The sequence below is a fragment of the Anarrhichthys ocellatus genome, unplaced genomic scaffold, assembly GCF_004355925.1.
Source record: "Anarrhichthys ocellatus isolate YVR2014 unplaced genomic scaffold, GSC_Weel_1.0 scaffold66, whole genome shotgun sequence".
In the NCBI taxonomy this organism is placed as follows: Eukaryota; Metazoa; Chordata; class Actinopteri; order Perciformes; family Anarhichadidae; genus Anarrhichthys; species Anarrhichthys ocellatus.
In genome coordinates, this window is record NW_022280096.1 from 766016 (window position 1) to 910194 (window position 144179).

Sequence of the window (144179 nt, forward strand, 5' to 3'; positions counted from 1 at the left end):
GCTTAACAAGTGAGAACATTGGACTTGGTAAACTGTGTAGCCGGGATCTTATAGGGATGTGCAAAACACAGCAGCCATTATTTGGACATTAGAGGCACGATTGCCTTGGCTACGAGCCCCGTTCAGGGTTTTACACATCCCTTTGACTCTCATTCATAACAATATGTTTTATCGTCGGGTATCCATCTCCTTTCATGTCTCTCCTCAGGGACCCAACCAGCATCGTGAATAATATGCTAGGCATCAAGTGTGGTTCTGCCAATTTATTTCCCATAAGACTATGTCAGTCAGGCTCAGAAGCAATAAGCCAGCGCCGCCGGTAAAGACATCTGCAAAATAAATAAGGCCTCCTTTCTGACACCACAAACGTGCGCCTGTGACTGCTGTCGCCATGGTATCGCCCATAGGCTTTATTGTCGCCGGTGTCGTCATGGAAGTGTGGGCTGATGTGGGTGTGTCACTTTGTGGTTGGGCAGAGTGGGGACTCCATAAGTGGGTGTGGTAAATGTGTCAGTCAGCTACTGTTTAGGCAGAGCACCAGGACAGAGTCGGGATGAATATTTGGAAAAATAAAGTTGGTTTTTAGACTTGTAAAATTAAACTTTGATTCACAAACCTGTAATTCAAGTATTTATTTTCCTTTTCTAGCTGTGCTTCTTCAAGACTTCAAGTCAGTCCTCTCCCACTTATGTTAACCCGTTATGTAGCCTGTGTCGATCTCAACAAATACCCACGCCAGCAGCCTGTAATCCCCTATTGGTTCTCTTCCTCTAATCGGGTCGGCTTATGTTGTCACTGCAATCGGACCGCACTAGGGTTCGCTTGGAAACCAAAACTAAAACAACCGGTCGGACTAAATGTCGGCTTGTGAAAGCGCCTTTAGTCCTGTAGGAGCCTTGAACTAATGCTATTCATCCAGGGAGGTAACATGGTATCATTAGACAAGACTCCCTTGTAAAGCATTGATAGTGTTCATGGTGTTGTGTAAGAGCAGTGTCAGAATATGAAAGATGTCTTTCTTTTCTCCACCTTTCTGTTTGTTCAGTTGGGTCTGTTTCTCTCTCCTGGGGGAGCCATACCTGAGCATGGGACACATCTGGGACTGGACAGCCAGGTCTGGACTGGTCTAAACGTGTGTGTGTGTGTGTGTGTGTTGGATGAGGTGCACCTACCGTAGTGTGGACTGGGTGCTGGAGAGAATCATGACTGTTTTCTTTTTCAGTAGCGTGCCCCGAGCAGGTTTACGTTGTAGCCGTGCCATATGCTCTGTAGGAAATGGGCTTTATTAATATGTTTAAGAGCACGTCAGGTTCCGGTGACTTATAGGCTAAGTAAGCCAATGTGAAGGTGCATTGTCGGCAACTTTTCACAAATAAAGCCGGGGTAAAAGGGGGGGAAAAAAAGGACAGAAAGAAAAACATTCTCTAGGGGCCTCTGTGGACCAGGGGGGCGACTGGTTCCAGGTCTGCCACGGTGTGGGAGAGGGCCCGTTTCAGCTGAGCCTCTGCGTTCCAGGTGTTGCTTTTTAATTGGCAATTCTGCGAGCAATAAAGCATTTTGCGTACTTTCGCTTGTAAAGTGCTTTCATTCCGTCTCCAAATGATGTAATTACCCCGGCGTCCCAGGCGAGAGGGCAGCAGGAGAGGGGAGGCGTCTGCTCGCTCAGCGAGAAGCCTGGTGAAGGGGTTCCTGAAGTGTGTTTTCATTCAGGAGTCCAAACACCATAAAGTCAGGTAGTTGTTTGCACAATAAATGTGCACTTTCATTTCATTTCAAGCTCCCCGTGCGCTCCGTGTGTTTCTAGTATTTATGAAAACAAATATAAATATATAAGTTTTCTTTGATGTATGAAGGCAGCGGGGGACGTTTCTTCTTTGTTCCTGGACACAGATGGCGATTGTCCAACATTAATTAACTTTTCTTGGTTTTCATAAAGCTGTAGGAGCATATTTTTGCTTTCCTCACAGTTTGAGATTGACTTCTTTAAAATGCTTTTAATAATTTTTGCCTTCATTTGTGCTGCCACACATTGCTTGTTCACAACATCACTAGCCGATCCAGCGCCGGTACAAATCTGTTTTACAACTTCACTGCTCTGCACCCTAAAAGGACGGGAGGTTTACAATTACAAGTATGCTAATGAAGTCAGCTAACCCACAGAGTGATGTTATCATTTGAATTTATCTGGAAAGAGGAGATTTAAAAAAAACGTATTTTCCTGTTTAGTCAGCGTGGAATTCCCTCTGAGACGAGAAAAGGGTCGAAAGCAGAGCCAAGTGTGTGTCGGCCGAGCGTGCGGAGACGTGTAACACTAACCTGAAGTCATTTGACTAAAACGGATCTCGTGATCCACCTGAGGATTGTGAACCCTCGAGAACAAGTTCAGCCTGTCGGCTTGTAGCATGGAAACCTAAACTCCACTTGATCAACATCTCCCACGGATAGGTGCATTCCTCTGGAGCTGTAGGACCAAATATCTCAGCGTGGATGAAACAACATGGAGGGGAAAGTCAAGGAAACATTCTTCTCACATAAAGTCTACCTGGCAACGTTTTTGCATATCAGACCTCCCCAGTGGCTGTCAGTGTTCCAGCAGTGGCAACACTGCCAAAAAGCACAAAAACAAGCTGTTCGCTATCGCTGCTGTTCCCATGGGAACAGGCCCGCAGAGGGTGTGCCCGCTCCGACACTCATCTGCACAAACAGTATGCGAGCCGACTCCCCAGCATGCTGCACAAACCAGGAGGATAAACGGCGAAGGTGTGGGGGGGGGCTCTTTCTCAGAGAACTGGGGCCTCGTGCAGAGCCCTGCTATCAGTGTAAGCGATTAGCTGGCCCCGCTGGTGAAAAGTGCCACGAGGGGAAAAAGGATCAAGATTCCTGAGATGTCGGGCCTGCAGTGCTCATTCGCACACTTCCTCTTCTTAATAAAGACCACACATCACCAGCTCAGAGCCAGCCGGAGCTGCAGAGAAGAAGTAAGCAGCAGGACGTCGACTGGCTGGACGAAAAACAAATAAATGCCAGGCCACTTTGATCAACCACGGTTACTTTAGTTACGCTGTGGGTTGAGAGAGGCAAAGTCAGTTTGACATTGGTATCTTCAAAGGCATTACTTTGTTCTTTGCCTCTTTTTTGGGGGGGAATTGGCTTGATTGTCAAGTTAGCCATCAGTGGGATTAGCACCGCTCCTCACACCTCTGCTGCACCGCCACAGGTGGCACACACACCATATAATTAGTCTGGAGTGTACGTGCAATAGTTATGCAGCGCTTTATGGAAGACAAAAATAATAACACTAATGTGTAAGTGAAAGGGTAAGCATTTACATAACAAGCTACAGCTTGAAATTAAACTGTAAGAAGTTCACAGCCACTCCTAAAAAATGAATGCAATGTAATTTGTAGATATGCTACAAGATACATTTGTGTGTAATCCACGTAATCATGAACCAGAAGGTTAAAAGACCGCAGAAACCCACACAGCTGTGAAGACCGAAGTTTCTTTTGAAAATATATATATAAATAAAACCTGTAAAACTCTTGTAGGAAGACACACGAAAAATGAGGAGTATCTTTTTGGTACGATATCATCTGAACCGCTGTATGAGGATACGTTGCCTGGATACTCGTCCGGCACAGTGCTGCATGTCATCCCCTGCCTCTCCTGTCTGTCCCTCACAATATCAAATGAAGCAGATATGCCAAACAAATTATCTTGAAAATAAGTAACACATAGAAACTGCCTGTTTAAAGTAGTTGGCATTAACAAGATTGATTACAAAAAGTGTGGATGTCAGCCTGGGAATATGAAACAATGACTGTAGAAAACACTTATTGTGTGGAGCAGTGTTTCACAACCTTCTCTTCTGGGGACCCACTTAAAATAAACAAGACAAAAGCGACCCAATTCACCATGAATGGCTGCGGTAGACTGTTAGCATATACAGTAGGCTTACAACAGTAAGGTGTCCCTGCTAGTCCGAACAAAACAACACATGGACTCCAAGAGCTGAATAAAAGGGCCACTTCAAAAGGACACTGGTTGTCCAGGTCTCTGAGACGTATGCCTGCGCCCCAGTACCAGCAACACTTCTTTCCTTCAGTGCCACTGTCAGCCTGTACCAACAACAGAGCACACTGTCTACCATGTCCATTACAAGTAGATTCTACCAAAGAATGTGTCCCTATGAAAACTGTTAACAGTGTGTTTAGCACGCAGTCACAACATACGCTATCTTGCCAGTTTATTAGGTCTACCTAGCTAAGATTACTACAAAGAACTTCTGCAAGGCCGCTAACTAGCTCGCTTGGCTTGTTATTCAGAAAGTGTTTCAGAGCTACCTTGTCTTTAGTGCGCTTGCTCTGTGGGCAACATGGATGTGCAAGCTGTGGGTGATTTTATACCCAGCAGGCAAAACTTTTTCTGCTTCTTGCACCACTGAGCAGCTTTCGTAGGAAAGAACGGGGCCCCGCCTGCACCGCTGTGTCCAGTTATTTTTATACATGCATGGTTCAGAACCACGTAGAAAATCTCTGTGTTCCTAGGAGGTACTTTTACTGTTGTCCTTAACACATTCTTGCTTTTACGAAGAACCTATTTGTCTGTCTTTTATAATTGCATTTTATCTAATTATCCATTTCACTGAAGTTTTATCATTATTCTAAAGCCCCTTGTAACTCTGTGCTAAATGTGCTCCATGCTAATACAAGTATTAGTATGCCTGTGATTGTGTTCACCCTCTGTAGTTACGTACCCTCTGACTGCACAAATGTGAAAACTCTACCAAAGAAAAAAAAGCTTTTCTCCCAGAGGAAAACACCCTGCTCTCTAAGTGAGCAATAAATCTGGCACTTAGGAGAGGTTATGTGTGTGTGTGTGTCTTTGAGAGTGTAAATGTACTCCGTGTCTTCAAGTCCATAGCCTCCAGAGCTGTCAGATGTTGCCTGGCCCCGAAACATCCGTAACCCGTGACCCCTGTGACTCCTGTTTTGTTCTCGGCACTCCAGGCCCCTCAGATATCCCTCCACTGGAACTCCCCCAGATGACAGACACTCCTCTCCTCTCTGTTCCTCCACACTACCCCGGTAGCCTTTGACCTCCCCAGCACCTCTGCATCACCGCGTCGCTGCCCTCGCATTCCAGTGAAGGCGCTGAAACCTGAGCCCCGCGGTGAGCTCATCGCCCGGCCCGCCGAATCAAGAGTTAAATGATACCAAAAAACTGAGAGAACGGAGAGAGAAGGGGGGAGAGGCAGCCGTCGGTGGGGGACAGGTCTGGAACTGGTTCTGTGTGTCTGCTTGCTCGGAGGGGTTAAGTTACACCAGAAAGAGCGAGGAGGAAGAGGAAGAAGAAACTGCTGGCGTCTTTGAAACCTCTCTGCCTTTGTCTGTCTCGTTTTCCTTCTCGCGCTGCCTCTTGGCGGCCTGACTGTTTGGTGCCTGCAGTTTCCTCTTGACACACTCCGGCGAGCGCTCCGCCGCCCTCCACCCTGCGCTTTCAAGTTAACGAGCCCCGTCGGTCTCGTCCTCGTGTCCGGGAGCCGAGCCGGGATGGGAGTGTAATGCCGTGAGGTCGGGCTCTCCGCTCTCTGTCTCTGTTCTTCTCTGACCCTGCCATGACCACCGAGCATCCAAAGACGGTGAGTGTCCCTCTTTTTAAATTGTCTGGTAGTCTGTGTGTGTGTGTGTGTCTGTGTGTGTGTCTGTGTGTCTGTGTGTTAAAATGTGTCAGTAAAGAAAAAAAAAAGAACTGCTCTGAATAAAAACAAAAAGAAATGTTTTCCAAAGCTGTAGCTCAAATGTCACATCACAGAATCATTATAATTCACATCTCATATTGTGATGAGCACCATTAAGATGCTTAATCACTGCAAACATAATTAAACCAATCAGTGTTGCTCTCTCAAGCTGAGTTTGGAGGACGACAGCAGTCAGTTAGGAAAGAAAGGCTTTTAAGCCAAGAGCATCTCTTTGGAAGCAAAGATCAACTTTTAAAAGTTTAAAGAGTGCCATTAGATAAACCTTTTAACCATGCATTATTCATGGGCGCCAAGTTTCTTTCTAGTTCGCTGCCTGTTGTTCGCTGTGTCTCTCTCTGACCTCGTACACTTGTCTTGTCAACCTCTGGGGTGACAAATCCCTCTGAAGCACAGTTTTAAACAGGGTGATGATTCTAATGGGTGGCCTACAGCAGACAAAACAAAAGGTTGAGTACACATTATCATTTATATATATATATAATAATAATATAAGAGTGCAGTGTTTCTGAACAATTTACATTCTGAAATCTGCCACAATCTCTCTTTTATAGCAGGAAGCTATTTAAAACAATTGTGAGCGTTTCCACCAATAACTTTGAAAATGTCGGGGGTGAAACTGAAACAATTATCTGTAACACCATTTGCAACAGTCTCATTATTTAAACGGCTGTGAAGTGCTCTATTGCTGGTCCCAGGTAAACACACCGTGCTTGCTGGGAGATATTGGCGTCTCTATGATCAAAAGCTTTCAGGAAAAAAAAGGGGAACACTGTCCTGAACGCACCCTCCATTTACAAAGCTGCTTTATTCACACGTGTTACTTCACACACTGCCAGCACGCCAAAAGCCCCACCAGCACTGGCAATGGACGAGACTAATGAGTACACATTACTACTTAAGGAGAACAGATGAATTCATAAATATTCCGTATTTTCTGGGACTTTTAGCTGATGTTTTCTTTCCCATCTACAAAGAACAGGATTACAGAATGGATTTTAATCCCAAAAGTACAAAGTGACTCGCAGGACAATGTAACAATACTTCACCGCCAGTACAAGTCCTGCATTCAAGTGTTACTTAAGAAAAAAGCATTATCGGCCTTAACTGTTTTATGTCATTGTAAACTGAATATCTTTTTCATTTTGGACCTTGAGTCGGGCAGAACAAGACATTTGAACACATCACCGTTGGCTCAGGGTTGTGCTGAACATTTCTCACTATTCTAAGTTGTTTAATAGAACAAACAATGAATTAGTTAAATAAGACAACGATTAATCAACAAGGGAAAGACTTGGATGTAACCGTGATTTATCACATCATCTCACATTTTGCATATAGAATCATAATCTGTAAAGTAACTAGTAGTCACAGCGTTCTAATAACTGAACTTCACTGCAGTATTTCTTTCTAACGTGTAGCGGAGTAGAAGTGTAAATTATGAGCCAAACTGAAGCGACCTTTCCAAATCTGTCAGAATCACTGCAAATTTCCTGCATCATCATTTGTGCAGCAATTCTGACAATATGCCACTAATGTGTCAGTGAGGGTGACAGCTCAACATGCAGCTCTTGGAGTGTACGGATTCATGTGCTGCAAGTGAGCTGGATCACGTACGATGGCTTTAGGGGACAGGCAGGTAGTCAGAAACGCTTCATATAGAAAGACATGAATGAACGTATCTGACAGCTGGAATGTGTGTGTGTGTGTGTGGGTGTGTGTGTGGGTGGGTGGGGATTCAAGCCTCTGTTTCAAACTGTCCATTTTCAAACATTTAATAACAAGAAAGAAAATCCTTATTTTGACTCACTATGTCTGAATGTATTAGAAATAAATTATTAAAACAATACAGTAGGATATGATAGTTTTTTTTTAAATTTGTGTTAATAAACTATCCTTATTTAAGCAGACTTAAAGTCCCCTGGAACTGATCAGCATCCTGGCAGGATATTGAATCAATACTCCGACAGGCCAAATCTTATAGTACTATACGGTCAGCAGCCAACTGGAGACATGAGTCAGACGTTGTCTGACGCTGGACACGGCCCCCGGGCAGACCTCAGATGTGCTGCAAGGGAGCAGAGAGAGAGGGCTAAAAAGAGAGCGTGAGGAGGGCATTGAGAGAGATCTGAGGGGGAGGAGGGGGAGACGGGAAAGAGAGAGAGAGAGAGAGAGAGAGAGAGAGAGAGAGAGAGAGAGAGAGAGAGAGAGGACCATAGACTGGTTCTCTGGCCAACTGGGAGATCCAGCACAAGGAGAAGCTTGTTCTTGCACTGTCTCGCCGTTCTCTGGGCATGTAGCAGGAGGATACGGCCTCTCTTGGATGAAAGAAAAATAGAGTTAAATGCCAGAGGATAATGTGATTACAGGCGAATAGGAGAATGAAGGTTAATTGGAGTTAAGTGTCGATAAAAAAACGACCCTATATATATATATATATATATATATACATCTGCATGGCAACCTTCATTCTGCCAATAGGGCTTCGATTCTTACTGCCTGCTGTAAAATAAACACGGTGAATAGTTCAGGAGGAATGCTGCCAGTGTATATGTTCTCTGGATAATACCTGGACATTTGGAGTCCAATCATTATCAGATTATATTCAATGACTCAGACATGTGAATTAAAATACATGAAGACTGATGTGAGAAAGATGGAGCTGCCGCAGAGACCTCCCTACAAGTATCTCATGTCTGGAGGTTGAATGAAGCCACTCCGAGATCCCACCGGTTGTCTGGGCTCCTTACCCTATCTCGAAGGCTGAGCCCAGCCACCCTACAAAGGAAGCTCACTTCGGCTGCTTGTATGACCGATCTCATTCTCTCTGTCACTATCGAAAGCTCATGACCATAGATGTCCATGTCACGCTCCATTTTACCCTCACCGGTGAACAAGACCCTGAGATACTTGAACTCCCTGGCTTGAGGCAGTGACTCACTTGCAACCCAGACGGTGCAATCCACCGTTTTCCGGCAGAGAACCATGGCCCCAGACTTGAAGGCATTGACGTTCATCCCAACCGCTTCACACTCGGGCTTCAAACCGCCCCAATGCGTGCTGAAGGTCACATGTAGAGAGAGAGAGAGAGAGAGAGCAAATATTCTGATAGATAAAAACATTTTGTCTTTCTGCACTTTAACACAGAAAGTCTTTTCCACAAGTGGTAGAAGGTATAGAGACCAACTTCAAACTTAAGTGATGTTGTCAGGAACATTACAGAATGTTCTTTTCCTCTCATCTCTGACATATGTGTGGTGGCAGGTCTTTTCTGTTCAAAATTATCATGAAAACTGTCAAACTGCTCTGCTGATTGTTGTTGGCACACATGGTGCCTCTGAAGTGCACAGAGCATATGTCCACAGCCTTGGTTGGAAGATGACCAAACAGCGCATCTGTCAGGTTAAAGATGTCATCATGTGACGTCAGGAGGAAACAGGTGAATGCTTTTTAGAGCCAAAGATCAGATCCTGATGCAATCGCGAGGCTCTCCCCATCACATCCCAGAGTTTTCCATCTTCTTCTGCCGGAGATCTGGTGTTAGAGGTTAGTTTGTACCAACCTAGAGGCTGATGAGCAAATTAAATAACAGTATATCGTTGTTAATAAATGTTCGTGAAACCATGGGAAAACAGAACATTTGTGTTAAAATACATTAAAAACGAGTATGTTTGAGGTTTGATGTTTTGGGCTTTTATTTGTTACATTATGAAACAACCCAGTCAAAGTATTTACCATAAAAATAATGTTTTTTTAGGTACAATGACTAAGAAATGATGTGTAAAGAAGCAATAATTACAAAAGAATTAAAGACTGCACATTAACAGTATTAATAAGTCAATTTAATGAATTACTATATTTAGAAATATTACAAGTATAGTACATCAAAAAAAGATTTAAAAAAGGCCGATACCTTTAACAATCAGTGTCATGAGGCTGCCCATCTCTGTAGTCATCCTGTAAGATGGTGGTTTCTCCAGTAAGAACAACTACGACACAATGCATAAACACAGGATATGTGCTTGTTATTTATATGTAATATTAGTCCTTTTAGAGAATTGTAATGTTACAAAAATGAACTGGACATTTTAAAAGAGCCATTGCCAACAACAGTTGAAGCTCTAAACTTTGATGCTTGCACACAGATGTTCCTGGTGTCTGTCATGTTCCACCAGCGGGTCACTGGACTCACTGAGGTTAGGGTACGTGGTCGTCCTCTGTAGAGCTCTATGTCCTCCTGAATCTTCTCTGTAGTGCCGACTATGTCCTCTGATTTGATTTCACATGCATGTCCTCCTTTGAAAATGTCTCCACAAAAGCCGAGAGCTTTGGCTGCTTCTGCGAACCAAAAGGTAATGTAAAAACAAAAGAGTAACACACGATCAGTATAGATGCCAACAAGTTAATTGTCTTCTGAATATGAAGGGGTTAAAAACAGGATGTATTTTTACCAGTGTTGCTATGAAGGTGTACGGTCTTCTCAGATGAGTCGTCATCACGGTCTTGTTCTAACTACTGGGCCTTACTTCCTGTGTGCTAGTTCTCTACACAATACAAACTCTTTACATTCAAAAAGTCACTTTACATAAAAAGCACAAGAACACCTTCCTCACTGAAATAAGGACTATGCCATCTTAGACAAAATATAACTTGTAACATTACAAACTTCTTAGTGAAGTCCACCTGGCATGGTGGGTCATTAGTATGCTAATAAAGGTCAATGTGGTGGTTCATTTTACCACGAGACAGTAACACATTACCATACAATGGACAATGTTACACATAACGTTACTGTATGAGTTACAAATGGAAGGTCTACTAAGGCGGGCCAATGAACCTCCACAATGACGAGGATGGATTGTAATTATCTGTAAACTTATATCTCATATTCATGAACTACTTTATTGCTTTTGTACAAGAACTGTAAAGAAGCAAGTCAAGTATTACATGCATTATAGAGAAGAAAGGTTGAATATCCTGTAAACTATTTGATTTGGCTGCAAAATATTTACTCAAATGTACATTTTTAAGACCTGTTTCTAAAGCATTTCAAAGTGAATTGGCCTTCTTTGTATAATCCCTATAGACATGTAAATAGTGTTTATATCAGAGAACTATTTGTGACAGTCAGGTGATTGCGTGCACCAAGTTACAAAAATTGTCGTGCCGGCTTCACTACAGCGAGTATAAACTAAGCGTTAGCATTAGCTACGAACACAGAAGGTTTTCTTTAGCCATGAAACTTATTAGATCAACTAAACTTCAATCAAATGCACGTTTCTGTTTTATCCAAATAAGATAATCACATGACTTTTATTTACAAAGTTCAACGTGTGTGTCTCTACCTCCGTCACTCTTTCGGTCAATAACATATTCACTCTTTGTCTCGAGCCACGCCCTCCTCCTGTCAACACAATTTGACAGACCTTCAGCTAAACAAGCCCCTCATACTGCATGAAAGATTTTACTAATCCATGTCAGTTAACGACTGTTTACAGCCTGTGAAGTCCGAGTTGGCCTGTGTCATAAATTGTTGAGCCCCTGGCGGCAGGGAGGAAGGGAGGGGGGCGGAAGGCAGATCTGCATACCTCTGCGGAAGTGTGAATGACCCTAACCTATCTGAATACAGTCACTATAATACAGGCTTGGGTAACCCTCTATACATAATAAATACATATATATATATAAATATATATATTTAATTAAATATTTAAAAAATGTTTTTGCAAGGATCAAACAACTGAACATGAAACGCAGCATAAAAGTGTTTCTTATAAGTTATAAAACATCTACTAAATAGCGGAAAATGTCCATCCTAACAATGCAGTTACAGAGTTAACAGTGATATAAAGCTGCTAATGCGAGCTGCCACATTTGGCATATCTTGCTTGGTAAATTCTACAATTTACTGTGTGTGTGTGTGTGTGTGTGTGTGTCTAAATCCATACATTTGTATGGATACATTTCTTATGAAAGAGCAGAACCATCCCTTTAGGCCTCAGGCTTGTTTCTCTTGCAGGCCTACCAGCACTAGCGTAGCGGTGAAGACTCCCATGACAGTACTTCAGAGAAAGAAATCCGTGAAATAATGTTTTTTAAATTGAATTTACTTAATAAATTTCGTGTCACTTAATAAAAACATATTGTCACACTTACCACACATTTAATGTAAAATTACATTTAGAATCCATACAAGAATAATAGGTTTCCAAATATTACGGTAATCTTAAATTATGGTTAATTACCTGTTATTTTAATGGCAAACTTTTAGATTTCTGCAAATATTTGCAAATCTACAGACATGCTTTGTTTTATGGAAAAATCTGTAAAAAAAAAAAAGAATGCAGAATATTTCCTGAAAAATGTTTTTTAAATGTCAGGATGCAGCATTTCACAACCTCATCCAGTAAATATGTTTTGTAGACTTGCTGAAAAATGCTGAGAGCCCTTCAAAAATGTAGTCTCTGGAATGAATTTTGCTGATTGTGAAAGCGCCACATTTTAATTTATGTGCATATCATTGGATAATTATGGCTCCAGCCTCTTTTAGCCTGTACCCAATAAGCTCTGATGCACTGCAGCTCCATCATCATATGTGCAATCAACTCTCTCAACACAATTCTACTTTTGTAAGACATCCAATATATAATCTGATATTTTATATGCACTTCTGTCATTACTCAGTTCATCAAAACCCAAAAAGCATTCTTATACCACACACTGATATTTGAGCCCAGTTGGTCCCTGGTCTCATCCACTTCCACTGCAACAAAGTATCCTGCTTGTACTCCTGGTAACCTCTGCAATGTCTGCAATTAAATCTCTCTGATTCCGATTCCATGTGCTGGTAAACGCAGGTTGGAGCTTAAATCTGTGACTAACATGCAACAACTCAATATCATTCCCCTGACTGATAGCGCTGCTGCTCTTGTTGTTTCCCTGTAAAAGCTAGCTCTTACTTTGCAAGTAACCGGTCACATCGATGGTGCTTTTTAATATTTCCTTGTTTTCTTTTGCCTCGGCATTGTGTGCTCGATGGAGCCTGTGCTGCTCACCCAGGGCCGTGTCAATGCCACTCATAATGAAATGTTCTCAAGGCGATCTGAGAGTGGGCAGTGGATTTTTCATGCTTTAGCAGAGCTCTTAGTGATTTTATCACATCCCAGTATCCCCCTTTTATCCACAAGCTGTCGCTGCTTGAGGAGAAGAGTAATGGAAAACAAAAGAGCCTGCTCGGCTGGCGGCAGTGAATTAGTGTTGGTATGTGAGTGGACAAAAGGTGGAGCGTGAGCAAACATTCTCAGTGTCACAACCATTTTGTTTCTCTATATTGTTATTTATTTATTTTGAACATATACGTAAGTCAAAAAACTAAACTAAATACCAAATATAATATTCAGTAAATATATAGCAAACTGTCACTGAACTAATTCTCATGAACATAAATAAATAATCAACATAAATAAATATGACATGTCCGAAAAATGGCAAAAGGAGTAAACTATACTATTCTGACTAGTTGTACTTGAAATAAAAAATCAAATGAATAAATATAATATAATATTGTGAGTTATGAATATGAAGAAATGATCTATAAATACAACTCATGCAATCTCAACATGGTTAGGCACTGCCTATCCTGACCGCACATTTTATTTTTTGGCAAGTACCTTCTTGGCGTTCCCGGCGCTGTGTGTGTGTCTCAGCATTAGAGGGAACCTCCTTTCAGATGAATCGCTCAACATTTACCTGCACTGGGTTCTTCTCTACAGAGAAGTATAAAAGCAAAATCACAGCTTTTGATTGGTGCAGTAACAATATTCTGAAAAATACCTGCAATTCAGACCACAAAGACGCCCCACAATCCTTCCAAACAACCATTCAATACTGGCTCGACATGGAATCAGACTGACAATGTAGGAGCAGTCAATTGATTGGTACATTATTCCTATTTCAATCATATTACTTCAACTCAAATGGACACACAGGCAGCCAATCAGCTGGGGGGTCAGTGTTGTTAGCCATTGAGTCGCTCCATCTGTAATTTGAGCCCCCTGTACAACAGTCGATGACAAATGTCGGCACTTCCTCTCTAGATTTGACATTTTTTAAGACCCCTTCACCCTCAGCTGCAACCCTCTCTCTTTGAGCACCTTGACTCCTCCCACCTGAGAAGAGTCAGCAGTATTTCTCACTGACTGTGTTCAATCAGCGGAGGAGAGCAGCAGCAAGTTCAGTCGACCAATCAGCAGCCAGACAGAAACGCGAATGAGCTGTGAATGTGTTTTCCCAACAACCAATCGCTGATCACCATTGTTTGTCCCTTTTCTTTTATTCTAAATGATTTAGTAATATTGTGCTGCAGGGATGACGTGTTGTCGTAGGCCAACAGGAAGTTAGCCCCCACACTGCTTCTCTCTACAAACAGCCATCAGGATGTTTACATTGGATTTAGGATTATTGCAGAAAATAAGCTCTGCAGTAAACAAACGTTTGTGATACTGAGACGTTTTGTTCAGCAACATAATCTTCACTAATGAACACCACTTTTATGTTTTTTGAAGCGTGAATGCAATCCGCAGAAGTAAAAAGATACCATTGGGCCAGGGGTAGTCAATTCAAATCCAGCAAGGTCCATTTAGAGAGAATCTCCTCAGCAAAGGTCCAGAACATCACAATAATGTCTCACGTGCGCTGTGATTTAGTCCCAGATATATTGAATCAGCCTACAGTTGTATTAACGTCTCTGTGTAGTCAACAACTCTCAAATCAAATATATAAAGTTCAATTGAATAATATCTCAACGATATTTATTGTCAGTTTTCAAATTGAACTGGATGAATTATAAATAATACAACTCTAATATAAATAAATGTTCTTCTCTCGTTTCAAGTAAAATAAGGGCTGGATTTAAGAATAACTTACATAACAGAAAGCTTTTGAAAAATGTGACTCTTAGAATAAAGTACCTAATTTTAGAAAAAATGATTTCCCCTAATTGTCCTGCAGCTTTAAATTCAGTTCATTCAGGTGTGAAGTGATGTCAATCAAAAAAGCCACAATATCATATTCTTCTCATCTTCTAACAAGATAAATGTTTTTGCATGGACTTTATCTGTGCTTATTAACACTTGTTTCGCTCCATTCTCTCTGTTGACATCATTGAACAATGAATTAAAGCGTTATGATTCTGATCATTTTGGGCTCTCAGGTTTATTTTCTGTGTCTTCATTTAGATGTGAGTGGGTACACTTGCTCAAAAGAGTTGTGCTTTGTCTCGTAGTGACGCTTCACATTACCACTTTTATTAATCGTCACGGTCTCTGAACATGTGAGACACACTTATTTTAAACTGCCCGTGCTTAGAATGAACATTTAGGAGTCTGTCCATTCTTGGTTAAAGGCTCTGGTCTCATTGTGCACATTTCTCTTTCTCTAGCACACCATGTGAAATAACTTCTCTGACTCACGTTCTCTCCGACTGTTGGGTCTCTCTCCGTCTCTGCCGTGTGTGTGAATAACGCACTCGAGTCGAGGGCGACGCTTATCGGAATACACATATTTGATTGGCTGAGTAGCATCACGTGAGAGGATTTACAACGGTCGGTGTGTTTCCTGGACCGCTAGACGAAGGCTGGAAAAGCTGCGCCGGTCACATTTCAGGCATCTAACCAAAAAATCAGTCCTCTCAGGCTATACAGGGCGCACCACATATCTTATGGAAATGGAAAATGATTCACTATAGCAGTTTTTAGTGTAGTTTAAAAAGAGAAATTCTAAAAACATTTAAAAAATCCTCACCATAATTAAAAATCACTTTTACATTTTGCATCAGTTTGATAAGAAAATGTGAAAAAGCGTGCTGCCATTTTGTGGAGCACAGCACTGTGCATGACTGTGGGGGCTGACGCAGGTTTTACGGCCTGTAAGCAGGACCCTTCTTGTTTGCTTTGGAACCCTCTGAAAGCAGCCAAAAAAGCACTGGCCAATGAAAGGCAGAGCGGCTGCCAGCAGGCGTACAGCACACAACACAGAGCCCCGCTCCACCATGTCCTGCTCCAACCACACTGGACTGGAGGCTCTGTGCTGCTGACGCATTCCGGACCCACACACCCCTCCCCCTACCCTCATCTTTCCCCTGTATCTTACATTTTATGTTCCCACCTCATAAAATCTCAATGTGTCCCTTAATTCTGATCTCTGGGAAGCAACTCTTTTATTTGTCATTTACAAGCGATGTTGCAGTTTGTGTTCAGCCATCGAGATTAGTTCTTGTGGCGACAACAATGCTGCACGTGCTGTGACTCATCGAGCCTTTTTCTGGAATGAAGAATCTAATATGTGCAGCCATGCTTCATGTGGCAGCAGAGGTGGAAAGTAAGTACTTTTACTCAAGAACTGTACTGTGTACTTGCACTTGAGTTTCTGGTCCTCCAGAATATTACACTTTGTATCTACCACATGTATGGGAAAGATGCGGGCTATGGCCAATATTTCAGGGATTCTGATGTAGCCAGCGGATTCCGGATAACAGATTACTGATAGTCAATAGTTATTGTTTAGTGGATTAGCAAATTCCACATCCAGAAGACATTTCGGCTAATCTCTATAAACAGATATCTGCTTATGAACGCAGACACATTTAAAAAAAGCTCATTTAAAGCTAAATCATCATCAGACAACAGCCGATAGATTCCCAGATTGTATTTCGGTCAAAGCGTTGCGTCTCTTCTGCTCTCCACACGGGCCGTTTACCTGCATGCAACCAAAGCCTGCTCAAACATGATTGGTCAGTGTACTACTCGGACTACAAACACAAGCAAGAACGCTTCCAATACCAAAATCTTCCTACAAAAAAACAAAAAGAAAAGATCTCACAACCCCTCAGATATATCTTGTGATCCTTGGGAAGGGGTGCAGTCCTTAGGTTGGGAACTGCTGCAATAAACTACCCAACTGCACATAAAGTAGTTACAAGCAGTTCCACCTCGTCCGGCTGCAACAGTAAAGTGTTAGTACTAACAATGTAATGTTAATAGTAATATATTATACACTTTCTGAAGACTGGGACATTTACATTCTTTACTTGATAAAACGTGTTCCTGACTGTAAGGAGCATTTGGAATGCTACACTTGTCACACTTCTACTGGAGATCTACAGTCAGTACTTTTTCCAGCGCTGCACGGCGGTCACAGCCAGGTGTGATGTCACCATCATGTGTTCTGCGTTATGTGAGTGACGTAAAGGACAGTCTGAGATCTGATCTGAGTGGCTCGGCTGAGTCCTTTCAAATTAGATTTGAGTCAGATTTCAAACTACAGTACGACTGCTAGGTGTTTCTTGCCAAGCACACTTGATAAAAGCAATCTGATTCCAATCTGGATATGCCCGAAATCAGATTTGGGCTGCCAGTCTGAGCATATTCTCTCTTCCTCTCTGTCTCCAGCTCCTTTCTTCACTCTCTTCCTCCCTGTCTTTCACCACACACTGTGACATCATCCTTCAGTTTCGTTGTTGCAATACCCAAACTTGTGACTGGATCAAATCTCTAGTCTAGTCAACACAAAACAACAGCTACCACTTCCAAACCAAACACCGCTCAGACGTGATGCAACTCCCTGGACTTCCTGTTATTGCTCACCGTAAAGTTTTCCTTGATAAGACTTTCTCACAGCCTCATATCATAGAATGAAATCATCTTTTCATCTGGGAACCAATGCAATCATTGTGTTTCTATGCGCTGCTTTAATACCAGCTGATGCACGACTCCTTCTCAGTAGAACGTGCTCATCCAGAGGCTTCCCTGTCTGCCTCAGTCAGACAGGCTCTGTTGACAGGAGAGTGTCTTTGGATGTGTCTATTTATTTGTGTACGTTCCCTTCACCTGTCTACATAGATTGTTTTTTTTCCACCTATGTGTTGCCTTCTTCTCTTGTTTATTGGATGTCCCTGTGTTGTATAGATGATCCTCTCTTCTGGCACTCTCCACCATTATTTTCTTATTTTGCATGTCGCTTGCTGAGTTAGCTCCTGCTGTCAGCTGCCTGCTGAGTGATCCATTCGCCTCGGTCTAAAATGCCTCTCAGTTATTATTGGGTAATTGTGAGTCCAGTAGTGCGGCGCGCAAAAGCCCGGTGTCTTATTTTGTCTGTTGCTTTTTGTCAAAACAATACTCCGTCAAAAAAGAAAAAGAGAGAGGTCTCTGCCTTGTGACGAGATACTGTCACATGTTTCCAAACCCAATTATTCAAATAAGCTGGAGTGTATTGAAACAGGGAGGAATAATCTCTCCCAGGTGGCATACAGTTTACACTATGTTTTAAGAAAAGTAAGCTTTCTTGACTCATAACAGCCTCTGGCAAGCATCCATCTCAGCCACATTCCACTTTCACATGACCTTCTCACAGACCTGGCCTGGAGCGAGAGCCGCTCGGTCCGTCCCCTAACACACCTCTGTTTGACTGGCCTAGATAATTCAAGGCATGCTTATCTTTTCCTCCTCCTCCTCCTCCTCCTCCTCAGTGTTTACAAGTTTGACTCGACTCCAGAGATGCAATTGGCTTGTAAATTTCATTTATGTGTATTTACAGTTTTGTTTTACAAGCGGACAGATGCATCCCGTTCAAACGCTGGAAGCCTTTGAGATCCATCACAGTGTCGGCGTTTTGTCAGGTCTGTCTGCAGCAGAGTAGAACATATATCCATGTTATGTTCAGACAGACTTAATGTTAGATATCAGTCAATAGTGCTGAAACAACCAGTGCATTTTTTGAACAGCTTGAATTACACTGATTGCATTCTGGCTGAGGGTTGGGTGAGAAGATTGATACCAGTCTCTAGTCTCGTCAGCCATGTTTCTTAAAAATGACTTTCCCAGACAACAAAACTGCATCGTCAGTTACGTTTTGAGAGAAATGTTTTTTCTACGTTTGTTTTCACAAATACGTTTCTAATCATAGTCTGATGATGGGTCAGTCCAACTAACGTTCCCCCAGGAAACAGCTGTTCGTGTCCCAAACGGTCCTTTTTTTTGAATTTACATCCATAGCTTAACAATGTCACCACTGTACTTGTTGTAAGCCGTGATGTTTTTACGAACCTAACCCAAATTTGTTACATTTTTCTTGATGTCTGTTTCAATTCATAACATTAACCACATGTTTAAAACTGCATCTGTAATCCTGGAGGAAAAATGTTTCCCTCTAAACATTATTGAGACGTAATTCAGTAGGAGACTGGGTTAGGTTCTGATATGTGAATCTAGCACCAGCAGCTGCTTAGCTTAGTTTAGCTTAGCTTAGCACAAAGACACAACCACTGACTTAAAAACTGGCTAATGAAAACGTCATATCTTCTTTCATCTAACTCTCTGGAAGATAGCAAATGAGCAACTTGCCCAAAGCATCAAACTATATTACATTTAAAGGCATCCATCAAGTGAAAAGCTTTCCTCTCTTTGTAAAATAAATACTGAAAATGATCTTTATTTTGAACCCCACAATCAACTGCACCAGCAAGCCTCCGTCTGTTCTCGAGTTCCCCGACTGACTTTTTATTTACTTGCTAAATAACAGAGAGCTGTGAAGCTAGCTTCTCAAACAGGAAATGGAATTGGCTCTTGCAAATGTTGGTGTGTGTGTGTGTGTGTGTGTGTGTGTGTGTGTTTGCATTAGGAGTCAGAGAGACAGAACTTTAATATCCCCAATAACGTCGGAGAGACGGGGCATCTGTTTGAGAATCCCACATCAAACGAGACGGCATGTCAGTGGAGGGTTATGCATATATTTCCCTTGTTCTTCCCATCCGTCAGGAACAGGCAGGCGTATGGGGAGAGCGGAGGACTGGAAGGAGATACTGTTTTGATCAAGACTAGAAAGAAAGGAGAGCAGAAACCAAACAGAGAGAATTCTTGAGTAAATACATACATGCAAGTCAAAACAACTAAAGGAGAAATTCACAAATCAATTATGTTATCGAGGGTTGGTGCTGTGTTCTTGATCTGTGGTGGTGCTGGCGTTGTTTTCCCAGTGAGGGGCATCTGGAGGAGATTAGGGTCCAACCTGACACTGGAGCCCCAGTGAAACATGACTCAGGGATGAATGGAGGCTTTTAGACCGGTGTCTGTCTTCGCACACGTTGTCCTGCTATCCTTTATTTGTCCGTCACCCAAAGAAACTTGGCCGGCGTTATCTGATACCCGCACGCTTGCCGAGCAAACAAGCTCCCGCCGATCCCCTTCTCTTTTTTAAAAAAAACAGGCCTTCAGTGGCGCTTTGCTCGTCAGATGTTTTTTTTTTTTTTTCGTGTAAGAAAGCAAAGCCTTGGAAAAACAAGACGTCACCAGAGATATTATTCATTTCAAATCAGCTGTCGGCGCAGACTGTACATCACTGTAAGAGAATGTCATTTGTCAGGTCAGCAGATGTCTGCCTTTTCTCAAGATGGAGCGGAGAACAGGAGGCAGCGTGAGGGAATGTAACAGAATAACACGACTTCAGGCCCGACTGAGGCCAAAGTACCTGCAAGAAGAAGTCCGTATTCAGAGCGTGTGTTTTGATACAGTCTGCGTTGCTGCTGCTTGGACTCTTATTGGGTTCAGCCAGCGTTTCCACTGCGACAGCCTCTATCCAGTTACGTCTGGGCCCGGGGAGCTCCCGTGTGCTCCTCTGTTATGGGCTAATGCATGTCACCGTTGCCTCCTGCAGTTAGAACAAACGGCGCTGACCACCACTCAGCTGGCCACAGACTCAGGAGAAACAGAGGGGAGGTTAGAGCACTAGGGCTGCTTTACTACACCGACTGACCCAGGTCACATAGCTGGAAGATATGTGCACTTGAAATGTATATATACAACATCGAAAGACTTCCTGTGGCTGTTTTGTGCTGCAGTTAGACTTCCATATCTCTGTGAAAGCTGTTTTGTTGCCTCCATAATTGCCAGACTAGATGCTGCTGCCGTTGTCGATTGTATTTTTACATTTTATTGTGGGAAAATGTGCGAGCCAAGGTAGCAACTTGACACGTTAACGTCGAGGCGTGTTTGTTGGTTTGCGTGCTCAGCCTTACAAACTTCCTCTGTCGCCCTGAGGATGTGTGTGTGTGTGTGTGTGTGTGTGTGACAGAGAGAAAGAGACTCAGGAATCCTACATTGTTTCCATTTCTTCAGCCAGTCAAAGGCAAGACTGTGTGGCGCTGTTGTCTTTGGGAGCGCGCCGCTGTCCCTGCATGGGTTTCAATTTCAACCCCCTCAGCACATCAGCGACGCAATTGCTTCCTACTGCAATTTATTACAGACAAATTAAGAGATTCCAAGGTGTGAGTCAGTTTGTGTTGGCTGTAAATGTGCAGGCCGGTTACTCACACTGCTCTGCTCCGTCTCTTTACACGGCCAGAGCGCCGGCTCGTCCCTATCTGGGTTTGTGAGCGCTGTAGTTATTGTAACTAAGAGAAAGAGAGAGAGAGAGAGAAAGAGGAAAACATTATTCTCCAAAGCAAAGAGGGAGAATGGCAATAGTCCCATTAGTTGACCCCCCAGGCGAGCTCTCTGGAGGCATATAGGCTTACCAGCGTCAAAGCATACGAATATGCAGTGGGCAGCATCAAAGCACAGTGCCGGGGCAGCCGACAGCTTGTGGTGACATTGTGCTGTGGGATAGAGCACTCTCCGCCATCATTACCGCGAATCCCTCACATCGTCTATTTATAATCAGTTTTCCATTCTCACAAATGGCATCGAGGAGAGAAAGAGGCGGGGGGACGAAGAGAAGGAGAGGGTCTGAACAGAGCTCCGAGGAATGATACAGCGGGGACCCGTTCACATAAATGGACCCAGACGCGTGAAAGTTAACGGCGGTTTAGCGGGGCCGTTTCCTTAAAAACCAGAGCTCCAGGCGAGGAATAAAAACATTCAATTCCTGCAGGGTCATACTTCAGAACGGTCCCCTTTTAAATGAGCCAATAAACTGTTTAAAGCCACATTGTTATTCCCAACAAAATGGACTCATTTACAGGGACAAATATCAGCAGCCAGTCAGTGAGAGAGTACTCTTCTGTTGCTTCTATTCAATATCAGGGGGCTTTTTACACTCGGAGTACTCAGCGCGCTGTAGTTTTACACTTTTTTGTGTGTGTGTATTGAAAATGCACTCATGAGGGGAATTTGTTTTGATTTGGTTAAATGTCAAAGGAGCCACACTGTCAAGGGAAGAACGCTGCTGAGACATGCACGTCTTTGTATGGCCAGACGAGAAATAGAAATGTAGCTGTGTGGGAGTGGGAGTGTGTGTGTGTGTGTGTGTGTGTGTGTGTGTTCCCTCCCCTCCTGAAAGCATTCTTGATGGAGGTGACGAACCCGCGTTGCAATGACATTCTGTCTCAGTGTGTGTTTCTGCGTGCCTGTGTGGTGTTGTGTTTTGTCTGGCAGCTGATGTGCTACAGGAAGTGGAATTCAGCTCATGACTGTAACGGGGAGATATGACCAAACACAGAGACAATAGGGGTCAAGTGCCCCCCCCCCCCCATCCTCATACCTAACGCTCATTCAGGGACACATGGATGGGGTCCGTGGCCTTGCGATGCCACTTTACACCCATCTCCCCTGCGGCTGAGAGTAATAAGGCTGGAGGTGTACCCAGTTTCACAGTTGATGCAGGTTAAAGGACACAGATAGTGGTGCTGACCTTTTTCTAAATCTCCCTCATTTCTTCTGCCGCTTCAGGTCCACCGACACCATCAGACACACAGTGACGTTTCTGTGCCCTCCGAGTCCGGCTGCGCTCAATTAATGATAAAGTAATAATCGGTGACATTTGCTGGTAATTTGCTGCTCTGTTCTGTTTTGCTGCATTCTCTGATGTAAACGCGGTCTGACAAGAAGGTCTGGTTCTGGTGCACAAGAAGTGATGCGTGTTAACTCTACTCTACATCTGCTACATTTACACTTACAACTGTCCCTCTGTCAGCAACAGCAGGGAGGAGCTAATGTCACGGACAAACAAATACTAATGGAGGACAACACAACTGGTAATAATGGGTTGGTCTATTTTCAATAGATTCATTCATCATTTGAGCCATATTTCAAGCAACAATGCAAAAACTTGTATTACTCACTTTATGATGTGAAATTACTATTTTTTGTAATAATAATAAGTAATAAGAAATCCAATTCCAGAAGTTGAAATGTCAGTTAAAGTGGAAGTGTGAAGAGAGGCAGCAGTTTGATTTTAACTATAAGCACTGAATGAAGTCGAAGTGTCATAACAGTGTATAAAGTGAAATATGTCAGTTTATGTATCAACACTGAGAGCAGTTGGACTGAATGTTCTATATTATATTATAACAGCTGAAGCGATAATAGCAAATTCTGCTAGTAATACAGGTGAACTGTCTACTTCTACTGAATAACTTATTTACCACATGCATATACAGTTCAATGACACAATATGAGTAGAGATGAACCCAAGCATACACGGAGTCTACACGTTGAACTGGCTAGTTAGGACTCATTATAACGTCTATGTGTGAACACATGCAACACATCATAGGAAACAGACTCAAGAGCCAGGAACAGGAAATGAGAAGACACAAAAGACATCAGCGTGTTGGACACATCTGATTGACTGACAGGTGATCTCAGGGGTATAGCAGGGTAGAAACAGCAGCTCTTCAAAGTTGTTACTAAAATAAAAACACAACAACAAATATAAGGATTATTATTATTTTTTTTTTTTCAACAATTCTGACAGTGTTGTTAATGATGTCCATTATTTAAACCTGGGCATGATAGCTGTTACTTCTGGAGAGCAAACCTAAATCAAAGAAGAGATTTAAAACAATGTGCAAAATGAATCACCGAGACGTCTGCTCTATTAACCTCACCGGCAATTTAAAGAGCAGATGAGAAAACACAAAAGCTTTCTGAAGGTGTTGAAATCATTTCATTTCAATGAGAAAATGTGGAGAAACATTTGGAGAAAATAATCACATATGTGTAAATCTGCTAAATGCTGAAGATTAGCAGAATAACGAAATCTTCTCTTGAAAGTTCATGACTGAACATGGCGGCTAGAGAGAATTAAGACATCCACATTGCTTTAACAGGGAAACAGAATTAGAACGCTCTGAGTGGACTTAGTACAGCTTCACCATGAATACTCAGCTATAGGGGAGCATTCATATCTTTTACACAACACTTATTATTCACGGATTGCATTTGCAATAGCAAGGACATCACAGGTTTTGGTTCAAAATGTTTAAATAATAATGATAATCAGTAATAATATATACTAACTCTACTTAGCGTTTATTCCACACAAACAAAATCAGCCGAGACTTTTTAGAGGGATGAATTGAGTGTAACAGGAGAAAAAGAAAGCATCAAATCAGCACGGACTCCATCTGCTAACACTTGTCGTGGCCGGGCTCCCCCCCCACGCTCTGCCTATACTCTGGAATTATGTGACTGTTTGATGAGTAGTTGTGTGGAGTCGGAAGGTCCTTGGCAAGAGGCCTTGGGCACCAATGGAAGACTATCAGAGTGCAGAGTCATTAGAAATCCCTCATTCCCGCTCCGCTGTGTAAACGGCCCGCCGGCCTCCATCTGAACGTGCCCCGAGGAAGGATCACCTCCGTCGGGCTGGAATTGGATCGTGCACAGAGGGGAGCTGGGACTTGAGCAGGGGGGGGAAAGTTCTGTGTTCCTATTTATTGACCCGGCTGCAGAGACTAAAGTGTTTCGAGGGAGAACGAGAGTTTGGGGAGTTTTTCCCATGAGCACTGCGGGCATTAGGGGAGTAAAAGGTTGCTTTGATAAGAGCCCTAAATGACCATGGAGAGGAGAACTCCACTGGATATATACTTAAACCAACATCAGCTTGACTATTTATTTATTTATTTGCATAGTAGTATTTAATCCCAGCACAGCATGTCCCTGAACTCAACTGCAATGGAACTGTACTGTTGGAATAATGTTTTCTTAAGTGTATTTAAAGAAAACAAACACGTGACCTTACAGAACCAAGACAGGGCACCACCTGCAGAATAAATTCAATTTAAAATCAGAGCTGAGAAAAAGTGTACTATACACTCTGTAATTTATAGTTACAAGAAGAGTTTTGGGAATGAAAACATTACATTTACGCCGGTATTAAAGCAAATTCAACATGATTATTTGAGCTCACTTGAGCCCCTGTATTTCCCTGAATCAATCCTCTCCTGTCTTTTAAGCATCCCCCCTATTATTAGAAATATTAATATCATTTGTTATATTCCTCAAGGCTATTCTACATTCCTTCAGAGGAAGGTGACTGAAACAAGAAATGCTTCATTCACAGTAAAGAGCACAAACAAACGCTCAGGAAATGTAAGGACAGATAAATATTCTCTACCTATAATAATTTAATTTAATATAATCTTTACTCATATCTGTAGCTCCACACTAAAATAAATGATTCCATTTGACCGGTGTTGAAATAATAGTACAATAAGTAACAGTGCTTTATTTACATACTCTGCTACTCATCGAGTAAAAGTAGATACTTTACCAATTAAACAGAAAATGTGTTGAATTATTCATTTCATGACATTTGTTAATCTCTCAAAGCTGCCTTTAAACAACTCCGAAGCCTCCACATGTAGAAATAGAAAAGCAGACATTACAGTTCAACAAGCAGCCAGCAGAAAGTCAGCGAGCATTGTTAGCTTAGCCCCGGTGACACCACTCCATTGGTCATGATGACACACACTCCAGGTCCAGAGAAACCTGAAGTGTGTCACCAAAACAGTTAACAGTAGCCAGTAGTTCATATCTGCAAGCCAGTGGCTAATGTCACAAATGATAATAATTATAACTTGCATAATGTCAGTTCTATACCTTCCCAGAAACCAGGCGCCTGCTCAAACACTGATATTGTTGCAATGTACGTCTAATTTTATCCATCACTTATGGTCACACGTGTATCACGTCTTTACGTGACTTTATGATACCACAATTACTGTTTCATCAAATCCACGTCCATGCTGCAACAAAACAAACTTGACCTGGAATGAGCAGACATTGCGTTTAGTTGCTTCCCACTTTATTTTTCGTTTTACCTCATTGGAAGTACTGAAACTACATGAGTCGTAAACGTGCTCAGTAATGACACAAGTCCTCATTAAACACGATAATGAGCTGCGTGATTAAGTCACATGAGGGGAAAAAAATACAATACATGTGTTGTTTAAACATGATGGAGTGTGTTAGTCAAGGCAGCTGTATGCGTTATATTCCGCAAGCTGTTGTTATTGGATTTCTGAAAACGGGATCTTGTGACTTCCAGGTTTGAAGGCAAAAAGCAGGAGCAGAACAGACAGTGGAAGCTTCTGACTGTGGCAGAGCTTTTAGACTTTTCCAGCAATAATAGCATGTCGGAGTAAAAAACTATTAACACCTTGCTGCAGACCTCTATCTTTGTTCAGTTACGAGACATGCAGAGGGGGAGTACTGCAGCACTTGGCCTTGGTACTACTTGAAAGCTTGAGCTGTATTTTACACATACTGTATATTTGGGCGGCTCTGAATGTGTGCAGCAGCCCGAGCTAGAGCCAAACCAAGGCTTTCTGTTGGCGTGAGGGAAGCAGGCTAATTGCAGTCGAGGAGAAGTGTGAGTTCTGCACTGGAGAAAGCAAGAGAAACAGACAGAGAGAGAGACAGGTACCTATCGCGGTTTGTTAAATTGCATTCTGTCAAAAAGCCTTTTTATTCAGGAAGGCCGTGTTGAGAGTTTAGCAAGGCAGTGTGTGCTCTGCTTCACCCCCATAGCAGGAGCAGCAGGCAAGGAGGTGACAGAGCTCTGCTCCTGTTACTCCATTATGCTCCCACTCGTATGTGTAGGCTATGTCAGCTTCATAATATGTTACAGAAATGCTACTGACCAACGATCTCTAGGGCATTTGTGCTGCAGTCTAGCACTGCTGGAATAATCAGAAATATTAGATCCTGATCATCTATGGCCCACCTGATCTGTTTTCTTTGCTCTCCATTGATTTGCAAATACTGGAAATAACTTTCAACGTGTTCAATTGAACACATCTTCTCTTTAGCGTCCAGGTTAAGCTCACGAACACACCGACGTTTGGAAGAACGACTTCCTATCTCTGGTAATGGGACCATCAGAGGAGCACGTGAATGCACCGTCAACCTGCCGTGTCTCGACTCAAGTCCAATTTAGTCCGTCCTGGCTCGTTCGTTCAGCGAGCAATACCGAGTGGGAAAAATCAGGTGATTCATGAGCACTCGGTCCGATTGACACGCTGACCATAAAAAGACCGGACACTAAAACGTTGTATAAAAACATTTGTTTGTTCACTTTTGTACATTCCCTAAGCTTTACAGAGCGTCTACTGCTTTGATTCACTCTTTCAGCTCCTAGCAAAGTTACAGCCAGATACCTCCTTCAATATTTGGTGGACACTAAAGATTTATAATTGTCAGGTGGTCAGAAACACAATTCCAAATAGGCCGCTATATCGTTGTTCACCATATCCAATGTATTAGGCTTGATGTATTGCCCCAAAGTTACATTATGATTGATTAAATTATTTTTAATCAAGGTTGAGTCAAGCGAAACAACTAGAGGTAAAATTTGGTTTACCGGTCCGGTCAGATGTTTGACTTAATATCAAACCGGTTTGAAAATGTTTACAGCGGACCAACCCTGAATAGACAGTCTTCTGCATCCTGTGAGCCTGGTGGAGTAGTATTGTTGAATGGATACAGTTAAAACACAAGCAGCTAGCTAGATGAAGCCAGCTCTCCTGAAGCAGACTATGAGATGACGGAATGTTAGTTGGTGGGGGCGGAGCTTCACTCAGATCACTGTTTATTTCAACAGGTGCTGAGATTCTAGCTCTCCTAACAAGCAAGTCCTTCCTCTGTGCTGTGGTTTGTGGAAACTAGGGGGGGGGTGGATCAATACGTAGACTCAAAGCACTTCGGTCCAAATGAAAAAAATGGATCTGTCTAATGTTAGATTGTGGTCTGTGCACATAAGCACGTGCGCTGTTTGCTTCTTTGAGCTGTTGTGTGCATGCGGGCATTGACCACCTCATTAGTTCAGAGAAGATACACCTTAAGCCACTGGGACACTCTCATACCTACACCAACACACACGCATCTCCCTCTCATGCCTGTGTGTGTTTATTGGTCTCTTAGACTGGTTTATGTGTGTTTGTCTGCTTGTCAGCGACGTGTAGACGTGTGTCTGTCTGTGATTTTATTAAAATCTTTGATGTTTGCATTTCGGTGTCTGTCTCTAGTCTGTTGATGTTTTGGTGTGTGTGTATGTGTGTGTGTGTGTGTGTGTGTACAGCAGGAATAAAGCACCCCATTGATAAGAACAAGTTCTTCTTGTTAACGTATCAGCAGAGCTGGCCCTGAGCCAGCGCTGAAGTCCCAGGGGCGTTTTTCTACACAACCCCCGCTATGACATGGCAGTTACTACTCTGCAGTCCCAGACTCACACATAAACACGCACACACACACACACACGCAGGGCCCGGCAACACAACATGTGTTAACACTCTCATTCCAAGAGATACATTGGAGAGGAAGTTGAGCAATGTTTCGTCTTACATCTCTCCAGCGGCCCGCCTGCTCTGCAGCCATCTAAAACGCTTCCATGTGCAGTCTCTGCATTCCAACTACCTTTCTGAGGCATTTCAAGACTCTCCCCAAAGATACCCGATACCCAGGGGAAAGCAGATAGTCATGAGAAATACCTGCTAGCTCCTAACAGTTTTGAATAACAGGAGAGGGATTTTTTCCATCTTCTTGGTCATCTGCTTTTGCACATGTGCCAGGTATTGTTTTCCTCCTCTTATACACCAAGGAGATGGAGCCAAGGCTGTTTTATGACAGTCATAATCACCACCCCTGGCGGCTGCATAGGGACATCAGCTCCGATCGACTATTGCACCTCCTTGTCAAATAAAAGTGTCTGGATGAAGGTTGGGCCGGAGAACAAAGAGGTTCAGTGTGCGGGATGAGCACCTACAAACCGCACCCTTCCGGCGTGTCCACTCGTTAAACCACTGCAGACCAATGCCGGTTAACAACAATTTCAATAACAACAATTAATCACAACGGTGGGTCCAACGAGTGGTTTCAGCTTGACAAATGCATGTGGGCAGTGCATGCTGGGAGCCCAAACACAGTATTTAGTGTGAGAATTACATGCATCAAGATTTGTATTTAATATATAGCAAAGAAACCGGTCAACACATTAAAGGCGCATACAGGGCCGTGTTGTTAGCATCTGTTTTTGTGAATAGATGAGGAAATGTGAGGGCGTTTGGGGATGAACACAACCACAATGACAGACAAGGGTTCAGTTTGCTGCATCTAAATTTAACGCCAGCGTTCTCAGACAGTTTGAAGTGCAATTGCATAGAAAATTTGCATGAAGTGATTCAGTAACTTGCCCCCTCAACACCGGATGTATTGTGGAAATTTAAAAAAGGGATTTAAGGAGCACGGAGGTGCTTTTTAAAGACAAGCTGGGATTTTTATTTTCCAGATGGCTTTGATATAAGATCACAGCCGTGTCACCACCAAAGCATGCTTTCCATTATTACGATTGTTGAAAGCTTTACCTCTTAAAGTAAATGCAAAGTGACAAATCCAGAAGGGTTTCAACAAAGAAGGGGGTGGGTCTTACAAATGGAATTGTCCCCATGGGCAAACCACACAATATTCATATCAAATCTGATACATCCACCACTTGAATTTCTAACCATGCAATCAGGGGCTCTGCCAAGTCCGTGAATACACCCTGATCAGTCTGACGATAAGAAGGGACCAACGGGGCACTGTGGCTTTGTGAAAAGGCCGTGTTCTTGTTAGCTATCAGACATCTTGAGTCACTTCGGATATTAGCTCATAGCCTGTGAACTATGTTGCAGAGCTCCAAAATCTCATTTAACAGGAACAAAATAGTCCCACGAGTGGTCCAAAGTCAAGCTTTTGATTTAATGGTCTCAACTGGTTGGAAGCGCACATTTGCAGTTGGGAGATCTTGTCGAAAGATCACCTTTCAGGTGACATAATCCAAGCATGTTAGTGGCAGAAAATCAGCTCTTAGCTTGTTTATGGTGGCGTTTCCTGAGACAGTTCTATTTTAATTACCCATGCTAGTGGCATGGCTCCATGGATGGCAATGTCAGTCTGTTGGTTGGTCCACCACTTTGGTGCATCCTGAAAAATCTCAACCACTACAATTTGTGCAAACATTCATGGTCCTCAGAGGATAAAACCCACTGACATTGGTGATCCCCCTGACTTTTCCTCTAACGCCAGGTTGACATTTGTGGCTTTGAGTGAAACTTTTGGATGAACTGACATGACATTTGAACACATTAATTCCCCCTCAGGATGAGTTGCCATACCTTTGATGACCCCTTAACATTCCCTCCAACACCGCCATCCAGTCAAAATGGCAATGTGTCCTTTACTGTGGTTTATGACCAAGTACAAGCTGAATGTTTAGCTCAACGCATTGCTGCTTTAACGTTAAAAAAAGCATCTGATAAGAATTATTATTTTTACTTTCATTGGTATAAAAATACCAAATTAAATATTATATCAGTATGAATTTTCCGATGGTTTATTAAAAATACAGTGACTAAACACGTCTAATACTATTAAGTAAAGAAAAAGGCACAAAGCTAAATTAAAGCACCGTAACCGTTGTACATTTACCATCCCATGCCCCCCCAAAAGTCTGTGTCTAAGTTAAAGTGTTAGAATACCATCAAGAAAAGATCAAGCTCTAACTGATGCATCATCTACAAAGACTACACTGCTTGTTAGAGGACTAGATATTATTTATACATAAAACTCATGTTGTATGTAAAATGGTCTATTAACACAAACACACACGTATATATATTCTGAAAGATGTATGCAGGTTGTTGTAATTTTACTCTGAAATGCTTGTAGGAGGCTCATTATTACACTACCACTGTGAGGTCAATTGACAGTAATTGATTTTCTCGGGAGTTGGCCCCTTGAGGAGCTAAGTGCAAAACTGAAATGCAAAAACATAATCTTCCATGGTAATTCTCTGCTACACCTCCTCCTCCTGTTCTGCTCACATTGCTTCCACAATGCATGATGTTAACATGACAGCCATGCTACGTTGACATGACAGACCGAGAAGCCGCCTGGCAGGACACTGTTGTCATGTCTTTTTGGTAAACATTTATCACGCTTTCTTTCCTCTTACTTCCTCGTGATCCAAAACCGCTGTTAGCGACTGTTCACTCTGTTCCCTTCTTTTAGTGCTGTTATTCTGGGCAGTGGGCCTTATAAATAACTAATATAGACCAAAGCTATGACGCATTCATCTTAATGCTAGGTGGCATCAGGGACAGGTGCGCTGGCTCATTCCCACCTTTTGTACGACAGCGCAATTAATCTGCTTTGTGCCGAGTTAAGAGCAGAGAGTGGACTGTGGAAAGAGACAAATGGAAAAACCAAAAGGGGAAGTCATAAATTTTACAGTGAACCCAAAGCGATGAGCTCCTGACCGTGGCTACCTTTACACTTTCTTCTTCTCCTCTATTTTTTTGTTTTGTGTGTTGAGCAGCACTCCCTTCAAAACAAGCGGGAAAGAGTGAAGTCGTCTGTTCCCGGAATATAATACAAACGAGGATAGGTGATGCTAGCGCGTGCTGGAGAAGGGGAAGGGGGGGGGGGTATATTAGCCATATGTGATCCATTTACAACAGCATGCTTCAATTAATTTGGGCAGGGTGGCAGGCGCCGGGTTGGGCCCCGTGCCACCTGAGCGAGAGAGGATGAGTGATCCGCTGCTCCGAGAGGGATGAACAGTGGAAACAGATCCCTCTGAATCGATCGGCTTTACATTATGGCTCACACCGAACTCATCCCCACCAGCTGCCCTCCTCTCTCCCTTCGAGCCTCTTTGTTCTCCTCCTTCGTGGGACTAAAAGACGAGGCCAATAAAGGCTGAACAAGGTGCGTCCCACGAACACCCTGACATTCTCATGTCCACGCAGAGACACCCCGGGATGTTCTGTGAGACTCCTCTCAGGCGGCATACTGCGGCAGTAAGTGAAAGCAAAGGGGGGTGGGAACGAACTGGCGAGGGGCAAAAACCACAATGACCAGATGGAACCGCAGATTTTTTAAAAGGGACTACTGCCTCAGCAAAACCATACGGGGCAAAAATGCTATTTAGCGGAATCTCATTTATGTTTTTCACGACATGGGGAGCAGCACCGGAGGATCTTGTAAACAAAAGATAAAGTACTAACGCTGTCAACATGTGGTGAGGGGGAGAACGAAAACCAAAAGCCCAGCATCTGTATCTGTGTATCTCCGGGGCATGTTAGTGAGACGAGTTTCATTTCAACTTGTGAGCAATATTCCAAAAATAAGAGCAAAGGAACACGTGCCAGGCTTTAATAACATCAAGCATTAGGTTGCAGCGGAGCTTGCCAAGGCTAATACTGTGATTGTAGCTGGAATAAATAAGCTGAAAAATAAATTGATGATGATGATGAATTAACCAGAGGAGAGAAATGTATATGAAGACACGGGATGAGAATATTAAATTATGCTGTTTGATAGAAAAAAAACAAGCAATGGCATCACATAGCAAAGGATTAAAGACTGCAGCTGAGCAGTGTCTGACAGTGGTGTTATATTTCCAGCTGTCTGGGATGTGAGCTGATTCACCTGTCTTCTGATGTAATCTGGATTTATCCAAATTCCTGCCTCATGCATCGGGAGGGATTTTTCCATAGAAAGAAATAGACAATACCGGCCTTTCAGACATCTGTTAGGGTGTACGCTACCGGCCAGACTGCAAGCTGAAATGTCTCTTTGCTTCCCAGGCAATTAAAACTTTCCATGAGGAATAAAGATTGGCGGAGTATTTAATCTGGAAGTGAAGACACAGGAGTATAGAAGTAGAGCGGAAAAATCGAACTCTCTACATTGTAGAACAGTGATAATAATGGTGATAACCATAATTATCTCCTCTTTATTTTTTTTGAGTTAAGCAAATAAGCAAGAATAATACTCCATATGCAACTACATTAAATGGACTATATTGTAATTACCTCTAATTAGAATTTAGCAATTAATGTGTCTCAGGTCATGTGAGTGTAAATTGTTGTGAGACATTCTGCACTCAGCACTAATTTGAAATCGCGCAATAATAAATCAGCTGTGGGGAGAGGCTGTCAGAAGGAAGGGGTTCAAGGGACCGTGGTATTGTGGTGTTTCAGGGCTTAGCTAATTAGTGGGAAGGAAAGAGAAAGATAAACACAGATTGTCATCCAAGCTCAGGCTGAGCCTTTAAACAGCTGTCCACAGCTGTAAGGGCATGGATCAAACCAAGGCGGCCGTCACACTCAACTGTGTATTGGGCCATACATTTTACTACACATATTTATATTTATATTCTTTGAAAATAAGTCATTGATTTTTTTATTACAATCGTTCAGCTTTTAAAATAAATAAATGTGCTTTTCAATTGTTTGTTCAAAGTCATCTGCTCTTCATCCATTTGTGTTTTTAACTGTGAAGCACAGAAAGAATATGAGAAATGAATGAATGACTCAGAACCTACACTGAAACTTTCATTTAACATTCTTAGAAAGCAAACCAACAGATAGAGGAGACGAGGAACACTTGATATTATATTATAAAAACCACGAGGCATGTAACCAGACAAACATTCCACAGTGTCATTAAACTGGCCAAAAATTATCACAAAGCCACCGTACAATAACAACAAAACATCTTGCATGCATGATAAAACTGTTTGTTTTTTTTAAATCTAAAACATGAGTAATTATATTTTGTCTGTTCTGATAAATAGTTTGTTGGTTTTAACTACAAAGTTTGTAATGACAGTCTCCAACCCAGAGAGAACTCTTCATTTCTACAAGCTGGACATAAATGTGTTCACATGCTGAGTAGTACTTTCCATGATGAGTAATGTTTCCTAAGCCCACTAGGCGAGTATCAATACAAACATCTTTTTTACATCAAATAGGCAAAATTATCATAAAACTACGGTGGCCCTGAGAGTAAGAAAACAAGCAAATACACAACAAGATACATCTTCACATGTGAGACTTTTTCTTATTATTATACTGTCATATCTGAATCATGTGACCACAAAGATGGATAGCAGACTTCCATAACTTCATAAGCCAAACCATGGCAACAACTCATAGGCTGTACCTAAGTGTACAGAGTGACTGTGACGTCCCTCATTGGTTTGTGGACTACAGTTTTAAAGTCTCAAGTTCGGCATTTTGCCGTCACCATCTTGTTTTATTAAAAGTACTGCAAGTACAACTAAACGCTGACTAAGATCGTTTTAGGCGTCTAGAATGTTACAATCAACTTTCATGAATTAATAACACGAAAGGCAAAAATTTGTACGGACGACTCCCAGACCGTGGTATCGATCTGTCAATCACCGTGTAGCCCCGCCCTAAAGCATCCCCTGCTTTATGGTCTGTTTGACTCTAAATGGACCATCATTTACTAAATGAACATCATGCTGTATTGAAGAAGACTTGAAACTAGAGATTGAGACCATAAACTCATGTTTACAATGTTTACTGAGGGAATAAATCAAGAGAGAAGTAGAGTCATTTTCTCATAGACTTCTATACAACCAGAGGAGTCGCCCCCTGATGGACACTAGAGAGAATGCAGCTTTAAGGCACTTCAGCTTTGGCTTCCCTGCCTGGCAACAAGTGTCTGGAAAAGGAACATTTTGGAAAATGAATAAACGTTTTCTTTCCTTCTCCTTTAATAATGTGCAGTGTGGGACTCTGAGGACTATCATAACCAGTCTTGTCTGAGGTGCTGTGATAACTCTTAGTGTTTGAAGTTAAGATTTTTAATAATTACTGTCCTATCCCTCTCACCAACGTTTGACTAAGAGCAAGTCTGTTTCATCCCAGTAGTCGTCACGGATCCACCAGGGTCTGGATGTATGATTGCTCAGCCCCTGGTTTCATGAATCATGGACATACAGTCTTTGTACAGTTTAGCCTGGGAGGCAGGAGCGGCTCTGAAGCCCCCTTCCACCCACCAAGAAGACTTCCTCTTTGCTCAAGTCAGAAGGGGAAATTCAGCCCAGATGTGACTTCAAACAGAAGAAAAGCTGCAGGGATTGGAGGTGGGATCAGGCCCATCTTTCGCGTGACCCTGAGACCTGCTCTTTCCTGGCATCTGTCTATTTTTCTCCTCTTCTGTTCTTTCACTGGCGATCTCTTGTAAGTTGCTGTCTCGCGGGTGCTTTTACTTTTACTCCTAAACAGCACAGCGTTTTTTTCACAAATCAGGGATTTCCTACGTCCTTTGGCTGTGTAGTTTCTGCACACCATGTATCAAATGATAAGGGAACCCTCAGAACACACACACTTAAGCTGTTTATTGCTAAAAACAACCATACATGAGGTGCTTGTGTAACTTTCTCATGAATGTAGACAACATGATGACACACCACTATTTCCAGGAATAAGACCAGTGGAGATTAAGCTGAACAATCTTTAGCAATGAAACAGCAGTGGTAATCAAACAGGTTTTGGAGATAACGCCGCACAAAGAAAGAGTCAAGGGCTTCGTGCTAGTCTCATTTCACAGGAAGAAAGATATTTGAATTTGTTTAATTTGAAATACAAATCTTATGGACGCAGGCATATCAGGACATTGTTCTCTTGCCACTCTTACTTTTTTTCTCAACTTCCTGAACCCATAGGTTCAAGGAACTGTCACACCAGGAAATGGAGGAAATTACTTAAAACAAATGTAAGTGCAGATGTTGATTGAAAGTCTAAATGACAGAGCCCGCTTGTCCATTTCCAACACAGTTGAAGGCTATTCGTTCTTACGGTTTAGCGCTCGTAGCTCCACTGTTTTACAGTAGGACAGCGACATCAGTGGGATCACAAACGTCATTAGGGTTCATCCTCTGGACACCATGTACGTACAGCATGCACCAGATTTATTGGTAAGCAATCCAAGTTCTCAAGACATGTCACTAAAAAACAGAAATATTGACCTGCTAGTGGTACCATAGCAAAAGTCACTTGATCACTAAAATGAGTAGGGTTCATCCTCTGGGGATGTTCATCTTACTTTAGCTGTGGCTAAAAAGAGGCGCGACTTGAGACACTTTTTAAACTCCTATAATCGTCATCGTGCAACAGATGAACTATTTCCTCATCCAAAAGAGTCTTTGATTGTGCAGCAGTATGTGTTGTTATACAATCTTCTGGGTTTTTAATTTTCAGAATATGAGATGCTTGGCTCGGTGAGTAGAATATAATGTTAATTTAAAAGACACAAACAATGAGATCCTGCTCAGCATGCAGTGAACATTACAAACTGGATACAAAAAGACCTCCAGGGGTGGATTGCTCCTTTCAGATATAAAATATGTTTCACAGCAGACAGCACATGGCAGAACAAAATGGCCTCCACTTATCTTAACAATTATACGTTGCTAAGTCTGAGGTATTAAATCAAGGGGGACATGTCAGAAACAGCAGTAATCCACAATCCTCTCTTCCTGTCCTCATTTCTTACTCTTTTTCTTTCTCCCCCTCTTCCCCCCTCTGCCTTCCCTTCTCTCCCTCTTTCTCCCCCTTCCTTTCCTCCTTACTCTGCTTCTTTCTCCTTCATCCCTCCCTCAGCAGAACTACAGGGGCTTGCTTGTTGTCACGTCAGTGTTTTTACAGCCTGGCATTAGCACAGGGCAGCATTCAGTCAGGACACTGCATTCACTTTGCCTCCCCTATAATTCACATGCTCATGTGAGAGTGTGCTGCCTTCGCTCCTGCTCATGAATTGACCCTGACTGAGCATCGCCGGCCTTTTGACAGCCCGACAGACCCTTTCAGAGGGCTACATTTCTTCATTTGGGAGATACCACGTCCTCTTATAAAATGTCTTATTTGCTGTGTGTGTACTGTATATTGTCAATCATCACTTCTTTGCACGGAGACGGCAATAACAGGAAAATCCTGAAGTGGGAGAGAAAAAGATAATTTTGGTGTAGAGGGGCTCAGGAGTTGGTGCGATTCCTCTGACTCCCTCGTCTCCTCCAGTAAAACGTAGAGCGTGCGGTGGGCTGACTGGTTTCCTCTGCTGTGAACGCACCACTCTCTTCTGGGGAGCCATGCTGAGACATCGGCTGATTGTAGATTGATAATCAAGGGGGGTAAACATAATTACATCGCCTTAGAAATTAATGAACGCATTGATCGCCCACTCGAAACATTATCAGCATATTTTTGTTTAAGCCACAGGAATCTCGAGTGGGGGGGGGGGGGGAACAGAATCACGGCTTCTAGGATTTGCAATATCACTGTGGTTTCCAACACAGTTAGTTTCTTCACAGATCTTGCCAATACTTGTGGGGGGGTTTTAAACGCCGATGTTGGCACCTTTGAAGTGCCTCTCAGTGTCCAGATGTAAATTCATGCAGGGAGAAATGTGATAAGCTAATGATGTCTCTGGAGACTAGAAGGAATATAACCAAGGGATAAACATCTCTGCATATCTGAGTGGACTTTCTTTCCCCTCTACGCTGCTGTAGAAGTGTTTGGGGCCCGAACAGGAGCAGATGGACCGAGCCGGCTTTGATGTGCTCGGGGGTCATGTGTATCTGCACTTTTATCAAGGTACACAAGCGTGCAGAGTAAATACGCCACGCCAAAACTCTGGGAAGGTCTCTGGGCAAGGCACAGAAGGGGAATTTCCACTTTGACATTCCAGAGAGGGTGTAGACTGAAATATTTACTCTATGATTGTGCAATACAGACCTTATATATATATATATATATATATATATATATATATATATATATATATTCAGTGTCTGTCGTTTTATCCCCATTTGCATGCCACAAAGAGACATTCCATAATGCTGCGCCGCCTAGGAACAGAGCGCACTCCTGCAAAACATGTCCATCAAGGAGAAAATAAAAATAGGCTGTTTCCTCTAAATTCACTCAATCAATAATTCATGACGCGCACAGAAGCTTGATTTATGGAGGAATTAAATGCTGCGGACTGGGCCTCACAACGGCCGTCCGTCTCGGGGACATGCCAGGCCAAATTAAACATGAAAGGCAAACGCTGAGAACAACCACATCATCTCACATGAGTTGAGCTATTCGAGGACTTCGGTGGCACGCGCTCCGGCTGGCCTGATTGGACAATATGACATTGGCTATTTGAGCGGGAGCCGCATAATTTGTTTGGAGATTTTTCATGAGTTATCTACGTCGAAGTGGGTCTCCAAGAGTCAAAGAGCTGCATTAATACTATTTGGCAACTGAAGGAGGAGATCAAAGGCAAACGTGTACCTGCTGACCCGTGGGGATCATGTGACTGCGTGTGCCTCTCTGACCCTTAACTTTGGCTTTAAAAATGGAAAACACAGAACATACCAGCTTTAGTTTTTTTTAAAATTAAATCTGAATCCTCTCTTTTGTGAGAAATTTGTAATATTTTTTAACGTTCAACATTTGAGCTGTTACGTTTGTATTTCACTTAAAAAGTGAAAAGTAGCAAGCTAATGGAAGCTAGTTGGTGCCTTGTGACATGAGCCTCATGACATTGTCAGTTGGTACCACAAAGTCACTTCCATGGAAAATAATAAAGTAGGAGGCACTATCACTACAATAACTAAATAAAATAAAAAGTAAAAAGTATTCGTTTTTTGGTGATTTCGTACCAAGTAAGTACCCGTTTTCATTCCCAACTCGTCTCATTGACGTTAGTGGGGATCACTATCTAACACTCTGAGTTGCACAGCGCCTCAAACTATAATGCTCCACTATGGTTGCAGTAAACGCATGGTTAACTTTGTGGATTCAAACAAAAGCACTTGCTTAGGTTTAAGAAAAAATCATGGTTTGGGTTAAAATAACATTTCAGTGAAACTTAACATTGTGAACACAAACACAACAATAATACATGGTTCCACAGCGGTCTCCTGGGTGTGCTTTTTTGTCCCAATTACGCTTCCTCTCACTAGGTAGACTTTATTACTCTTTATTATCACCACACTCTATAAGCACTAGCTCTGAGTATCTACCATTGACACAGAGAGGTTTACATTATAGCTACTGCGAAGCCTGGTGCGTCTCATAATGAAACTAAACGGTGCCTTGTGTGTCGGTATCAGACGGTGAGCGGTGTGGCAAAGCGTAAGTATTTGACTCCCTGGGAATGAACGGGCTGCTTGTGCGCACGTGTTATAATTCATGGCTTCAGTTTAATTAAATTGTTCCGACTGTTTGATTAATTTATGGGCAAGATTTAAATACTGATATAATGTTGGCAGTGTACAGGGCCAAGTCATTGATTCCATCCGCCACCTGCTTGTGGTTGTCCTTGGTTGTAGTTATTCTGGATATAGAATCTTTCATTAAGCTTTAGCTTGGGGATGAGTTATCAAGTCATGTTGACAACACTTGCTTTGCACAGGATTGTTGTTGATAAAAGGCAATTAACGAGGCTATGGAGAGTTTGTGGATTATATCTTCGGCAATATGCTGACTTGAAGCAGGTGCACTGCACTTCCTGCTTCTGGGAGAAAGGCTGGTCAGCTGGCTCACCTATGTACTGAGCACAAATTAACCAAAACGTCACAAATTACAAATGAATAAATCGTGGCTTAGTTTTATTTATTTTTTCTCTCTATGGCCACTCATGGACTCCATAGCTTTCTGAGAAAGAGAGAATTTTAAAGTAAGACTACTTTTACCGAACAGCAACTGTGGCCATTTTTTCAGGATAAAATGCTCAAACAGTAGAGTAGTAGAAGAGTCATACGATCAGCTCTACAACTATTATTCTACAGCTAAATTGGGCACGTGTGTTTTATTGCTTATGAGTTCAACCTGTCGTTTGTAAGGTTCTTTTTTCGAAAATTTGATATAAATATACTCACTTTAATTTATGTGTGTGTGTGTGTGTGTGTGTGTGTGTGTGTGTGTGTGTGTGTGTGTGTGTGTTTAAACATTTAAATGCTAATCTACAAGGGAGTTTTTAGATGTCTTACTTAAACAATGGGTTTAGAGATAAAGGCAAATGTGTATGTGCGCGTGCGTACGCGCGAGCGACTTGAAGAGGGCAGAGCCGCGGTGCACTGCTGATTCAGTAGTACATGATGAAATCACTTTGGCTGCCTCTAAATGCCTCAAATCACTGGAGGAAAGTCCGGGAAGTGAAGACGAGACTGTGCTGTTCACTCGGGGATAATTATCCAGCTAATTAAACAGAGCCGGGGTTAGTGGTCTTACAGCGGGGCAGGCCCAACACGTATCCCCGCAAAACTACAGCCAATAAGGCCCCGCCGTTACAGTCACAGTAAATAAGACGGGAAATGAAAAAGAGACTGTCCTGTAGTCACTTTTCATTGAGAGTGTGACTTTCAGCCGAATTCCTGGATTTTATGATTAAAATGCAAATGAAGGCTTGGACGTGGTCGCGGGGAAAGGTAGGCCGGGCAAACAGCATGGAGGGATAAAGTGTGTTGAGAGACAAACTATGTTCTGCAGTGTGAGGGCAGCAGGGAGGATCTGTGGCTTACAGCCATCACGGAGCTGCTGGAGGAGACATTCTTTACTCTGACGAGGGGAGGAGGGGAGAGAGAGAGAGAGAGAGAGAGAGAGAGAGAGAGAGAGAGAGGTGAGCAGAGCGCGCACGTCGCACTATCAACTGGATCCATCTAAGAAAACAAGTCGCGGGGAGTCCGGGCTCTGAGCTGCGTAGGTAGGCTACTAAAGGCAAGTTTGAGCTCCGCACTGCACAGCGCTCCGGACGGACGCAGCTGGCCGGCATGGCCCGTGGCGAACACTTCGAAGAGCGCGTCCTCACCGTTCGGGCGGAGCGTGGAAGGGGAGAGGTGGGCGCCGCGATCACCCTGCCGCTCCTCAGACGTTGTTGTTGAGTTAAAAGCGGAGGAGCTCCGTTGTGAAGCGCCCCGGAGCTGGAGAACCAAACATACGCGCGCGCGCACACTCACACACACACACACACACACGCACACAAACTAAAGTGCGGACAGCGGTGAGGACGGACGCGCAGCCACGGCCGAGGGGACCCATGCGGGCAGATATGCTGTTCCGTAGACCCACCGGGTTCACGCTGCTCATCGGAACCGACTCGCACCGGCGTTACCGAACGGCCCTTTACTCGTGGGCTTACAGCGGGACCGCATGAAGGACAGAGGCTCTGAGAAAGCGGAAAAGTTGAACGCGGTAGCGGGTTTTGTAATGGATAAAGGCTCGCCAAAGGTACAGTGGATGTTTCTCAATAACATAGTTGGAGAGAAATAGAGGAAATAAATGACGGGCCTTTTTCAATCGACTTGCTTTTTTTAATTCAATTTTGAATGACATTTTTAATATGTTCTTAAATCTTAAAACCGAGCTCCTATAAAAACACACCGTTTCCAGCAGAAGCTCCACGCGCCCTGCAGTCATAGTCATAAACTGACATTTGATCTTCAATTCCTAAAGACTTTTTTAAAGATGAATTAAAGCGGTTGGCCGATGTATTTGTAGGTTAATTAGACGTTTCGTGGAGTTAAAGATTACTGCACTACAAAGCTCCACATTTTTCACCCGAGAGAAAACCGGACTTTTTTTCTGAAGGGAGGCTTTCACTCTCAATGCACTGCACGGTTTTCAATTCTCCCTTTGAAATGATTCATTCAGATGAACACCGCTCACCGGGCAGGCTTTGAAGTGTACCTGATCCGCCTCTTTATCGCCTCTTAAATACCTGATCCATTTTAAACTTTTAATTGCGTTTCTGTCGCTAAATCCACTTCTAATCGGATTGTGCTGGCCACATATCTCAGCGTTCATCTGGCGGTGAGAAACTGTGCTCTGTTGGCTGGAAATTAAATCAAAATGAAAGAAAAGAAAAGAGAGAAGAAAAAAAGTCTGTCCCTCACTCCCTCATTGATCTGTCCATGTCCACCATCTATGAAGTCTGGCGTTGTCCAGTAAAGACCAACTGGATATCTGCAGCTTTTTTAGGTTATTATTCGGATGCTTGGTGACATTTTATTTATGCAGCTATAATAATCTTGATGCTGCTGCCTTCTGCTGTTGATTCTGCTGCTGTGGCAGCACATTTTATCGCCTCATGTGGTCGCTTATAAAGCTTATTTGATTAAATTGAGCTCTTTCAATTTAGAAAAGTAGATCACAGATGTGTGTCAAAGAATGATTTCTCCATCTCTGCCACAAAGAGCCCGCGCAGGCTCCATCTCATCAGCGCACAGCACGGGGCCAAGGCAAATAGACCCTTTACTACTTTCTCCTTTTTTACATTTTTTTTTACAAAATATAGTTCCCTGTTACAGCTGCCAGACATGACAAATCTGAAATGACTAATTATTTTCTGACTAAGTGGCTACTCCTGCTCCTTGACGAAACCTGCAGGACTCATGGCCGTTCCTGCGCTTAACATTCAGCCCATGGTTCCCGTTATTGTGTGTCGCTCACCATCGACTAAAGGTGGAGCTTCAGGGAAGCTGAAAGCCACCGATGACAAGCAGTATCTTTCAATTATGTGGGGCAGGGGGGGGGGGGTATTTGAGGGGTCATAAAACTAGGAATGATGGATCTGGGGGTGTACTGTAATCCAATGGCCTTGTGCTTTACTACAAGCCTCTCCATGCTGAAAAATAGCCTGTATCGATCATTTATTGCAGGTGGAGGGACTGAATTATTCTCCAATCCCATTCCATTTGACAGCTCATGTATGTCACTCCGGTAAGAGCCTGAGCCGATCTGCATGGCCCCCGTTCCTCGATTGCGTCTCCTTTGTTTTGTAATTCCACTCTTTACAGTCTTAAATCTGGATTTTGGTGGTGGTGTGTTCAGGACGACACGTTATAACGAGCTCCTCCTTAGGCCACCGGCAAAAGAATCGCCTCTGTTTACTGTAAGCACTTGTGTTTTAGTGGTGCACCTCTACCCACAGTGTCGTCACGTGTACTCTGTGCTGTATTTAGTTTTTCTCCAGGAAACATCTTGTGCATCCATGTTGGCACACACAGACGTGATGTCTGCATTAGCCTTATCTGTTTTTAGCATGTTTTCCATTAAGCAGCGTCGAGGCTGCTCAGAACCTCTGTGAATCTGTGAGTGTGTCCTTGCAGTGCTCTATTCCCTCCTTTGATACAGCGGACGGGATAAAAGCCTTCTTTATGTCTGTGAAACCGGATGTGCAAGAGCTGTTCTGAATATTTATCAGATGGTTAGACTCTTTTTTTTGAATAGCCGGTGCAGAATTTGTCATCTGCAGTGAACGATGTGTTTTGTGACTCTGTCTTTGTGCTTTGGGGAGAGGGGGAGAGAGCGAGGGATGGAAAGACAGTTGGTATGTGTGTGTGTGCATGTTTGTATGTCAAATACAGAGACAGAGGAAGAGAGGGGGAATACACACCCCCCTTTTTTCCCTAGAGAACAGGCCACCCCTAAATATACTAATCCAGCATTTCTTTGTTTTCCCACAGGTCTCTGGATCCAAATGTCACCCCCCTTGGACTCTGCCCTGGTCGGGGACCAGCAGTGTGTGACAGACAGGCGAGTGGAGCCTGCGGTGGCTCTCTACTGCGTGGCTTCAAATTGGCCCTGGCTGAGCTCTGCATGGAGCAAGGAGTGAAGAGTCCTGCTATGGTCTGATGTCTCAGCATGGATGGAGTCAGTCAGAGGACTGGCCACCACTAATGAGACCACCATTTTTCAGCTGAGGACTAGCATTTACAGGATTACTCCCACGGTTTCCCCTTATTTTCCAGCTAACTGCATCATTACATAACTCCCCTAGTTGGACTGTTCGTGGGGCGGGTTTTTGGTGGATATATACATCATTGCCTTTCTGATTTTCATATTTGTGAAAAAAAAATTTTGTTTCCCTTTTGCCGTTTTGTTTTTCCACTATGGAGTTTCTGGCTGGACCCTGGAATAAAGATTGGGCTTCATTCTTGCAATTTTGGTTGACTGTCATCCTAAGCCTCCAAATGCAATTCAGCCCAGGTGCCTCTTGCCCGCAAGAGTGTCGTTGTGACACGCCGTTTGTGTACTGCAACGAACGCAGCCTGACATCAGTGCCTCTTGGGATAAAGGAGGGCTTCAAGGTCCTCTACCTACATAACAACCAGATAAACAATGCTGGCTTCCCTATGGAACTTCACAATGTGGCCACTGTTGAGACTGTGTATCTCTACGGCAACCAGCTGGATGAGTTTCCCATCAATCTGCCCAAAAACACCAGAGTCCTGCATCTTCAGGAGAACAATATCCAAACCATCTCCAAGGCAGCCCTGGCCCAGCTGACTCGACTAGAGGAGCTGCACCTCGATGATAACTCCATCTCCACAGTGGGGGTGGAGGAAGGGGCCTTTAGGGAGGCGATAAGCCTCAAACTCCTCTTCCTCACCAAGAACCACTTAAGCAGCGTTCCCATTGGCCTCCCCGAGGACCTGAAAGAGCTGCGTTTGGACGAAAACCGCATAGCTCACATCGCAGAGGAGGCCTTTCAGAATGTGACACGCCTGCAGCGCCTCCTGCTGGACGGGAACCTGCTGACGGACGAGGGCATTGCACCAGGGACCTTCCAGGACCTGGAAACCCTCCGTGAGCTGGCCCTGGCCCGCAATTCACTCACCTTCCCCCCTCCCCTCCTACCCAGCCAGTCACTGGTCAAACTCAGCCTGCAGGAGAACCAGATCAACCAGATCCCCGTGGCAGCCTTCGCTGACCTAATCAGGCTGGAAAAACTGGATATCTCCAGCAACCAGCTTCGGACTCTGACACAGGGTGTGTTCGATGGCCTGTCGAGCCTTCGGCATCTCATGGTGCGCAATAACCCCTGGCGTTGTGACTGTGCTGTGAAGTGGGTGGTGGTCTGGCTCAAGTCCTTGCCCACCTCCATCAACGCCCGGGGGTTCGTTTGCCTGAGTCCGGACAAGGTGCGTGGCATGGCAATCAGAGAGCTCACGCTGGATATCATAGAGTGTCCGGTAGAAGCTGACCAGCCGCCCTGGCCCACCCTCCGCTCCACTCCCCCTCCGCCACCCACAACCACCCCCATTACCACCATGTCCTCCACCCTCATCACCACATCCATCCCTTACTACCTTGACTCACCCTCCCCTCCCTTACCCCCAGTCCACAACAACCCCCCCGGGCCCCTGCCTCCTTACGAGGACCCGCTTCAGATCTCCTTCCAAGTGGTCAACTCGACCAGCATCGAGGTGAGCTGGGCTTCCTACTTCACCGTCACAGCCTACAAGGTCACTTGGGTCAAAAGGGGCCAAAGCCAAATAAACGAAGGAATGCGGGAGAGGACGGTGAGCGGGGCCCGGCGGCACATTAGCCTCAGCAACCTGGAGCCCCGATCCATGTATCGGATCTGTGTGCACGTTCTGGACACCCTTAACTCCTACAGGCCCGGAGAGGATACTATATGCTCCGAGGCCAGGACCAAGGCTGTTGTGTCTACCAAGCCTCCCGGCAGAGAGCAAGCTCCCCAGGAGAGCATCAACTCCACGCTGCTAATGGCTGGGATCATAGGCGGGGCAGTGCTCATCATCCTGGTTACGCTGCTCAGCCTGTTCTGCTGGCACATGCACAAGAAGAGCCGGTCGTCTTCGGCCAAGTGGAAATACAACCGGGGCAGGAGAAAAGACGACTACGGCGAGGCCGGAACCAAGAAGGATAACTCCATTCTGGAAATGACTGAGACCAGTTTCCAGATAGTGGCGCTGAACAATGAGCAGCTGCTCAAGGGAGATTTCCGCATCCAGCCCATCTACACGCCCAACGGGGGCATCGGATTTAGAGACTGTCACCTCAGTAACAACAGCATAGCCTACTGCAAGAGCAGCAACGTGCCCAGTACAGAGTTCTGCCACACGTGATGCAGCAGCACATAGTACAGCGGCATTCACACACACACACACACATAATAGAAACACTTATTACATGCATAAATACACACACATACCCCGTTTGTGAAGACAATAAAAAACTTAAAAATTCTAGTGAAATATAACTGTACTATATATATTTCCAACTTCTGTCTACGATGTAATTTATACTGTGGATGCTATCTTTTTTATTCTTAGAAAAGAGATACAAATGTTTCTTTTTTATAACCAGCAGGGTTTTGAAAGTTGTTTTAATGGTCAATACTGTACATGAACATGGATTTGTACAATCAAGGCACCCTGGGTGTAGCTTCTGACTGTCAGCCTTGGAAATGTTGGGGCGCTTAGAGGACCGGGATCCTTTGCTAACCACAGAAGCAGAATATGGCCTTTTTTGCTCTTTGAAACACTGAGAACACTCCCCAGTCCAACAGAACAGTAGTAAAGACAACACAGCACAGGGGAAATCCAAACAGTGCTGATTAGAGCTCTCTGGAAATATAGCACTGGTTCATTGGTGGTATGTTGTAAAAAAGGACTGAAGTGCACTTTCTTATTAATGGAAGCCAGGCAGGAAATGAGCGGAGGTGGTGATCGCATGTGAGGGATTGTGGACGGCTGAGTTGGGAGAATGTCATCGGTGCTGTTGAAAGGCCTCGACTGAGATTTCCCAAAAGTGCCTTAACACTAAAAGCGTCTTTGTTCTCCTGGTTTACAGTTGGAACAAAGGTGGGCTTAGTATGAGAGACACTTTTTTTGGAAAACTCTGGAAAAGGATGTCATTTTAGTGAGGCGGTGCAGTTATTAACACAAGTTTAAAACGGAACAAAGGATTATTGTCCCTAATGAGGTGCATGGATGTGCTGAGTCTCGCAGATCCTTTTGAAGAAATTCCCAAATTAGTTCTACATCTTTCTTAGTTTTATCCCTGTTTTGGCAAGTGAGGCCACAAGGGGGCAGTTTGCCTCAGCGCCGTGTGTGGGACAGAGGAACAGAGGGCAGGGCAGACAGAGAGGAGGACAAAAACAAAAGCTGCATAGATCACTTTACCTCCACCATTCCCCTGGAGTCCATTACCCAGACGACATTACTCATCCGGCTACTTAATGATGTGGAATCATTTCAAACCAACAGTGTTTTCTGTGTTTGGTGGCTGAATGATATGGATTTTCACCACTGTGGTCTGTCATGAGGGGAAAGACTCTGTCTCTCCCTGTGTGTGTGTGTGTGTGTGGTTGGAGAGTGATGAATTCTGAGAAAGCACACACATAATGACAATCATACACCCACTTATTTGACCCATGTCCCGGCAGCGTTCATTAGGCTCTGTGATAAATGAGGAAATCCCAACATGATCCTCACAATGCTGCACAGTTGTGACCGAGCAGCTCGTCCAGCGTTTCATCACTCACCCCTTTGTTCTTCATTGATGGTGCGCTCACCTGAACAATGCAGCCGCTCACTTCACATCATCAGTCCCTGCAGTGATGATCCTCACCCCGTCTCCTCTCACTGTCTGTCTGTCCGCCTCACGGCCCCTCAGCTCCTACGCATGCTGTGGCCGCAGCTCTTTGCATGCGAGGTGGCAGTGAGAAGTCTTCATTATGCACTTCTTAAGCCGACTTTATTTGATTTGACAAGATTTTATTTTGAGGGGCCAAGCTTAAAGAGCCCTCCCTCCCTTTTCCCTCTCTCCTCATAATCCTCGACCAAAAAAGGGAGAAAATATGTAGACCTTATTTTCACTTGGCTGCATGGAGCTCACGCTGGGAGACGAGAGTGTCTGTTAACTCTTTGCGAGACGCACAGATTATTCAGCCGCGCAGAGAGCCGACGCAAAACTGGGCCGAACAATTTAGACAAAGTGATTTTTAAGGGCTTGTACTGGAGTTATTCCAGAGTATCTCTGAGAGGATTTATCTCAGCAGTCGGGATATCTCAAAGAGTAGCTGCATTTACTTTAATTCCAGCAATAGCTCCGATCACCATCACCTGGGCTTTAATTTAAGGTGCCAGACTCCCACAGCCTGAACACTCTGAACAGTAACACAGTGAATGAATGGAATCTGTACACATCATGTAGTGTCACATTATGTCTTAAAATCTTGTTTTCATCAAGACAACTGACACATTTTTGATTTATTTGCTGGATGTTCATGTTGAAAAGATAAAATCAAGAAAATACTGAAAGCAATAGTTCAGTTTTGGGAAATTCTCTTCTTCACTTTCTTGCTGTGAGTTATACGAGACGATTGATACCACCCTGATGTCTGTATGCTAGATATGAAGCTATTGATAGCAGCTCGTGAGCTTAGCTTAGCATTAAGACTGTAAACTGGGGGAAACAGCTAGCTGGCTCCGTCCAAAGCTAAGAAAATCTGCCGTAAAAGCACAAAGTGTCACTTTTACACCTTGTTTTTTGTATGCCTTAAACAAACGACATATATTGTGTTAGCGAGTTAAGTTTCCTTTAGACATAGCTAGGCTAGCTGTTTCCCTCCGTTTCTTTATGCTAAGCTAAGCTAACTGTCTGCTGGTGGTGCTTCATATTTACTGTACAGACGTGTGATGTATCTTAATGAAATATTTGGCTGTCAACCTATTCCTTTAAGTGAAAAATAAGTAGTAATGTAAAATAACTTGATTTGCGTTGAAAAAATGAGTGATTGTAATGGCAGATGACGTTCACTTTCTCTTTTCAGCAAAATCTGATTTAAAGAATCAGTACTTCAATATGTTCAGATTGGGTTTATTACTGCTAATATCTTCTGTGGTTATCAAAGCATCTCCACTTATAATTTGAACCTTTTTCTACTAATACCCACAGCTGACCATAACCCCAGCAAGAAACACTTTATTATTTAGTATTCTTTGTTGGAGATGAAAGCCCTATTTGAAGTCCCATGCTGATCAAAAGGGGGGGGGGGCTCAAACTGTTACAACATAGAGCTTCTCCCCCCCGTCTGTGAATGTGTAACAGAGAACCTACAGATATTTGCCTTAACTTTTATGCAGGCCTGAATGATTAGCTCAGAGAGCGCTTAAGTGGGAGGAAGAAAGAATGAGACAGCGACGAGAACGCTGAAGAGAAAGCACATTTCTCCAACATTTTGCAGCCGTGGTTGGCGGCGACTATAACAGTATTAACAGGAAGAACAACACTAAGCGTGTAGGCACAGTAGCTAATGAGAGACTGTTCATCCAGAGAGCCAGACCCTACGCCGTGCACAGCTAACGATTCAGTCAGACGGGAGCTTCGGTGGCAGTTTTGCAGCGTACATTACTCTTAATTTTCTATTTGCTTGATGAAAGAACGCGGAGGCGTGACCGATGGAATTACACGAAACGTGTCACAGACCGCTAGCGTCAGGTTATTACTGTTTCAGAGGGCCAAGTCATTTCCCTTAAAGCTTATTGAATCACGTTGAAATAATGTTTAATCTCCGAGAGGTCAACTCAAAGAAAACCCGAGTGGTTGAAGACGTTTAAAGTCGTCTTCTCTTCCTGCAGGCCAAACCTTCACTGCTAATATCCATCAGTAACATTCATCAAAGGGGTTTTGCATGTACTGTATTTAGCTTCATAGCCTTTCATTTTTCATTTCTTTTCATCAAGCAACCAGCCAGTGGTGGTTTTTGGTAGAGTATGAGCAGGCGGACAGAGAGGTTTAGAGGGAGAAGGCTGGAGACTTACAGTGCATGTGAAGCGGCCGTGTCATCGAGACGCTGCAGTGTCACGTTAGCAACCCACACCAAGTTTTCTTAGGAACCAAAGTTAAATTTCTGTTCTCATGATGAAGTATTGATGTTGTTCCATGTATGTGCCTTGAGGTTGAACTTACAATGTAAAGTCCTTGAAAAACCTTTAAATGTTTTTGCACAAACTGTAAATACTTAAGTGAAGCTTTTTGAAAATAAAAGAGCCATTGGATTTGAGCGATCACTCTTTCTTTGTTTTAGACACGGAAATGAAAGTTTGTATTCTGTTGTGCTTTAATGAGCGATCCTACATTCTCTGTCTTTTGCATATTGGTGTTGTGCGCTGGCAAGACATTCGGCTATCTGAGGAGAGAGTTTGTAGATGAACACGGCCTGGCTCAATCTATTTTGGGTCAGACTCTAGTTATTCGGATCAGAGATGTGTGCCGTACCACACCGTGCCAAGTTATCCTCTTATTTCTATACAGCAAGTTTAAGACATCTTAGCCGAGCAACTGCAGCTTAGCATTCAGCTGGGGAAAATCCAAGATACTCTCTGATTCTACTTGAAAGGCACAACTAAGTCCCAGACTCTTTCTCCAAATCCCTGTGTTCTACCAAAGTCCAACGTTTTTTCCTCCCCATGACCACATCCCAGTGTTGCCTCTGCAACCTCCAGCCCGCTAAAAAACCCACATTAGCCCAAACCTAATTCACTATGACAATTAACCACAGGTTTTTTGCTGAAACATGGGAGGGTGTGCCACTTTGGTATTTTGAACGGGAAATGAATGTTTTTCTCAAAATTCCCACATGTCAAAATGTGATTTGTTATTGCACAATTGTAGGCTTTTTGGGGAGGCTTTGGCACTAAAATCATCTACTTTGCTGCTCTCCCCTCCATTTGCGTTGTGTAACGAGCAACATGAAAGGTTTGATCTCACCCCTGTGCATTCATCAGTCAACCACCAAGTCGGTGTGTAAGGTCCTTCTAACTACCAGCTAGTTTCAAACCAGTGATTTGTCAAATTTTGTTGCACCATTAAAAGTTAAAGGGGACACATGCTCATTTCCCAGTTCATACATGTATTTTGGGATTCAACTTGAACATTTTTATATACTTTCGTGTTCAGAAAACACATCATTTTTCTCATACTGTGGTCTGAATTTACCTGTAGTCACTCTCTGTCTGAAACGCTCTGTTTTAGCACCTGTCTCTTCAAGGCCCTCTCCCAAAAAAGCCCAGTCTCGTCTTGCAAAGAAAATACGGTACACCTGTGCGAAGGTAGTTCTCAAGCCGTGGGCAGTATATTCTACTGTGACAGTGGAAGGCGAGCCAAACCCGATTGGATCAGACAACATGTGATTCAAGCAGCCAGACAGCCCATAAATAACTGACTGGGTTGTGTTATTTCATGGTTTGTGGGTTGGCAACACTCCAGATACCCAAATGTATGTGCACAAGTACTGGTAAAGTTCATTTCTCACAGTATGGCCCCTTTAAAAATGTCTGTAACAATGTCCAATTAAAATCAATCATTTTATAAACAGGAAGTGAGTATCACAATCTGTAGCATAGCTTCCTAAATGACAGTTTTAAGGAGCCAAAAGACACATTAACATGTCCTGATATTGTTGGCATGTTTTATTTCAAAACAATTCATGGACAGATATATGCTTCAAAGTTACTATTATTAATATGAAAATATTATATTATGCTAACCTATCTTACATTATTAGGCCACTGCTGCGTTGATTTTGTGACATGCAATTTAAAAGCTTCCCAGTTTACATCATAATTTAACAGCATTGTATCAGGTGTCAGGTCAGATGTGTTTTATATGTTTTATATGACCTATTTTATTATATTCAAATGTTTCATATTGTCAGGCTAACTAATGTTAGTTTGTCAGTTCATTCGGTTAGCATCTGGCAGCTGTATTTATTAATGAATATATAGTAACAACCAGTGGTGGGAAGTACATTTAGTATTACAGTATTAGTATTGTATCTAAGTACTTTACTAGTCTTTTCTTTTTATTCTACTTAATACTTCTACAGCACTACAATCCAGTGGGAAATATTGCAGCTACAGATATGTGTGACTTCAAAAATGTATTTTATGTTAAAATTGCAAGATTCATTCATAAAATATGATGCATTGGGACGGACTGAATAACACAGTAGTAAGAACTAGCTGCACCTGAATCAACCCAAACAGTAAAATGCTATTTTCCACAAGCTATAATAACACAATATTTTATAATAAAACATTTTTCTGCATTATGAGTACTTTTACTTTTGATACTTTAAGTACAGTTAGCTCCTGATATGAGGCAGTGATTTCCAGCACAATTTGTGTCCCGACATTTGTGAATGTTATATGCTTCATTAAAAGAAGAAAAAAGGTTGTGTTTGTCATATTCCATATGGCAGAAACGAATGAAATGAGAATTCTTGCCTTTGAATTATGCGCTGAACAGGTGTTAGCTGTGTTTTTAATCGCTCCCTGCCAAAAGAACATTCCATTTCCTGCTTAATGCCAGCTCTCTCCAACAGCTTCACTTTGTGATCCTCGTTTAAGCATCTTCTAATCAGCCTCAATATGGAGGAAGGGTCATTAAAGGATGTAATTTAAAGCAATCTTATTTCAGGTGTTACAAACATCGACATCTGGTAGACTTTAACAGTGAACGGGTTCAAAGCGGTGCTCTGTTATTCTCATCTTTCATTGGCCTCACTGGCCTTTAATTAAAGGCTGAGTGCAGGTGAGCCCTCTGCCTCTTTCACAGTACTTCAGGCTAATGCGTGTGAGGATGGGTCACTGGATTTCTGCCCATTTGCTGCCAACAGTGAATGCCATGAACATTAAGTAAAAACCAGACTAAATCAACCAAAGATCACCTTGCCCTGCTTTGAAATGATAATCAAAGAAATACTAAATTGGTCCAAACAAGCAGCACGGTTCACATTTATTCCTGTGTGATGGTGAAAGAGAGAACAGCTTTGCAAGTTCTCTTTTCTCTTTTCCTGAGAGTGCTTACTCTATTTGATGCTAGTCTTTTAAATTTGACTTTGAGAGTTGAAAGGGACCAAAAGCACAGCACAGACTCTATAGGAATTCCTCTGACAGCATTTAAGCATGTGAACACAGGGGGGTATTTTAAGCAATCATCAATCAGGAGACTGTTTGCAGATGCAAATTCAATTTGTCCTCCCAGTTTTAGATTACCGAGCTGAAGATTACCATGTGAGGGTAAACGGCAAACACAATCCCTGCCTGTTTTTCTGCTTCAGCGGCTTTGTGCTGTTGCGATAGCAAAGATATGTTCTGTACCAAAATGAATACTGCCTGACAAGTCTCCAGTGCAGCGAGAATTGATTTCAAAACAAGAAAACCACAGCACTTTCTTTAAAAAAAATGTACACAATAAACACTCTCCCCTTTCACAACTCATGAAAAGTAAATGGCCAGCTGCACAGAGCCGTAATTGGCGATAAAATGAGTTTTTACACGGTAACCTTTTGTCAAACTGCCTGAAATCCTCTCAGGCCTTGCAGGCATTTATAGGTGGACACAATGAAAGCACCTCCTGCTGTATACAGTATGATGCAACCTACTAACAGGATCCTGCAACAAATACTAGCATTGTGAAGCTTGCAGTTGTCCGTTTGTGTCGACGCCATATCCTAGAGGCATTGATTCAACATGCCTGGTTCTTTTCCAGGCTGTACTTTCACGATTAGATTCCATTCTATTCTGAAGTACCTAGAATAGCAGGTGTGTTTCTCACATAGCTGTTTGACTGCATTCAATTGTATATTTTTATTGTGTCAATTGCCTGCATTTGAATCAATTGACAAACTACATTGTGTCAATGTATTATTCTGCCAACATAGCACAGTATGCTCAGGATTAGTGTTTTAAGGAGTGAACGTGTTACCATCACTCTCCACTCCCCGCGGTGCACAGCAGACTGTGGGGGCATGGGATAGTTGCTGGTGTAGCAGTGGTGGAAGAAGTGTTCAGATCTGTTACTTCAGAATAAAGAGAAATACTATAAAAAATACTCGTCCAGCATTCAAAATCAGTATCAACTATCATCAGCTAAATGTGCTCGGTGGTTCTGCAGAAAAATGGCCCCTGTTCTTACATCGTCATCTATTGTTGATACTGGATCATTAATACCGATGCATTAAGTGTGTAAGAAATATATTACTGTTCTAGTTGGTGGAGCTGGAGCTAACTTAAATTGCTTTATACATGTTGGTTTTAAAATCCCCATGTTTTTTATGTAAAATCGTAAACATAAAATGGAATCACTCAAGTAGTGTCGGCTTACACGTGCTTCAAAAATGCACTTAAGTCTGCAAAAAGTGTGATATCAACTATAGCCCTATAGCGGCTTTAGTGCCTGATTAAGTAGCTAGAGGTGTTCATCCGGAGTGTAGCATGTTAGCTTCAACATTACAGAAGAAAAAAGATCCCGCTAATAAGAAACAGTGGTTCTCATAAAAGCTCCACATGATCAGCTTTAAATATGCTTTATGAATTCTCTCATCATTAACCTGGTATCTATGGTGCTATGAGCTGATTCAGGGATATATTTTGATAAGATAATGGAAAATCTTTCAAAAAAAAAGCTGCATACACATCTTAGCTATCTGCAGATTCAGTTCATTATGTATAAAATATCAAGAAGTCCAAAGCCTTTCTCTTGTTAAGATAACAATGCCTTGGTTTAAAATTCATCTTGAGTTGTTTGTACATGAAGCTACACAGATTGAAACTCTAATTGGCGATTCCTCCGTCTAGCATATGTTGCAGTGCCGGGTGTCTCAGAGAGGCTGCTGCCGTGAAAAAGGTGATTCCTCCAATCAGTATAGAGAAGTAATTGGTACGGCTCTAAAGAACACTTGTCTGTGTGCTTTCCTTGATTGGAAGTAATTGTGTTTTCACCAACAGCTACTTGAATTTTCCGAAATAAACAATATTAATGTTGTAGAAGGGCGAGCTGGAGCTGATGTTTATGCATGCGCAACACATAACGGCAGAAATATCACTTCACATTTGTAACACAATTATGGTTCTGGCTGCACGTCGTTGTTCCTGATGAGAAAGTCATTCATGGTTTAAACTAAATATGAACCGAACGTTTTCAACAATTAAAACACCACCTGTCAGCAAAACGTTCAGCAAGTTCCCCAGGATATGGGCAGATGAAAGTTTGACTTTCTCCCCTGGATCACGTGCAGCATGGCAGGGCCTCCATGTGTTGGACCAGTGGGTCACAGGAGTCACAATTCCAGGCGGAGCAGAGCAGCTGTGACCTGGAGCCAGACTCCCCGTCTGGTCAGGTCGTAATGAATGAAGACGCTGATGAATAGGGAAGGCAAAAGGCTCAAGGCTTTCTGGAGGTGACCAAGAGGAAACTTGAAAAAATGGTTTCTCTTATTTTATTTTAGGGCTAATCAGGCTCTTGCTCCTTTTCAGAGAAAAAAACAGAACATTTCCAGTGTTATATAAAGTGTTTTCGTGTTTTTTTTTCTAATGAGCATATCAAAAGCGGCAAAGGGAAAGTGAGAGGATGAATAATAGATGCCGACAAATGACTAAGATCGCAAAAGATGGGAATAATTCTATATTTGAGAATGGAACTCTGACCCTTAATGTCTCGATGGAGATGCAACATGAACATTTGGGATGTCACTCCAAACAAGTTACTCCCACAACAAGGCCTTAGGATGTATTTATGACACTGACAATGACTTGTCAGTCAGACCCAATGACTTGCTCATTGAGGGTCAAGTTCTCCAAACATGATATGGTGAACCTTGATAAAAGGCAATGTAGTCTGTACACTAAAAGTACCAACTCATATACCTTGGCATAAATAATACAACAAGTGTTTACGACTTAGAAATAAACATGTTCAACATCCAGACTTCTTTATTCTGCAAAATGTAGTTATTAATTGTGTTAAATCAACTCTTCTTTTGTCATTAACTTGGTGTAATTAGATCATTTTGTCAATTTCAAGCCAAATCAACTTAGAAATTCAAACTGTGTATAATGTAGAATATGAGTTCCTTAATATTAATATTAATTGTTAAATAATTGTTAAATTAACATGTGAAAAAAGTTGTGATAATGTAAGATTAAATTATACATTAAATAAATTGTACAAAAAAGAGATGAAGGGAAATATTTAATATGAGACTTTCTCAACTTTTCCATTTTTACAGTGCATGAAGGCGACGTCTGTTGGCTCAAGTTTCAACATTCTATTGTTCTATTGTTCCATTTTTTCAGAATCTCTTCTGCCTTGAGTTCACATAATGCAAAATCCTGCAACTGTGATATAAGAACAGAGGGAGGACTGAAGTCTCCTTGAGTCATGGAGTCCTTGTTCACAGCTGCATTCTTTGGGCTGAAGTCATGAATACCCTCCTTAGTGAAAGTAAAGTCCGTGGTACTGCGGGCTCAGAACGAAGCTTTATGAGCAATCATATTCTCCCATTTGTGATGGAAAGACTGCTAAGTGTTTGTTTGTTGCCTGGTAAACATCTGCAGCTGATGTAACACTGGAAAATAGCTTTTGGTGTGCACTCAAGTGAGGCGGAGATTAAAGTTCATCTTTGGTAAGAAATCCATGGTGATTGTTTTGATCTTGTGTTGTTATTTTAAATTGTTTTAAATTGTACCCAAAGAAGCAATTGAGGTTTATTTTCCACCTTTATAGCACCCTGTACATTCTGGAGGCTATCAATGATGCAATCATTTAATTAATTCAGAATAGTCGAGGCACACTAATCTGGTTTGTTACATTGTATCAGTTCAATTCCAAGGGCCACACAGGTAGTCAACCTGCTGGGGCCAGATGTTGTTGTCTGATTTGAGCTTTCCTATGCTACTATGCTATTCCCTACCCTGTCAACTAAAAAGGACATTCCCATGCAACAAAACTGCACTATGAATTACCTTTAGAAGGAAAGATATTTTATCGGGGATAACATTTGTGTTTGATGTATCACATGTCTAATGATAGCCTGCGGAAGTTCACGCACGGAGGAAGTCGGGTCGGTGGAACAAACACAGGACTTTAACCCAGGAGACCGCTGTTTGTGTCACATGTGAAACTAAAAGTCAGAATTCACTTATTTTAATTTACATCCATAGCTTGAATAACTTAACAAACTCGTTTCAAAGTGTTTAAAACTGCGACCGTAATCTGGGAGAAAATATGTTTCCCTCCAAACATATTTGAGAATGCAGTTGAGTTGTATGGGAACGTCATTTTGAGACGGTAGTTATTCTGTACGTTAGTAACCCCATGTTGTGATTTTAATCACTTTAATAGAGTAATCTAGAGCTGTGATTACAGGATCACAGTCATGTGAGCTTTGCCATCATTGAATCCATGAAATGTGATAGTTATAATAACACAAAGTAAACAGGATTCAGTTATAATTACGTGTATGAAAACGTTTTGGAAACATATTATCTTATTTGACCATGTTCATTACAATGTTAATACTGCATAATATTTTTACACAAATGGTACCGCAGAAGTAGTGTTATGTATGTTAAAGATTCGCTTTGTTAATTCACTGTTGCAGCCTAATTGTTGTTTTCTTGCTCCTGAAGTTTTCAATAGTTTCAAATGAGCTCTAAACTCTTCAGGATTTTAAATAATCCAGGAAAATAGGAATGTGTGTGTGTGTGTTGGAGCTACAGAAACTTTGTTGGAAATTCATCATCTTAATCTTCTAGTTCTGTCCTTGGCTGCAAGAAATAATCAGGAAATGTACTGCTGTTTCTATTGCTCCCCAACTACTTGCTGACATCTTAGAACTTGTTGTCGAGACTATTTTTTGACTTGCTGAAAAATTCAAGGGCCTGTCTCATTCTCTTGAACTCTCGTTTCCAGTTTCATGTCTTCTCGCTGAACCCGAGCCAATCTTTCCAGTCCCAAACAAACATCTCAGTCTAAATTGGGAGCTCATTAGAGTCTCACACATCCACCGAGAGCATGGAAAAGTGAGACTCTGGGCCAATCTTAGTATGCGTTCTTGTCTGTACTTGTGTTCTCCTGGACTTGTGAAACGTCATCAGTCGGAAAGTACCGTTCCAATTGAAAAGTCTGCATCGGGCCAAGCACGGTCCAAATGCCCGGATGTGACTTGCTCCGCCCATTTTACTGGGGATGCATCGGAGGTGACTTGTGTGTACTTGGGACAGCCAAATATCCCAGAATGCATTTCGCACCAGCAACAGGGAACAATGGCGGAGGAGAAAACACAACTCAAAGTTGAAACTTTAAAGTCATTTTAGGATTTTTGTTTAGGCAAGAAGTTAGTTGTTTACGCATCAAATCTGTGGCTGGTTTGTCAAGATTCAACTTACTTAAAAATCTGCTCCGACAATTCTGACAATGTGAGATGTTGCTAGCGGGAACGGCAGTAAACCAGCACCGGGGGGTCAGCGCTCACGTTACCCGCCCGGGAACAGCCTTATCTCGGCAATAAACCTCGCCAGCGCCGGGGGTTCAGCGGCAAGTCTTTTTGAAACTTGTCGCGTAGCATTGTCCTCGTCGGCAAAGCGTATAGCATTCCGGATCCATATATATAATGAGTTTACTCTGGTTCTTCACTGTAAAGTACTTTCACAACCAAATATGACAAATATATATATATATATATATATATATATATATATATATATATATATACTGTATATATATATATATCATTTATTTTAAATGAAAACGAAAACCTAACCCTAACAAAAGCAGGGTTGTCATATTTAGTTTGATTATAAAAATACTTCACAATAAAAAAACTGATTAAACTCATTAGCAAGACCAGCTGAGGCAGTGATGTCATCAAGTACGCTGCTGTTCCAATTGCAGAATGACTGTACTTGTGTCCTCCCGTCCTTGGGAGTCTGGACTCCCAAATTCAAACTCCCAAGTCCATACTCCAAAGTACACAAGTCCGTACTTGGCATACTTGGTATTGAGAAAGGCCCACTATGAATTGATTTCTCTATATCTGGACTGTAAAAAGCAGAGTGCATTAGCACTAGAGAGGATGAACGCTGCATTTGAGATCAGGAGAGAGGTGTTGAATTAAACAGACATGTTTAACAAGCTGTTAACAGCTCTCACTATCCCACTCCCCCTCCTGTAAGTAGCGGAGACAAAAACCAGCCGCGGCCTGAATGGGAACGAGTTCCCATGAGAAGGCACAGAGAACAGGGCCGCTGTGGAGAGGTGGTGACAGTTCACACAGCGAGACACGAGAGGAGTCCACCCGAGACAAAGAGCAGAAGCTCTTTTGTCTCGCAGCTGGGGAGAGCGTGGCTCAAATCTGTTTAAATGTTATGGCGGGTAGGAATGGTTCTTATGGGCCCCGGGTCCGGAGTGCACATTACATGTTAATGACTTGGAACACAGACAGCAGAGCAGAGGCTCAAACTGCCAATTAAGCATATGCTGCAGACGCCACTGGTGTTCAGACGCAACCATCTGATAGCGCTCAAGCTTGGCCTGCAGATCTGAATCTCTCCATGGGATGTGGAGGCACTCCAATGGTGAGTCATGAGCCACAGACATCTCTGAAAACCACAGAGGAATATAAGCAGCGGCTGATTGGACATCACTCATTCAGCTCCGTCCTCTGTCAATGCTTCATTCTTGGGTCAGGGCTCACCGCTGCCTCTCTGTTTCTCACTAATCTGTTTAGTCTGACGCTTGGTCATGATGTTGTCGATCTGTGAATAAGTAAACAAACTGTACTCCAAAGCTTTAGCACTTCAATTATTCCGTGAAAGTGCTGAACCGCTGAGGAGTGGCTTGTGATTAGAGTGACTTTAGGCTGGAAAATGTGTTATTACTGAAGAGGAAGGAATTCCACACCTATTAAAATGCCAAACTTTTTTGAGCACTGTACCGTACTGTATATGCAGCGCTTATTAAACGAGGGCAAATCAGCTTCTAGGGCAGGCCCGTGCTACCCTCTGCCACCCCTCTTCCCCTGCCCATGTTATAATATTGACCAGCAGTATAATGAGGCTTTTTATGATGAATGAAAAAAAGTCAAAGTGAAAAGAAATCTCTTCCTATTGATCTACACCCAGGGCCAGAGGTAAAATGCAAAACAATTGATTGCACAACTCGCCCACTTCTGGTCAATATTTAGTCGAGGCCCTTCTTGGCAGCAGCTGCAGATTCCAGTGTGTGTGGATAGGTCTGTCTCAGGTTGCACGTCTGTAAGTTTTCCCCATTTTCTTTGCCAAAAGCGTTCAAGCTCTGTGAAGTTGCATGATGCACATGAGTTTGTCTCATGTCCAGCCATCAATTCTGGATTTGATTGGACTTGGCCGATCTGTTCCTGTGTGGCTTCAGCTTTCTGTTTATCCTCTCAGAAGTTCTCTTGCACACTCGCAGACACGGTTTTTCTGTTTTTTGCTCAGTTCAATTGATCTTTTCTTCCACAAGCCTGTCAGGGCCTGCTGCAGAGAAGTGTCCCCTCAGCATGGTGCTGCCACCGCCACACTGGGGATGACATCATTACGCTCAGAAGGGAAATCATAACATAATCAAATATTTACTTTCACCTGCTTGCTTTTACTCAAAATGTTACTCATGAAATTATGATATTAGAACATCATTTAGCTAAAATTTATACATAAGGAGGAAATAAACATAAATTATATAAAGTAAAAGACAAATCAAAGAAAACATACAGAACGAGAGAAAGAGAGAGAGAGAAAGAAAGAGAGAGAGAGAGAGAAAAAGAGAGAGAGAAAGAGAGAGAAAAAGAGAGAGAGAGAGAGAGAGAGAGAGAAAAAGATAGAGAGAGAGAGAGAGAAAAAGATAGAGAGAGAAAGAGAGAGAGAGAGAGAGAGAGAGAGAGAGAGAAAGATAGAGAGAGAGAGAGAGAGAGAACAAAGAAACACAAGAAAGAGTAACATAATTGTTCAAGTTTCTAATAATCAGGTTTGAGGTATATACTGCCTGTATATAATTCATGTTTATTTCCACCACTACGACATTCTAAATACCATTTGCTCTGTTTGTGCATCCCCTTCAGAGGCGGATCATGTCTCCCTGTAAGACCGACAGTCGCACTTAACTTCATCAAACATAGCGGAATACACTATCATCCTCTGTAAACATCTTGTCTCCTATTCTTTCCCCATATATATATATATGGCTTCCTGTTAATCCTTTGTGTGTATGTAGGTCTTCTGAACCTCAAACCCCACTAACAACGACAACTACTATATGAAATGAAAATACAGTGAATAGTAGAAGAAATATAAATAGTATATTGGATTTCATTAAAATTGTATCCAATACAACTTGAATTAATCAATGAATTTTCCTTTCTTTTCTGTCAAAAACATCTAGTCAGAATCTGCTGAAGGAGTAAACATGATTCTTCCAAAAGAGCGTGTGTCATTTGGTGTTTGGGTGATGCTGTCTGGCACGTTGCCCTCACATAGATATGTCATTAAACCAGTCAGCCCTTCTATGGAGGCATCTGCATTCATTAAAGATAATAGATGATATGTTGGCTGAGATGGTAATCAAACGAGTTTCTGCTCACCGCAGGCAGCGATTCAGTTCACTCAGGCTGCCTGGGATCTTTGTCGTACACGGCACAGACCAGGACCTCATATTGTGCTATTGTTGAAGGTTCATTTTCTCCCCGATATGCAAGCCGCAAAATCAACAGTGACAATTCAATTTTCCACGCGTTCCACGACCGCACAGCCACTCCTGAGCCTCAACCCCACACATCTGCTGATAAGCGTCTCCGCACACCGAGGAAAGTTGGTGCCAAAAGCAGTTTGCACAGCATCTCTTTGACCTTGGCATGATTGCCTGTGAGGCACTTTAATTTAATCAGCTTCCCAAGCTTGATGCTGTGCTCATTGTTAAGGGGAGCAGGACTGGGGAGCGTTGTGTCCACACATGTACACACACACATGAAGGCGTACTCCTGCTCGTGCTGAGGCAAGGTTAGCAACGGTCCGAAGCTCCAGGGACCTGGGCCTCACATCCACACAAAAGCCAACACACAGGCATCTCCATCAAACGGGGCCGTCTCTAATTATGTCATCAATCAGGGACGAGATGACGGGCAGGTACTCAATTAATGGCCATTGGAATGCAGCGCAGAGTCTTCGGGCGCTGTGCCATCTCTGTCATCTTAGGCAGGCAACAGGACATGCACATCAATGCACTTGGAAAATGCATGGGGCTGGGGCTAGGACACAGACATGCAGCCGCTGTAGGAGAACCGAGGAATGTTAAGGCTGCATTCTTGCTGCAAGGCCGTAGAATTATTCGGCTACTTCTGAGAGAATTTGTAAATACATCGTTGTGAAGATTATTATGCCGTATTAGTGCTGCGATGCCCTTCTTCTTTAGCTGTCCTGGTTGCAATGAAAATCATTTCTATGATGTAGAAATGTAAATTAAATTGGCCTAGCAACTATTCCAATTAAAAATAATAATAATAATTGGGTTTCATTTTGACCAAAGGTGAACATTGGGACTATGTTTAATCATTCACACAATATACCAATTAGCCAGATGTGGTGCTACGACTAGTCTGTACCAATCTGTACCTTTAAAAGGTGTCCTGTGGATTTTTTGACCAATAGTGTTTTGATGATGAAAACACCATGGATGTATTGGGAGAACTCAACACCGTTTTCCAACATAGCACCCCATTTAGCTATAAAAACGAGATCTGTGTCTCTGTACGTGTGTGTATGTCCTTTGACTATCATGAGAACAAACACAGAACTTTCAACCGCGAGACTGGTGTTCGACACCGTTTTGTGGTTTTGTTCGTGACAGTGTTCCTAAACCTAACTACGTGTTTTTGTTGCCTAAACCCTAACTGTACGTCGTTATTTTAAGCCCAACCATGATGTTTTTTCAATGTAATAATTCCTTCAGAGTGACAAAAAATACAGACAATCTGTACCTGTACAGGAAACCAGTAGATATCATTTCATGACTATTTCACGAACTGCCGTGGGACTGTGTTGCATCTGCAGACGGCAGACAAGCAGCTCTTTGACAATTCACATTTGCTTCTGAACGCTGGATAACGTTTCAACCGAACTCTTCCCTGGACAAATCAATCAACTGAGCTACAAGTAGCCCTTCTTTACGGCCAAGTTATCGGCCCGCTCCCAGTGGGCGAATAGCCACGCTATGAACGGGCTACTGCACTAGTTCATTCAAATATTCATTTCTAAAGTCTTAACATTTGCTGAAAAAGTTTTTCTCTACCTCTGGTTTCCATGTTTTTTGGGCCCACAGAGCATGCGACTTCATGTTGGCTCCCGCATATATGAATAGAAAATGTATCACTGACACAATTGTCCAAAACGTTTTCAATTTGTCTGAAAGATTGCCTGAAATTCTGATAATACATTTAAGGTTGATTCCAAAACAAATAAAATGCGTTCCTCCTTTTACAGCGGCTCCTCTTTTTAATGGTTGCATAAGGGGAAAGGGTGTTTTGTGCTCAGTATGCGTCATGTGGCCTGCAATTCCAACCATCGCAATCATGTGGGGGACGCAATACACATTCCTGCCAATTGCAGAGGGCAGTGATGTAAATGCATAGTGCACGCAAGGTGTTATATTTCACTGATTGACAGAAAATAATGTCATAATGTGAGATAGAGAGGAAAAGACGGGGCAGAAGGAGATTGCTTGCAAACAAACATGCGAGGTCTAAAATATTCAAATAAATATTCTGAGGTATGAAATGCATTCAACTCCATGCATTTTGATGAATGTAAACATGTGTGTGTACAAGAATAACCCGTAAGGAACCCGAACTGTTTAGTAACTGCTCGTACATCATGAGGCACAATATGTGAGAAATGTGATTTCCAAAACATTTCCATGATTATCGATTTCTGCTTTCAATCAGACCTCTGAGAAAAGACTGATATTGGTATTGTTTTTAGCATGTTCAATAATGTAGGACGCCTGAGGAACAACAGGCTTCACAGTACTTTGGCATTCCAGTGTGTGCATGGAAGGACATGAGGCCATTATATTTAGTTACAGTCTCTTTAAGCTCATCATGAGAGTAATCATTTCATTCACAATTGGAATATGATATTGAACGGTACATATAATCATTGCATTTAATCAAGGATGCAGGCACATATGGAATCCGCATAATTTGTTTACTGAGATGCAGAGGCCCGTCATCAGGGCATCTGTTTTACCCATCAGAGCCATTAGAACCCGCTCAAATGGACTTTGAGCGGTGATTTGGTTACAAAATGAATCGCACTGAAATTAATGATGTTCGATTGCTGTGCTAGCCCACTTGTGAGATGCTAACTGCATTCATTAGCCCCTGAACTGGGCAGGCGTGAAATGGCGCCCACGGTGTGTCAATGCTAGCCTCTGCCTCAATGTGCAGCACACAGCATTATCAGCTGCCGTGTGGACAAAGCTAACTGATAAATAGGAGGGGCAGAAATGCACTTAATCTGATTCATTTGATTAGTATTGGATGTGGGTTTTTTTTCTCAACCTGGGCCTCTGAGAGGGAGTTTAGTCTGTGCGTCTGGTTGTGTGTTTATGTGTGAGTGTCGGCTGACGGATGTTCTTTCGGTCAAGCCATAAAAGTACCTCCCTAGCAAGTGAATTAAGGTGAAGCCAATACTTTTGCCACACCAACAGATTCTTTATACCAGCTGGATCGATAGCTGTCTGCAGTGGAGAGATATCCTGGGAACACCAGGGTGGACATTCCTTCTTGCCTGTGCAGTTTTATCCATAGGCCAGCGTTGGCATTAAAGGCAGGGTTGGTCATCTTCTTCAAAAACATATTTTATACTTTTGTTGAAAATCTCATTATATCCTGGCAACAGTTAATGCATAAAATGCTGTGACAAAAGAAAGAAGCTCCTTTATCTGCGTCTGTCAAAGGGCTTTTATAAACCCGACCCATCATTCTATCTATGAAAGTAATGATTGGACGATCTCCCCACCTGTCTACCTGTGCATGCTTTGCCCATGCAAAGCATGCACAGGTAGACAGGTAGATGTTCATCGATGCTCTTCTACAGCTTCTAGCTCAACAGCTGTGAGTATGATTTTTAATTACAGGAGTTGATACTGTCTGCCTTCCTTTGACATCTGGTTTCCAACTGGTATTCTCACCAAAACAGAAATGAAATCAATGATGACATCACGCTGTGGGAGGTGACTAGGGCTTTTGGTTGATTTAAAAATTTAAATGAACTAACTAAACAAAAACATGTTAATGCCGAGATAGCATATTATTGACCTGTGTGGTTGGTAGGCTATTCATTACAGGTGGCACACGAGGGTATTTGGCTCAAATCTTTTAAATCCATAGTTTCTCAATGTATCTATCATGTTTATGTTCTGCTGTGGATTGTGTGGAACAATACGTCCACTCACTTTGAACACTGACATTGAAGGAAACACCATCTTGTTTGGATGATCTGGCTGGATTAGTTTTGATTCGCCGTGAATTCATTACAGGCAGAGAGAGATCGACTGCTGGGCGAGCTAGATTGACTAACAGAGAGACTGTCAATTCATAAGCTTTTCTCAACACAAACAGTCTCCGTTTCCAAGGCAATACAGAACCAATCAAGTCAGGCAGGATTTTCAGCTCTACCTCCCATCTTGTCTACATTGTTTTCTAGGTTCTTAGAGTCTCAATGCAATTGAGATCAGACTGAATGCATCTGCATCCTAAACTGTTGATAAATGCCTTTTACACAGCTGGAAACCAAAGCCAACGCAAGACTTATATTTTGAGAAAGGGAAACATTTCATTTATTCTTTATTGTGTATTTAAATGCACATTTTGATAATCAAGAATAAAGGTTAAGAAATGATACGTTCTCCCAGTCATTTAGGATGGGTTAGTGCTTGTGCACTTGTTTCCTGTGTCTCAGGAGGATATGCCAACGTAGCTGCTATGCTGCATGCAACTGGTACACACTGCCACAAGATCTTAGATGTGAATCAAATCTGGCAATTTTTAAATCCAGGGTAAAAACACTTATCTTCTCATGACCTACTTTGTTTTTCTAATTTTTGTTTTCTATTTTATGAATTTTCCTTCATATTGCTATACTCTCTGTGTAATCAGTGTTTTATGTACTTTGTATTATCTCTTAATAGTATATAAAATATACGGATGTTGCTTTTTCTTTGACTCACACTTGGGGACGTTGGTCACACATTACCAGTCTTTTTTGCATTATTAGCAGTAAAAGTATAACAGAAGAAATTCTTCACTTTTGACAGAAATCCATTTCTAGACGGAGCTCTGCGACCAATGGTAGTAAACTGGTTAGCTGGACATGCTAATGTTGGCAGCTCATGTTAGCAGACAACACTCTTCAATCCATTCATGATACAAAAGACACCGGCCTCCAGCTCTACTAGAGCTCCATGCACAGCTGCTTCAACATGTGGACAAATCCAAAGCCTGACAGGCCTGCTGTGCCTAGTTGCTCTGCTGTGATTGGACAACTTGGAGAAGGGATAAATAAACGGCCAATTACAATTGAACAAAGGAATAAACCTTGCCTTTCAATCATATTTCAATGACAGAAAGCTCATGTTACCTTATCACCAGGTCACTGAGGCTACAGCAAGCATGGCCATGTCAGGATGCTAAAGAGAACTTTCCACATATCGTATGGTACAGCGAATTTTATTCAGGACTGCATATCACACTTGGAAGCAAAGAGCAAAACAACCCACATTTGTTCACAGAAATGAGTGTGAAACCCTTTTATCTTCAGTCCTCTTGAGACTCGGCTGACAGATAATAACACACTTCAGTTTCAAGGGTTGAACAAGTGGAAGCCTTGTTCTTTTCTGCTACTCCTTTCCTGTACTGATAACGCTGAAAAACAATGCAAACCACAACAGCATGGAAGGGAGAACTTCAAGTCATACAGAGAACAGTATGTTTTGTATCCAAGGCTGATCAGCGAATACTCCAGCTTCCCCTGCTCTCCTCTCAAGATGTCTTATACATGCGTGTTACCTCAAAGCTTCCTGTCAATGTGATCAAGTTCATTTTCCTGCTGTGTCACTCAGCATGTAATGACTTCAGACCACTTCCACTGCAGAGGAGGACATGTAGACGGTTGAGTTAACCTTTAATTACAGCCTCATAGTACAACGTGTTGAAAGGCAGACGTTGAAGGACTTTAATAACTTCTGCATTAAAGGATAGTGGGAGATACATGGCACAAGCTAACAGGGGCATCATCAGGGATTGAAAGGGACACGACCTGATTGTCTCTGTATACAGGCTGGCCTGCAGCGCCGATGACTGTTGGTAATTCAAAATGTCGTTATGACCGTGTGCTCCACAGCTGAGGTCCTCGTGATAACATCACAGCGTGCCGGGAGCTCACTTTCATTACCGAGCACAGGTTGAATCTAAGGTTCAGAGGACTTCTGCCATCAGTAGCACTGATCACCTGCCTCTGTCCTGAACCAGCACAAAGTGTGGATGCGTTGTATGGACAGGTATCTAAGCGTCTCATCTCAGGCATACATTGTCTATTGGAATAATTATAATGCTCGATGAGATTACGTTTTTGATGACAGATATTAGAGATAAGGACCTGGCTAAAAGATATTTTCAAGATATGAATCGCCTTAGGGCATGCTTTTAAAGAAAACAAATCAATAATTAGAAGTCATTTATGAAAAGGAAGTAGATGGGGCTGCTTCAGAAAAGAATGTGTATGTCCATGGCTTTTTATATTTTCTTGGAATGATTTAGTGAAGGAACAGATGTGCAATTGACCGTCTACATCATATTTTACACTCTTTTCTCCAGGGTGATACACCTCTCATGATCGTTCATTTTTCAAGACCTAAATACTTGCATCTGAGGATCTATTCTTTGGCAAAGCCTCAGATCATAATTCTTGGTGCTTGTAGGTACAGTAAAAAGGTCAAGCAGATGAGTCTATGTTTATGTCCAAACATGCATACAGTGCTAGTGCACTCTATTGCCAATGAAAAAGTGGTAGTATTAGACGATCATGCAAACCCCAGAACTATGCTCATTAACAATGTTTCATTTAGTAAAAGAGGCAAACATTAATTGCCGGTCTGTACTCGGATGCTATAGTGGTGAAAATGACTGAATGTCATCATCTCCTGATTAAATAACGTGCCACATATCGACAGACAATATGTCTGTTTCTCTCACGTGTGATCACTAAATATCACATACAGAATTTTATTGAATGCATTTTTGCTTGTTGTCTCCTGTAATATATTATTATCATGACGATAAATCTGCAAATTATGTGCATCTGCATAATAAACCGTGTCTGTTTTGTCAAAAAGTAAATGCTAAGGGTGTGAAAATGTTACAATGTCCTTAAACTTTGAGCATTCCAGTGTAGATTGTGTGACAATAGAGAAGTGGACAAATCTCCTATGTGTCTGAAAATGTCTCATCTCAGAGGATTAGGAAATAATGCTGTGACGTTTCTGTGATTGACACATTATATCAGTTATGTCCACATGAAATAAAAGCAGTTTGTCTTTTTCTTGGTGTGCATCATTTGGTCTTCACTTTTCTGTCTCTCTTCATCAGGCTACACAAAGCATGACTAGTTAAATCCACACTGTTTGAATGTTTACATTACAACAGAAAGCAGGATTAGTAGTACTTTAGAAGCATGATGTGAGTATATACCATTACAAATGTTTAGTGTCAAATGTTTAACGTTTAAAGTTAGGCTCCATTCACATGTTGCGTGGGAAACACCTGCTGTAACCCCTTTCATTCTCTCCTGCTGAGGCTTCAGCCCAGACAGCAACCTCCGGTTCTGAAAAGAGAAGCCAATGCGAAAGTGTCTTAAACCTGCATTCTCTCTACTGACCAGCAGGGGGCGACTCCTCTGGTTGTATGGAAGTCTATGAGAAAATGAGTCTACTTCTCTCTTGATTTATTACCTCAGTAAACATTGTAAACATGAGTTTATGGTCCCAATCTCTAGTTTCACGTCTTCTTCAATACAGCATGATGTTCAAAAAGCCAAGATGGCGACGGCCAAGTCGCCGAACTCTAGGCTTCAAAACGGCAGTCCACAACCAATGGGTGACGTCACGATGACCACGTCCACTTCTTACATACAGTCTGTGCTTCAGCTATTCTGTTTGAAACGGTGAGTCTTGTGGAGGCCCATCCACCACCCTGACCTCCACACCCTGACTTTCCGTCTATAAAGGGCCCACTACATAGGATGTCCTACGATGGATTGTTCAATATGAACATAACTCTCTGATACTTGGCGGACGAGTGTCAAAGAGTCAGAGAAAAGTCTCCTACATGGACCTGTGGGTAGTCAAGATCTTGAATTGACTTCTATTGTGGTTAGCATTAGCTACCATTACATGAAGACTCATATACAAAAATACACAGTGCATGCAATCATATTCATAAACCCATTCCCCACAGTCTAGTTTCTGATAACTCATCTGCAGTATGACATTTAGAAATGATATCCTCGGGGCGCGAGCACCACTCCAACACAATGTAGTTCATCAGTCGCTCTAAACAGCTGTCACTGTAAGTTACACTTTGATGCCATCACTTATATAAATGAGACACTGAACCTGAAACGTGACACATGTTTATTTCTGAGGTGGGATAACTCATTACACCGCTTCTAACATGTCGGTGGTATGTTTGAGTGGCAGTTAGGTAAGAAAATGTAATTTATCAGTCATTATTCCTCCATAAGATCTCATTTTGGTTTGAATAAAAGGCATACAATTGTTACAGTACATGCCAGATGTACGTGAGAAATACTGGCCAGCTTAATGAATTCATTCTGAATAAGGCGCTTAGTAGCAGATAATCAATAACCAATCATTACTTACTTATGTTTCATATACGTTACTCTTTTTGGGTCCTCTCAAGTAAAATAGAGCATTATCTTAATAAGCAGTTCACTACTTCATTTTTGTTAACTATTGGGTTTGTTGCAGTGGGACTACTTGAATCTGTCCATCAAGACTTGTGGATCTCCAGCAGAAGGATTACAGTGGAGGCTAATGAAGGCTGACTGGGTGAAAGAGCAGAATGGCGCCAGGGAGCTCGCCTGGCCTCAGCCCCTCCAGGGAATCACAAAAGACCTGCAAGTAGAGCAGATCATGGCCCTGCCAATCCCTGATACCCTTTGAAAAGGACAGACATTGTCTGGCCTGCGCTCTGATGCCTGAAAATAAGCATTCCTCTGGGCAATTTGAGCTGTTGTGGGTGCCAGGGAGGAAAAAAAGGATCTGGTGATGCAAGGTAACTTTGGCAGATCCAAGGAGACGCTTTCACAGCTGGCTTTGTTTGTGTATGTGAATTCAAGCATTTGGTCATGCTTTATTTATATGATATGGATATGGATATGCATTCAAAAAATTCGAATACATTTTTCATTCCTATATCTATAAACATATAAACAGGATGTGATTTTTTTTAACAATCAGAGGGGTGGATGTGTTTTTGAAACGTAATCATTAAAAACATTTTTATTCATTAAAATAAATCACAAACCACAGTTGCTGTTTGCAGTTATCTATTTGCAGCTGTTTCAGTAACATTTATAGACTAATTAGAAAAAGCATGTCAAACAAAAGAAAAGGTTAAATGTTTCTTCAACATGCCAGAATTAAACTAAAACTTTGGTTAACATGGATAGTACCTCTGAGCCAGGCGTGCCAAATCACTTATTTCTAAACTTAAATATTTAGAAAATAATCTCAAAATGCAATAGAGTGTGCTGTCAACATACAACTAAATAGGCTACACAGTATATGCCTACTTGTCAGCGGCTGATCACACTGAGACATGTCGCTTCAAAAACACCATATTAAAGGGCATTGGGCAAAACTGCATGGTGCAGCTGTGGAGCGCAGATGTGTGCACAACTGGCCTATTAAATGTAATAAAAGGAAACATTTGCTTACCATTGTCTGTCTCTCTCAAAGACAGTATCTACATGAAACTATCACAGCATGACATGAATTCCCTTTTCCCTTTCACGTTCTCAAAATCAATACTCACCAAAACAGGAAGGAAGTGGTAAAGTAGTAAAACCTGCCTCTTGCTTGATTTGATGGCTAATTGGGATCAAGTATGACATTGATATGCAGTTGAAAAGTTGAAAGTATTTAACCTCAAATAGTGTCTAAAAAACGCTTTAGAGAGCAGCACATGGCAGACATATCATAGGTATGGTACCGTATGGTACCGTACTCACAGTAGGACAGCAAGCCAACCCCCAGCTTGTTAAAGCAGCTTCACTCGGATCACTAACCGTAATGTTTCCAATTGTAACCACTTACACAACAATGAGCTACACAAAAGCCTTAGAAACTTTAAAGTAATGTTTAGTTATATATTAGGGATAATCTGCTATTTAGCGCCTGCTATTAACTCTGTAACTATCAAATAGCTGGATGGGTGTTTATTTAATGTGTTCTGCTTTCATCATTGGGCTTCGATCTTTGTGTCTTGTCATATTCAAAATTTGGGCTTTTGACAGTGAAAAAGGGACTTAAGGAGATGATTAAAAAAGAGATTATTGATTTATTCAATATACTGTTATTTAAAAGACAAAGGTAAAACAATCCTAGTAGTTAATGATTAGTGTTTAATGTCAGATCTGACAACAGAGATAACATGAAATCCCACAAATTCGTCGTTTGGAGGCAGAGCTTTTTTAGCACCGGCACGTTATTTAAATTCCACAGCAACATGGAACGTGACCAAACGGGCCAGCTGGAGGTAGCAAGAGTGGTTCCATGATTGCCATAATCACAGAGAACGTGTTTCAATCAGTGTGAGTCGCTTACTCTGAAGCTTGACCAGAGCGGTTAGCAGGTTAGAACAGCTGGCATGTCTCTCAATGCAGCAGCTGAACATATTTGCATAGAGGAGATAAAACCACTGCAGACGCCACCCATATATCAATCACTCACTGAGTGCTTTCACACGCAATCATGAGCCGAGATGTCAGAGGAAATTGTCCAGGCCAAAAGGAAATAGAAACACTCATCACACCTACAAATTGTAGAATGATTTTATCGAGCATGTCGGGAATATATTTAACACAATGTCTGCTGTTTTGAGTGTTATCTCTCTTGCCTATTTTGTAAAGGGACACTGAACACCATCAATCAGAATAAAGATATAGGTTTATGAGTTTACCGCTCCTTCCTTCTCCCGTTTTCCTCTCCCTGCCATATTGGGCCATAGATCTGCAGGGCCTGACACTTCGATGAGCCCATTCCGAGGGAGTGATATTGCCCCATAGATTTTAACAACGTGACAGAAACACCAATACAGTGCTGAACAAAGAGGCATTAAGGCAAAGATAAACCTCTGTGAAAAGCACATAAATCTGCAAGGGCCTGGTTTAAGATGGAGCCCAAAGGGGTGATGGCCACCCTCAATCAATAAGAACCTCATCAAGAAAGGTTTCCGTCACATCGATGAAACTCCTGAGACTGGAAGGGGATCTGCTTTCAGAGAACACTTAGCTTTGCTGGTCCAAATGAGTTATTAGTTATTCAATTATCATTTTGCAGTATTCTGAGATCGAAGACCAAAATGACCAGTTTGAGAGTTTTTGATACTGTTTAAATTAGGTGATTTTATATACATGCATCTTTTAATGGTTTGTGTTTGTCTGACAATGTGATGGAGGTACTGTCCAAAGAGAAACTCAAAAACAGGAAAGCGTGGTAAAAAGCAAGTACCTGCAACTGTTGTTGATGGCGATGGGATGTCAACAAGAGTTCACTCAATAGACGAGTATTCAGCTGACCACTTGAACACTTGAAAAGGTCATCTCAAGTGCTAATCCCCAGATTCCATCAGTTAAGTGGACAGTGGCTGGCCAATGAACTGAAAGTTCAAGATGAGTTCACCTGAGACCAGCTCCTGCTCTCCCTCCTGTGACTAAGTCTACAGTGTGATCGGCATTAGTTCAACCAATTTGTCACCTTGCGTATTAGGAGAGACGCTTTTTCCAATCTTCGAATAAAATCTTGGTCATTTTAAGATATAAATCAGAGAAGAAGAAGCTGAAGATCAGCAAAAAGAAAACACAAGTGATGACTCTGAACATTCCAAATCCCTCACCAATTCAGGTTCACATATTTGGGCAGCACTGTCAGACACGATGGGGGCGCAGATAAAGACATCAAGGATCGTCTTAATAAGGCAAGGAGCGCTTTCAAAGTACTGAATAACGTGGAGGTCACAGCAGTACACCATCAAGACCAAACTCAAATTGTATCAGAGCTGTGTTTTATCCACCCTATTGTTCTATTATAATAATATATGATATTAATATAAAATCCTATTTCATGGTTCTGAATGCTGGAGAATGACACAAGACGATTTCAACAGACTATCGACCTTCCACACCAAGAGTTTAAGACGAATACTGCACATTTTCTGGCCAAACACCATTTCAAATGAAGAACTGTATGACAGATGCTAACAAGAATGCATGGAGACCATGCTAATGGGAAGAAGATGGAGATGGATAGGACATGTGCTGACAAAAGACCCTGCTGGTATTACAAGAACAGCCTTACATTGGACACCAGAACGGAAAAGAAAAAGAGGCCGACCAAGAAACACATGGAGAAGAACTGTGGAGAAGAAGTGTGAAGAAGAACTGTGGAGAAGAAGTGTGAAGAAGAACTGTGGAGAAGGAGATGTAGAGCCTAAAGCACTCATGGGGCACCATCCAGCGACTCGCCCAGGACAGACGGGAGTGGAAGGCTTTTGTTGCTGCCCTACATGCCAGGAGGCATAAAGGGCAATGATGAGTGTCAGCCACAAACTCACTTTATTTAACTGGAATGTTATTCTACTGTACTTTCATCTACATGCCTGTGATTCTCTCCACAAAAGGAGTATGAAATAATTGTTTATTACTCAGTGACCACTTTATTAGATAAGTTTAGAATGTTTCTTTTTTCACATTCGTAAATATACACATAAATAATATATATTTAATTCATTCAAAATTAATTTATATGTTCACTTATATAGATCACCGTTAACATGCATGTGGGGGTCAGAATATTAGGAACGCCTGCAAGTAGTCCAGTATAATATCTTCAACACTAATGACCTCAGTGCTGAAACCAGTGTGCAAGTGGGAGCATCCATCTAAAAAGGGACATTTTAGTGACAATAGCAAGTGAAAAATAATTTTCTTATGATTTTGGAGACGTCCTGAAATTTTGCTAGTGAGGCTTTCAGGATATCTGAAGTGTCAATCAAGGGGTCTTGGACCCCCTGAGACCCCCCTTGTTCTGCTCACTTGTTTGTTTTACCGTAACATGAGCCACCTGTTTTCAAAAATTGCAGCTTTGACAGCTTTTAAGTCAGAAGAAGACTTTTAATGTTTACTTTTGTCATTTCAGGCCACGAGCCATCCTAGCATCAACATGACAAGATGTGTTGTCTTCTGTGTTTGAGGAATCTACAGATCAACTACTAAAAGAGTTTAGAGGTATATTTACCGACATATTTTATAGTGTAGAACAAAATGTTACAGTATCTTAAGCTCGTGGTAACTACAGTCCTTATTTCAAAACCATTCAAAAAAACCGATTTCCTTGGAAGTGCAAAAACGTATTTTTGTGTTTTAGGACTCATTCGTGCACAGCTCTATTCTTGTTAGCTGTACAATCTGAAATACCCAATGTCCCTGCTATTGCAGGATGGTGATGAAGACTGTGTGTCGCAGAACCTTTGCTGTACAAAGGATGGAAATCGACAACATCAAGACACGTCAGAGGGTCCTGACAGTATCGGGATCATGATAAAGGGCATGGAAGTTGTGATTGCTCCGGGTAACTTTCCAAGGACTTAATCCATGCTTGTTGGACGGGTTTATGCAGTGAATCTGGTACATGCTCGAAGTCTTTCACAAACACCTCCTCGAGCTGAACTTTTTAAAATGTGGACAGCCTCACGAATAAGCTATGCCAGTATTGCTAATAGACAATATACAATATCGTTATTGTACACAAACATTGTTTCTCTTTACTCTATTGTTGTATTTTGGCATTTTGCCTGTTTCAGTTTTACATGCTTGCTACAGTAATTACCAAAATAAATAAGTAAGAAAATGGGGATTATTCCTTAAAAACAGGATTGTTTGTGTATACATATTGTTATGGCTTCAAATCCCCATAAAATGAATTCAGCATTATGACTGATGACTCTAGGAGAGTCTGCATTCACATGGAGGACACAGAACACAGCACCGAACAAAAACAACTCAAGCCAGCATGTCTGAAGCAACTGCCAACATTTCCCATGATGCAGTGCTGGACTGACAATTCTGTTAAGTTTGCTGTTTAATGTTCCCAAATGCAAATATCATTTTTCATTTGTGTGTTTTTTTAAAGGGAACATAGTGGTTTGTGTTGGTACTTGTCATTTTTGTGATGGTTTATGTTTTAGTGAGGTAGCTGTTACACTTCTTGAGACCGGCTGCCTTTTATTACCTTATCATTCGATGTGTCGTTGAATTCTCATGTTATATTAAACATGTGAAAGAAGCATCATGTGAAAGAAGCATCTGAAGGAGGCCTTTGAACACTCCTTCAGATGAGCCTTTGAAGGCACATTGATCTGGAGAGGCGAGTACAGGGAAAGAGATCAGCAGCCAACTTCTGTAAGCTTTGAAATAAATATAGTCCATGTAATCATGACTGTAATCATGCAGCAAATAAAAACCCTTTTCACAGTCACACTTTATAGTAATGTTATACAGCTTGCTGCATTTATTCTAGGATACAGATTAAGATCTTTTTTTTCTTCTTACTTTATTTACCAAATGTCGGCTAATCAACCCGGTGACATTCATTCTTTGGCCAGAAAATGTTCTTGAATTGTTCCATCAGCATACATTCTGATACAGTACAGTACAATGCATCAGTGTTGGCGATTGCCAATACAATGTTTCGGGTTTTCTTTTTTACCTTCTAGTCTAGTTTGGACTGAATGTGACAAATGTCTATTTAAATGCAATACCTTGAGTTAAATGTCAGTCAGGTTCTTTGGTGTGGTTCAAACAAACTCTCCCTGTGTCTGCTGGATGTCAGCCGGCGTGAAAGCTGCCAATTGAACCGTGTGTGTGAACACGACATGGAGTAAAACTAAAAGGAAATTCTTTTTTGTTCTTGGTCCGGACCAAATGATCTGAACTGCAGGTCTGAAGGCACCCTGAGGCATTAATCAATCTACTCCTCACTAAACCAATGTTGATCCAAAAGCCGTTCATCACAAAGCTTTTTGGTAATCTATTATTATTAGATTTTATTTCGTGAAGATCAATTATGCAATATCTCTAGACTTTGATGAAGAAACCCTTTACATGGACTACTTCACCACTGGTAAGGCAGAGAGAGCTGAGGCACAGTGCTGACCAAATTACACTCCATATGTAATTATTACTGTTTTGACTTTTAATTAACTTCTAAAATGGACTTACTGAGAAATGGAGCACTTTCATTTAGAGGGTCTAAAAAATGTCTTTAATTAAGTTTCACATCACAGCCAGATTCTACTGAGAGTTTCCCCAGTTTAATTCAAGTGCGGTTTGTTTTTTACCAGTATTGCGTTTGACAGGAAGTACAGACATACTGTACGTGCAGAGGGTCTGGGTCAGAGAAATATCTCCGGCAGACACACGGAGGTTTCCTTAGTTTTTACAGCTGACAGCTGTGGGATCTCATATGTCCTCAATATTTCATGTAACCCCACAGGCTTAGCTTGTGCGTCCTGAGCCCACTACACACAGACTGCAAACACCTCGCTGCTGAAGTGACCTTCTCCCCTGGCTTCAAGCAAGGAGGGGGGTGGGCGTCATGAAAGGCCAAGAACCGCAGATAAATCAGAGATGCTAGATGCCTGTCGACAAGCCTTGTGGTGCTTTGACAGGAGTGATGTGAATAAAAATATGTTTGTGTAATCTCTCCAATCGGATTAACTTTCACCTCTCCTGCAGTGGAGTGATGGCGGTGTTGTGTATCACGACTGAAGGTTTTCATAATGAATGTTTCAGCATCTTCACCATAAAAAAACCCAGTGTCATCTCCGATTTTTGTCTTGGTTTCTCATCTTCAGTGGTTAAATCCCACCATGTCAGCGCGCGCATTGTTTCAGAGAGCTGCCTGGCACGGAGCTAATATCAAGCGAGAGACACAGTGAAGTGAACACAAAGGAGAGAGATCTCTGTGACGCATGATGAAAGATCTGTGACAGCAGGAGGTGGCTCCTCTGCAAACTCCCACAATTCTACTAATGGTTCTATAGAGTCCAATACCGCCCTAAAGTTACTGACGGAATGTCACCGAATAAAAACACGGACATTAGCTTTCACTTTCATATTTATTGTTGCGCCATTGTGATTAAAACTACTTTTCTAATTTCTAAAGCTCTGTGTAAAGAAGATGATGGAAACAGTCTTTGATGAACACTCAGTGGTATTGTGATACAAATGAGAGAAGAAGTGGTTGATATTTAACGGAGCACCAGATAGAGTCATTCAGCACAAATCTGATGGACTGCAATTATCAGCATGCAAATTTTACCCATCTGTGCTTTAATGTGGCCTTCGGGTTTTTTCTTCCCTCACCAAAGGGCAACATTTCTAAAAGACAGTAATTACTTTGTATTCAGCTGAGAACTTGGCTGCCATTCATTTTTACTTTGGCACAAATACGGCAAGTACATCCTATACCCTCTCAGCGCTGCAGCTGAGATTTATTAAAGTTCATTTGGTGCTGTTCCAAGATGATTACTGGATTATAATGCACAGTCAGACGCTTTGAGAAATAATAATGCGATATATTGGTTTGGAGCTTCAAAACATGTGGTTAGTCAATTTCGGCACATATGGCCTCGAGGCCGGAGACACTTGAGAATTATCCGTATGTAAATATTCTTTCAATGAGAAGTGAAAGTGGGGTTTTATTGTGAGTCATTACACCAGGGTGTTGTGCCACATGCCTGACATCGCTCTTGTGATTTTAATAGACCTTTTGTGCAGCAGACATTTTGCTTTGTCGTAGTAGGAAAAGCACAGGTGTAACTGATGACATTCAAAAAGGGCGCAGTGTATTTAGGTGAGCTAGTTCCAGGGTGCCCGTGTTGTGCAGGCAGGCTCTCTGGATTACTGGGACACTTCATGTAACTGAGCCAATGCTAAAGACATCATCTGTGTGTTTCATACTAAATATAAAATGTCTGCAGAGAAACAATTTGCTGAGCCCTGTCCTCCTTTGCTAAACAATACACAGATTCAAAATATATTACAAAATGATTCAAATCCACAGGTATTTTTGCAATTATTATAATTTATAAACATACAAAACGTGCAGTTACTATGTTCTCCTCAAAGCCACCAAACTCTAGTGAAACACAGCACATTTAGTTCGCTGACTTCATTCAGAAACAAAATGAAACTCACCCAAACCGTCTTGTGCTCCTTCCACTGTTTCAACAATCACCAACTCTGATTAGTTAATAAACCCTGAATTAACCACGTTAGATTTGAAAAGAAACTTCTGTTTTGCTTTCGGACACTAGGCAACAAAACCACTGAGTTGGGTTTAGGAAAAACGTCACAAACGTAACTTCACAAAAACTTAACAATGACTTCACAATAACTCAACACTTTGGGACACAAACAGTGGTCTTGAGTACCAGTCTCGTGGTTGAAGGTCCTATGTTTGTTTGGCCCACACTGTCTTTTTCATTGTTTAATGCTACGTCACTAGCTCTGACTGTTGCATAGTCACATGGATGTGTTTAATTCATGTGTCCACTATGAAAAAGCATCCGAATTCATTTTCCATTGGGATTTTTGGTGTGCGTTGCCAACACATAATCTTAACACATCTCGTGCCACCATGACATAATGACAGTTAAGAGGTCGTGCCCAATTCACATATTTCTGTGAGACCAGGTTAGCGTAGGGGTCGGTTAATATGGTCCCGTTGGTTAATGTTTAAGGTCATATTAACGTGCATTTCATGGTTGAAAATGGCCCACAATACTATACTGTTTTAAATCAGACAAACCGGATCAGAGTCGACGGTTTAGGGCTAATCTAAGACTTTTAACGCCCTCTAATCAGACCTCCAGAACAGAGCAGCAGGCTGCTGGCTGCTGGCTCTCTGCTCCCCACCGCTAGGAGGCCACAACACTGACGTCCTCTGCGGAGACGGACGCATGAGGGTTTGCAATGGCTGAAATCCAGTTGCTATAGTCGCGGCCCGACTCCGAAGCAATGCGTCATACGGAAGGAAGTGTCGGTGGTTTCATCTCTCATTCATTTGGCCACATTTTTGCACTTTTCTAAATGAGGCAGTGGGTGAAGTTAGGCTCAGACCGGGGGGTGAAGTCACTCTTTAGACGTTTAACTCTCATTTAAAGCAGCAGCTTCCACACTGTGGGGAAATACTACACGGTGGATGTGCCAATCTTGAACAAGGCTTCTGTTAATGTAAACCTGTAACGTGACAAACAAATATAACCTGGCTGTGTTCATTGCCTTTGAAACTAACTTTAGAAGCAAGCTAGTTAGCTGTGTTTGCGATTGATTGCAATTTACAGTAAACCAGATAAACACCTTCCTTACACTCTTGTTCTTGTGTTTCTGGTTTTGAAAAAGACAATAAAACCACTTTCCAAAGTCTCTAAAAGCCGAGTATTGCTCTGACTACAGCCCCATTACTGAACACTCAGTTCTGGCACCGCAATACACGAGAGCATGGGCTGATCCAGAGCGAAGTGAACCAGCAGTTGTTTGTAAGTGTGCCGGTCATGTGCGTTCTTTATCAAGGGAGGTACATATTCATGTCAGCTGGTTGCATGCTGTTGCCTCTCAAAATACACTTCGTGCTGTACACGATTGGCCACTCATTTCCGACTCTCCGTCAAGCAACATCCAGCTCAGGTGCAATAAATCACTCACTGACACACAATGTAATTGGCCATGTGATGCACCGAAGCATGCTCGAGTATCTGATGGCCAGAGGGCCAGTTCTTAAGACAGCTCTCACTTTCACATCATAATTACTCTGTTTCCCCGATGGTTTGCAATCCGTTTCCATAGCGATCCATCTCTCACATTCAGGCATTGCAAGATCACACAAGTAGATATGCACACACAACCACACACACACACACACACACACACACACACACACATATTTTTCCCTTTGCATTCCTCTAAGCCCCCAATTAATCTCTGTAGCAGACCTTTCACATTCATTTTTCACACGCGTTCACATTCATATGTTTAATACATCAGTAAATGAGTATCAACATCATGTTTTGCTCGGGTAGTGAAACACGGAGAGGGGGACTGGAAGTGGCAATAATTGAAGGTAATTCATTATGAAATGTTTTTGGACTATCAGGCTGGATCTGAGCTTCAACTCATGAATCCTCCTGGCAACCCAGGGACGAGTGGATGTTGTAGTGTGGTGTTTTAATCCATAATGCATAGTCTATGTCCTAATCCCAGTGATCACTTTGGATCCAATCAATTCAACTTGACACATTCTGAATATTCAAAGGATGGAAGCGGTGCAATCATAACCTCATGAATAAAATAGTGCACCGTTACAACCTTATGAAGACTGTAATTTACATTTCATGGTGAGATAAATGGAATGATAGCCCAGGGACCAGCTTGGTACTCATAGTCATTTATAAGACGATATGGACTTATGAGGGAAGCTTTTTGGGGTAATTTTGTTCATCACGTCTCTTTAAAAAATGATACCTTAAGGCTTTTCCCATTGCATGCTTTCATTGCCATGGTTTTAGGATAGGCCTCTTTAATGGTGGGTCATTTACTGGTGATATCCTGAGGTTGTGGGTGTCAGCAGTTATTTCAACGACAGTCAATGTGAGCTTTTTGTAATTCCTGCCAGTTAAATAGTACAAAAAGTATTAACAAAAGCAGCAAAATAAATGCAAAGGAAAGTCCAGATGGTAAACAATTTGTAATTTGTCTGTTTATATAAATGATGAAGCTTTTTATGTGACCTAGTTTTTTTAATGCAATATTTCCAAGTATAACCAGTGTTAACAAACCATTAATCACCAAATAACATTTATTCCCAGATCCTAACTCTTGTCTTTGTTGTAATAAAGAAAAGAGAATGGAAAAGCTGAAAAGTTACTTAGCGTGGAAGTCTGAGCTGGTATGTAAAACCAAAAAGATTGAAAGAAAGAAGAAAAAAGAAGAGATTAAAAAGAAAAGTAGAACTATTTGCAGAACAAAATGAAGTCAACAACTTAAATGTAGATTAGGGCATCTGGTTTAGAGAGGCATAACATTGAATTCACTGGCCATTTGATGGAGTCCCAGATCGAGAGAAGAGACTGTATGAAAAGGCTTGAAAGATGCAAAATGGCTGCAAAGTGTCCAATGTTGCTCTGCATTCTGTTAGCAACAAATCCAGTAATAGCGCTGCTCTGACTTTCCTCTTTTCACAGCTGCCGCGACTCAAGTCCTGAGATAAAGGTCATGACAGAAAACATCGCTGAGAGATAAATTGAAATAGAAACTGAAGAGGAGGACGATGTGTGTGTGTTTTGTTTGGCAAACATCAACACATTCCTTCTCCTCGTGAGGCCTCTGAGATGTGACAGCTTGACAAGTGGAAACCTCTGGGGAGATGGTTCCCATAAACCTGCATGAAATGAAATATGGATCATCGAGCTACCCATGAAGGACACCATTGGCCAGACGTGGACTGCACCATCAGTGTGTAGAAACTAGTTATATTGTCACAGTTCTGTATGCTTAACTACTCATTGTCTTACAGGCATGTAAGACATTTTGGATGTTCAACTATTAGCAAAGAGGTAGAGCAGCTCATTGTCATGGGATGTTGTACACACGTTCATGTTCCATGCAATATGAACTGTAATAACTTTAATAATCCCCTGATTTTCAATCTAGCGCCATCATCAGGTCAACATTTTCATTTGTCGAATATTTTGGTTTTTGAACAAATACCTGCAAAACTAATCAAACCAGCTTCCGCTGTACTAAAACTAACAGATGAGGCAAGAGATGTGCTCAAGAGAATGATTACCTGCTCAAACATCAGCATGTTAGCGTTGTCTTTGTGAGCATGTTAGCATGCCGATGTTAGCCTGAAGGTCAAAACAATGCTGTGTGTGTGAATTGAGCCACTAGCATGGCTGTAGACTGTGAAACGATGTGCGTAACACAAGTAGCTGTACAAGACATTTACAAATATGACCCCATATTCAAAGTAAAAATAAAGTAAAAGTCTCAAAAACTTAATCTTTCAAAAACACACTTATTTTTTAGGCCTCCACTCGAAAATTGCATACCCATACTAAAAAGAGTATATCTCTGCAACCACAATGTCTATTTGACTAATGTTGGTGTTATAATAAAGGGAACGCTTGTGAGATTTGTTCAGATGTGTAAATATCAGTATATATGTTACTGGTTAAGTAAATGAGGTAAATGAAGATGGCACACAGCACAAATTAAAAAGTTTCAGGTTCGCCTAAAACAAAAAAACACTTTCAGGATGATTATCTCTTAGAATGATGCAGCTGCACATCTAAACCTCTCCCAAATCACAGCACAATATGTGAACAGTCTCTCTGCAAAATTCTACTTTGATAAAGTGAAGCAGAACAAAATTAGAGAGGTTTTAGTACAGAGAGGTCAGGCGAGGTCTCCAAAATGGTAATTTTGGCACCATCTGTTCCATTTGAATTTTCTCATATACCAAACTGTATATTTCACTTGTATATCACTAATGCTGTTCAATACATCCAAATACAGCAGTTTTGCTTTGAAGGCCAGAATCCTCTGAGTCTCTGTGTGTACTGGAGTTTTTCTCGATGTCAGACCCCTGCGAGTACGCAGGGCTCTATCTCAGCAACCCATTGGTCGATTTCAGTGATTGACACCTCATTTGAATCGTTAGAGCCAATAGAATTGTGCGTATAGAATCCTATACCCACGAGGACGAGATTGACAGCATTGTTAGCCAATCAGAATCAACAAGGCGCAGTCTAGCGTAGGATCCGATACACTGAAAGTCAAATCCTCACCCCTGCTCAGAACGGCCCCCCTCCGGAATGATTCGAGTGAGACACAGAATATACGTTGAACATATATCAGTGTGGATTTGCCAAGTAAAATGCTTTTTCTTCATCTAAACATCAAAGGTAAGAAGAATTTGCTGACCGTAAAGCGATAAAGCGATTTGTGTTGCTGGTGTTCGTTGGCTCATATCTCGGCGATGCTTTGGTGGAGAGAGATATTATGGATATGCATGGAATCTGCTTGCTTTTTGTCATCTCGGTTTGTTTGCTAGCATGTAGCTTCAATCGCTAGGTCCTGAAATGTGCTGGGTGAGCTCACTCCTGGCAAAATATGAAGATATGTTGGTAATTCTTTTAGTTGGTGTTTGAGTTGTGTTTGGAGCATGTAAAGACAGCTTACATGTTCTTGTAGCCCAGGTTCTGCTGTTTATAATGATAATGAATGTGACATCATTATATTCGTTCCTGATAAGTGCATTGTTAGACACGCTGTACGCTAAACTTTCTCCCTCGCCCCCAATTGGGGGACGCTCAAAAAGTCGTAACATGAGGGAGAGAAGACGAGTTAAAAGTAATAAATAGACGTTTATTTAAAGTACAAACTAACAGACCTAAACAACCAAATAAACAGCCAGGTCCTCCGCACAGGAGACAGCGAGGAGATGCGCAGAGAGGCACCAGCCACAGAAGAGGGGCAGCCTTTATAGCTGGGACCAACCCAACTCAGGTGTCGCCCATCAGTGGCCGATTAACATCCTGGAAGACAACCTGAGAGGAAACAGACAGACCCCTGGTGGAAGGGAGGGGTCATCACACCCACCTCCATAAAAACAGTGTTCCCACCAGGAACACCAACAAACTACATACACATTTTAAATTTCACAGATTTCATATTCCAGATTAAAAGTGCATCCCCCCAGCCCTCCATCCCACTCTGCAACCCAGCAACTCCAACATGTGGAGAAGCATCTAAGAGTAAGAGTGGATAAGGAAGGAAGGCCAGAGAGATTACACAGTGATATGGTGAAGCACATGAGGGGAAGCAGGGTTTGTTGCGAGGGCCAGTTCATGCAATGAGCTGCATGAACGAGTGGTGAACAACCAGAACTGGAATTATCATAATTGCCAGCTAACAGAAAGCACCAAACTGAACTATCATAACCTAAGCTGTAGTAGCCTAAAGGTTCCCCTGACAGACGTGCAAAGAGGCAACCAAACTACAACTCAGCTCACCCAACCAAGGTATGAGCTGTAGCGCTCATGTTCCTGAAGATAACAGGCCAAGTTACCAACTTGCCTGTCACCGCACAAATACAAAAACCTGTTCACCACATCCCTCCTTTTATTACCCACTTGCTTACCCTATGAACCATGAATACCTACTGCACACTGTGCAGCAGCAGTCTTCAGGCTCCACCTGCAAGGTAACTGGGTCTAATACCCAGACACCCAACAGGCTGTGCAATGCTCTTGTTACAGAGTCCAGAACATGATCACCAGAATACAAAACATGCAGTTATCAGGAAACACCAGAAACTAGTTTCCCTCAATAAAACCAGGAACAGAATTTAACACCACAGCAAGAGCAGCCCATACACAGCTAACATCACTGCCTCCATGTCCCTCTGACTGCCTAACCAGAGACTAACTAAACTCCCCCCTAGTCTTCAGGTGCTACTTGTGGTGGGTACTTATGCACTAAAACCCGCAGGCCCGGTAAAGCAACCAGGAACTGGCCACCCACCTGCAGCCTCGGACGTGCCCCCGAGACAACTGCTCTAACCACTTTCACGCCACACTACAGAAACCCCCCCCATCAACCTCCAAAGGGAGTCCGCTCTTCAGCCTAACAGGGACAGAACAGCAGCAACTTACTCAGTGTATACAGGACCACCTAAACTCTGTTCCGCAAAAACCACCAGCATAGCACATGCTCAGTGACACAAACACTCCTCAGGAACACTGATCACTACAGCCGCTACAATAACCAAACACAGGAAAACAGCCTACTCACTAAACTCGTCCATGTCTCCCAACAAGCAGATTGCGCAACCACTCAACACATAGCACACATCCTACAATGCTACAGCTGCTACTAATTTGAATTACTGCAGACACCAGGTCAATCAGAAGTGGACGAGCCCCCATATGTCACGACCCGGCTCAAAAAGTCGTAACATGAGGGAGACAAGACGAGTTAAAAGTAATAAATAGACGTTTATTTAAAGTACAAACTAACAGACCTAAACTAAACAAATAAATAAACAGCCAGGTCCTCCGCACAGGAGACAGCGAGGAGATGCACAGAGAGGCACCAGCCACAGAAGAGGGGCAGCCTTTATAGCTGGGACAACCCAACTCAGGTGTCGCCCATCAGTGGCCGATTATCATCCTGGAAGACAACCTGAGAGGAAACAGACACAGACCCTTGGTGGAAGGGAGGGATCGTTACATTACATAGATGAGTTTGTTGCATTGTACTGCTGTGGATGTTTTTAAGTCCTTTATAGATATAAGATAATCATATGTTTGTCTTTAAAAAGAAAAACAGCTGTTTTCAGCCTCGTAAAGAAGCATTTTTCAGCTGATCCAAGAGGCTTATTAAATAGTTTATTTAGCTTATGTTTGAAGGGAAGCAGTAGAATAAAGTTTGGATTAATTACAGGACATTCGAGATCTGTTGCAGACAGCCTGTTTCTTGCCATTGCATGATTGTGATACAAAGAGAGGTTCATTTACACAAAACATTATTCTCTCTCGGACATCAACTCTCCGCTGAATGATCCAGGTTGTGCTTGCTGCTCTGATTTGACACACCAGAAAAGATACGGGGCTCAGTGTGTCACAACAAACTGGAACAGATCCAGAGGGAACTGGGAGTTCCCAGGAAACTTGAAGAGGTTTCTCATTAACACACAGCGTCGAACATTCTCCAACATAAGCACAACGTATTTTGTGCTTACAAAATAAACAATGCTTTTTTCACGTTCTGTCTCCACTCCCGTATGAAACTGCAGTGCTGTAGTGAGGTACAGTACAACAGGCTAGTACATAATATCAAGTCACCTAAAGCATCTATTTAAGGTTAAGAAAAAGATGAAATCAGTTCAAAATATTCTTCGAAATATGTCAACAGGGTGTAGCTCACATGTGCTATCTGCTGGTTGTTGGTTTACAATCCAGCTAGAGAACAACCAGCTGTCACAGCTCGGTTACTTCTATCTAGCCTTTTCCTCCTTTCACTCACCTAATCAGTTCATTCAGCGCACCTGCCAGTCACACTCGCCTCATCACTCTCACCTGCTCACTCTGCCTCTTCACTATTTAAACCCCTGCCTCACACACACTCACTGCCAGATCGTTCGTTGCTTTCATGCTCAACTTTCCCGCACTCAACCATGGACTGATTCCCTGTTGCCGACCCTGCCTGTCCCGGACTACCTCGCCTTGCCCCTGCCTTGGAAACTTACTCAGCCCTTCTGTCCTTGACCCCGAGAAACCTGTCGTGGATTCTGCCAGAGAATATTCTGCCTGTCGTGCGTTGCTAATAAAGAACTCAAATCAAACCAGTCCGGGTCTTGTCGTACTGCTCCTGAGTCCTAACTACACCTGTAACAGTACGATCTGGCCTCAACATGGATCCAGCAGACGACGCCACAGCATGGGCCCGGCTCGAGGCGATCGAGGAGGCGATGCGACGAACCCAGACCATGGTGGCCACCAACACTGCCGAGGTTCGCCAAGACCTGGCGAATCAGAACCAGGTTCTCACCATGTTGATAGACCAGGTACGACAACTCACGGCAGCCACAGCTCCGGCCAACGTGCCGGTTCAGTCGGGAATGGGTCCAGCAGCATCTATGGCGGTCTCGGAGCCCCGGGTGGGGGAGCCCGAACGCTACGCCGGTGATCCTGAGGGTTGCAACGCATTCCTGACGAACTGCTCCATCCTGTTTGCGTTGCAGCCCTGCACTTTCGTGTCTGAATACGCCAGGGTAGCGTTTACCATCAACCACCTGACGGGGAGAGCTCGGCTGTGGGGAACGGCGGAGTGGGATCGTCGTACTCCTGCCTGTGCTTCCTTCCAGTCCTTCTCCGCCGAGCTACGCAAGGTTTTCGGGGCAGTTTCAGGAGGACCGGACGTCACCGGAGGGCTAATGAGGCTCCAGCAGGGCCACCGATCGGTCACGGACTACACCATTGAATTCCGGACCCAGGCTCGATTAAGCTCATGGGGAATGGACGCCCAGTGTGAAGCATATCTGCTCGGGTTAGCGGATTACATCAAGGATGAACTCATCTCGATCGAGCTACCCACGTCCCTGGACGGACTTATCGAGACTACCTCCAGAGTGGATCGCCGCATCCAAGTCAGACGGCTGGCAAGGCGCCGGGGACAGCCAAGTCAAGGGCTACCGTCTTGCTTTCCTCGTGCTACGGCTCCGGATTACATGCCGATGCAGCCGCTTCCTCAGGCGAGTGAACCCATGCAAGTGGGACATACTGGGCTATCCACAGAGGAACGAGAGCGACGCAGACGGGGAAACCTATGCATGTACTGTGGTCAGGCGGGTCATTATGCTTACACTTGCCCGTTAAAAGACCGGGCTCGCCAGTAAGGAGGGAGGTACGGGTGAGCCGAGCTGATTCCCGATCCTCCGCCTGTCAACAACCACTTTTCCACGCCCAACTACTACTACCGGGGGCTCCCATACTATTTCCACCTTCCTGGATTCTGGAGCAGACGCGTCCATCATGGACGAGGACCTTGTTACCCAGTTGGGAATCGACCGGAGACCTCTTCCACAGGCTGTTCCAGCCAGCGCCCTGGACGGTCATCTTCTGGGAACGGTGACTCACCAAACCGTCCCGGTACACATGCTGTTATCCGGCAACCACCACGAGACCATCAGTTTCCACATCCTGCAAACCCCTCACATCCCCCTCATTCTGGGATACCCCTGGCTGCGTCGACATAATCCGCACGTCGACTGGACTACGGGAGCTTTTCGGGGTTGGAGCCAGGCCTGTCACCTAGTCTGCCTGAACCAAGCCGCCGTTCCACAAAGTGCCGCACTCTCTAGGTCCAAGCCTGAACTTACGGGGGTTCCTGCGGAATACTTGGACTTTAGGGAAGTATTCAACAAGTCCAAGGCCCTGTCTCTGCCTCCTCACCGTCCATATGATTGTGCCATCGACCTCCATCCTGGTACATTCCCACCTAAGGGGCGCCTGTATTCCCTGTCAGCTCCTGAAAGAGAAGCTATGGACAAATATATTAACGACTCCCTGGCTTCCGGTATCATACGCCCCCTCGTCCTCTCCCGCAGGGGCTGGATTTTTCTTTGTGGAGAAGGACAAGACTCTCAGACCCTGCATCGACTACCGGGGCTTAAATGAAATCACGGTTAAGAACCGCTACCCCTTGCCACTCATCGCAACGGCCTTCGAGCTACTTCAAGGGGCCACCATCTTCTCCAAGCTTGACCTCCGCAATGCCTATCACCTGGTCCGGATCAGGGAAGGAGATGAGTGGAAGACGGCATTCAATACACATAAAGGACATTACGAGTACCTTGTGATGCCCTTTGGCTTAACCAACGACCCCGCCATCTTCCAGGCCCTGGTCAACGACGTGCTCCGTGACATGTTGGACCGGCACGTATTCGTCTACCTCGACGACATCCTGATCTTCTCCCAGAACCAAGAGGAACATGTGCACCACGTCCAGTCCATGCTTCAACGCCTACTGGAGAACTCCCTGTTTGTGAAGGCGGAGAAGTGCGAGTTTCATGTTCCCACGGTTTCATTCCTAGGATACATTGTCTCCCAGGGCAGCATCCAGATGGACCCCGCTAAGGTTGCCGCGGTCACTACCTGGCCTGTTCCAAGCTCCTGCAAGCAACTTCAAAGTTTCCTGGGGTTCGCCAACTTCTATCGGAGGTTCATCAGGAATTACAGTGTGGTCGCTTCCCCACTCACCGCCCTCACCTCCTCCAAGACCCCTTTCCATTGGACTTCTGCAGCTGAAGAGACCTTCCGGAACCTGAAGTACAGGTTCACTTCTGCAACCATCCTCCGAGTCCCGGATCCTGACAGGCAATTTGTGGTGGAGGTGGATGCCTCCGACATAGGAGTTGGGGGTGTCCTGTCCCAGCGCTCGGCCACTGATCAAAAGCTCCATCCCTGTGCCTTTTTCTCGCGAAGGCTTTCCCCCCCCGAGAGAAACTATGACATTGGTAACTGAGAACTACTAGCAGTGAAGCTGGCCCTGGAGGAGTGGCGGCATTGGTTGGAGGGGACCCAACCGGTCAAGCCGGTCCCAGCACATGCCCTCCTAACCGCCTGTTTGTCCCTCAGGCCCTTCGGTCCGACATCCTCCAGTGGGCACAGTCCTCTCCACTTACCTGCCACCCGGGCATCCAGAGGACCCAGGACATCCTGCGGCAGCGCTTCTGGTGGGTCTCGCTCAACGAGGACACGAGGGAATTCGTTGCTTGCCCTGTGTGCAACCAACAGAAACCTTCCCATCAGGCTCCGGCCAGCCTCCTGCGGCCTCTCCCAGTGCCTCAGCGTCCGTGGTCTCACATCTCCCTGGATTTTGTCACCGGACTACCGTTATCTGAGGGCCACACTGTCATTCTGACAGTAGTCGACAGATTCAGCAAGCTGGCCCACTTTATTCCTCTCCCCAAACTCCCATCTGCTAAGGAGACGGCTGAACTCATCTGTCTGCATATCTTCCGCCTGCATGGAATTCCAGTCGACGTTGTCTCCGACCGAGGTCCTCAGTTCACCTCCATCTTTTGGAGGGAATTCTGCACTCTGCTGGGCCACAGTCAGTCTGTCTTCGGGGTTTCACCCTCAGTCCAACGGTCAGACAGAGAGGAAGAATCAGGAGATGGAAACAGCCCTTCGCTGCATGGTCTCCCGGAATCCTGCCTCCTGGTCCCGCCAGTTGATGTGGGTAGAGTACGCCCATAACACCCTGACCAGCTCCGCCACAGGCTTGTCACCCTTTCAGTGTGCTTATGGGTTCCAGCCACCCCTGTTCCCGGCATTGGAAAGGGAAGTTTCCTGCCCATCTGTCCAGACATTCATCCCCCGCTGCCGCCAGACCTGGGCTAGGGCCCGAGCAAACCCTGCTCCAGTCTGTGGACCGCACTGCTACTGCGGCGAATCGACACCGCACCCCAGCCCCTATCTACCAGGTGGGTCAAAGGGTGTGGTTGGCAACCAGGGACCTACCTTTGCGGGTGGAGTCTAAAAAGCTGGGCCCACGGTTCATCGGGCCATTCGAGATTGAGAGGATCATCAACCCGGCGGCATTAAGGCTCAAGCTCCCCAGATCCATGCGCATTCACCCCACGTTCCATGTATCCAAGGTCAAACTGGTCCGGGAGAGCCCTTTGGTGCCGGCTGCTCCGCCTCCTCGTCTCTTCGAAGGAGGTCTGGTTTACTCTGGCCATCGCCTGCTGCGCTCCCGCCGCTGGGGGCGAGGGCTTCAATACCTGGTCGACTGGGAGGGATACGGTCCGGAGGAGAGGCAATGGGTTCCGGCTCGGAACATCTGCGACCCTCGACTCATCGCCAGATTTCATCGGCAGCACCCAGAACAACCATCTAGGACCCAGACGACAGCCGGGAACACCCAGCAGGTCCCCGCTGCGGACCATGAGAGACCTCCCTCCGGGCCAAAGAAACCCTACCACCTGAACCCCTCCACCCACCCGGATGGGGATTCTGACTCTGCCAGATCGTTCGTTGCTTTCATGCTCAACTTTCCCGCACTCACCCATGGACTGATTCCCTGTTGCCGACCCTGCCTGTCCCGGACTACCTCGCCTTGCCCCTGCCCTGGAAACTTACTCAGCCCTTCTGTCCTTGACCCCGAGAAACCTGTCGTGGTTTCTGCCAGAGAATATTCTGCCTGTCGTGCGTTGCTAATAAAGAAGTCAAATCAAACCAGTCCAGGTCTTGTCGTACTGCTCCTGGTCCTAACTACACCCGTAACACCAGCTGGGAAAAAATTAAAGTCCCCCCATCCTCTTTGCCCCCACGGGGCAACTTTACCGCCGCAGTAATCACATCAAGTGAAACCAGCAACATCCGTAGGAATGAATGGGAGCCAGACAGATAACCCAGCGCTCTGTATACGTCCATGATCCCACCAAAGTGGATCACCACTCTAGAGCCAATCACAGCGCTCTGCAAGGTGAGGGTTAACAGTGGGCCACTCTCAGTCATAAGCCTGAGTGACTGTTAGCGAGCAGTAAGTCAGCTCCCACTCATCAGTGATGTGAGAGGACTGGGACACCGTGGTCCTAATCACGAGTCCCAAGATGAATCATAAGTTCAGTACTGAAACATCATGTTCTTTACTTTAATTCTGCAGGGAGCCAGATAGTCAGAGCAAGCATTGCTGTGTTGAAATGATGCGTCATTCCCACACAAAGTTCTGTTAACAAAGAAGTTTAGTAAAAGCTTGACTCCCTAAAAGTCAGCAAGAAATAAAGAAACAAGGTTTCAGATTTGATGCTGTTATATTTTGTACTTTACAATGTATTTTTCTTGGGTTAAAGAAACGTGAAATGTCTTGCAGATTTCAGTTCTGGCAACCCCTTTGGTCACTGGTGGTGACTGAAAGTGCAGTCTTAGAAATAATACATGTCATATAATTCTGGGTGTAGCAAACACAATATGTCTTTTCAACATCATCATAGGTTTATATTATTGAAACAAAGGCCATCATTTAAGTGATGCTTTTATCAGCAATTGATTATGGTGATGTTTTATATACACATTAGAGTTATGATTTGTCTCAGGTTTCCACACACATCATTGCAGTTCGAGAAAGTTGATTTGTCCTTCTTATACTCTTCTTATATTATAATTTTTGTTCATAAAAGCCTTATTACACGAAGCGCCTCCTTACTATGTTCTCCTGTCAATCAAAACACATAAAAAAGCTTTTCATTGGTGAAGATTATCTTGCTGAACAACACATCAAAGTATCATAAATGCCACAGATTTTTGTATTTTTGTCAAGAGAACCAGTGTGATGCTGACTTCCGGGTTGGCCTCCAAAAACATGTCATCCCTACAGCTCTCTAGAACTGCTGCTGCACAATGAAAGCCACCCCATGTTTCACCAGGCCTTTACTGTGAAACAGCAGCAGTAAGAAATGCTGGGTTAGCAATAGCAGGAACGTAACACAGCTCTGAAAAGTAGCATGAATAGTATCGAAAATATTTGGCTTCATGGAAATCTTAAGAAGTATAACTTTAACAGTCTTGTTTGTGTATCCTTATAGTATTTGTCTTTAAAAACGTTTCCAGCTTCACTCTCTCTTCTTTATATTTGAGCAAAAGGCCACGGCTCATTGCAACGCCCTCTGGCTGAGTATTACTGGTGGAGTGTAGTGAACGTCCCACTGCTCCTCTCTGCATCAGCGGACAACATCTGGCTCGGTGACCTTTGAGACAGACGGACCTTTTTCTGCTGTTTTTTGTGCGAGTATATGAAGGAGTGCATGCTCTCACCCATGTACGTGTGCATCTTGTCATCTGGTAAAACACGTATACACCTCACAACCCTACCTCCCTTCAGGCCTGAGTGTCCCAGCCTCCAGAGGCTGCAGATGAAACAGAATATTAACTCCATGTAAATTGGCATAACCCCCCCCCCCCTTCTCTCTGTATTCCTCACCGGTACATCCCTGCATTTCTCTTCAGTCGCAGATATTGAGTGTGTCGTAAAGGCGCAGCATGGGAGGATGGATTGGAGGAAGGAATGTGGAATGCTGCGTAGCAGTTAGTGAGATAAGTGGCATTTGTGTTTCTTCCCGTGGCTAATTATGCTATTTATACTCCGGCAATGGAGGAGACGCTCTGAGCTGGTACACCAAGATTAGTATTCTCACTAACATTGTTTATCCTCCTGAAAGTGATAACAGCACACACCTCTTGCTGTAGGGGTGATAGTTGTGTCTGTGTATGTGTGTATTTTGGAGTGCATGGTTATGTATCTCTGTCTGGATGTGCCTGCATTTATCTTCTGAATTTTCTATGTACAGTAAAATAATATCAGCTAGATAACAATCGAAGATCTTTTTCATGCAATATGTCAAAGAGCATCCTGACAGTACATATATTTTTATGTGCGTTATGACTGAGAACTGGGTCCTGGATCATATGTGGTTCAACCAAAGGTTGTTGTCAGAGTTGGTGGGAACAGAGCCCTCCAGAATCACCTATCTCAATTCCTCTTGGTGAACGGGTAATAAATGATTCATATTTAATTGACATGTTAGAGACAATTTCTTTGCAACAGATAGCTGATCCTTCTCAGAAAATGTACAGCACCAAAGAGTTTGATGCAACCTTATCATGCAGACGACTAGAAAGAGCCCACTTCTTAAGCAAGTCTGCCTGTGAAGTCCAGCCTCAGTGGAGCAGAAAAATATCACTTTTTTCTCTGCCAATTCAACATGCCTCGTCTACTGCCAGAGAAAGCATCGATAAATGGTTAATGCTGAATTAATAGACTTTTGACCACAAGGGGGCAGTGCAACAAGCTGTAAAAGCAACATTGATAAAATGTCAACTGTATATAGTTGTTATTGACTAACATGTTTGCAAGCAGTTGCCTCTCTACACATCCAGCAGACATGGAGCACCATTTGCATTTATTTGAAGTTGTGTTTCTGGCCAACTGATGAATGTAAATCTAATATTCATTCTGCTTTTATCCCTGTTTTGGTCTCCTCCATCTCCAAAGAGCAATGTCTGGTTCTTTAGTGGCTAATTGCGCCACTATGGCCACCAGCTAGCTGCAAATTCTGTCTGTCATTTGGTGTTGGGCAGGTAGCCTACAGCTGCCTTATTCTGTTAGTTTTTTATTTTGCAGATGAGAGCAGTGAGACTGAACCAAAGCAGTACAGTTGTGGGCCATAAAGAGCTGAAAGATACTAAAACATTTTGTGGATCTGAGGGGAACAGCAGAGCTGGGTGATCATTAACGGTGTTGAGCTACCCCTTTCACATTACACGCAGTCGTTTGATCCATTGTAATAAATATTCATTATCGCAGCTTTTATGTCATGGATCAAAAACCCACATTAGAACATAATTCACTTCAACCTATCTACCCTCATTGCACCCAATAGCGATGATCTTTTGTTAGGAACAGGTTTCGGCAGAATAGCTGCAAGAACCAGACAGAGTGTGATAAAACCGGCTTTAGGATGTTCAGAATAAATACCACGCCTCATCTACAGTATATACTACGGACACATGTACTCAATGCATACTTTGTTCGACTGCCGCTTCAGCGTCCCTCCATTCATCACAAGGACAAATTGGAAAAATCATATTTTTTACCTTCACTTTTCTAACAAGCAGGCGACGTGACCTAACAGCTTACCCACATAAATTCTCTCCCACACTGAAGAATTTAGTGTTCATATTTTCAATAGAGGAAAACAAGACACACACATGAGCGATATTCCTACAGCAGGGGTCACCAACCTTTTTTAAACTGAGAGCTACTTCAAGGGTACCGAGTAGTACGAAGGGCTACTTATTTGATGCAGACTTCCTGAATAACAAAATTGCACAGATCACCTTAATAATAATAATATATGTGAAGAGACTGTTTGATCACATGTCAGTTAATTATTCCTCACTAATTATTAATAATGATTTCCACAACAATGATGGTATAGCTACACATACATATTTAAACATGCAACTTTTATTTCTGTTAATCTGTTTCAACATTTGAAAGTCAGAGGTATCACATCTCTGATATTTTTGTATCATCACATGATCAAAGCCAGTTACTTTTGCACATGGTGCAAAAGTAACTGGTGAATGATCCAGCGGTAATGTAGACATTTTGCGAAGTCTGGGTCACCTTTGCATTGCGCAATGAAGCCTGCATGCCGGCCCGTCATGGCGGGAGCCCCATCTATTGTCACCGACACCAGCTTTTCTAATGGTACCTTTTTCTCCACGAAGAAACTAGTAAAAAGGTCTCGTCTATAGCGGAGCGGGGGATCCAACCCTCCGAGGCGTGCGAGCGTCTTTGGGCGCCCGCGTTCACACCTCTAGTCTGGGCCTTTTCGTTCGGATTGCGTTGCCTCGCCTCTACCCCCGCCACCCCTGAGTTGTTGCCCCGCGGCCTGTTCCGAGGATTTACGGACCTGGCGACGGGGTGCGCTCGCGGCGCGCGTCTGGCGCCAACGGGAAGCGCCCGCCATTCGGAACCTGAAAACCTAGTGCGGTGCGGCGGCCTCGTCCTGGCTGTCCGCCGTGTGCCTCCGGCTACCCAACTCTCTTATGACAAGAAATATTGTCATTTTAAAATCTACAATAATGCAAGCGTTTTTGATTAAAAAAGAACAGCAACTACAATTTTTTTTGACGGAGCTCCTCCATCGTGACTAGTGCTATTTTTAGAACATGCCTTGCGGGGGACTCACGTGGTCCCTGCGGGCGACAGGGTGCCCGCGGGCACAGTGTTGGCTACCTCTGTCCTAGAGCAACCTAGTATCTTGTTTACAATTCAGTCAATATGCAGGGTCAGTGGAAATGAAGCCATGGTAGCCCTCTTCCTGATGGGCCATCAGGGACACTTTCTCAGTTTTCACAGCAATGTATATGCTAAACACTACTACTGTGCAGGATAGCTAGGGCTAACTTTTTGCAAGGAGTGTCAAGAACTGGGATGAATTAACATATTGCTTCTCCTCTCCTGTATTTAATTACATCTTAACCAACACAAAAAGAGTTGTTGCTGCTTAGAAGATACATTGTAAGATGGAAAACCCGACCTACAGTAGGTGTCTCTGAGACCGTTTTGCCATGATTACGCACAGATTCTGCTTTCAAATGCAGTCTGTGTAGTATTGACAGATCAAGTTTAAGCAGGCTTTGAATGCTGGTAAACTTACCGAGTGGAGAGAAAAAGAGCTGGAACGCACTGGCCTTTATGCAACGTCTGATGATGATTTTGATTGGTTTAAAATTAGCTTGTAAACTGGCCACTGGTGAAACAATCCACTCGTACCCGTCGTTGGGTGGTGCTGTGGGAATGTCATTAGTTCTGGAGGTATTTGGTCATAAAAGTACTGGAGAAATTGAAATTTCGACCCGATGATGGCGTTATATAAAAATTGAAGATGGTCTTCAAAGTTATTACAATTCATCCTGAGGGAAACGTGAACATCCGTCTAATAGTTGTTGAGATATGTCACAAAAAAATGTGAGAAAAATAATCTTTATCGTGTCATGCAATACTCAACACAGTCTCATGTCAGGGTTCATGAAATACTCACAAAATGCAATCTATTATTTTCGTGACGCTCAGCACGACTTCTTTTTTGGAACAAATATATGACCGATTGATTGCATTTTGTGACTATTTCACGAACTGCCATAGTACTGGGCAGCCATACGCTACATTGCAGCTTAATAGTGTATATCAAGTAGTTTACCTGCAGTTGCATAAGAAACAAACATACACCTCATACTATCTCGCAGCTGGAGGACTCAGACATGCAGCAACATACAGGACAGTTTAGAAGACTTTGCATCAAAATCACAACCACTGTACTGCTAGTACTCTCAGTCTCGCCTTACCTCAGTTTGTCATCTGTCATAAGTGGGGGTCATAGAAGGGAGATAATGGATTTTGTAGCATCCCATTTTGATAAAAAGTGACACAGCTGAGTCATGTGTTATCAGCGCTGTGTGTTCAACGGGCAGGACAGATCATCCCACAGCAACAAGAGAACCCCATTGTCTCTCTGAAAATGAATACTCCTTTTCATTTCCACAGATATAGAATGGGTTACAGTGCACAGTTTTTAAAAGATTTGAACCCCTCCTCCCCCCAAATCCTGGTGCTAATGAATCATGCAGTTTAGTTTTCATCCCATTCCTCTGCCCTCTCACACCTTTCAGATTAGAATAATATGGAAGAGTTAAGCTTGATTGCCTTTTTAAAAAGGAAAACATCACAAGGTCTGGGTCAGGCAAATGAGAAATGATAGCAAATTGTTTGTAAAATCAAACTGTAACAAAATAGCAAACAGAATTTAGTTTTGTGTCAGGGCAATACATTGTGCCTACCCTACATGAGCTGGTTTGTTTTTGTGTTGTTTGTGCTTGTTTCAGGGTCTAAGCACAATTTAATCAACCATTGCCGGTGCAGAAAACAAAGGTGACTGTGGTTTGCGAGACAATAGCAAAGACACAAATTGGATTTTCCATTTGTTTCTGCAATTAAACAGTTGAGCTGCTGATTAACACTTTTCAATTTCCTCCTTCCCCAGCTGCAGCTACTCTCCCTCCCTCCACCCCTCTATCTGTCTGTCTATCTATTTATCTCTCTCTGTCTATCTGTCTGTCTATCCGTCTATCTGTCTGTCTGTCTATCTATCTATAGGATGACATTATCATCGACAAGTCAAAAAAAAACATTAAAATAATAAAATCTAATCAAAATAATTGCAGCCACCTGTGTTCACTTGTGAATAATCCTCTTTCAGATTTCCATAAACTACAGTGTTATTCCTCCCAGAGCCAAATCAAATCAGTACAGTATCACCACTGGCCCTGCATGGCTGATTTGTGTGACAATGGACAATTTAGTTGCATCTGTTGCCTGTGATTGATGCGAGTAACAAAAATCCATTTTGCAGTTTTCACAGACAATATGAAAACACAGGAGGTGTTGTATCGACTGCTGGCCAATAGATGAAGTTATTGGAAGTGCAATAATTCTTAGTTGGCATATGTATAACTGATTGAATTAGTTTTCTGTCACTTGTTTGGTTCTCATTTGGGTCTCACACTGCTCCAAAGCAATGCAGCTTGTTATTGTTTAATACAAACCAAATCAATTGGGTTAATCTCAGTGTTTTGGTTTTACTGTGTCTTCAAATCCACAAGCTTTCCTTCGGTAAAGCAGTGGAAACACTCACTCACTATTTCTCATAAAATTGCATGTTAGTGTATTCTTTCTTGCACAACTGCTTCTGAAACAAGGGCCCTCTTTGTCTGAACTCTATACACAAAAACAATATACTGTTGGGAATAACATAGCCTCAAAAAGGGGGCACCAATATGTTGGGAATAACATAGCCTGACATGGGTTATCAGCAATATGTTGGGAATGTAAAGGAGCGTGTTTGGGTTATCAGCATCTAAGAAACTAAATTCTTGACAATAGAATTATTAATGTCAGTAACAATTATTAATGATTATTAATAACAATGGGGCACCACCCTGCGAACAGGGACCAATAACCAAACGATAAACTAAGTCTCATAATTAGTGTTCACTCACAATGTCAACAGTCTGAGTACTATTACACATTCAGAGTGAAAGTGAAGGTTTAAGTTCGAGCACAGACCACATATACAGCTATTATCACAATACACATGCACAAAGTAATCACAGACAGCTGCTCTTTAAAGTATAACAGAGTTTATTACGTTCTAATACTAATGATCTAGTCAACTAATATCTAAACTAACAACAACTATACATTTATGAGCACGCTATCTAAAATCAACAGACGATCGAAAAGAGGGGGGGGGGAGTGAGTGTGTGTGTGTGTGTGTGTGTGTGTGTGTAGGGGGAGGAGCGAGGGAACAGCTCAGCGACGTATGACGTAGTTGGGACGTGGTGACGTCTCTCATGCGCGAGACTCAAAATGTCGGGTAGCCAACAGAAGACCCAGCGTCTATATGTGCCGGTAGCCGTTTAGCACGTAGCTACATTAGCTCAAAGCTATATGTGTGTGTGTGTGTGGATTAGTAAAAGAGAAGGGAAAGGAACAAAACAAATTAAATAAAACAAAAGATTAAGATCCTTCGCTCCACGCAGGAGTACGGAAGATTGCTCTCTCAGCCAGGGGAGCAAGAACCGCGACTCTTTGTCTCAGCCGGCGGTTTTGACCTCCTGAACTGATGAGAAGCAACTTCGACCTCACTGCGGCTGTCTCGACACGAATCACGGTAGCATAGAATACACGGTAACTTCTACACTAGCAATTTCAGGGATCGCCAGTGTCGGTGATCATAAAGCATACACCACGTTATAAAAATGAACAGTACTTTAAGCACACAAACAAGATAAAATAAACACAAATAAAACTCTCTCTAACTCTGCCCAGGATCTATATCGCCTTATGGTACGATGCAATCGTGGTGATTGAGGGGGGTTCTTCTGAGGGGTTCTTCTGAGCTTTGGTGGGCCCAGGCAGCACGGCTGCGTGCCGCGGGAGGGATTCTCCCGGTGGTAGAGAATCGCTTCGTCTGGATCAGGGACGTTCGTATCCTTATGACTGGAGCAAACGAGGCGCTTGGTGGAGACTGGAAGTTCTCTCTCTCTCTCTGAAGAAGTCTTGCTTCTTCACTTCTGCAGGACTAAAAAGGGGTTCGCTTCGTGGATACGAACAAAGATAAAATAAACAGTTTGGTGAATTCGGCCAGCGAATATTAACTGTTAGACCTAGGATTTGGTTAAAAAGGGGAACAACGTTGGTGTGCTCCCTAGCACGACGGAGGTCGAAGGGGAAAAAGCATTTGAGGTGGGGGTTGCTGGTTGTTTTGTAGAACGGTGGCTGAACCACAGGGGTCCTGGGGTGTCTTGGCTCTCAGCCAATTAGATTGCAGCGCTGCTTAAAGGTAACTCCAGGAACACAGTTTTTTGGGGGAAGGAAACTCGCACCCTAATGTGAATTTCTTCAGAGCTGGGGGTTTGGTGCTCAAACTACAATCAGGATGAAACCTTTGCTTGCAAAAGGGAAGGCCTGACTCTCTTTGTTCCACAGCACATGTCGAAGCCATATAGTCAGATCCCAACATCCCCCCTTTGGCCTGAAGATCGAGGCGTTGGCCACGGTCGTTAGGGCAAACCAAGGACTGACATGGGCTTCCATGTGGTGTCATACAGTCCATGTAGTTCTGAGAGCACAAAAGGTCATACAGTCCATGTAGTTGTGGGAAGAAAGGGATGGTTTAACAGTCAGTGTTCATAGTTCATAGAGGCTCAAGATGTCTGGGCAGACACTAAGGCGGCATCTGGGCAGATGACTAACTAAACTACATTAAACATATACACAAATCATAGGTAAGCAAGGCATTATTTCTAATACACTCAATTGCTACATCATGATCTTGTGATAACGTCTGCACTGTAGCATAGTATGTGAAAAACAAAAATGAAATGAACGCAGAGAAATGAAAACAAACAAAACAAAACGGAAAGGTGGTTAGGTAGGTTAGTGTGATGGTTGTGTCATGGTCTACCTAACTTTAGATTTGGATTTGCCTATCACCCCCCTGGGTCTGCTGGGCTGGCCTAACGGACCGGTTCCTGTCCCCTAGAGGTGTGTACCAAAAAACCCTTTGTCATTTTACAGTTTGGTTGTACATAATGGCGAGCTCGCAGCTCTTCTGATTCGAGCAGCGGTAGTTGTCGGGACCCTTTTCACTTGGGTTTCAACTTCGGCTGTCGAATGGTTGGAAGGGCTGGATCTTGCTGGGAGGTCAAATCTGCACTACTATTATACAACGCGCAAGGTTGTGAAATTGGGGGCAAATTGTTCTGGGGTACCCAGGGTGTCCCCTGTTCCGTTGCTGGCTGGTTTTTCAGCGAACAAAGGGAAGACTTCTGGTTTGGGAAATGGTTTTGGGTGGCAGATTTTGGCGGTTGTAAGCATGCAGGCGGACTGGGTGGACTAGAGTCAGGAGCAGGCTCTGGGAGGGGCACTGGCATCGGTTGTCTATGTTCCTGGGTGACGGCGACTTGTCCGTCTGGAACTGGCCCACGGCTGGCAAGGTTTAGTGGCTTCGGGTCGTCCACCGGTGTCCGGAGTGTGGTAAAGCGCTTTACCGCCTCCGTCACATGTTGGTGTATAAGACTCTTGATCTCTGGGTCTAAACTTGCTCTTCCGGAGTGGGTTTGGGACTTAAGATTTAGTTTGAACCTAATTCTCTTTTTAGGGTGAAATGTCTTCTGATGCCATGACTCATGATTTTCTGGATCAAAGCGTTCTATGTCGTTCGCAAGAGACTCAGGCTGACAGATACGCAGACCCTGCGCGTGGAGAGGGCCTGGATCATCAGAGTGGTCTGAATTGGCATAGTCCTTTAAGACGACATAGCGGTGAGGACGACTAACCTCTCGACGTGTGGGGGAGGGGCTCCGTTTCAGGTGCATGCATGGACTACACGGGACGTTTTGTTCACCTGTGGATGTGGGTTTGGAACCACTAATGCCACTCGGGGCCTGGGAGTAGCCCCCCTCCTCCTGTCAAAATGCAAAGTGGGGAGTGAGACACCTGGATCAAGCACGCGAGCAGACTGGCGTGCTTGGTCGCTGTCCCTGGTGGTGTGATGAAGAACTACACCACTAGACGCTTCTAAGCTCCTAGCAGTGGTCTTCAAGGTGACTGTAGTGGCTTGTCCACTCAGTCGAGCCTCATCAAGCCTTTGGGGCAGGGCTTGTCTGATTATGTCAGGGAGGAGGCCTATCATGGGGTCATGGATTGCGATAGCAATACTTACCTGACCCCCCTGAGGTTCTTCATGCCAGGTCTTAGTGCTTCTCTGAGCAGCCTGGAGTTGTGCACTCAGGGTGTTACTCTCTAAAACGCTAGAGGCTTTCGCTTTGGGGACCATGATGAGCTTAATAGCTCTTCTGCAGCTGGTCCAGCTCTGTTCGAGCGACCCGGGCTTCTTGTGGCAGGGCAGTTTTGTGCTGCTGCACAACATGGTAGCGAATGAGGGGACCAGCAACTGCATCTTGTAATGCAGGGTTGTCCAACTCATGTTGAGCTTCATGCTCCTAACCTGGGTTTCTGGTTGCACGTTTTACTTTTAGTAACTGGCGACCCCCAGTGGTGTCGCTTACTTAATGTGAGCAAGGGACTGTTACGGTTATTAACGGGTGCACAGTGAACTACCTAGTCTGTGACTTACAAGTTTGACTGCTATATGCTAATTGCTGTTTTGAGGTATACAGTGAAATGCTTAGTTCTGTGACTTACAATTTCTACTGCTCTACTGCTTTGCAATTGCAATGCTACTGAAGTGGGCTTAGCACTTCTGGCTGGTGACAGCTGTGTTGGATTTATGAGGACTCAAACAAAACAAAATGAGTTTGTGTTACAATTAAACGATCAAATTTACCACAACAGTTTGTTTAGGAAATTAAACGAGTAATTTAACTTACAAAATCAAAAGGAGGAACGGAAAAAAGGAAAAAATTAATTTTGGAAAAATAAAATTTTGGAAAATTTAAATTATTCAAAAATGATCAAAGTCTATTCTGGACTAATGTACATAAACACTGTGATAGAGCTGGTATAACGTAGCCTCACACGGGGCACCATTATGTTGGGAATAACATAGCCTGACATGGGTTATCAGCAATATGTTGGGAACGTAAAGGAGCGTGTTTGGGTTATCAGCATCTAAGAAACTAAATTCTTGACATCAATAGAATTATTAATGTGTCACAAACCGGGCCGAACGGCCATGACAAAAAAGGGAGACGCATTCAATGAAACAGTTGATTAATCATTTATTAGGTTTAAAGTAATATAAAAGACATAAACTAACAGTGACATGTGAAGTCAGTCATTTCAGCAGTGTAAGTGAGTGGGTGCGTGTAAAGTGTATATGCAGTGTTGTATAGTGTAGAAACAAACCATAACCGCAACAGAAACCAAAATGGGTGTCTCAGGAAGGAGCGAGAGACCAACTGCGAATCCAGAGGGTTTTTGTACTGAGTGCTCTGGCACACAGGGCCAGTGTTGCAAATGGCCTCAGGTGCTTCCACTCTGCCTGACGACCCTCTGCCACACCCACCTCCACACCTGCAAGGAAGGCAGCCAAACGAACAGGCAGGGAGGGTCGTCACAAATGTCAGTAACAATTATTAATTATTATTAATAATAATGGGGCACCACCCTGCGAACAGGGACCAATAACCAAACGATAAACTAAGTCTCATAATTAGTGTTCACTCACAATGTCAACAGTCAGTACTATACACATTCAGAGTGAAAGTGAAGGTTTAAGTTCGAGCACAGACCACATATACAGCTATTATCACAATACATGCACAAAGTAATCACAGACAGCTGCTCTTTAAAATATAACAGAGTTTATTACGTTCTAATACTAATGATCTAGTCAACTAATATCTAAACTAACAACAACTATACATTCATGAGCACGCTATCTAAAATCAACAGACTATTGAAAAGAGGAGGGGGGAGTGTGTGTGTGTGTGTGTGTGTGTATGTGTGCGTAAGGGGGGAGGAGCGAGGGAACAGCTCAGCGACATATGACGTAGTTGGGACGTGTTGACGTCTCTCATGCGCGACACTCAAAATGGCGGATAGCCAACAGGAGACCCGGCGTCTAGTGCCAGTAGCCGTTTAGCACGTAGCTAGATTAGCTCAAAGCTATATGTGTGTGTGTGTGTGTGGATTAGTAAAAGAGAAGGGAAAGGAACAAAACAAAATGAAATAAAACAAAAGATTAAGATCCTCTGCGTCGCGCGGGAGTACGGAAGATTGCTCTCTCAGCCAGGGGAGCAAGAACCGCGACTCTTTGTCTCAGCCGGCGGTTCTGACCTCCTGAATTGATGAGAAGCAACTTCGACCTCACTAGGCGGCTAGCTCAACACAGATCACGGTAGCATGAAATACATTAGCTTCTCCACAACCCCAAAGATCTCAGCGACCGTTAGTGTCGGCGATACACCACGTTATAAAAATGAACAGTACTTTAAGCACACGAACAAGATAAAATAAACAAAAATGAACTCTCTCTAACTCTGCTCAGACTCTATTTCGCCTTACGGTATGATGCAATCGTGGTGATTGAGGGGGGTTCTTCTGAGGGGTTCTTCTGAGCTTCGTTGGGCCCAGGCAGCGCGGGAGGTGTTCTCTCGGTAGGAGAGAATCGCTGTCGTCTGGATAAGGGATTTTCATGTTCTTATGGCCGGAGCAAACGAGGCGCTTTGTGGAGAGTGGAAGTTCTCTCTCTCTCTCTCTGAAGAAGTCTTGCTTCTTCACTTCTGCAGGACTAAAAAGGGGTTCGCTTCGTGGATACGAACAAAGATAAAATAGACAGTTTGGTGAATTCGGCCAGCGAATATAAACTGTTAGACCTAGGATTTGGTTGAAAAGGGAAACAACGTTGGTGTGCTCCCTAGCTCGACGGAGGTCAAAGGGAAAAAGCATTGAGGTGGGGGTTGCAGGTAGTTTTGTAGAACAGTGGCTGAACCACAGGGGTCCTGGGGTATCCCTGCTCTTGTCCAATGAGATTGCAGCGGTGCTTTCAGGTACCTTCAGGAACGCATAGTTTTTGGGGGAGCAAGATCGTCTTACCGGAGTCCCGCCTCGGCATCCCTGCTCTCGTCCAATGAGAGCATTGTGGCATTTCGGGGAGGAAACTTACACCCTAATGTGAATTTCTTCAAAGTTGGGGGGTTTGGTGCTCATCAAACTATAATCAGGATGAAACCTTTGCTTGCAAAAGGCAAGGCCTGACTCTCTCTCTTTGTTCCACAGCACATGTCGAAGCCATATAGTCAGATCCCAACAATACACAAAATATAACATATCTTACATCTCAACACTTAATTTGAAATGACAACTTTACACAGAACACCAAATAAACAGCTCTTTCCACATGCAACGGTATATTAATGTGCTGAGTATAAAACACTATTATCTACAGTTTTTGTAACATGCTGTAGACTATGAACACAAATCAGTACCAGACATAGTGACTGTATCTGTATTACTGTATTGTGCTGTAAACTAAATACAATATTGTTGGGGCCATGTGATTGGCTTCGCCATGTGCTTTGAAACAAAGGAATCTGAGCCTGCCGATCCTGCAGGCAAGGCCCATCCTGATTTGGGTAGGGGACATCCAAACCCCCACCAGAAAGGATTTCACACTCACCTGTGAAATCGTCATCCAAATGCAACACTGCAATCCCATTGGCCGAGGGCCACGGACACCCCAGGACCCCCTGCGGCTCAGCCCTGTTTCCACAAAACCACTGAGCACGCCTGAACGCGTGGCTTATACCCCGACCTCCATCTGCGAAAGGAGGCATGAACACATCGTTGCTGTTTTGAAAGAAAATCCTACGTTAAACAGTTTTAAATTCGCTGGACGAATCTACTGAACTGTTTGTTTGTTTTTGTTTCGCATCCTGGAAGAGGAAGCAGACAATTTTCCTGCAGAAGTGAAGAAACGGACTCTAAAGAGAAAGAGAAGCATTCCTCTTCTTCTTTCCAGCCAAGTCAACTTTGTTCCAGTTGTAAGTTGTGTATCGTGATAATAGCTGATATGTGGTCTGTTGCTCGAACTTAAACCTTCACTTTCACTCTGAATGTGTAATAGTACTTTGACTATTGACATTGTGAGTAAACACTAATTACAGTATGAGACTTATAGTCTGATTATTGGTCCCTGTTCTCACGGTGGTGCCCCGTTATTATTAATAATCATTAAATATTTTACTGACATTAATAATTCTATTGATGTCAATAATTTAGTTTTAAATATGCTGATAACTCAAAAACGCTCCTTTTCATTCCCAACAATATATTGTAATTACAGTCCTCTAACTCTCTAATTGGCCTCCTCTGTTGTTCACACCAAAGAGCAAACCTGAATCCTATTCGTAGAGTTCAATCTCTAATTTTTAAGTGATCTAATTGGTTACAGGTGTTTTCACAGGTGCATTATGGGTGCAGGTGATTGATAATTGAGTTTAGCTATTTCAATGGCAGTGTTTAGCAAACAACACATACAGGTTTTCAGTTTTGAGTAATGTGAGAAATGGAGATAGAAGTGTGTTTTTAGAATTTCAAACATGCTTTCAAATGACGTGCTTATGCTTAGCATACTTAGTCCACACCCATGGACCATCTGACCAATCCACGTGTTACCTGGACAAACACATAATTACGTGAATGTCGACTCATCGATTAGGATGTAAGCATTGAAAAAAGGCTGCAGGTGAGTGCCTGTTTACATCAGGAATGTAGGCCAACATAGCAGCAAGAGGAAGAGTGAGAGTGAGAGGAAGAGTGAGAAGCATACGGTTCACTGACTTGTTTCCACAGTATAGTTGTGTTTCTGCACATATCCCTGTGAAATATTTCTGTGAAATTCTCTACATACAGAACAATTATCAGGAAGTTTGGCTGCTTCTTTTTTGCTTGATGCTTTGAAATGTAGGACAGAACTGGTGTAGACTTAAATGTTAGGGTTAGGGTTACTTACGCTTCAATTACACAAGTGATGTGAAGGCTGATGTGATGTTTCCAGTTCATATGCTGATACATTTTTTTTTAAATTATATTTCTTTTCCCTTTGGATGGGCTTGCTGTTTCCCCCTGCTCCCAGCCTTAATGTTAATGACTAACTCCATGGACTTAGCTTAGCTAGTTTAGCATTAGTTTAGATATGATAGTGGTATTGATCTTGATCTGCTTAACTGTCCAAAAGAAATGTATTAACCGTTTAATAAGAAAAATCCAGCTCCTGCTGCTTCTTGTCTTAGCTAAGCTAAGTGTCTCTTGTCTATGACTTCAGCACAGACATGAGACTGGGACTTTCTTGACTAACGCTCAAGAAGGAAGTGAATTTGAACTATTTCTGTCAAAGCTCAGCATATAACACCAACACCATCTATCGAGACATTCAGTCAGAATGGGTTTTGTACATGTTGCCTCTGGGTCTGCAAACGTTCTCATGGCGATAGAAATGAGGCAATTAGAATGTAGAGGGCAAATACAGTAATCAAGCTCTTCATTCATACAAACTCCGAAGCCTTCACAGCCTTCCTCACAATCTCAGCAGTTCAACCACGACCCCAACTTATACATTCACTGACTCACACACAGCTGCCAATCCACACACTCCAACACACACTCGGTTTTGTCCTGGCGTGATAAGGATCTGGTGAAGGTCGTGAGAGGGATCTCATTCTCAGCAGAGATGAGACTGCTGATAGCGTCAGTCCTACGGGCAGATTAGCCCAGTCTGATTCCACCGCCGCCCCAGTCTTCCCAGTGGTGTCATAGCTGCAGCACTGATGCTATCATGTCCAGCCAGCCACCGATGACCGTTAAAGCACATTAGAGATTCCATTTAACTCAGTGTCAAGCACAGGAAGAGTGTGAGGAGGACGGTGCTGAGTGTGTGTGTGTGTGTGTGTGTGTGTCTGTGGTTGGATATATTTTTAAAAGGATGAATAAGATCTGAACCTGCTCCACATTTACTCAACTGGGAGCTGCCAAGTACAACCAAAGTTTTCTGAGTAGCTCAAGTGGAGTAATTCTGCGACTGTGTCTTGCTCAGGGCACATCAAAGCTGGCTGCTGAGGGAGGGGTGAGTTTTCTCTCTCAGTTCACCCCACCCCCCATAGCCAGCCCGGAACTCAAGAATAATAATCTGGAGGTCGGAAAAATAGTTACGCCGACAGCCTGAAGGTGAAAAGACAGACAGGAAAATGGAAGAATTATTGTCTTGTCTGTAGTTATCGAAGTTATTGCATTGTGAAACTTGGTGTTGAAACGGAGGCCGTTTTTCTTTGTTGTCATTTCGGAGATTCAAACTTGACAAGTCGATCTATTTTAATCACGAAGATCTTAGTGCATCTCACCACTTTGAATATCAATATTGTGGGTTTTTTTGCACACCAGAAAATGTGTTTTTGTGCGAGAGTGACAAAAAGCCAAGTTTAAAAGTAAAATAGTGGCTAGAAGGTGCTCATTAGAGCTGTTACCAAAGAAAAGACTTGTTCAAAAAATCAAGCCCCCTGCAACCTTTGTCGATAATTAAAATGCTTTTATTATGGTGTCATGCTGACATGAATATTTACAACCATCTTTGGATACAAATACTTGTTTTGGCTGAGGACGAATCATCAGTGCTGTTATTAAGAAAGGATAATATGAGGAATCTAGCTTATCGTCCTTTAAGTATGAAAGACCCTTAGTTATGGATTGCACAGATTTATAAAGTGAATTATTAAAAGGGGTTACTTTGGCGTTCATGAATTGGCACAGGATTAAACTGAAAGTATTCACATTTATATTTACATTTAGCAGGACTGTAGTGTTGAATTGTGATAATCCCTTTGGTTGTGATAATCCTTTTGGTTCTGGTCTAGTCTTTTTTGCAGAATTCCTGCGGTTGATTCATTTCAAAAAATGTTTCTAGTGATGTCAGATAAATGTATTATTTAAAGCAAAAATAAATAAATCAAAGACACCTTTTTACACGTGAAGAGAAACCTCAGATGAACTTAAAATGTCTGTAGTAAGTCAAATAGAATTATTTTTACTCACAGACAAACTGTATTGAGGTGTATGGACAACATACAGTATACATTTCAGAAATACAAAATGTGATATGTCAATATGTTTTTGCCAACTTTTTATGAAAAGCATGCATGGGGAGTTCCAGCCAAGTTAATATACAATATATAATATATAATAATATAATAATAATGTAATTAATATAATAATGTTAATATATAAGTTAATATATATAAGTTAATATATATTATATATATAATATATATAGTGTATACCTTTGACAGTTCTACACTATCAAGACTTAGTACTGCTTTACTCTACTGCCCACATACTGTAAAATGAAGCACTCTCTTGTTCAACCCTTTTCTCAAGGTCATTTTGGGCTATACAATGTAGCATCATTTGAGAATTTGTTCTGATAACATTTGGAAAGTCTAGGGGAGACAGTTATGTGCGTGAGTGGGGCGACTGTGGCTAAGTCCTTCAATCAGAGGATCGGCGGTTTGATCTCCGGCTCCGCTGGTCGCATGTCGGTGTCCTTGGCTCATGTGACAGGGGCGTGACGAATCAGGGAAGGACACGCCGTTACTGCTAAGAATCAGTCAAGTAGTGAATGCGGGTATGGCCGTCATTGTTTCCAAAGTTATCCGTTTTCGACCATCCACACGAAGAGGCAACCCCGGAGTTTTCAAATTTATCCGTTCTTGGGAGCGTTTTCAAAAGTGTCCGTTTTCTGTGCTCTGAAACTCCGGCGTAGTGTGGACGCTCAGTGTAAACGTAGCAAAACATATGCGTTTTCAAATGGAAACGTAGTAGTGTGGACATGGCCTTGGTCTGTTGGAGAAGAAGTCTAGTGGGCATGCTTTATGGGCCCAAAAATGCATGAGGAAGTCTGCAGAGGCTGCTTAAAATATCTGCAGAAGTGGCGTTACATAAGTACTAAAGTTCTGTGACAAATAAATCAACTTTGACTACTGATTTCACATTGGACACAAACAATGTTTGGTGCTTTTGGACCCACCCCAACCTCTTCTCTATGTCGAGTTTACAAATACAAATAGATTTTGTGGAAATTACAGTGCACTACTTTTCGTAGGTATAGCTAGGCACTGTGTATGAGAACATTCTGCAGTATTTGAAGCACTATGACACCAACAAGAGTGTGTATTATATGGGGAAAAATATGTAGGAATTTAAACCCGTTAAATACATATTTAATTAACACCCTTTCATCATCCTCATCAATTACAGTCAAAATGAAAAATAAATAATATTGTTGGCGCCTCACCATATGCTTAGAACAAAGACGGGCCTACTTGTCCTGCAGAACAGTCAGCACCCTGATTTGAGTTAAGATTCACACCAACCCCCCCGGGAGACATTATGTATCACCTATGTGTGAATTTCATCAAAAATTCAAAGCAGAGCTCACTGGACGAGGGCCATAAGCACCGCAGTGGACTTCCTGTTCTACGGCCTTACGTCAAAGGATCTATAAAAATCACCTCCAACGCTCCGCCGTCCCATCCGCATTGGTGAATGCAGGCACACTAACAACAATTGCTTTTTAAGAAACCCTAGGTTATAGTCTTAATTTCGCCTGGCTAATAGACTTCTATGCCCCATGCCATTCTCTCCCCGTTAACGTCGACATTTTGCCGGTCATAAGGAAGAAGAATTCCCTTAATTTCCAAGGAAAACTCTGCCACACAGAGAGTTTATCGCTGCGCAGCTTGAAGATCCGGAGCCGAGTTTTAACCAAGAAACTCAAAGGACCACTTTGACCGCTACGAAGTCATCTCACACTAAGAGGCTTGTGTCTGGGCAGAGATAGCTCATAGCGTGTTAATTACATTGTTTGTTTTGTTCTAACGTGTTCCTGTGTATGATCACGAACCACAGAGTTCCGTTAGTGCTGTGAAGAAACTACTGTTGTGTTCCGTACTGCTGCAATAGTGTTGCTTTAGATTGTCACCGCGAGTGAAGTTGGTAATTGTGACCGAATCTAAGTTCGCCAGTTGGGGTTTTGGGTGACAGAGAAGCAGTTTTTGTATTTTACTGCTGCGATGAGGATCTGCCTTGTTTTGAGTGTTTTCCTTTTTTCCTCTTCTTTTACTAACCCCCACACCCACACTCACAAACATAGCTAAACCAGTATGTGTGTATGGCTAACTATCTCAGACACGTGTGTAAATGCAGTCTCTATTGGTCTCGTGCCATTTTGTAGTCTTGCATGGCCACGTACGAGACTACCCCCTCCATTTTGATTCTGATTAAATGATAATTACAAGAGACCGCAAAGAAAGACCTTCTTTTCCTTTCTGCCATGAAGCACTCGTGTTTGATAGCAGAGTCTCAAAACCAAAGACTCTCTCCACCAAAAGGCCATTTTGTTGAAAATGAGATATATTCTCTGACCTCTAGGCTGTTTTTCCATTCATCAGAACTTGTTCATTTCAAAACAAAACATCCTTCTTCCCCCATGAAGTACTCGGTGCCTGAGTGTATCAAATACCACAAGGTATTCAGGCGTCTGGCCTTCACTGAGAAAGAAATCTCAAATAATGCATTCTGTCATTAAACACCCTCCTTTCATTCACACCCACCACAGTCTATATGACCCCTGTATATTTTCAACCTCTAGCGGTAACAAAGGATGGACAAAAACATCCAAACTGTCATTTCTGAAGGGGGAACAGAGAACATTTAATTGTCTGCTGTCCATTGCTGCCTCTAAATGGTGTCCATTACTGCTTTTCTTGTATATGTTGCACACATGTCCCGTCTTACCATTGATTTTTTTTTTTTTCGCATTTTCCTCATACTGGAGCTGTTGGAAGAAAAAACAAGCATTCTTGAATCATAACTAATTGGCTTGGAGCGATGCAAAACCCACTGCCAAACAATGCCCATTGAGCATGATTAACAGGTAATCACCTCATGTGCCAGCATTTTCAGTTATGTAAGCTGGTGAGGTGACTGAAGGAAATCTTTCCCCTGCCGTTTTATTGAGGTCATTTGCTGGTAAAAACAAAATCATCTCAGACCTGCAGAGCTACGTTGTTCAGATGTAAATACTCTGGTTTCATTTTGCCTGCACTGATGATGTAACCCTACCAAATGGTAATTAAATCATTGTGTCAGTGATCAGTTTCCCAGTGTTTCCAGTTGTTAGTGGGTGTTTCCAGAATACTGTACTAAGTCGGGGATTTAATGACTTTTATATGCCAACAACATTTTCAAAACACCAGTGCACTTGCAACATGGGCCATGTGGGATGTAAAAGATCTGGGTAATTTTATACCAAGTGTAAGAGCAATTTTGTTATTGTTTTGTTTTTGTACAACCTCCCACTACTTGGGGGCGTAGTGCCGGTGTGAATCAGGGCACAGGTATTATAATCAGTGGGGTCATTGGATACAGGTGGTTGCTAGTAAGCAGAAGCAAACAGTTTTTGACCGTGCACATTTAATGAATGTAAACGTTATGATTTATTTGTTATGTGTAGAGGAAATGGATCATGACAGAGAAAGTGGTTGGCCTCTGTTTATGTGAGAAATAAAATGCCTATATTGGAAACTGGACTTGTTATTTATGGCACGCGTCAGAACAAACATTTCAGCAACCGTGGTGACTTTTTTGGGAAGGAATGGTCACTACACCAAGGAAATCACAACTGTTTGGCTTCATTAGCAACCGAGCAACTGTCATGGGAATGATACAGAATGCACCAAATTCCACCATAAAACAAAACAATAAAATAAAATTATATATAGATATATATATTATCCTTTTCAACTCAACATGCAACCAGAATCAGTAAAAAAATAAATACAAATTCTTGCAAGACACAATTTTCCTTCTGTCACATGGGGTGGCATTTATCCTCTGGCAACTTTGGTAAACTCTATTCATCATAAAAATAAGGAACATTTCAAACACTTCTGTATTACACTGTACAAACACTGAGTAAACACTTTCTCAAAATGCAAAAAGTCACAATGGGCTGTAAAACTGAAAAGCATAATTTATGATAAGAATTTGAAAATTTGTGCATTAGGAGTGTCTGAATTAGTTTCACCTTGGCTTTATGCCAATGTAAATGTCAATTACTTCTGATGTTATTTAACTGTATGGTACATCTTGGGGATGCTATGTAATGTGCATGTTGGATGTGTTTCTAAACACATACAATGCTGACACACTGTTCTTCTCTTACACACAACTCTCTCCATTGCTGTTGAAGCTGACCGGGAACCTACAGTCGGGTCTTCGTCCTCTGCCGTTTCATTTTCGCTCGTCATAGTGTGTTAACCTCAGCACATGGAGTTTGAGGGCTAATCTCGCGCATATGAACTTTGGTTCCTCTTTAAAAAAATTGTAGTATTAGCTCTAGAAATAACTGGACTATGACGGAACACATAATTAACTTTTGACGGAGATCCATCTGCAGATGGAGCTCCGCCAACCCCAAAATCCGGAGGACATGGTCTCACAGCAGTGGCTGTAGCATGCTGAACACGCGAGCTGTTAGCAAGCAGAAGTAGCAGTTTTGTTAGCAGTTGGTAGCTGTTAGCTATGGGCTACGGGAATATGGCTTGTTAGCAAGCTAAACTGCAGAGTGCGTCTACATGCCTTGATAGTAATGCTCTGGTTAGGGAGCTAGCTCACTAGCAAGGGTCCATAGCGTCAAGTTAAATAAGGTAAAGCACAAATAGATTGAGGAAATATAACCGTGCTCGGTCTGTTGTAGCTCCAGGGGGAACATGAGGTGTGAGTCTTTACTGGCCTCACGATTCAATTCCATATGACTCATCTATCAACTAGCATGTGTGTAAGCTCCACTCTCGGTGAAACACAGAAATCACAGAAGAGAAAGGAGAGAAACAAGCGCAACAGTAGACAACTGACTCACACCGAGCTGAAATATAACTAACTCACAATTATGTTCTGTCACAGCATCGGTGCAGAATCCTTCACGGCCCTATCGCAATACATCTTAGAATCAAGACATTTCCACACCTCTATTTATGTGTTGCCAAGTGTACGTACCAAAGGGAAGCTGAGGAAGCGGATTCTTACTTTGACGCTGATGGTTGTTTTCCCCAGGTCAGATGTTGCAGGCAGCAGATTACATCTAATGTTAATTCTTTGAGTAACTTTGACTGTTGTCCTGTTCCTAATTCAAATTGTTTATTATCTTTTATTTAAGCATAGAAGTCCAACAAATCATCTTGTGCTACACTGTCCACTGAGCTACACTTTGCCCTTTAGCAGACAATTCATTTAGACTGTGGCTTCTTTCAAAGTATAAAATAATAATAATAACTAATTCAAGGAAAAACAATATATGGCTTCCAGCCAAGGAGCCTGCTCATCTGACTCCAATAATCATACACAGAACTGGAGGGAATGAACAGGAGATACTGATAACTGCAGTACAAGCACCACAAATGGCCTGGACAGCCCTGCAAATGCCAACTTTCACTATGAGCCAGGTTTGTATATAAAATTGCCAAAAAAAACATTGCAATAGAATGCAAAAGTTGATCCAAAAAGGCATCAAAAAAGTGTTTCAAAGAACATTTCCACAGGGGCCCTTAAGGGTATGTGATACTCACTGTTGGAAAATCTTAGATCCTGTATCTTGGGGTAAAAAATCCCAAGAATAAAAGGTAAAAGATTGTCTTTGATGAAATGAGAAACTTATGAGTAAGTTTAGGAAACTTCTTTGTGAATACAAACTTCTCAAATAAAATCACTGCAAGAGATAACTGGATGACAAACTGCAGATTTATATGAAAAAAAAAATGAGCCCGTGTGTTTGTAGAAACAAGGGAAGAAGTGACAAGAGGGTGAACTGTCATGTAATTATGTTGACCGTATTAGAAAAAAAATCTCAGTTTGAAATCTACCATGCATAAAGCATACTCATATTCTTACTCACATTAATCATCCTGTCAGAGTTTAGATCAAGTACATTTATCATTTATAAATGAGTCAGTGATGGAGATGGACTGGGGGAGGGTGGGGGGAGACTAAGGGTGTATGCATGTGTGGTTTTAGGATTAAATGATATTTAGATCCTGGAGAACAGGAAGGCTGGTATGTAGGTGTCACAGAGTAAATACGCAGTGGACAACCGTCCAAGAGGTTTGATGTGAAGAGGTGAGTCGGAGATTTCCTCTCATGTGCCCACGTCCAATGTCAACATTCAAATGGTGCTATTGGCTGGAAATCTGGATGTGCAGAAGGAATGCAGAGTTCATTGTTCATGCTTCCCCGGGGTCTCTTCCCAGTTGGACGAGCCTGGAAAACCTCCAGTGGGAGGCTTCCAGGAGGCATCCTAATTAGATGCCCGAACCACCTCAGCTGACTCCTTTCGACGTGAAGGAGTAGCGGCTCGACTCCAAGCTCCCTCCTGATGACCGAGCTCCTTACCCTATCTCTAAGGCTGAGCCCGGCCACCCTACGGAGGAAGCTCATTTCGGCCGCTTGTAACCGCGACCTTGTCCTTTCGGTCACGACCCAGAGTTCGTGACCATAGGTGAGGGTAGGAACGTAGACCGAGTGGTAAATTGAGAGCTTTGCCTTCCGGCTCAGCTCCCTCTTCACCAAGACGGTCCGGTGCAGCACCTGCTTTACTGCTGCAGCCGCACCGATCCGTCTGTCGATCTCCCGCTCCATCTTACCCTCACTCGTGAACAAGACCCTAAGATACTTGAACTCCTTCGCTTGAGGTAGGCACTCCGTCCCCACCTGGAGGGAGCAATCCACCGGTTTCCGGCAGAGCACCATGGCCTCAGATTTGGAGGTGCTAACTCTCATTCCTGCCGCTTCACACTGGGCTGCAAACCGCCCCAGTGAATGCTGGAGGTCACGATCCGAGGAGGCTAACAGGACCACATCATCTGCAAACAGCAGAGAGGCGATCCCGAGACCCCCGAACCTGACGTTCTCCACCCCCCGGCTGCGCCTAGATATCCTGTCCATGAAAGTCACGAACAGGACCGGAGACAAAGGGCAGCCCTGGGGGAGGCCAACACCCACCGGGAACGTGTCTGACTTATTGCCGAGAATGCGGACACAGCTCCTACTGCAGTCGTACAGAGACCGGATCGCACATTGTAATGGGTCCGGCACCCCATACTCCCGCAGCACCCCCCACAAGAACCCCCGAGGGACCCAGTCGAAAGCCTTCTCCAAGTCCACAAAGCACATGTAGACTGGTTGGGCAAACTCCCAGAACCCCTCCAGTAGTCTTGCGAGGGTAAAGAGCTGGTCGACTGTTCCACGGCCGGGACGGAATCCGCATTGCTCCTCTTGTATCTGAGGTTCGACAAACGGTCGGAGCCTCCTTTCCAGCACCCTGGCATAAGCCTTCACCGGGAGGCTGAGTAGTGTGATACCCCGGTAATTCGGGCACACTCTCCGGTCCCCCTTTTTGAAAATGGGATCCACCACCCCGGTCTGCCAGTCCATGGGCACTGATCCCGACCCCCATGCGACATTGAAGAGGCGTATCAGTCAGGACAGCCCAACTATGTCCAGCGCTTTCAGCATCTCAGGGCGGATCTCATCCACCCCCGGCGCCTTGCCACCAAGGAGCTTTTTGACTACCTCTTTCCAGGACCCCTCCCACCGACTCCAAGAAGGCCGGATACTCTGAACTGCTGTTTGGTGCGTAAGCACAAACCACAGTCAGAGCCTTGCTCCCCGCAACCCGTAGGCGCATGTAGGCGACCCTCTCATTCTCCGGGGAGAACTCCAACACAGCGCCGCTCAGCCGGGGGCTCGTGAGTATCCCCACTCCCGCCCGGCGCCTCTCACCCTGGGCAACTCCGGAAAAGGACAAAGTCCAACCTCTCTCCAGGAGCTTGGTTCCAGAGCCAGTGCTGTGTGTGGAGGTGAGTCCAACTATATCTAGCTGGTATCGCTCCACCTCCTGCACCAGCTCTGGCTCTTTCCCCGCTAGCGAGGTGACGTTCCACGTCCCTAGAGCTAGTCTATGCTGCCGGCGATTGGCTCGCCCAGGCCTCCCGCCTGACCCGCCGCCCGGTCTGCATTGCACCCGACCCCGATGCTTGTCCCTGCGGGTGGTGGGTCCACAGGGTGGCTGCTCCATGCTGTTTATTCGGGCTGAGCCCGACCGGGCCCCATGGGCGAAGGCCCGGCCACCAGACGCTCGCCGATGAGCTCCCCTCCTGGGTCTGGCTCCGGGAGGGTGCCCCGGTTTCCCTGGTCCGGGCGAGGTGGCTAAAGACCGTGGGCTGCTTATCATTAGGGTCGTTTGAACCGCTCTTAGTCTGGGCTCTCCCCCGAGACCTGTTTGCCTTGGGAGACCCTACCAGGGGCTAATGCCCCGGACAACATAGCTCCCAGGATCACTGAGCCACTCAAACTCCTCCACCGCGTTAAGGTGGCGATTCGCGGAGGATTCTGGGAAGAGACCCCGAGGAAGACCCAGAACACGCTGGAGGGATTACATCTCCCAGCTGGCCTGGGAACGCCTCAGGATCCCCCAGAATGAGCTGGAACATGTTGCCGGTGAGAGGGAAGTCTGGGTCAACCTGCTTGGCCTGTTGCTACCACGACCCGACCCCGGATAAGCGGAGGAAAATGGATGGATGGATGGATTGTTCATGCTTACTTTGTAAAGTTGAATGAAACTGTTTGGTTTCTTGGCTTTGGGCAAGATCACATGTGATGAGTCCAGTTCAATCCTCAGAAAAGATCCAGTCCTGTGTGAATCTAGATCGTGACCAAAGAACATTTTCGAGGCTGGTCAGTTTACATTCTTTTTATGTTGCTGAATGAGACAGGTAGGAGACACATTTTACTGTGTTAGATCTCTGAAGTTACTTCTTTGTCATTCAGACACAGTGATTCAGGATATGTTCTCATGTTCAGACATGTCAGTTAAAAACACTGTAACAAAGAGTCAAATGACTCCCAAACCTTGGCTCAGGTCAACTCCACAGCTTTGTCTAGGACCACCCACCCTGTATATGTCATGTTGTGTGAACTCATTTTATCAGGTTATTAGCATCAGCAGGGCATTGTCATTTTGGGCAAACTTAATTGAGAAAATTTGCACTTGGATTTAAATTTGTATAAATATATTTTACGCATGTAAAGGAATACATTAAATCACTTGTGCATTCCGATTTCTTTTCAGACATCCACCTTCTTACAACCCTCTCCACTCCTTGCTTGCCCACTCGCAATTATCTCCAGTCAAGCACCAGCAGCAAAGCCCTCAGTCTACAAGAAAAGCACATTGTAATTACAAAAGGTATGTAACCTGTTCTCTCACTTTATAGCTCTTTTTTGGACAGTGTGTAATGTGTTAAAGGGGAATTTATGAGGCCATACAATTAGAATTTCATTCTGGTTATTCTCTTATTCCAGACTCCTGGGATGCAGTTGAAAAGTCAAACAAAATACGCTCTAATGTCTTTTCCTAACCGGCGGCGGCTGTTATTACTGTGGGTCTGCCATGGTGAAACTACAATGTTCCGAAGAAAAAAGTGCATCTCCCAGTCCGCCCTGTGTGTTCTTAATGTATTGTTCCATGTAGGCGATGTAAACAGCTCCTTCAGCAAAACGCTGACACCACAGCTCTTCCTTCCTGCTTTACAATCAACACTGCTCCCAGTAGATCGCACATACCAAACCTGTCAATTCACTCATGTGCAATATAAATTAAAATAGCAAATTACTGATGCCTAGAAGTTTCCATTATTCAAAGTGCAAAGCATTTATTCACAAATCTGAATAGTGGGTGCGAGAGATGATTTTCTGCCGTAAATGACACAACCAGCCCCGAGCCTCAACAGGTCTCACTAAGCGGGCCTGTCTTCACATCGGTTTGTGGACCTAAATGGATGAAATTTGATCCTGTGCCTTTCCTGAGAACCTGGTCAGAGGACCCGGATTGCCACCGGGTGTTTTGTATACTGGATGTCACTGTCCATTTATATTTATCAACGTGAATCCCATTCAAGTTACAAGTGTAACCCAGAGATATGTCCATAGACTGTAGATGTAATCGGAAAAATGCCATAAACCAACCTCCACCATGCAGAGAAGGGATTGTAATTATTTGTAAACTCATATCTCATATTCATGAACTACTTTTTTGCCTTTGTACAAGAACTGTAAAGAAGCAAGTTAAGTATTAAATGCATTATAGAGAAGAAAGGTTGAATATCCTGTAAACTATTTGATTTGGCTGCAAAACATTTACTCAAATGAAGATTTTTAAGACCTCCCGTTTCTAAAGCATTTAAAAGTGAATTGGCCTTCTTTGTATAATCCCTATAGACATGTAAATAGTGTTTTTATCAGTGAACTATTTGTGATGTGCGCGGCAAGTTACAAAAATTCAGAGGTGCACGACCAAGAGCCCGACCACGCACATTTTCTGCTGTGCCTCGTGCCGGCTTCACTACAGCGAGTATAAACTCTTTACAGTACCCATCTCAAAAGGAGTGTGGGCTGATCTTTGCTGGCTGGGTTGTGCGTTGCCATCAAGACGTGGATGGCCTGCAGGGCATGTTCCCAGATAGTGAACAGCAAAACTCTGCGGTCCTTTGGCAGCATGGCACCCTCCATTAGCCGCAACTCTGGGCTTCACACTGGCAATATACATTCTATGTTAATCACTCTATCCGATCATCAAATATGACTACAGCTTCTCAGCTCCTTTTGATCAGATTTTATGAGATCAGATGATATCTTGACCTAGAAATTGCTTTTGAGTACTATCAACTTGCATACACTTCTTTCAACAGTCCAATGTACTTTGAATACAGACATTTGAAGCATCTGCTGATGAAAACCTATAAAAACGGACACATGACAGTTTGTGAGCAGAATGCATGAGCTGTTCTGTAGGAAAATCAAATCCAGCAGACAACACAAATTTGGTCAAAAGTGTGAATGAAAGTGAAATCTCCATCGACTCATGCTGGTGCAGTTCAGCAGCAGCCATGTGTTGTTCTACTGGTTACAGAATCAGATGATATAGAAGATCGGTATCCAAATAATTCTCCTTTGAAGTGGATTTCCTGCTTGAATCTTCCTATTTCTACTCCTCCTGCCACATCTACATTTCTACAAATCCCATGCCTTTGTTTCAGCAAATAAACATTTCTAGTTCCACAGCAATATCTTCAAAATAAATTAAGCCGTCACAGCAAAATCACAAAGTGGCTTTTAGGATGCTGCAGGACAAAACAAGACACTAAACTGTCCGATTCATAAAGCCTCTGCCAGAGTTACTTATGTCATCTTTAATACTTTGTACTGTTGAAGAAAATGTTATATCTTCAAGTTGTATTAACTGTATTGTTTTATATTGCCTGTGTATTCCGGCCAGTTCTGTCTTTCTCATCAACCTCTGTGTAGACGGAGACTATTTTACATTAATTAATAAGGCCACACCTCTGAGGTCACACCTCAATTTATCAAAGGCCTTTCCATTTCTTAAACAGACCTGTATTGAACCTGTGCAAATCCACTTCTACAGACTCGACTCGCTCCCTGGACTGAAAACGAATACACATCTTGGTTACAGATACATTCAATCTCCTTGTCCTTCCTGAGAAGCTTAGCCCAACACACACCTTTTGTTTAACTGTTATTTCCTGTAACCCTGTCTATAATCATGGCTCATCTGAACCAGCCACAGATTTGGACCTGAAAGAAACTTTTCCTCAACAGTACCTTATGACTAAATGAAGCAGTCTGTGTGCTGAAGGTTAGACATGGCTACCACTCATCTCCAAGCCAAGATAACTCTGGTAACATGGCAATTTTATCAGTACCGACGAAGCTCCTCCAGAGCCGAAGAATACATATTAAAAGTGTTTTCCCAGGCTAGTATGACGCCCACACATATGACATTATCTCACAATGGTAACCACAGTCATGACATGAACTTGTGATGATGTGAGTGTATGTAGAACTAACATTCACTCCAATAACACAGAAGCCCACACGGCTCTCATGACAACCTCAGAGGAGCTCAGAGGACATGAAGAGGGGAGATCCAGAGCAGCACTCTGATGGAGGACGCTCGCTCCATTCCACAAAGACTCATTATTTATCCCTTAGCGATGTGAAACTAATTGTATTCATCTCCACCTTACACGAGCCCACAGAGCTGCCATGTCCTTTGAATTAACGCACAGAGACATCTACATATACCTGCCAAGTGCACTGAACAAAGATGGACGAGCAGTGCTCGTTCATGCACGGCTGCTTTGATTGAAATTTTTAAAACCTGACCGTTGTTTCCTCAGTTATTTTCCTCTTGTGTTGAGCTTATTGGTGTCATACTTTCCATATTAGAGCACACCCTTTACAGCTTTCAGTGGTGGAGGATGACAGGAATATGTTTACAAGCGCTCACGTGTACAGAAGTTGTAATAGACGATCTTAACGTAGTGAACAAAGGAAACAAAGTGTTACTAACCCTGGAACACAAACTGCACACACCCACTTTCCCCCTTCTTTTATATTGGGGCTGCTCCTGGCCTGTGCCACATCGGAATATTAATGCAGTGGAACATTCCAAAGTGGAAGTCATGGCCCCTGTTGGCTCAAACTAAATTAAACCAGGAAAATAATACAGTGGCAACTTTGGCAAAAACCTGTATGACAAACTTGGCAGGCGTGTGTTCACAGTCGCTTCATATCTTCTCCAAACTACTGGCCCAGAGCTTCATCTAAGCAAAGGACTGTGACCGGCCAAGCCCCCTGAAAGGAGGGGAAAAGGAGACAATGGAATGAAATGTGCTGGCACCAGAGAGGAGAAGGTTTGGCTGTGTTTCCACCCCCTCCACACACACACACACACACACCCTGTCATCCCACTTGTGTCTTTGTCTCTTCTTCCCTCCCGATGCTTCGCCTCCATTCTGCCTCTTCCCTCCTGCAGCACAATCTAATCGGAGCAGCTTCGCTCCCCTTTGAACCACCTCACAATTAGGCAAAGATGAGCGCTGCCCTTGATGCATTGTAGTTACAACCACTCCGCTCTGCTGGAGTTTGACTTTGATCTCCTAAAGGCTGCAGCAAAAAAAAAGACGCCATCCGGCTACAGTAGTGTTTGCCCTCGCTCCATCAGGCTCTGCCACGCGATGGGCCTGACAGCCCCCGCCCCTGAGGCTTAGTGTCAAGCAGATATGGAGAGGAAATCACTGTATCACTCCTACTCCCACACTAAAAAAAAAAACATGGTAAAAAGTGTTAAGGACACAAAACAAATGGCGGCGTCAATATTTTAAGCGCTGTCGTTTTGGAAGTAGTACACTTGAAAGAGAGCTGTAATCTAGCACTTTACCTGACACTCTGGCAGGATGGGCCAGATAAACTCTGTGCTGGATAGAGAGCGATGGAAGCGGAGCAATAACAGCATCCTTTGAAGATTAGAGTGACTGGTGAGCGTAGTGAATTGCTCTCCCGGTGTTCCGCGGTGGCAGAGACATTATGGAACATTTGTCACCAATCTCTCTGACAGAGAAATGTCAGACTTTTGGTGGGGAAAAGACAGCCCTGACAAGCTTTCCTTTCCAAAAAAAAAGTGATTGCAAGGTACTTTTAGTCCCACAGGAAACATGTCTCCAGTTCAAAATACAGAATATTTCATTATTATGTTAAGTTGGATGCCAGACCCATTACCAAGGTCTATATACAAACAAGGTTTGATTAGTTTGATGACTGCAGGGTCTCCTAAAATCAAAGTGAAATACAATGAAACTACACCATCATAGTCCGTTCCAAAGTTAGTCTACATACAGAAGATGTGGATCAGACTAATGCAGGACTTACATCCAGGAGGCCGCTGGTCGTGTCCCATTGGAAACCATATCAAAGATTGCTTAGTAATTCAATTTTCCGACGTAACTTAAATAATAAGCCAAACCGTGATGTTTTTACTGAACCTATCCAAGTAGTTTTGTTTGTTTTGTTTCAATTCCCAGTGAAAAACATGTCTTTAAAACTGTGACCGTAATCTGGTTGAAAATATGTTTTCCATCATCACAAAATCTCTTATCCTCCTTGTAGAATACACAGAAGAGCAGTTTAGTAGAAGTGTATCCTGTTGCTCAGGCAGAATCAGCCAAATTCAGTCCATACATTTCTTTCCAGTTTAAGCATAGAAAAAATCTTGAAATGCAGAAAATTAAAAAAAAGAATATTGTGTGTATTCACGATTTTCGTTTTCCGTTTTTACCATTACACGCGTAAGACTTAGAGAAACCATGCAGTACATGAGGCAGGTGACTTTAATTTCCAGTAAAGGAACTACCTCTACCCGACATAGGATTTTATTTATTCATTCTTTTCCTGGAGAGAAGCTGAATTGAAATGAAACAGGCTGAGTCAAATAGCAGAATGAGGATAAAAAAAACAAGCTATTAGAACCCTGTAAGACTAGGGCACAAAGAGAAGAAGTGAAGTGAATATATGCAGTGGGGGGCTGATGAGCGAATGAGAAGCAGGTGAGTGGGGAAGAGCAGGTGAGCTGATTCTATTGGCTTAGAGGGAGTTGGAACAAGGATGACAAGACAGAGTGGATGAAGACCCAAATCATGACCCGTATCAATAAATGACTTGGGTTATTAATATTATCATTTTCATTCATCACTGATGATCACCAAACCAGCTGAACAAATATTTTGTCTGGAAATAGAGAAATGAATCAAACACAACCTTTAACAGCTGTGATATGATATATACTTTATTGACAATGTAATTGTGAATAATTAGACCATGTCATGGAAAACTGGACTGTTCAGCGTAATCGTGTGACTAACCAAAGGAGTCTCCTCGTGCACACCAACATATTCTGACCAGTCAGCCTGACTGAAGATGTGAACCCAGCACCTCACTCAGAGAACCCGTTCGATACAGCGCGACACACTCACAAGCTCTTTACAAGTAAAGAGATTCACGTGCTCTGACTGGTTTCACGAGTGTACTCTGGAAACCAATATGTTTTCAGAGACGTTTCTGTTCAGATTTGATGCAGTAATGAAAATAGCAAACAGATGATTCAGCAAAACTGTGAGTTTCATGGTGCCTCCTGTTCCAGTCGAGCTTCATTAGCTCAAAAGCACGTCACGTCTTTTAAACGTCAGGACAAGCTGTTATTCTACAGTACAACAGTAAAGAAGTTTCCCAAAAGGACTCTGATCTCATCCAACTCATTCAAATAAAAGCCAACAGGTTCACTTTTACACTGATGCAACATTCTTTTACTGGTTACATGTTAATTAAGCTGTCGGACCCGAGCTATTATGCTGCCCTGTATTATGAGGTTAAATAAGACGTGTCACATGGTTTTAAAAACATCTTCACCTCCATGTTTACTCTGCTATCTCAGAAAAAAGCAGAAAATAAAATAATCGTTTTTCAAAAATGATTTTGGAAGTGCTAATTTGTTGCGTCTTCAGTTTGCATGAGCACTCAATAATCCTGGCTTCAGCCATAAAGTATCTGCAAGCAGAGGCTAAAGTGATTGAAGCCTCCGTTGAATCAATAACTCTCCCAGGCTGAATCCAACATGGCCAGCTTTGCATGATTAAAAGACCTGGAGCACAGAAGCAGTTTGCTTAATTCATACATTTTCTTTGTTTACGCCTTCAAAAAAAACGGCCTAATTACAAATAATTAGCCTCACAAGGAATAGTGAGGCTCTGGAGATGATGCAACAACAGCTGTATTAACCATTCCTTTTGATTCTGGCATCATTTTGGGACAACTCGCTCCAAGATGTTGTGTGCTCCGTGACTTATGAATAATAGATGAGCAATAATTTGACCTCTGAAATATTAACAGGAAAAAACTCATCCTGCGACACTTTTATCATCTATAAAACATAACTTAGTCACAAAAATAAGGTATATTATGTGAATATATAATACAGGCATGGAATACAACAGGATGTTTAAATACAAACAGAAATCAAAAAGCTCCATAGGATTAAATGTTTTGTGCTCATAAACCCGATATGTGCATGAATGGAGGACAGAACGTAGCTATTCATCCTGGCTCAAAGCTTGTCGTTAACCTCTGTGGAAAATGCGGCTTACAGGAGTAAGCTGTAATAATACAGCAATGCCACAGCAGCAACATGTCTGCTATAAAGGGATTTCACAAATCCAGAATTCCATCACTGGAGTAGGAATCTACACTTTTGAGGGAAACAACTGCGACTTCTTGAATGCTTTTTCTGGATAACATCGCTCGTCCTCATGAAACCGTTATTAAAAGTCTGTGCACTGAAGGTTGGCTGGAGGTTACCAGTTCAACAGTACAACGTACGTCTATGTCTGGATGTTACATTTCATCCAGCACCGTTCAGTTGAGTGATCTGAGTAATAGCTTTACATATGGAGTAAATACATGCAGCATGAAATACTAAATAATATGTAGAAGGAAAGTAATAGATTTGAGCTTATTCAAACTCAACCTATTATTAAATCTTAATTTCATAATGAAATTCAAACTTTTCTTTTATTATGTTGTGGCAGTGGTTAGCATTGTAAGGACAGGGAGAGATACTTGTTGAGACAACTTGACCCTTCTTTAACATTCAAACTGACGAGGACTTATACGTGGAATTCTATCCATACAATACATCTGTAGGGATAGAATACATCTGTTTTTGGCTGTAAATGAAAAAGTAGTTCCCTCGATCAAAGTTGAATATAAAAGCCTCCCCTCGTTGATGATCTTGTTGGTCTTATGAGCTGTTAGAATAAATGGTGGAGGAGATGAAAACTGGTCATGAACAAAAACAATTCAAAGCTCAATACGTTTCATGTGCAGTGACAATGATGTTGAATCTGTGGGAATATGTCACACTTTTGACATTTGAAATATGGCATAAGAAAAATCGTTATCACTGTATTTTTTTAAGAGATTAGCCTATTTATTTTATAATCTCTATGTCTTTACTAAATATTGAACAGATATTCAGCTGGCACACTGAAGGAGTAGATCGACTGCAGGATTGTGTGATTCTCGTCAGAGGAATAAAATACTAAAGTGAGGGGGAAGCAGGCCGTCACACACCCGTGATCAGCTTTGCTTTTGTTCTTTAGAGATACTTCACTTTCTCATTGGGGCTCCTTAATTTCTTGCTTCCTCATACTTCTTTTATTCTAATTCCCACACTATAACACTTGCTCACAGTTCATTAAATCAATGTGAATGTGCTTAAGAGGCAGAGACATCGAGGATAGCCGATCATTTACATGTCCGAGGAACAGTCACATGTTTGGGAGTGAAAAGAGAGGAATGGCAGCGCCTCACAGTCAGAGAGAGAGAAGAGAAAAGGCAATAGAACCACTGATAATAGACTGTCTGTTCTAACTCCCCTCGCCAGTCCAGCAGTAGGAAGCTCTGCATGTCAGTCTGCGGCACACGGGGGAGCTCAGTGGGGACTAAAGGAGGTCTGGATCCTTATCTGACGAAGAGAGGGGAAGCGTAGAGTTTCAACACTGTCAGCAGCTTTTTGCAGCAGACGGAGAAGCGGGGCATTGTGCTGTCTTGGGCTTTCAGCCTGACAGCCTCGTGTCGTGTTGTAATGTGCGATAAATAGTTAACATGCTCCATCTTAACCCCGAGCCAGTTTGAGCCAGGCCAGAGTTCAGCCGCCGGTATGAATAAAACATGGTGGGTATTATTTGCCCAAGGAGATAACTAATGTGATATCCAAAGTCCAGATGTTTTCACACTGGGAGCGACTGATAAATGACAGCCAGTTGGTTGTAGTTTTACTCCCCAGCATCGACTTATGTGGAAATGTGTCTCAAAGGGTAATGTGCCCCACAATTTAAATGAAAAATTTCTGTGCCGCTTTGATTTATTCTGCAGAAGAGCTTCTGAATCAAAAAAAACCTCAGTGATCCCCAAACGCACCCTGGCAACGACACCTAGAATTTCAAACATTGGAGGAACAAAAAGAAGAGGAACAATCCGAGTGCGTGTGTGCATGTGATCCTCTGTGGTATGCAACCAGCAGGGAGGGTAATGGAATAGAAAGATGTAGCTTTATTGACATATCGATTTCAAAGGCTTGCGGTGATGAAAACGCTGTGCATTCTATAACTTGTAAGGACTAAAGAGTAATCCTCCAATTTAAACTGCTGGAGGCTGCTGTAAATAGATTTTGGCAGAGAAAGAAACTGATAATGACTTTAGGCTGACTATTACATTTTGGGTGTTATTGGGGCTGAGATATGCAGTGAGCACGCTCAGTGCCCACACGGATCATTTCCAAAGTGGAGAGCACAGAGTGCACATCATTCCAGTTAATTCCTCTTGTGCGAGTCTGAACTCTTTTGTTGCTGAGCTACAGAATCAAGCAACTGTTGCCAAAAAAAACCTGGCTTCTAGTACAACTTCTGCCCCAGGTAGAGGACGTACACTAAATCCTTTTTTTATGACTTTAAAATATTGCATTTGCATCACACTGAGCTGGGTCTGCTGTTACAGTGCATTGCATGTGTCAATATAACCACTCACCAAATAAAAACCTTTATAGGATTGTGCACTGAGGGCTGAATAATTATTATTCAATAAACTGATGTTTATGAGAGGGGACACAATTAGTTATAACAATTTGTTCATAAAAAACCTGAGTGTAAATGCCTGAAGCAGAAAAGTTGTGTTTTCTATTCTTGGCTGGGGAGGAAATGTTGACATATAGAGTGAAATAAAACCTAAAAAATAAATACTCACCCTTTAAGCTGCAAATGTTAAAATGTCCAGCTAGTTTACCATTTACAGTAGTGATTAACCAGGTGGCGATTGGACTCGGGAGGTAGAGCAGATCTTCCCGTAGACCTGAGTTTATGGTCTCATTCTCTAGTTTCAAGTCTTCTTTAATACAGCACGATGTTCATTGAGTCAAACAGACCATAAAGTCGGGTAGGCTTTAGGGCTACCTTGTAATGGACAGATTGCTACTAGAGCCGTATACGGTGTCTCTATCAAGGCGTCACTCCTCCAAAGTCCAAACATAGACGCTTCCATTCCCTGTTTGCAAAAAAACAAGATGGCCACGGGCAAAATCCAAGACAGTGACGGACAAAATGCCGAACTCGAGGCTTCAAAACCGCAGACCACAAACCAATGAAGGACGTCATGACGACTACGTCCACTACTTACTGTATGTCCAGTCTATGCCCCTAACCCAGTGTTATCTCTGAGGGTAAGGAGCATTAGCTAAATACGTTTCAGTTCAGGTTACATTCAACAAGTCCAGTTCATAACTTTCACATCCACCGTATCCCCCGACAGTGTGGTGGACGCAGTGTAGGCCAACATCAGTTGTGCTCCTGAACGGAGCATAAATGATAAAACATTTAACAAGAAATTCTAGGCTGAGGGATGCTGCTAGAAATAAGAGTTACAGCATAACCTTTTAAGGGCCTCCTTCAGCTAAAGGAGCGCCATGACAGAAATGATCCCTGGAGTCAAAATCAAAGAGAAAAGACGATAGGCAAGGGCGAGTGAATAGTTGAAATTTCAGCAATCAGCAAACTTAAGAGATAAGACATGCAGGAGGAAATGTGGTGAGCATATATGAGCTGTTATCAACCATCTGCACACCTCTCACCCACTGTGCCTCCACTCCCGCTGAGCGCAGAGGCTGGCGTGTGATGCTTCGCCAGCTCCATCTGATTGCTGAGATCAGATCCAGGTGCAGCTAGATGCGACTCCGATCCTGCATGCGCGGGTGTCATCACCGAAGATGATTTCCCCATGGAGGCCTCGTCTGCATGTCTCAGGGAGGAGAGGGCTGGACTGGACTGTCAGATCATCCTCGAACATTTTGGAAATTATTTTCGATTTATTGAGTGGGATTTTTTAGGGTGTCACTGTGACGCTGCATTTTAATCAGTGATAAAACAAAAACAAAAAAAAAGACATTCAAGTCACAGCAAATAATGGAGGGATCCCCTGGGTTTATCTGGAACAAGATGATTCATCCATCCAAGTTCCATCAAAACCAGGCTGTTGGCCTTTTAAGGTTTGAAATTCTGACCTTTAATAAGTGTCCCCATGAGGAACATCTGTCCCACGTTTCAATGCTGGTGCAAAGATCCATCAGCACTCGAGTGTCTTTCAGAATCAGCCAAGTGGTGTCTGGAGTATCACTTTAGATATCACTTGATAGACAGACCAATCAGTTTCTGGACTAAAAAATGAAAATATTGCAGCAACTAGCTTTTCCCATGACAGTGGCGTTAATGTTGCTCATTTACAAGTTCACAGACTCATGCATTTGCATCTCAACATCTGTCAGAATGTTTAATATGGAGTTCATCTGCACATTTGAATAAGGAGGTGAGAGTGTCTGTTTCACCGATGCCCATTCACTTGCTTTGTAACATGCAGCATTAATCAGCATCATCAGGAAGCGAATTAGTAGATTGTCCAGCAATTGTCCAATCGTAGCTTAGCAATCATTGCTACAGCTGACAGCTGATTGCGAGTGTGCAGCCAGTGCCATGGAGCTGGTGGGCCAGTCTTGGGAGTTGGACCTTGTGAGACATGCTTACTGTTCAGCTGTCCAGGGTTCCCAATGCAGACTTTGATCCAGTGCCAGTCATCAAGTTGTGGCATGTGTGAAGCCTCTGGTCTGGAAGCAGAGAAGGGATGATTGCGATGTTGAAAGCTGTGAGGACATGTGATCTCTCTCTCTCTCCTTCACTTCATTCACATGCAATCACATTTACATTGTAAAGTTAAATTGTGTTTTCTCTCATGAATTTGAATTGATTAGACTAAATTAATTTGTTCTATACTGCACAGATTACATCTACTATATATTATTTACTGCAAATAATAATATATGTTTAAACGGACACAAACAGACAAGTTTTGTTTTTTTCCGTTTTGTTTTTAAATGGTAAATGCACTGCACTTGTATTTCTCTTTTCTAGTCTTGTGACCACTCAAAGTGCTTTAATACTGCATGTCATCATTCACCCATTCACACACATTCACACACTGATGGCAGGGGCTACCATGCAAGGTGCCAAATGCATCATTCACTAACTAAGCACTCACATCGATTCATACACCAATGGCACAGCCCTCAGGAACAATTTGGGGTTAAGTGTCTTGCCCAAGGACACATCAACATGGACTAGCGGAGCACCAATCTTCTTGATTAGGTATATGTTTTCAAATACAATGACAGGACACATAACCTTATCAGAGCTGAATATTTGATGACTGTGGTGTTCGTCAGATCAGATTTTTTGTTTGGTAGTTCAAATTATTTTATAATTGTGGATTTTATCAGATACGGATGTCAGAATTGACCAAAAATGTGAAAATATGAAATACGAATTAAACCCCCCACATATGTTTAAACCAGAGGTCTTCAACAGGGGGTCAGAGGTACAATTAAAAAAATAAAAATCAATTACATTTTTTTTTTCTTCTCTAAACATGAATCTGTCCATTATTTTAATAGTTCAGTATTGTATGCAGGATAACAGGTATGTTTAAGCATAGCAGTGCCACTAATAGTCCATCACTCATTTTTGGTTTCACATTTATGTTTAAAATGAAAACATCAATTTGAATAGCTTGTATGCATGATTATCATGCAATTGACAGACAATGTTGATATTGGCATTGGTATCAGCTGACACGGTGTGTTTATAAATGGTAGTGGCACGGCCACTGTACTCACTGTACCTTGCACATGTTTAAAATAAAAACATGAATATATGAACCTGTGTATTATTTGAATAGATTAGTATTGAATGCACAATAAAGAGGTATTCATGGCACTAGGCCCATTTAATATAAAACACAATTGTATACAATATATATAGTCAGGGGTCCCTGCTCCATCTCTCTATCAGTTTGGGGGTCCTTGGCCTGAAAAACGTTGAAGACCCCTGGTTTAAACTATTTCTATATACATTATTGTACATTATGTCCATGACCGCATTGTTTTGAGCTGAACTTTTTCAGACGAAAGTAGGACGGTACAATCTAGTCCCACTAAAAGAGTCAGTACCGGTACGCAGTGGTGGGGAGAGCAGCTCGCTGCCACAACCCACGTACAGCAACCCGTCACGCTGATATTTCAACAAGTAAACCGTTACCACCGCACTGGAGGTTATGTTTTCAACTTGGTTTGTCTGTTTGTTTCTACACACCTTATATTTTACTTTCATTTACATTGCGAGATAGGGCTTCAACTCGGAACATTCACATGAACGCCCCCTGAAGTCGGTACGAGAACTCAAGAACAGACGTGTTGTTTAAGGAATCAAATACAGCACTGCTTCTTTGTAGCGTCCATGTTGTTTCCACATAATGACTGAAGCTCATGAACACACTGAAGTCGGAAACACGACTTCCCGATTCGGGAAAAGGGACCATCCAAGGAGCATGCCTTACTGCTGTCTAACGCTGACTGTCTTATATCCAGTGCTGGGGGGGTTTGGCAGCCAGTCATTTCTTGCAAATGTAAAATGACAGAAAAACAAAGTTGTGTTGTTTCATGATGTTACAGCAGGTAAAAGCAGCTGAGACCTGTGTAACTCTGCTGCGCATCACTTCCTTAACACACAAACAAACTACTGTCGACGAATTTAGTTGTAATTTACTTCTAATTTAAAACAAAACAAATTTTATGTTATGATTAAGTTATGATTTAAAAAGTTTTTAACAAATTATTCTGTGGCATTTTCAATACATGACGTCAAATGTTTTTAGTATCTTTCTACACTATAGAGGCATTAACACATTGAATGTGTGTGTTCAGAGATGCATGAAGCTGAAGGTTATGGTGGTAGTACCAGCAACAACTTCCATCTACTTTCACCGCTGGTAGTTTTTAATACGATACCTCCTCATTTCACTACAAAAACCTAATTTAGGGGCTACGTCTTCAGCCTGATCCATCTCTCCCCACTGCCTCAGTGAGCCACTGATATCGTATTCTTTGATCCATCCCTCTCATCACATCTGTCCCTTAACTGCTGACAACTCATCAACTGAGACAGTGTCCTCAATTCTAGGAGGAGATAATCAATGCAACTTTATTAACAATTCAACAATGACCTAATGCATTACTGCATTATTAAGTCGTCATTCTTACTTGGAAAAGTTGGCCCCGTAAAAATGAATTAAACTGCTGAAGTAGGCCATTAGCCTCTGATCTGAAAATGCTCAACGTATCACTCACGTATCGCTCACACACTAATGCTATGGTTTCCTCTGCTAGGGGGTGAGGAGGCTCCTGAGCACCACATGCTGAGTAGCATCACCTTAACCAGAGGCATGTGTCGAGCGGTGTGTGCGTACAAGTGCTCAGATGTGTTTGCTTGAGTGTGTGCATGCTGCTCGGTTCTTAGATGTTTTGCTGTGGATATGATACTCCACGGCTGAGATGGTGATTCAGAACAGGTGGTCTAATGACTCACCCATGACTCGCTTACTCTGCTTACTTCAGTGATGGAAGGAAGAGCTCTGACTATGTTCCCTTTTCCCCCCAGTCTCATAACATTCTCTGAGTGCTGTTGTGGATGCGAATGCTACCCGGCTTATGGTAAACTCTCCGCAAGCTCTTGGTTTTAATCTACATGCAGATTTCTTTGATGTGCTATACCGAGACCAGCGGAAGGAATTACTCAGCCAACCTCAGAGCTCATTGCTCATGGCCAAGCTGACTGCACCTGGGTGAAACGTTTTCCCAACGTCCTGTGAACTCGCTCGGTGAGAGGGCAGATTGTCACAGTCGATCAGCTCGCAATTCAATATGATTGACCCAGGCAGGAAATCTTTAACTTGCTCATGCATAGATGGAGAAGGAGACGGTTGCACATCAAAGCGTCAGGGATGCAGATTGCTTATGCATGCTAACGTGGCAGCCAAGGTCAGGAAGAGTTGCTAAGTGAGTGCTCCCAATCCAGCCGCTGGGAATGAAAGTGGACATTTATGTAATGCTACTGTTAAGTGATTCATGCAGTCTCTGATGTTACAGCTGTACACTTTTTAAATATATTTTACCTCTACTTGACAGTCAGAGTAGAGATAGAGAGGAAACATGGGGAAGAGGTTGGGAGTCAAGCCGTGGACATTGCTGTTACCAACCTCTAGGCTAACAGGGCGTTCCCAGTTACAAACCCGTTTTCACTGGAATTAGTACCCCAGCCAAAATCTGTAATGTTTAACTGAGTAATGGGTTTTTTAAACATAATTTTACAAGACCAGACATGTTTGAATCCAAAGTATTTGGTTTTGCCTCTGCAGACTGACTTAATTTCCCCATTTCCTCCCCACAGTGTTGTTTTCTTCAACCAGGAGATGAAAATCCTTCCATCTAGTATTAGTGGTTGAAGGTTATGACTGGTAATATTCTATATTTTATAGTAGTGGGTTATGTACACACTGTGTAGTATATTCGCATTGTTCTGATGATTATTCCTAAACCCCAGTAGTCCAAAAAATGTCTCATTGGAACAAAAGCCTTTCCTCGGTTTGCCCATTGTTCCGAAAATAAACATTCTCCTTGCTTCAAACAGAAGTATATTGGTAATTATCATGCGGTTATATCCGGTCAAGACATTTGTTTCCCTACATTAGTGAAGGCATGAGGTGCCCTACTCTGCCTCTGGTTGTTTTACCCTGTTATTCCTACCCTCAATTGAACTAATCTCACTCCTCATGCCTAAACCAACCCATGAAGGCAACGGGTCATGAGAGGCAGAGTGGTTGGTCAGGTTTTCCCAAAGGTACCAGAGGTCTGATTATGTCATTCTGCATAATAGTTAGTCATGTGCTTTGGATTTTTGTACAGAGTGTGTATTTTTAAAGCAATGGGCCTTCAGAACAATGGGACATTTGTCGGACTATTTGGAGTTCGTACTAATGGATGGGCCATCGGAACATTAAGGTACAGCTCGCTGTCCGTTGCTGGCTACAGTACATTCAGGAACAGATAAAGGACGAGAGAGTGGAGATCTACGGGATGGTCTTTTAGCATGATTAGCTTGTCCGTGATGGGGTGAGGTCGGTCAATCAAATATGATAATTAATTTGAGGCACTCAGAACTGACTGCCCCTTGAAATTATTGCTTATTTCTGCTTTTACAGTCGATGTCACTTGGACGATGAGATTTTGAACATCAATCAATCATGACAAAACATCCAGCGACTTTTGTATTGACTATCACATAACTGTTCATCATGAAGTGTTGTGATGAAAATGTAATAATGAAGTTTATTTAAAATACTGAATTTGTAGGAGTCCATTAATTGAGTTTCTCTTTAAAGTAATCTAAAAATACTGCTTATGTTTATTGTACTATATATTATTATTATATATATCACAAATTATTGATTGCTACAAATAAAAATAGAATATACCAACATATACTGTGTGATTGAGTGGCGTATAGCTTATATTACCTGTTGTGACAGGTAGTTAATAAATAATGGATTGATAAGCATTTTGCCTTTTTGCTTTAGTGGTTGAATCACCCCAAATTGATTTTTCACCACTGGTCCTCTATCTAATCAAGCTAGATACGTGTTCCTGATAAATAGAGTAGTGTGTGTGTGTGTGTGTGTTGGATGGGGCTGCTGGATATTTTAAGAATTTGCATTTTGAATGTTTTCTCTCCCAACGGATTTGATTATTAAGCATAAATGAAGAGATTGTGGTCAAAGCTAGGGATTGAAAGACACCTATATTTGCCATGAACAGACACATTTGATATATTCATTACCTCTCCGATACCCAGGATAACAAACATAGTGCTCTTTACATACTAAAAGCCTCTATTGCACAGTGTGGGTTATAGTTTATCAACCATCAGGGCCAATACAGTGGGGGAACAAAGGGGTTTGTGGCTGTAATGTCATTTCAAGTTGTATTTTGAGGGTTTTAATATGAAATACAAACAGAGGGTTTTGTTCATCTGAGGCAGTGGTTTGAGAAGATGACTGAACGCTGCTGAGCACAAAAGCTCTCTTTGCTCCCTCTCCATACGCAGGAAATGCCCAGTGTGTACTGGCCGGAGATGATCAGCACTACATGCTTCTGCTTCACGGAGCGGCGGCTAGCCTTGTCTGTTCCTATGGCTCTCTTCACAGATGTGTTCATAAATTAATATTCCTGTCATCTCCCGCTTTCTCTACCTTGCCCTAAATGCATCTCTAGAACCCCTCATCCTTGAATGTGGAGCTCCCTGAGTTGAGTGCGAGTCACGCCAACAATCTTTGTTGGGAGACCGAAAAGGGTTTATTTCATATCATGCTCCATAAACCAGCACTAAACCTGGGAGGGCGAGTAATCAGGAGGTGAACACATTGTGGGCCACGGGGATTCTCCAATAGGGCTGCACCTCCAACTCCCCAGGACTCATACCAAGCGTTAAATCAAAGATGGGCGGTGTGGGTGTTGGGGGGGGGGGGGGGGGGGGGGGCAGCGGCTATACGTGGGGCTGGAGATTAGTGCAGGAGAAATGATTCCATGCTAATTGGAAAAAGAAACCCAACAACACCTTATACGCACAAAACCCATTATGCGGAATCATGGCGAGAGGGAGTGGGAGAAATTGAAAATGTGATGAATACAAATGACTACAGAGTTTTAAAGTGAGTGGGCGAAACTTCTGATGGCAGGATCAGCGTAATAGGGGATAAAAGTATAAAAGTATTCAGAATTAAAATCACAAAGTAACCCCGAGAGGAGGGATTTGAAAGCAGAGGCCTCTGGGATATCATGTCGTCAGGTGGGAGAGTTTGAATTGAGCCATTAGGTGGGATGAAAGGTTGGTCGGTGGATGTACCCGCCTGTCCCAGCATTACAACACCTGACACAAAAGGACAGTAGATTTCAACATTTCATGATTGCGCCTTCAAAGGCTACGCTGTGTGAAAAGGAGTGGTTGTATTGTACTGAAGGAAGAGTAGGAGCTGAAAGAACCTTGGGAGGAAATAGAAAAGCATGCAGACAGTAATGGGTGGAGGTTCGGCTGGGGCTGTACAGTTAATTCAAGCTGACAGGGTAGGGCATAAAAATGACTTTCTCTCTCTACAGCCAACTAGAGGGCCAACCCTGTCCAATCTCTTTGATGGAGAGAGGTAGGCTCCAGTCCCCTCCCCTCCCTTCCCCGACAAAGGGTGAAACAGGAGCGAGAGGGAGGCACTTCATCGAAAGTTGCAATGTTTTTTGAGTGGACAGCCTCAAGGGCAGCTGGCAAGAGATTAGAGGATGTTATTAGAAAGCAATGGGCTGTACCTTCCACTCATAATCCTCCCACATGGGAACAAGCGATCTGTGAGTGCACCTCACCTGATGCTATCAGTGACATTACATCCCCTGGACTATGAAACACACTCCTTACCCCTCCGTTCACGTAAATGTTTTGCTTCTTTTTTGGCACTCACATTTACCTCAATCTTTTTAATTAAAATTTTTTTAAGTCTAGGCCCAAGAGAGCCCCGTTGAAAATTCCCCAAACCAGAGGTCTGACTCTAAAGGACCTATGCACTTTAAAGCACAAGTATGCCGACAAGTTTACATGACAGGCTCAGGTTTTTGAATAAACAGAGGTCTTTTCGGGACGCTAATTTTACTAAATTCCGTCACACTTCCCCTCAAAAATTGGGAGCTAGCTTGACTCATTGCTAACGTTGGTGCTAATTACCACTAGACAATGCTTATTGCTTATGTTATTTCAACACCTGCTGTGTCATTGGCATCTCCTTAGTACTCAGTGTTGTGTTCATCTCACATTAAACATAGAAGGGGGAGTCTACTTAGCATTAGGTGTCAGTTGGTAACTGCTCTTCTGAGTGAAGAAAAATTAATTGTATGAAAAATGAATTTTGATTTCAGTTTGACAACACACGTGATGACATAAACTACAAACTGCATACATGCATAAATAGATAAAAGCTGTCGTGCTCTGCAAGTTTTTGATTTGCTTTTGGTTTTCTTCTCTTTTTTGTTGTTTTGTGAGTATTTGTGTGTGAGGCTGTGGATGTTCAAATAAATACTACAGTGATACATTTGACATTTAATTCTTAAGCACAGAATAGTCTAACCACAACAATGAGCTCTGGGTTGTCAAGGATATTGCTGTTGTGCCAGATCCGTCTATAAAACTGTGTTTGCATTTGTTTTTATAAGCATATGCATGTAGGACCCGATCTGACTCTCAACTCGTCGGATATTGATTCTTGGTCAGTGCCCCTCGGCATCTGATATTGATGCACCATGGCTTTCAAGTAACTCCAATGTAAACCCACCAGCATCATTATTAGAAGTGAGAGAAACTGACCTAGTATAAATAGCGAGATAGTCCACAAGAAACACAGGACTTTCATCCAGGAAACCTCCGTTAGTGTCCCGTGTGAAACCGAAAGGAAAGTCGACATCTTGTCATGTCAGTGATGTAACCCACGTAAAATGTTAGTCACTCGGTAGTCTTTACTCAGTCAACATCAATCCACGCTAAACCTAACTTAAGTAGTTTTGTTGCCCAACTTCCTGTGAAGACAGAAGTTTATTTTGAAAAGACACTATACATGTACTGAGTGGAAACTGACACGCCGTCCCTGACACGCCCATGACTGACGCTAGAGGGGAACCTAGAGGGTCATAGTTTGACTGACCAAGCAGCGGTATTTGACCAGTTGGTAGTAAGAATATGCTGGTATATATATACCCATCAAAACCTTTAACATACATGTGAGCAATCAGCCAAAACCTATTGAGTCATGTTTAAGTAGACTGTATAAATGATGTTTCCTATCTAATAAATCGTGAAATTGATGTAAAATGAATTAGTGAATCCACTATAATAAACCCCTAATGAATGGTAATGAGAGCAACCATCCCTCACGCTCACAATGGTCACAAAATAAGGCCTTGAGTGTTAATATCAGTCCCTGATACTTTATGCTTGTGAAAGAATGGAGAATACTTTTCTTTCCAACGCTGCTATTCTATCAAAATGCCAAATATCATATGAGCATTGCAACTCTATCCATAATGCTTCTGTCATGTGAAGCCATCAGTGTAACAGATTCCATGTCTGAAAACAGGCATCTGCTTAACCAAGTGTGACCATCTTGGTATGCTGGGTAAACCGGGTTGCTTATGCTTAGCGTCACAAAGCACTTTCTCTTAAAAGCAAACTTGGCATGGAAAACATGACTTTTTGTTCTCCATTTGCATTTTTTTTTCTTCCAGGTGCTTCGCCTCTCATCGCCCACCCATGACAGTAATTGTTGTTTTCTTCACAGGGATGCTTTCAACAGGTTTCTCAGAACAAGGTCACCCAGGAAAACATCCTCTCAGTGCACTGTTTTCTGTTTCCATTCAAGAAGTTCTCACTTCCTCTTTGATCAGCCAAGGCTCCTTCAGTTTCATTATTACCGATATGCACGTATTATGTGCCCATAATATGTCATTATCACTGTCTTACAGTATGTGCAGCACAGAAAGCACATCATTTTATACACATTAAATTCATTCATTCTTTATTAACTTGTATTGCGTATTAGTTGGTTTGTTTTTCACAAAGGCATTCCTTCTGTCTGGTGTACCTTATTAACCAGAGTAGAGCACCAATGGTACAGCCATGAGAGCTTAACGAGAAAAGCTGATAATAGAGGTTGGGGTCAGGATGTGCTCACCTCCAGTATCTTGTCAACAGGACTCAATGTTAGCATCATAATATGTCCTCTTTAGTATGCATTAGTGAAAGGTAACCTTGAATATATCCGATGGATAAAAAAGCTCCAGCAGTGAATTGTAATTGTAAATAAAGGTATGTGATGTAGTCTGATTAAACCCTATCTACTATGTGTAGAAGTGGAATTCTAACCTCCTGTACTAAGCCTATTTAACAAATGACATTAGTGTAAGCTGTTTCATATTTTATGTGTTTACTAAGCGGCAACATTTATAATGAGACTTTCATAAAGCAAACGTTCTCTGCTCACCATTGTTTTCCTGGTGAACCACAGAAAACACCTTTGATTTGTATTTTTCTACAGTTTTGATGCTACCAAGGCGACTGATATGTCACATTGTGTGGATCATGTGTGACTTTTCTTATTGACGAGCATACTTGAATTGAAGGCTGAAAAATTATTAAATTATAAAATAGCTATGACTTTGTGATTCTGTTTAGGCCAGCAGAGAACGCTTTGCTGGCCCTGACGGCCCACCACTGGCATTTATTAATGAGTTTTCATATAAGTTAATAAGTTAATCAATCAATGCATTCAACAATCACACACATTTGTTTTTAAGACATGCTTCTTTAGTTTATATTTACACTTCCTCGAGAAACCAATAAATTAGTTAGTGGGCATTAAAAAGATGTCGATAACTAACATTTATATAAAAGAATTTTAAATATCCGTAGAAATGCATTTTCCGTCTCTAAAAAGCATTCAACCTGAGAAATTTCTACCTCAAACATAAGTGTGCGTCTGTATCACTATATTCCTAAATCGTCTGTCTAACGTGTGTGTATGTTGTCAGCCACAGCGCAGACGCCTCCTTCACTCGCTGTGACCCACATGCTGCTCACAAACATCTGAGCAGTTTGCCCTCTCTTCTTCCCTCCACATGTCACAACGCTCTGCAACATTTAAACATTCAGTAAAAACACCACAGCTGATGATCGCTCTTCATCTATTATAAAGCACAAATTTGTCGACATGGTGATAATTATAAGAGATTTAACGGAGAGACTGCAGGGGAATGACTCACCATAATTGCAGCGGCCATAAACGCATGCTTTATCGCCTTTATAAAGTATTCATGCTCCGTGGTTGATGTGCTCAGAATGGTTCACGACAGTCGCACTGACACACAGCGTGACTGATCAGAATAATAAAACCCCAAAAAGGGCAAATGGAGGATAATTCTCAGGAGTCAAAGTACGGTTACTATTATTTTACCATAGCTGAATTGTTGTATTTTCAAAGCAGTTATAGTTATTTTGTACGTAGGAACATATTATATCCAATTTTGAGGAAATCTGTCAGCTAAAGTTTTTTTTAATTTAGAACAGGAACAATGGGGAAAAAAAGACTCTTAGGCTGAGGAACCTGAGGAAGCAGTCTACAAACGTCCTTCCTCCAGGAGTCTAGGACCTCTGTGTAACGACTGTGGAGTCAAACTGACCCACCTTTTCTCCAGTGACTCAAAGCTGGAAGAGTGCATCTCATTTGAATTATTAGTTTACTGAAAAAAGTCTGCTGTCACGTTGCTGCACAAAATATCCCAAATTAGCATTTAAATTAAGCTACAATCCTTTCAACATGAAAACGAGAAAAATGATTCACCATCCAATCAAAGTGTTACATATATTGTTCTATCTTGGAACACCTTGTGTTGGGGACTCATACTTGTCTTCAGTTATTATGTGTTGTTCTTGTCTGGGCAGGGCTTCTCTGAGACATTTAGAAAGGCATGAGCGCAGTCTTTCTCTGATTATTAGTGACAGTAACTTTGAGTCATCTGAATGTGCATTCAATTCATATACAGAGACACTTAGATTAGTTCAGCAAATGCTTCCACAGCGTTCTCTGTTACAGTATGGAAGTCATTAACAGGGATTTCATTTTCTATTAAGTATTCAAATCACGTCACACTCACTCGACAGTTTTGCTCTGGGAGTACTGTACGTCAGACATCTCAATGATTTATTCCGTAATCTTTGCTGCTCAATGTTAATTAAGTGTTGATGATAGTCCATATACAGTAAAACACTATGTTGGTGTTGGACAATCACACCTGGACTAAGTCTGAAGTTTAAGGTTAATGAAAAGTGAAATTCGTGGTTAGCTATCAAATACCTGCTAAGAGTTGCTAGTTCCTCACTATCAGTGCACATGAATGTATCATTTTCTGCTAAAGATAGAAAGTTTGAGTTATCATATAAAGTTGTTTCCGTCTGGCGTGTTTTGTCTATGTTCTTCTCAGAATATTCAAGTGGGCGTCGCCCCGTTGATTTCACATACTTTATCAACACCATCAGAATTCAGCAATATTTGCTCATTTGCCAGAGTTTTTCTCCCGATCAGCAAATTTTTTTAAAGTATTTGAAATGGGATTACTGCGTATTTACACTATGATACAAACGGCAGCAGCTTGACGAGGCGCTGAGCGTCTATTCTGCGCTGAGCGCTGCACATTTGGAGTTTTTTCTATTCGCTGAAACTTTGTGTAAAACTATGAGCTCATCACCGTCACTTTCTACCCAGGAGTCCAATCACAGTGGGGGGGGGGCAGGAAAAATGGTCTTCCACAAAGATGTGATCAAATGTGTTTTATTATGAGTTGCAGTCTTATTGTGTATGTTATGTTATTCTTTTTTTACAGTGGACTTAATGTTGTCCTCATGTCTGGAGCACTGGACCCCATGTGTTATAATAAGGTTGATCTAAATATGAAAAAAAGAAGGGTACTCGTGGAGATGTTTCCTGGCTCACAAAATCTCATTAGCTACATTGACCTGCAGGTCCGTCCTCTCTCTACGTGCTTCATCCTGAGTAAGTGCAGATATTCTGCATCATAGCAACCAGAAGCAAACAAAGAGCCTTTTTCAGAGGAGAGCGTGGCATTTTCAGCTGGGAAGAAACACTTTGATGGACACGGCCCCTTAATGAAGCAGAAGTGTTGTTTTGTCAAAACCTTTATTGTTACATATTAAGTCATAGATATTTACTGTTTCCAAAATGTCAACGTGTAATATACCCCTGACCTAGTCGAAGTCCACATCTTGATGTTTTTGCTGCACTAGGTTAACAATGTGTATATTCCTTACTATCTTCATAAACAGGATACATATGACATTAGGATAGAGGACTTACAAATAGTCAAATAAGCATAATGTTTTGGTTTCATATTGCCTTCAATGCTCCCTTCATAGTCAATAAGTGGTTGGGTAATGACAACCAAATTTGATATGCCTGCAGTGTCTTGAAAACTGCTGGAGCCTACTTATCAATGCGCCCTCCATCCCATTAACGGTACAGTTGTGGCACTCATCACTGCTGTACATCAGATGTTAAATTGGCCCTCTCTCGGTACAAGCCGCTGGGGTCTATCCATCAAACAGTATCTTAAAATGACTGGATTTCTCTTTCATTACACGAAATCAAACAAAAAAAAAAGATTACAGCTTAGAGAACACATAAAAAGGGACAACTGATCTTGTGACAACGTTGAGTTAATAAATAAAGGGGAAATTGACAGAAAGTAATATGCACTTCAGAGTAAAAAGCAAACACGCATTGTATTTTCACAAGTTAGTTTAAATTGTTTCCTATGTGTATTGCTTTGCGCCTGGCTCAACTAGTTCTTTATAGATGTGAGACTTTTTACAGTACTGTTGCTTTTAGTGCTCTTTGTCCATGCTAATGTCAGTGGATAGAGTGTTTTCATATTCAAGCTTAAGTTGTTGCTATTAAACAGCTGCTGAGGATGTGATCTTCCATACAGTTCGGAGGTAATCTGCTTCGCTTATGTTTCAAAATCTTTAAGTGGCAGTGATGTCCTTTGGATCTACAGAAGGGGGGGGGGGGGAAATAATGAGATATGGCAAAGTAAAGGAGGACACAGGATGTATCGTCAGGTTATGAATACACTTTTTGAAAAAATGGCATCAGTGTTTTAAGTGCTACTCACATATTTCCTTCCACGGAATAATATTTCTTACGGATTGTTTTGTATGCATTCAATTGATTCCACGTTACTAACCAGGTGGTCTCATACATAGATGCATACAGAAATAAAAAAACATTCTAGACCCCCCCCACCCCCACCCCCTGAGGCACTCACACAGTGTGTGTTATGCAGCCTTGGCGCCCCTTGGCAGTGTGCCGCCTACTGGCAATCGATGCTCATTTTACTCACTCATCCACACCCTCGCATTGATCTGTGTCGCTCCGGCAGCAACTCATCACTGCATTTCCCATCCTGTCTGGAGTGCAGATGGCCTACATGGACCCAGGAGAGAGGACTGGGTGTATAAGGTCTTTGGTAGTGGGAGCAAGGGGAGATAAGGGGAGGATACTGGCAGCGTTCAGCTAGGCAGATAATGTTCCACAATGGTTGTACATGAATGGACGTGTTTAGTACGATGGGTGGGTGAACGGATGAATCTTCAGACCAGAGCATGGATAGATGCATGAAACATAGGATGCCATGGTGATGAGGGAGGTGGGGTTCAAGAAATCACTGCCACCATCTAAAGAAAACAAACGAGGGAATGTGCGGATATCACATTCACCCAAATAAAGGTTCAGCTAAAGAAAGGATCAGGGTGAGCATCTGGAGGCAAGAAGAGCACAACCACCCCCAAGGTTGACTGTGTGCGAACTGTTATTTGGTAATCGTAAATTTGGAGGGGAAAATTGCACCGAGAACTACATCATCATCATCATCATCAACGACAAGTGCTTCATTACTACAGGCCTTGTGCTGTGTAGGAACATGGCCATTGGTCACACTGTTCTCCACCTTTGGGGAAGCATTCCTGGAGCAGAAATGTGGCACTGCTCAGGAAAAGATGCTAACTCCAGAGGCAACATGCTTTAACAAAGCAGGACGTGTGATACTCTGATTCAGGGATATGCACTGAGGAACGACCCAAATCTTTTGAACGGCTCTCTGGAAAGAACGAAGGGAACGGACTCATACTTGATAATCATTCTGTTTATTGTTTGGAGATCATTCCCTGTCCCTCAGGTTGTGGCATGTTGATACATATTGGGCCTTAAGATCAGCCTTGTCTCCTTCGCCGAGGAGTATTTTTTTTAAACCTCTTAGGAATCTGGGATTACAGATTTGAATGTTTTACATTTCAGGAGGAGGGCATCTCTGTCTAAACCTCACCTGACGAGCAGTGTCCACTGTTGGTTGCCATGCATCTTTGTGCCTTCCTTTTCTGATTTCCATGCAGTTTGTGGTCACTGAGCCTGTACTTGGTTAGAATCTGTCTTTTCTGTCTATCTCAGACATTTCATAATTAGTTCTAGGGCCAGATAACATTCTAATCTTTTAGAATTTAGTTTATTCTTAGCATAGTTTATATATATATATATATATATATATATATATATATATATATATATATATATTATAAGCACACTAACAGGTTAATACAGGCATGGTGAGTGCACACAGACAACATAATTGACATGCGTATTCATCAAAAGAAATGATGGGGCACACAAGTACCCATTTCAGGAATATAATCCATAACATGTTCATTCTATCTTTTTACTCCTTTTCCAATCCCCTTGAAGGCAGACAGCTGGGCTGCAAGAAGAAATACTAACTCATCAGGGTCTTAGGAAGTTCACAGTCTTCTAGGGTAATGCTTCCAATCACAGTCACCTCTTCTTGTTACAAAGTCTTTCCACGACAGAACAAAAACATCTTAATATGACACCACACAGTCTGTGAATAATAGACGTATCCTTGATCTGACTGGTGAGACTTGGAAAAAAAATGAGCTGCTTCAAACACAGACAAAAGTATCACTGTGTTCTGCATAACAATGTGTGTACAAGAGAAACTTCAAGTACCTTGAATTATATTTGTGTATCAAATGTGTCCTTTTTTGTATGTGGCGCCTATAAAGACGAGAGGAGAAAAAAAACAGATTGAGTATGAGCAGAGGCATAGTTCAGTCCCTGGGCAAACTCTGAGTTGCCATTTCAAATGAGGTCACTTACTTCCCCTCGGATTCTAATGACGTTTATTGATGTCTTTAATAACTTTTTCCTTTCTGTTGGGTATTAATAATGGACATTGTGGTTCTGGGGTGGTGCTCGTGGTGGCATGAGAAACAGAACAGCCAACGAGATGGGAGACCGATGGGGAGAGGGAAGGACAGACAGTGATTGAGAGAGAAAGTGGAAGAGATCCCACGAGTTCAGTCATACTAATCCCTTTGGCCGAGAGCTGTGAGTCAATTATTCTTCATTTGTCTTTCATCTTGCCACTGCTGTCTGGGAATGGGGCTCCTCCAAGGCCTGTCAGGCACTTATTGATGCCGTCTGGCCT

The 144179-nt window shown here is 42.8% G+C and overlaps 1 protein-coding gene across 4 annotated transcripts; it reads left to right on the plus strand.

The window, feature by feature from the left end:
* The first annotated feature begins 5292 nt into the window (after window positions 1-5292).
* flrt2 (fibronectin leucine rich transmembrane protein 2) lies at window positions 5293-54853 on the plus strand. 4 transcript variants are annotated; one of them, XM_031872776.1, is made up of 2 exons: window positions 5293-5641; window positions 43343-54853. In XM_031872776.1, exon 2 carries the CDS (start codon window positions 43769-43771, stop codon window positions 45749-45751), a length of 1983 nt encoding a protein of 660 aa, XP_031728636.1. In that variant the 5' UTR covers window positions 5293-5641; window positions 43343-43768; the 3' UTR covers window positions 45752-54853. The 4 variants fall into 4 exon arrangements, with proteins under 4 accessions (XP_031728636.1, XP_031728638.1, XP_031728635.1 ...); XM_031872778.1 differs by lacking the exon at window positions 5293-5641 and adding an exon at window positions 40505-40581; XM_031872775.1 differs by lacking the exon at window positions 5293-5641 and adding an exon at window positions 40602-41105.
* The last annotated feature ends 89326 nt before the right edge of the window (window positions 54854-144179 follow it).

Coding starts and splice junctions, on each gene's coding strand:
- flrt2 (XM_031872776.1), top strand. CDS start 43,769: ATGGAGTTTCTGGCTGGACCCTGGAATAAAGATTGGGCTTCATTCTTG.